This window comes from Loxodonta africana, chromosome 8, assembly GCF_030014295.1.
Source record: "Loxodonta africana isolate mLoxAfr1 chromosome 8, mLoxAfr1.hap2, whole genome shotgun sequence".
NCBI lineage: Eukaryota > Metazoa > Chordata > Mammalia > Proboscidea > Elephantidae > Loxodonta > Loxodonta africana.
The window spans coordinates 538,590-682,213 of NC_087349.1; the positions used below are offsets into that span (position 1 = coordinate 538,590).

The 143,624-nt window shown below is 46.5% G+C and overlaps 2 protein-coding genes and 3 non-coding genes across 27 annotated transcripts; 1 reads left to right on the forward strand and 4 right to left on the reverse strand.

The window, feature by feature from the left end:
- Positions 1-1,660: 1,660 nt before the first annotated feature.
- On the forward strand, positions 1,661-14,990 carry ZNF467 (zinc finger protein 467). Of its 9 annotated transcripts, XM_064289569.1 has the most exons (6): positions 1,665-1,759; positions 3,034-3,174; positions 3,284-3,352; positions 5,747-5,863; positions 6,596-6,721; positions 10,816-12,809. In XM_064289569.1, the coding sequence occupies exons 2-6, from the start codon at positions 3,126-3,128 to the stop codon at positions 12,165-12,167; spliced, it is 1,713 nt and encodes a 570-aa protein (XP_064145639.1). In that variant the 5' UTR covers positions 1,665-1,759; positions 3,034-3,125; the 3' UTR covers positions 12,168-12,809. The 9 variants fall into 9 exon arrangements, with proteins under 9 accessions (XP_064145638.1, XP_064145641.1, XP_064145639.1 ...); XM_064289568.1 differs by lacking the exon at positions 3,034-3,174 and having other exon boundaries at positions 1,661-1,759; XM_064289572.1 differs by lacking the exon at positions 3,034-3,174 and having other exon boundaries at positions 1,707-1,759; positions 3,284-3,494.
- Positions 14,991-31,863: 16,873 nt separating this feature from the next.
- Positions 31,864-56,350, reverse strand: KRBA1 (KRAB-A domain containing 1). Of its 15 annotated transcripts, none has more exons than XM_023539539.2 (12): positions 56,246-56,350; positions 53,585-53,711; positions 52,061-52,180; positions 51,326-51,472; positions 50,729-50,863; positions 49,258-49,431; positions 48,357-48,491; positions 47,487-47,660; positions 46,979-47,152; positions 44,386-44,505; positions 43,148-43,324; positions 31,866-41,556 (listed from the first exon to the last, which is right to left on the reverse strand). In XM_023539539.2, exons 1-12 carry the CDS (start codon positions 56,255-56,257, stop codon positions 40,448-40,450), a joined length of 2,604 nt encoding a protein of 867 aa, XP_023395307.2. In that variant the 5' UTR covers positions 56,258-56,350; the 3' UTR covers positions 31,866-40,447. The 15 variants fall into 15 exon arrangements, with proteins under 15 accessions (XP_023395314.1, XP_064145626.1, XP_023395306.2 ...); XM_064289555.1 differs by having other exon boundaries at positions 53,585-53,774; positions 56,246-56,306; XM_064289558.1 differs by lacking the exon at positions 56,246-56,350 and adding an exon at positions 55,014-55,918.
- Positions 56,351-65,093: 8,743 nt separating this feature from the next.
- Positions 65,094-65,165, reverse strand: TRNAC-GCA (transfer RNA cysteine (anticodon GCA)). The gene has a single exon. It is a non-coding gene; the product is annotated as a tRNA-Cys (tRNA).
- Positions 65,166-92,170: 27,005 nt separating this feature from the next.
- TRNAC-GCA (transfer RNA cysteine (anticodon GCA)) lies at positions 92,171-92,242 on the reverse strand. The gene has a single exon. It is a non-coding gene; the product is annotated as a tRNA-Cys (tRNA).
- A 1,560-nt stretch (positions 92,243-93,802) lies between these two features.
- Positions 93,803-93,874, reverse strand: TRNAC-GCA (transfer RNA cysteine (anticodon GCA)). The gene has a single exon. It is a non-coding gene; the product is annotated as a tRNA-Cys (tRNA).
- Between the last annotated feature and the right edge of the window lie 49,750 nt (positions 93,875-143,624).

Consider the following 143,624-nt stretch of genomic DNA (forward strand, 5'->3'; position numbering starts at 1 on the left):
ACACTCCCTTACCATGGTCACACCTGCACACACGCCCTTGTATATATTCACACCCGAACACACGCCCTTGTATATAGTCACACCCGCACACACTCCCTTGTATATGTTCAGACCTGCAAGCACACTGTTGTATATATTCACACCTGCACACACTCCTTTGTATATATTCAGATCTGCACACATCTTTGTATATATTCACACCTGCACACACTCCCTTGTATGTATTCACACCTGCACACACTCCCTTACACAACATACATCTTAATGCTCCCTTGCACTTACGCCTGAACAATTTCCTCAAATAAGCCCCTGCAATGCCACCTCACAACACTCCCTCATACACACTCACAGTTGGACACTCACACCCATTCCCTCACACACACCAGCTCACTCACACACACTCCCTGGAAAACAGTCCCTTGTACACACACCCTCTTGCAGCCTCTCCTCCTGACACGCTCCCCCCATGCCCTCACATGTGTTCACACTCCCATCACAGGGCCCACATCTGCACACAGGAGTTCACCCCACACACACAATGACTCATCTGCCCCCAGACCCCGCCAATCACGGGGGGGGGGGCGGTGAACTTGGCCTCCTACCCCAGCCCTGACCATCAGCCACCACCGGCTGAGCACCTGCCAGGTGCCTTCAAGGCGGCTTCTGTCGGCCTTTCACCCTGACTGCCCTGGTGTCCACACGCTTAAAATGGGGTAGTGCCCAGAGGCGTTGGTCACCCTCAGGGCCATCTGCGAGCCTCCCTCCCTGATCTGGGTCCCGCACCTCATTCCCTGCCTGGACGCAGGACCGGACAGAAACCGCGTTACCCTGGGGATGGCGAACCCGGAGTCCCCTGAGGAACCAAATTCGAGCCAGGGGACCTCTCCCGACCCTCCTCCCGGTCCCGAGAGCCCCCTCCGCAGTCCCTCCCGACCGCACCCACAGAGCCTCCTCCCAGAGCCCAGCCGACTCCATCCGGACTCGGGGCCTCCCTCTCCAGCCCGGCTTGTCCAGGGCACCTGGCTCCAACCCCTCGCCACACAAGGGCCCCACGCCCTTCCCGGCCACAGAGCATCGGGCCCCGCTCCCCCGCCCGCTCCCAGATCGGGTGCCGGAGTCCAGGCAGGGGGTGCGGGTCTGAGTGGGGGTCCAGCGGTGATACGGGCGGAGGGCGGGGGTTTCTGGGACCTATGGCGCGGACACCTAGACGGGCGCACGCCATTCAAAGCCCGCGACACTGACCCTCGCGCAGATTGCGTCCCCCCCTCTCCCCCGTCCCTCTGCCCGCCCTCCACCTCTACCAGGCTCCTCCTCGCGGTGCCTGGACCCCTCCCTCCCTCGCAGCCCCGACCCTCCTCCCGGCTTCCCTCCCCACCCCCGCGCGCCAGCCCCCCAGCTCCCGGCTCCAGCACCCACTCGTGGGCGTCGTCCATCTAGGGGTCACCTGCCGACCTCGCCCGCTCCGCCCTCGGCGATCCGGTCCCGGAGACCCGCCCTCCCCACCACCCCTCCCGCTTCCTCGGCCCCTCCCGTCTTTTCCTCTCCCTCCCGCGAAGTTTCGGAGCTGTCAGTCCGTCGGCTGTGCCTGGAGTCAGCACCCGAGCAGCGTGGCGAGCAGGCACCGCGGGGCGGGAGGCCTGGCGCCTGGGTCCCGCGGGAGACGCGGACGTCCGGCCAGGTGGGGCCAGGGCCTCTGGGATGCAGACGGCTCCGCGCCCCCTGACACCGCACGCCTGTCCGCTCCGCCGTGACAGCCTGGGTAGGGCGCTGGGAGCCGAGGGGCACCGGGCCGGAGCGGGCGCGGGGGAGCGCAGGGGCTGGGGCGGGGCGGGGCTGGGGGAGGAGGCAGGGGACAGTCTGCAGAAAGGAGAGGGAAGGTCGCGAGGAGAAGTAGAGGGGTCTCACGAGAGGGGGGAGGAGGGGAGCGAGGGCGAAGGGAAGGAAACGCGGGGCCGCGGGGGTGGGGCGGTTGGGCCGGGCGGGAGTGGGGCGCGCTGGCGACAGGTGAGCCCCGGGGCAGGGCTGGGGGCTCCCAGGCAGGTGGTGAATCTCCGCGCTGAGGGGCTGAGGACAAACGGAGGCGGGAGGTGGGAGGGGAGGGGTCTGGTCCTGAAGAAAACTTGGCGGGGAGGGGAGGAAGTCAGTGGAGAGCAGAAATGGGGAAGGTGTGGGGAGGAGAAAGGGGTTTCCAGACGAGGCAGGGGCCGGAGAACAAGGCCCGAGAGGGGGTCTAGAACGAGCGGGGAGCTTTACACCCCCGGCTGGGGACAAGGGAACAAGGGGGCAGCTTGGGGGAGCAGACTGAGGGGGGAGGGGACGAAGGGAGGGGGAGGGGAAGTCGGAGCCTGCTGGGGAGGCAGGGGGGAAGGGAGCCGCAGCCGGGCTTCGGGGGGAGGGGGAAGACATGGGGGAGGGGAGGGGACGGGGAGGGGGAGGGAACCGAGAGGAGCAGAGCCAAGGAGAAGGAAGGAAACCGGAGAGGGGAGGAGGGGAGAGCAGAGTGGGGGAGAAAGGCAGCGAGGGGGAGGGAGGGGAGGAAGGAAAAGAGGAGGAGAGAGGAAGGGAGGGGGAGGGAAGGGAGAGCCAGGAGGGGGGAAGAAGGGAAGGCGGCCCAGAGCCCGGGGAGGGGAGGGAGGCGGGAGCGCTGCCAGCGAGACTGCCTGGAGAGCGGGGTCAAGGGAGGCGGCGGCTGGGGGGCGGCCAGGGAGGGGGCGCCAGCAGCTGGGCGGGGCCGCGGGGCGGGGCAGGGGGTTGGGAGGGCAGTTAGCTGCGGGAGAGGGGACCCGCTGAGGGGCGGCTGCTGGAGAGACGGGATAGGGGAGCCTGCTGGGGGGGCGGGGCAATGGGAGCGGGCCGGGGAGAGGCGCAGGGGAAGGCAGCAGCCCCGGCTGGGGGAGAGCCCTGGGGGAGGGGTGGTTTGAGGCAGAAAAGTCATTTCCCACCCTCAGCGGGGACCCCCCTCCTGGCCTTCCCCACAAGTTGCCCAATGGTGACCCCACATCCCCTGCTTCTTGCTGGACCCTGTTTCTCCAGCTCCTGGAGGGCCTGGAAGATGAAGCCCCTTCTCCCCAGAGAATCTATGGGTTCCTGGACTTCTCCAAACAAAGACACGGGGACGGGGGGCAATGGGACCACACCAACGACTTCAGGGCTTCTCCGTGGCCACCTTCAGAGGTCTCTTCGATTTCTGAATCCACTCCTCCTCATTTCCCTCCTGTGTACCTGGGGACACCGCCTTTGGGCTGTGTCCTGGGAAGACCGAATACCAGTATCTCTTCCCCAGGCTTGGCTGTCCCTGGAAGGAGTTGCCCGGCCACCATGAGACAGCCCTCTGAGGCCCTCAGCCCCCTGGGTGAGCCTGAGTCAGAGATCTGGGGTGCAAGGACGGGGCTGCCCAGCTTTCTGCCTTCCCACAACTCAGCAGCCAGCAGAAGGGGAGCCCAGAGGCCTTCCGGACACCTTAGACCTGGCATAAGTCTGGATTGTGCGAACATGTGTGTGGTTCTCACTGGGTGCCCCTCCCTTCTGTGTGTGTGTGTATGCACATGTGTGTGGTTCTCACCGGGCACCTTTCCCTTCTGTGTGTGTGTGTGAGTGTGCATGGTTTTCACCAGACACCTCTCCCTTCTATATGTGTGTGTGAGTGTGCATGTGTGTGTGGTTTTCACCAGACACCTCTCCCTTCTGTGTGTGTGTGAGTGTGTATGTTTGTGTGGTTCTCACCAGGCACCTTTCCCTTCTGTGTGTGTGCGTGAGTGTGGCTCTCACCGGGCACCTTTCCCTTCTGTGTGTGTGTGTGAGTGTGAATGGTTTTCACCAGACACCTCTCCCTTCTATATGTGTGTGTGTGTGGTCTTCACCAGACACCTCTCCCTTCTGTGTGTGTGTGAGTGTGTATGTTTGTGTGGTTCTCACCAGGCACCTTTCCCTGCTGTGTGTGTGTGTGTGAGTGTTGTTCTCACCGGGCACCTTTCCCTTCTGTGTGTGTGTGTGAGTGTTGCTCTCACCGGGCACCTTTCCCTTCTGTGTGTGTGTGTGTGTTGTTCTCACCGGGCACCTTTCCCTTCTGTGTGTGTGTGTGAGTGTTGTTCTCACTGGGCACCTTTCCCTTCTGTGTGTGTGTGTGAGTGTTGTTCTCACCGGGCACCTTTCCCTTCTGTGTGTGTGCGTGAGTGTGGTTCTCACCGGGCACCTTTCCCTTCTGTGTGTGTGCGTGAGTGTGGTTCTCACCGGGCACCTTTCCCTTCTGTGTGTGTGTGTGAGTGTTGTTCTCACTGGGCACCTTTCCCTTCTGTGTGTGTGCATGAGTGTGGTTCTCACCGGGCACCTTTCCCTTCTGTGTGTGTGTGTGAGTGTGCATGGTTTTCACCAGACACCTCTCCCTTCTATATGTGTGTGTGAGTGTGCATGTGTGTGTGGTTTTCACCAGACACCTCACCCTTCTGTGTGTGTGTGAGTGTGTATGTTTGTGTGGTTCTCACCAGGCACCTTTCCCTGCTGTGTGTGTGTGCATGAGTGTGGTTCTCACCGGGCACCTTTCCCTTTGTGTGTGTGTGAGTGTGCATGGTTTTCACCAGACACCTTTCCCTTCTGTGTGTGTGAGTGTGTGTGTGTGTGGTTCTCACTGGGTGCCCCTCCCTTCTGTGTGTGTTTGCACATGTATGTGTGTGTGCATGCACATGTATGTGGCTCTCACTGGGCACCTTTCCCTTCTGTGTGTGTGCATGAGTGTGCACGTGTGTGTGGTTCTCACTGGGCACCTTTCCCTTCTCTGTGTGTGAGTGTGCATGTGTGTGGTTCTCACCAGACATCTCTCCCTTCTGTGTGTGTGTGAGTGTGCATGTGTGTGTGGTTCTCACCGGGCACCTTTCCCTTCTGTGTGTATGTGTGAGTGTGCATGTGTGTGTGGTTTCCACCAGACACCTCTCCCTTCTATGTGTGTGTGAGTGTGCATGTGTGTGGGGTTTTCACCAGACACATCTCCCTTCTGTGTGTGCATGAGTGTGTATGTGTGTGTGGTTCTCATGGGGCACCTTTCCCTACTGTATGTGTGTGTTTGTGAGTGTGTGTATGTGTGTGTGGTTCTCACTGGGCACCTTTCCCTTCTGTATGTGTGTGTGAGTGTGCATGTGTGCGTGGCTCTCACCGGGCACCTTTCCCTTCTGTGTGTGTGTGTGTGTGTGTGCGTGGTTCTCACCGGGCACCTTTCCCTACTGTATGTGTGTGTTTGTGAGTGTGTGTATGTGTGTGTGGTTCTCACCGGGCACCTTTTCCTTCTGTGCATGTGAATATGTGTATGTGTGTCTGTGCATGCAAGTGTGTGTTTCTCACGGGGGACCTCTCCCTTCTTTTGTGTGAGTACGCTCACATGTGTGTGCACACACCTGTGAGTGGTTCTCAGTGGGGACCTTTCCCTTCTGTGCGTGTGAGTATGCATGTGTGTGTGCATGTGTGTGGTTCTCACCAGGCACCTCGCCCTTCTGTGTGGATGTGGGGGGTATGTGTGGGTGTGTTTCTTACCAGGTGCCTCTCCCTTCTCCTGCCCGGGATTCTGGGGACTGGCTGACACCTGGCTGGCTGCTAGGGAACTTGAGCTGTCCCTTGTCCATGCTGCTGGGGACACTGTCCTTCTGGAGTAGGCTGGGAAGGCTCTTGGGTGGGGTGAGAGGAGAAGACCCCATCCCTGATCCCGATTCTGCATGGGGGTGGGGGGCTTCACCTGGACCCCTCCTTCCACCTGTAACAGGGTTTTCCATGGGACAGCCAGCAACAGCCGCCCAGAGTGAGTCTGGGGAAGGGTCCTGTGGTGCCCAGGAGCAGATGTCCCCTGCCAGGGAAGACAGAGGGCTGGGTACCTGCTCAGGTAAGTAGGTGGGAGGAGTCTTCCTTCCTTTGCCAAATATCTGAGCACTCACTACGTGCAGTTCTAGGTGTCTGGAACATTTCAGTGACCAAATAAGCAAAGATCCTTGCCTTTGAGGAGCTTCATGCTAGTGAGGGAGACAGTAAGCAAAGCACAGATGTAAAATAACTGATAAATCCTGTTAGAGAGTAAGTGCTAGGGCAGGGGCAGGAGTAGTTAAGGCAGGGGAGGACCTGAGCTGCCCTGAAAGGCAGGCACATTTTACTGCTACACAGGGTAGTAAGAGTGGGCTTCAGGTGGGTGGGCCCCTTGGGGAGGTGGGCCCCCTGGGGAGGTGAGCTGTGACCAGGTTTGGAGGGGCGAGGGAGGCAGCCCAGCAGATACTGAGAGAAAGGCTCCCAGCATAGAGCTACAGAGTGGATCACCCAAGCAGGAGGTGCCTCATTCTGCTTCTGTCAGCCTCTGTGATAGCCTTGGGGCTGGGGGTTGCCAGCCCTCTGGAGCCTTGGGTAAGCCTCAGGGGCCCTTCCCTGCTTCTCCGTCACACACACTTCAGAAGTTCTTCTGCCTGCACAGCCTCGGGAGCCTCCCTGCCTGGGAGCCTGAGGCCAGCTGGTCAGTGGGGTATAGCCTGCAGGTGTGATGGGGGCAGATCCTGGCTGGTGGGGAAGGCCCCACCTCCAATCCAGATACGATGGCTCTCAGTCCTTGAGGTATCCTATTCTCTGCCAGGGCACAAGGCTCCCAGGGCCGATCGGGCTGCTCACACAGAACAAGGAGAGACTCCCTGTGGAGGAGGGTGGGCGGGCCCACCACCACCACCACCACCGAAGGCTGAGTCTGAGGGTTCCTGCCTAGGTGAGTTTCCCCACTCCCTGTACCAGGTGGAGTCAGGAGCCCAGCAACAGAAGAACTGCTCCCTTCAGGCTCCTCCTCCTGCTGTTCAGCTCCACTCCCAAGGGAGCATAGATTCCTAGACAATGGGAATCAGAGAGGCAGGGACCACCAAAGAATCTCTGTAATCTGAATTTCCCCCCTTATTCCCACCCCATCTTTATCAACATGCTTATTGACTACAGGAATCACGATTTCCAGGAAGATAAATGGCACTGATAACCTTCCGCTGTCTCTCCCCAGACATGCCCTCTTGCCCAGATCCCACATTTCTACACCCAGGTACTCCACATCTGCTGTCTGGACCTATCACACCCACATCCAGGCACCAAACAGTTGATTCCCTCATCTCAGCCTGACCATCACTTCCTTCCTTCACCACCATCCCTATCACTGTTTGCCTGATTGGTGTCATTTTAGTCAACAGCCCTTATCTAGTTCCTCCTCGGGGCCCTGGTGGTGCAGTGGTTAAGCATTTGGCTGCTAACCAAAAGGTCGGCAAGAATCTACCAACCACGCCTTGGAAACCCTATGGAGCAGTTCTGCTCTGTCCTGCAGGGTTGCTACTAGTTGGAATCCACTCGATGGCAATGGTTTTTTGGTGTGTTTTTTTAATGTACGCTCCTATGCCCTGGTGGTGCAGTGGTTAAATGGTTGGCTGCTAACCAAAAGGTCTCCGTGGTAGAGCAATGTGGCAGTTCACTTCTGAAAAGGTCACAGCAGTTCTACCCTGTCCTATAGGGTCATCATGAGTCAGAATTTGACTTGATGGCAACAGGTTTATGTACAGAGTGTGCTGGCTATAGTGGGAAGAGGTGGACTCCAGCTTCACCCAGACCTGGTATAGACCCTTGTTTCCCACCTACTAGCTGAGCTATCTGCCATAGGCTACCTTACCTTTGGGAGCCTCAGTTTGCTTACCTCATGGTGCTTGTGAAGGTTTGTGACAAGTGGTGCAGTCAAGTGTTTCATCTGTAGTTGACAAAAAATGGTGGCAAATCTTACTTTTGTTGGACACTTAAAGAAATAGAACACAAGGTCCAGAAGCTAAAATCTAGTTTTGATGACACTAATATGCATTAGGACAAAGAATTAAAGAACCAGTAACAATAGAGGCCTGTCACAAGTGTAAAGTGCTAACAGAAAGTGACACAGTAAGAGACTCCCTGTCTCATTAACATAACTGCTTCTATTTCTGCCTTATTAACATCATAGAGATAAGATTTACAACACAGAGGAAAATCACATCTGATGAAAAAATGGTGGACAATCACTCAATACTGGGAATCAAGTTGACTGATATTTTTTGGGGACTCAATTCAATCCCTGACACCAGGTGATCTGCTTCTGAATATCGGCCAGTGAAAACCTATGAATCACAACAGTCCCATTGTGCTTAGTGTCACCACCAGTCAAGGGCTGACTTGATGGCAGCTAACAACAACATTGATGTTTTTGAGTGGAAGAGTGGCACAATGAAAATAAAACAGTATAGTATTATAGTATGATGCATAGACAGTATAAGCTATACATATATGTGTTCTGAACAAATAATCTGAGAAGCTGGACTATATGAAGAAGAATGGGGCATCAGGACTGGAGGAAGACTTATTAACAACCCGCGTGATGCAGATGACACAACCTCTCTTGCTGAAAGTGAAGGGGACTTGAAGCACTTATTGATGAAGATCAAAGACCACAGCCTTCAGTATGTATTACACCTCAACATAAAGAAAACAAAAATCCTCACAACTGGACCAATAAGCAACAACATGATAAATGGAGAAAAGATTGAAATTGTCGAGGATCTCATTTTACTTGGATCCACAATGAACACCCACGGAAGCAGCAGTTAAGAAGTTAAACAACATATTCCATTGGGCCAATCTTCTGCAGAAGATCTCTTTGAAGTGTTGAAAAGCAAAGATGTCACCTTGAGGACTAAGGTGTGCCTGACCCAAGCCAGGGTGTTTTCAACCACCTCATATGCATGTGAGAGCTGAACACAATGAATAAGGAAGACCGAAGAAAAATTGGTGCCTTTGAATTATGGCATTGGCTGCAACAATGGGCTCAAACATAGCAATGATTGTAAGAATGGTGCAGGACCGGGCAGTGTTTCATTCTGTTGTACGTAGGGTCACTATGAGTTAGAACCGACTTGACAGCACCTAACAACACCATGATATGGCGATGTTATAGAATATGTGGTTGCATGCCATCAAGTCGATTTGACTCGTAGTGACCCTGTAGAACAGGGTAGAACAAACCCACAGGGTTTCCTAGTCTGTAATCTTTATGGGAGCAGATCGCCAGGTCTTTTCTCCCACAGAGCTGCTGATAGGTTTGAACCTCTGGCCCTTTAATTAGCACCCGAGTGCTTAATCATTGCGCCACCAGAGCTCCTATATGTATATTGTTGTTGTTAGTTGCCTTCGAGTTGATTCATAGCAACCCTATGTACAACAGAACGATATATAGTATATACTCTGTTGGCACAGTGGTTAAGAGCTTGGCTGCTAACTGGAAAGTCAGCAGTTTGAATCCACTAGCTGACCCCTGGAAACCCTATGGGGCAGCTCTACTCTTTCCTGTAGGGTCGCTATGAGTTGGAATCGACTTAATGGCAATGAGTTTGGTTTGGTTTTTTAAAAATACAGATACTAAGGAGCCCTGGTGGGACAGTGGGTAAGCACTTGGTTGCTAACTGAAAGGTTGGTGGTTTCAACCCTCCAACCGCTCTGAGAGAGAAAGATAAAGAGTCCTTGGGTGGCACAAATGGTTATGCATTCGACTACTAGAAGAAAAATTAGCAGTTGGAATCCACCCAGGGGCATCTCGAAGGCAGACCAGGTGATCTGCTTCTGAAAGGTTACAACCTTGAAAACCCTGTGGAGCAGTTTTACTCTGCACGCTTGGGATTGTCATGAGCTGGAATCGACTCATTGGCAACTAACAACAACTAACCACCATGAATAATAAAATGACAAGTGGACAGTTGTTTGGAGCAGATCTAATTGTGATGTCCCCGTGTAATGCAGTCAAGGCTCAGGCCTGTCATGGACATTTATGGCCAACAGAAACTCAGATCATTATGCTCGATGATTCTCAAACAGCAATCACTCTGGGAGCTTAAAAGAGAGAACAGACTTGTGGGTCCGGCCCCAAAGAAACATTTTGTAGACGTTTCCCAGGAGGTTACGATGAGATACCAGGCTTAGGAACTGAGACTGTAGTCCAACTTTTACACCTAAACAAACTAGGAAACGCAGCTCAAAGAGGTGAAGTGACTCCCTTCTGCTGGGTAATGTCAGAAGGGAGTTCCAGGTGGACACTGGATGCTGGGCTCTGAGCTCTTTCCTGTTGGCTGGGCCATTGCAGAGTCAGAAGGGGGCAGAGGTAGGGGGGTAGAGTGGGGCTGAGCTCCTTGAGCCAAGCCACCGAAACCTACCCTGGGGCCTTTCTGTTTCTCCAGAGCCAGGTGTGTCAGGAGAACCTTCACTGGTTCCCCAAGCCCTATAAATAAGAACTCCTTCTCCTAAACTGGAATTTCCCACCTGGCTGTAGAAGCTGGAATGATAGGAGCAGCAGCAGGGGGTTGTTTAAGGGACCTGGGGGCTGCCTGGAGGAAGAGCTAGGAGGACCTCCAGGTGAGACTCAGCCCTAATGGTGAAGTCCCTGGGGAAGGTTGGGAAGGTCTAAGTCTTGATGTTGAACCCGCTGGAGCTGCAGCCATCTGTGGGCTTCGCCAGGTGCCTGAAATGCTGTGCTTCTAGAAGGAGTAGGCTGGAAAGGTGGGCCAGGCACCCACAAGGGGGATGTGACCCAGGAGGGGAGCCTGAAGGCTGAGCCTGAGCAACATCCAGGTGCCCCATCTGGGAGCCTGTCAGCCCTGGAAGGGCCTGGAGTGCTCACCAGGGTCACAGGCTGCAGTGAAAGACAGCTGAGGGAGGACCTCCGGTTTGGTTATGCCCGGGAGCCTTGCAGTCCTCGGGGAGCCCAGGCTGGGTGGGCAGGGGCACCGGTCCTTTTAAACTGCTCTCCTTGTGCCTCTTCAGGGGACCAGTGGATGGTTCGGAAGGTGAAGGTGGAGGATGAGGATCAGGAGGCCAAAGCGGAGGTCGAATGTCCTGAGCATCTGTCCTTCCTCCCCAGCTCTCTCCCCGCACCCGATCTGGGACCTCTGGCCACCACGTGTAAGCTGGAGCCAGGGACGCCGGATGGGTTTGCTCTGTCCAGGTGGGCCTGGGACCCTGAGAAGCCCTTTGGCTGCGGAGAGTGCGAGCGGCGCTTCCGGGATCGGGTGACCTTGAGGCTGCATCTGCGGCTGCACCGCGGCGAAGGCCCACGAGCCTGCTCTGACTGCGGCCGCAGCTTCGCTCAGCGCGCGCACCTGCTGCTGCACCAGCGCAGCCACGGCGGGGAGCGGCCCTTCCCGTGTTCCGAGTGCGGCAAGCGCTTCACTAAGAAGGCGCACCTGACCCGCCACCTCCGCACGCACACGGGTGAGCGGCCCTACCCGTGTTCCGAGTGCGGTAAGCGCTTCAGCCAGAAGATCCACCTGGGCGCGCACCAGAAGACGCACACGGGGGAGCGGCCCTTTCCCTGCGCGGAGTGCGATAAGCGCTTCCGCAAGAAGACGCACCTGATCCGCCACCAGCGCATCCACACCGGGGAGCGGCCCTACCCGTGCGCGCGCTGCTCCCGCAGCTTCACGCATCGGCAGCACCTGGCGCGGCACCAGCGGGTGCACGAGGCTCAGTCCCCGACCCTGCTCGCCCCCCGGCCCCTCTCGGGCTCAGACTGCGCCTTCAGCTTCGGCTGCAAGAGTCTCGCTGCACACCAGTGTCCGCACCGTCGAGAGCGCACCCCCGCGGACCCCGCCTCCGACCCGGTGCCCTTGGCCTGTGAGCGGCCCTTCTCCTGCCCGAACTGCGGGCGCGACTTTGCCCACGGGCAGCACCTGGCGCGGCACCTGCGAGTGCACACGGGCGAGCGGCCCTTCGCCTGCGAGCAGTGCGGACGCCTCTTCGGCTCGCGGCCCAATCTGGCGGCGCACGCCAGGGCCCACAGCGGCGCCAGGCCCTTCGCCTGCGGGCAATGCGGCCGCCGCTTCAGCCGCAAGTCGCACCTGGTCCGCCACCAGGCAGTGCACACGGGCAGCCGGCCCCACTCCTGCGCCATCTGTGCTCGCAGCTTCAGCTCCAAAACCAATCTGGTCCGCCACCAGGCCATCCACACGGGCTCCCGCCCTTTCTCCTGCGCACAGTGCGGCAAAAGCTTTAGCCGCAAGACACACCTGGTTCGGCACCAGCGAGTACACTCTGTGGAGGCCATCCACGCGACCTCCGACGCTGCCCCGGCCTGGCCCACTGCCAAGGAAGGGGCGCAGCCCTCCCTCTTCTTCTGAGCCTCTTTCTTTCCCAGACATCCTCCCCGGCCCCCCCCCCCCCGCCATGTTTGCACACAGGTCTAGAAACCTCGCTCTGAAGCCTGTCTTGCCTGGGGAGGGGAGCGTCTGGAAGGGACACCCGCTTCTGGCATTCTGTGACAAGGACAACGTAAGGGTTAACATTGCTGGGAACAGCTCAGGCCTCTTGGAAGACCCACCACCCAGAGAGCCTTTCAGAAGGCAGACCCTTTCCTGGCCTCTCCTGCTGGGGTGGACTGGTACTTCTTTTGTCTGCTTCTTATCTCCTCCCAGCCCCCATCAACAGGGGGCGGGAAAATGGTTATCTATGTATTTAAGGTTTATTAAAGGTAAAATCAGACGGTCCTGAGCTGTTAGATTGGTCAGGGAGGAAGTCCCTCCTCTCCACCGCACATGACTCTGTCTCCCACCGCCACGGATGCCACTGCCACCTGCCTGGCAGCTTGAGGACGATGAAATGCATTTAATGGTGGAGGGAGGTCGCCTTCACATCACACTTCCCAACAACACACTCTCTGACAGATGGTCAGAAGTCAGTGACTTTCTCTGCCTTGGCAGGTGGGAAAGCTGGGGTTGGCCATTGGGCAGTGACCAGCGTATTGGACCTGGGTGACAAGGCTTGAGTGTGAGCCTCCTCCCCTCAGGTGGGATGGATAACTGAGGCCTCATTTCCCTGGGCCTCTATTTTCTCCCTAGTACCACCAGAGGGCTGGTTTTGATGAGATCTAAGGCCTTTCCCATTTCCAACATCATAATCACCAAAAACGACCCTAGAAAGTAGTTCTGGGCGCCTGCTTTGTGACAGAGAGACAGACAGGCAGGACCCTGCCCTTGCAGAGTGCACACTGAACCAGCTGTGGCGGGCAGGCCCCGAGGGCCTGGAGGAGTGGGGTGAGGGCAAGCACCTGTTTGGGAAAGGTGGTCAGGGAGGCTTGTAGATGAAGGAACTCCTAGCTTAAGACCCAAGGAACAAGAAGCCCAATGGAGGCTGAGATCAGGGCAGATTGGGTCTGCAATGGCCCTGAGGCCAGGTGCAGGAGTGGCCTAGAGACAAGAGGGAATTTGGGGAGGCCTTTAGCACATGCTGAGGAAACCCTGGTGGTGTAGTGGTTAAGTGCTACAGCTGCTAGCCCGAGGGTCGGCAGTTCAAATCCACCAGGCGCTCCTTGGAAACTATGGGGCAGTTCTACTCTATCCTATAGGGTCGCTATGGGTTGGAATCGACTCGATGGCACTGGGTTGTTTGGGTTAGCACATGCTGAAGAGTTTTGGGAGCCCCTGGTAATACAAGCAGTTACAAACTTGGCTGGTAACCAAAAGATCAAATCACCCAGAAGCACCTTGGAAGAAAAGCCTGGTGACCTACTTCTGAAAAATCAGCCATTAAAAACCCTGTGGAGCACAGTTCTACTTGCACACACATGGGGTCTGAGCTGACGACACAGCCACGGGTGCTAGTGCAGCTAAGGAATTTAGAGCTTGCCTTCAGGCAGTGGGAAACCACAGAGAAATTCGGCAGGGAAGCAGTGTGGTAGGTTTGCTTCTGTGCCTTTAGAAAGACGGCTGTGGCCTCTGGCTACCTCGTGGAGAATGGAGAGGGGAGGCTTGCAGGTCCATGGTCCTGGGGACAGGTGGTGGTGACCTGAGGCCATGTTGTCTCAGAGGAGATAGAGAGAAGTGGATGTATTCCAGAGACCCTGAAGGGCAGGTGATAGAGGACTTGATGTGAGGGGTCAGTATCCAGAGGGAGGGGCAGTGGTATCCTCTGAGATAGGTGCACGGGTGGGAAGCTGGTGAGGGGGAGCAGTCTTGGCCCAGTTGAACCAGTGTGGCCCATGCACAGGAAGTAGCCCTATGGTGCAGGGCCCATGGTAGGCCTGGGCTGAAGAGAGAACTGAGAACAGTCAACATGTGTTTCTGAAGCAATGGGATTGTGAATGATCTCCTCCAAGAAGTGAGTGTGGGGTGAGAAAAGAAGGGGCCTAGGGTAGGGCCTTGAGGAACTCTAGCATTTAGAAGGTGTGTAAAAATGGTGTGGCAGAGGTGTAGTCTGGCCTTCTCTAACCTCAGAAGCGGAAAAGAGAATCAAGATCAACAGCTCCAGACTGATTCCTGTGAGGTGGAGATCAGACATACATCCTGTCTACAACTTTTTTTTTTTTTACCAATTCCTACACCAGCCATCCTTTCCACAGCACGCTCTACTTCTCTGCTGGGTTTGATAATTTGTTGCAATGACCACACAGAATGCACAGACCATACAGTTATGGGGTTTATCAGGGAAATAACAAGTTACAATTCAGGATCAGGAATGCTCAATGTACAGTTCTTCAATCAGGACAGTCTCTTTTCAGCTGTGCCCACAGGCAGGACTTTCCCTGCCCTCAGCCTCTCAACCCTTGGCTTCTTGGGCCTCTTGGGGCTCTTGGGCCAGCCTGGCCTCTACCCTGCTTGGGCAAGTGTTACGAAGCTCTTTTAGCTCTGCCAATAAGTGCCTGGAGGCATCCCACTCAGCTAGTAAGCCTCCTGCCTGAAGGTGCTCAACTTTCTCGCCCCATGGGCTGGGAAGCCCAATATGCCATCTCCTGCCAGTCTCCTGGTTCTGCTACCATGCACCTTATCTACATTATTAGCAAGCTAGCCAATCCCCATGGTGGGCCGCAGGCACTTCATTTACTTAGCCCTCACCCAGTCATTTTTTGGGAATTACAAAACCTATGGCTAGAATGGCCATATTAAGTAATTCACTGCACTGCAAGATGGCATAGAGAGAAGCCTGGAAAAGAGCCTGGAAGGGCAGAAGAGGAGACAAGGGAGTGAAGGAAATACTGTTTTAGGGAGGAGGATGACGTCAGCAGCTGAAGGCACGCTAAGGACAACCACACCCTCTGCAGCAACGCGCTCACTGCAGTGTTGGTTCGAGCAGTGCCAGCCAGCTGGGGCAGAATTCAGATGGCAACGGCGAATCAGAAAAACGGCAGCACAGAGAAGCTAGAAGAACTTGAGACCTAGACACAGGTGCGGGCAAGGAAGCCTCTTTGCTGCCAGGCTAGGGAGGAGGAGAAGGTGGGCCTGGGTTCTTAAGTTTGATGACCGAATGAGCAGCTGAGTCCAGGCTCATGTATCAGCGTGGCTACAAAGCAGGAGTCATTTTGTTTGGCCCCAGCAAGATTTTAAATATCTGGATATTTCACATAAAAATCTGGGCTTCCAGCTTGTTGGGCAAGAAACTGGATGGTGTGGCACAAGTGGCCAGGCTAGCATGAGCTGGCCCCTCTAGGCTGGAGCTGCTCCACTCTCTGAAGTTACCTGCCTGGCCACTTAGGCACTGAGTTGTGATTTCAGCTTAAAAAGTAATCTCACAGAACTTTAAAATCAAACACATCAAAACAACATTCATGTTGTCCGTACCAATGCTTTTTCTCCAAACATCCTGGAGTTCTCGTGGAAGAACAGCTTTTAGAGCTCACAGCATTAGGAAGATATTTCCAGGACTTCATATTTTCCTGAATATTCTCTACAAGGTACATCTCTGTTCCTTGACCTTTTTTCAAGTAGTCAAAAGTCGTTTGATGTGAAAATAGGGTGGTAGTCACAACAGGAGTCACTGATCAAAAAATGACACGTGTCTGCAGTGAAAGACTGGTGCTCCTCACAGCCACTCCCAAGCAGGAGCTCCAGGCTCAAGCAAATGCTGAGATCGATACTGTAAAATGGTGTGGCATCAGACCTAGTCTAACTTCACCAGAGGGGAGGAGAATCGTCAGCCTCAGCCCAAGGCTGATTCTGGTAAGATGGAGGTCAGACACACCTCCTCTCTCCAACCTTTTTGCCAGTTCTGACACCAGCCATACCTCCCACAACACCCTCTACTTCTATGCTGGGTTTGGTAATTCATTGCAATGGTCGCACAGAATCACAGAACATGCAACTATGGGGTTTGATTGGTTACAATTCAGGATTATAATCAACTTGGAAGTAACAGGAACAACTCAAGAGATAGTTCATCAATCAGGATGGCTTCTTCTTGGCTGCTGCTGCTGGGCCCTCACTCTCAACCTGGGTCCTTCCTCTTGACCTCAGCCCTTGCTCTGGCAAGTGTTACAAAGGTCTTTGGCTCCACAGATAAGTGCCTGAAGGCACTCCGCTCCACCAGGAAGCCCAAAGGCATTCAGCTCTCTAGCTCCAGGGGTTGGCAAGCCTAGCTCTGCTAACAAGTGCCTGGAGGCACCCCACTCCACCAGCAAGCCTCCTCCCTGAAGGCACTCATCTCTCTCTGTGGGCCGGGAGGCCACTGTGCTGTCTTGCACCAGTCTCCTGGTTCCTGCTGTCTCATGCTGCTATTGCCTACAGAATTACAGCTCTCCCTGTTTCCTGGCTCTAGTAGGTTCTCAGTGCAGAGACCTGGGTCCAAAAGACAAACTCCACTCCCGACTCTTCTTCTTGATGATAGTGAGGTCCCCCTCCAACCTCTGGAATTGGCTCCCTTTAAGCTTAGTGGGATGGCAAAACTGACCAATCGCCTACAAGGGTCCCATGTACCTTATTTGCATTAGCAAAACTGTCCAATCCCCTTGGTGAGCCACAAGCACTCTATTTGCATAGTCTCACCTAATTATCTCGTAAGAGCTACAAGACCATGACTAGAAAGGCTATACAATAGCAATCCACTGTACTGCAAGTACGCACCCCCAACACCACCCAGGTACTGCCATCTGGCAAAGCACCAAAAGTTTTATTTTAGAACCACACACTAGTGTGTGAAAATGCTCTGAAAAGTAATGCACGGATTTACTACAGGTAGTCCCCAACTTACAACGGGGCTCTGTTCTAACAACTCTGTTGTGAGTCGGTTCAGACGCAAGTCAAATACTTTTTTTTTTTTTAACTTTTCATCATTGCCTGCTATATGGCAGTGTTATGAACAGTAAATCATAATATTGAACATCTGCCAGTGAGCATCTGAGAATGGTAACATCAGCAAATTATAAAAAATCAAAACCAAACCCACTGCCATCGAGTCGATTCCAACTCATTACCGACCCTATAGGACAGAGTAGAACTACCCCATAAAGTTCCCAAAGAGCGCCTGGCAATTCAAACTGCTGACCTTTTGGTTAGCAGCTGCAGCACTTAACCAAATTATAAGCTGCAACATTTTATGTAGTACATATTACTAACAACAAGATGTTAAAAAAAAAAAAAAAGCTGTCGTAAGTGTGGTTCATCATAACTAAAATATGTTATAAGTCTGGGACTACCCGTATTTCCATATACAGAAAGGGGGAGTGGTGGTTCAGTGGTAAAATTCTCACCTTCCCTGCTGGAGACCTGCATGGCCTCAACAAACGGATGCAGCACTGAAAGTGCTCATTCGTCTAGGCCAAGAAATTTGGGAGGCAGCTACCTGGCCAACGGACTGGAAGACATCCATATTTATGCCTATTCTAAAGAAAGGTGATCCAACAGAATGTGAAAATTATCGAACGATAACATTAATATCACACACAAGTAAAATTTTGCTAAAGACCGTTTAAAAGTGGCTGCAGCAGTACATCGACAGGGAACTGCCAGAAGTTCAAACTGGATTGAAAGAGGGCATGGAACCAGGGATATCATTGCTAATGTCAGATGGACCCTGGCTGAAAGCAAAGAATACCAGAGATGTTTGCCTGTGTTTTATTGACTATGCAAAGGTATTTGACTGTGTTGATCCTAACAAATTATGGATAACATTTCAAAGAATGGGAATTCCAGGTCACTTAATTGTGTTCATGAGGAACCTTTACATAGATTAAGAGACAGTTGTTCGAACAGAACAAGGGGATACTACGTGGTTTAACGTCAGGAAAGGTGTGCGTCAGGGTTGTATCCTCTGACCATACTTATTCAATCTGTATGCTGAGCAAATTAATTCAAAAAGCTGGACTATATGAGAAGAATGGAGCATCAGGATTAGATGAAGACTCATTAACAACCTGCATTATACAGGTGACACAATCTTGCTTGCTTAAAGTGAAGAGGACTTGAAGCACTTACGATGAAGATCAGAGACCACAGCCTTCAGTATGGATTACACCTCAACATAAAGAAAACAAAAATCCTCACAAATGGACCAATAAGCAACATCATGATAAACAGAGAAAAGATTGAAGTTGTCAAGGATTTCATTTTACTTGAATCGACAATCAACAGCCATGGAAGCAGCAGTCAAGAAATCAAACAACACATTACATTGGGCAAATCTGCTGCAAAAGACCTCTTTAGGGTGTTGAAAAGCAAAGATGTCTCACCTTGAGGACTAAGGTGTGCCTGACCCAAGCCATGATGTTTTCAATCACCTCACATGCATGAGAAAGGAAGACCGAAGAAGAATTGACGCCTTTGATTTGTGGTGTCAGCAAAAAATATTGACTCTACCATGGACTGTCAAAAGAATGAATAAATCTGTTTTGGAAAAAGTACAGCCAGAATGCTCCTTAGAAGCAAGAATGGTGAGACTTTAGCCATGTTATCAGGAAGGATCAGTCCCTAAAGAAGGACATCATACTTGGAAAAGTATAGGGTCAGCGAAAAAGAGGAAGACCCTCAAGGAGATGGATTGACATAGTGGCTGCAACAATGGGCTCAAACGTAACAATGATTGTGAGGATGGTGCAGGACCAGGCAGTCTTTTGTTCTGTTGTGCATAGGGTCACTATGAGTTGGAACTGACCCAACTGCACCTAACAACAACAATGCCAGAGACCAGGGTTCAATGCACCTTATGTGCAGCCACCACCCTTCTGTCTGTAAGTGGAGCCTTGTGTGTTGCTGTGATGCTGAACAGGTTTCCATGGAACTTCCAGACTAAGATGGAAGAGGAAGAAAAGCCTGGCAATCTACTTCCAAAATCTGCAAATGAAAACCCTATGGATTACATTGGTTCGATCAACAACTGATCATGAGGATGGTGCAGGACCAGGCAGCATTTTTTTCCATTGTGCAAGGGGTCACCATGAGTCAGGGCAACTCAATAGCAGCTAACAATAACAGTATATAGAAAAGAAATGCAACTTCTCCTCACTTAAAGACATGATTAGGTTCCAAAGACCAGGTCATTACGCATAATCGGTGTTATGGGAAAATGGAGGACAACAACATCAGATCACAAAAATGGAGGTTGATTACATCATTACATAACTGCCAAATTACATCATTACATAAATTCCAAGCCACTGAGAATCATGACCCAGCCAAGCGGACACATAGCCTTAACCTTGATGTTAACCTAGCACCTTGGTGTTTGTTACTGCCAGTTGTACATTGTTAATACGAAAAATCCTCTGACAGGAAATTTTTTACTATTGTTGTCATGGTTAAGGTTGTGTGCCAATTTGTCTGGGCCGTGATTCTCAGTGGTTTGGCAGTTATGATGTAGTTTGGCAGTTATGTAATGATGTGATCGCTTCCATAATGAGATCTGATATGATTTAATTATCTCCATGATGAGATCTGCTATGAGCAGCCCATCAGTTGAAAGGGAGTTTTCTTGGGGATGTGGCATATATGGGATATATGTAGACTTTCTAGCAAAACTTGTGGGTTTTGCTTGCTCTGGATCCTGAATCTGGGTCCTTTTCATCCGACCTCCAGTTCTCGGCACTTGAGCTAGAGACTTATTTGCCAATCTTGGGATTCATCAGCCTCCACAACCCGTGAGCCAGCTGCTTGCCAGCTTACTGCCGATCTTGTGTTCGTCAGCCCCTGCGGCTATGTGAGTCTGAAGAAGCCTGCAGCCTGACTCACAGACTTGGGACTTATCAGCCTCTACAACTGTGTGAGCTGTTTCCTTGATACAAATCTTTCTCTCTCTATATACATACACACTTCACTGGTTTTGCTTCTCTAGAGAACCCAGTCTAAGACATTTTGGTACCAAGGGTAGTTCTTGAGAAACAAAACCGAAAGGATGAGTTTTTAAATTGATTCTCAAGCCTGGTTAGTCTTAAAGATGTTGATGACTAGCTTCCCGTAGTAAAGAGGGCACTGCTGATGCATGGTGTGAGGTGGCAATGAAAATACACAAAATATCACCACCGACAGGTCAGGTATTGGTGAAATTCAAGGCTCTGGGTGATTGCATGTTTGATAACTTTCTATGATTTTTTCAGAATGAGAAGTATAATGAAGCTGGTTGGTTGGGCCTACTTTCGTTAGATAAAGTGGTGAAATAAACAGATGAGTTCAGGGCTTCAGATTCATAGCTCAAGTGCTGTATAAATGACCTCAAATTTGCACTTGTGCCTTGAAAGAAAACCTTATTTCTTGTCGTAACAAAGTTGATATTGTCAAAAACCAAACCCAGAGTCTTATTGTAAGAGTGGCTGAATTACAAGGCCAACTGAATTTCCAACCTCAAGAGGTGTCTGAAGTTAAAGTGAGGGCATTGATTGGGAAGAAATGGGATCCTGAAACTTGAGATGGGTTCATATGGGCAGATAATCAGGAAGCTGAGGATACTGAGCCCCTAAATTTCATTGAATCACCCCTGCCAACAGAACCAGCCTTCTCACTACCATCTGAAGAGATTACTCCATCTTTGTGTGCTAAGCCACCCTCCCCAGTAAAACCAATAGTCTCTAAATCCCCAACTGATAAGATTAACCCAGTTGTGTCTGAAGAGCCTTTGTCTGAGCTGTTGCCTGGGGAGGCATCTGTGTCACTGCCTGGAGGATTGCCTGAGACAGATGCCTTCCATGACATTGCTGAATGTTCTCAGAACACATCCCCCACCATCCATTTTTGTTTCTAGACCTATAACTAGACTTACGGCCCAGTGAGCCCCAAAAAGTGAAGTACAAAGCATGATCCAGGAGGAGGTATGCTACACTCCAAAAGACTGCTTGAGTTTTCTAATATGTACAAACAGAAACCTGGGGAATACATGTGGAAATGGCTATTAAGGGTGTGGGATAATGGTGCAAGGAACATAAAGTTAGATCAATCTGACTTTATTGATACGGGGCAACTAAGCACAGATTGTTTATTCGTTGTTTCAACTTAAGAGGTTAGGAAAGGATCTCCTAGTTTATTTGGTTGGTTCACTGAAGCATGGACTATGCAGCGGCCTACACTAAATCAAGTTGAAGTGCCAGACCTGACTAGGTATACTGTAGAAGAAGGTATCCAAGGATCTAGGGTAATTGTCATGTTACAGTGGATTTATCAGTTTAGACCCACAGACCCATACATGGAGTGCCCAGAGGACACACGTATTACAGCAAAAGTGAGGAACACATTTGTGAAGGGAGCCGCAGCATCCTTGAAGACTGCTATGATTGCCATTTTACGTACGTCAGATTTGACGGTGGGAACTGCCCTAACTGAATTAAAACACCTAACTACAATGGGGCTCCTTGGAGCCCGTGGTGCCAGGGGCCAAGTGGCGGCATTCAATTGACAAAGTGAATGTGGTTCCTGTAATGAACAGCAGAGTCAAAGCAGTAATCAGAATAGCCTGCCTCATATGGACTTATGGTGTTGGCTACTTGTACCTAGGAGTGAAATTGAAAATCTACTAAATATTTACTTGATCTGGACAAGGAGAATCCTGGGTCAAGTGAATGGCAATCTAACTAGAATTGCCAGAATAGACAGTCACAGACCCTCAATCCAATCCCAGACTCAAGCCCGTTCACAGACCCAGAAGACCCTGAACGAAGGGAAGGCCGGGTCTGCTTGAGGAATGATCCTACTATGTTGCCAAAAATTTACACTGTTCATTTTTCTCCCAACCTTCCCCAAAGGGATCTACAGCCTTTTAGAAGAGTGACTGTTCACTGGGGAAAAGGAAATAATCAGGCTTTTTGGGGATTACTGGATACTGGCTCTGAACTGAAACTAATTCCAGGAGACCCAAAATGTCACTGTGACCCACCGGTCAGAATGGGGCCATGTGGAGGTCAGATTGTTAATGGAGTCTTAGTTCAAATTCAGCTCAGAGTGGGTCCCTGAGCTTATCCTGTAGTGATTTTCCCAGCTCTGGAATGCATAGTTCTGGAATAGATATACTCAGCAACTGGTAGAACCCTCACATTGTATCCCTGACAAGTGAAATAAGGGCTATTATGGTAGGAAAAGCCATGTGGAAGCCATTAGAACAGCACCTACCTAGGAAAATAGTAAACCAAAAGTAACACCACTTTCCTGGAGGGATTGCAGGGTGTAGTGGATTGAATTGTGTCCCCCCCAAAATGTCTGCCAACTTGGCTAGGTCATGATTCCCAGTATTGTATGATTGTCTACCGTTTTGTCATCTGATGTGACTTCCCTATGTGTTACAAATCCTAATCTCTGCCTGTGGTTGAGGCAAGATTAGATTATGTTAAAGAGGGTTAGGCTGGGATATAACAGCCTTGCTCAAGTCACATCCCTGATCCAATGTAAAGGGAGTTTCCCTTGGGTGTGCCCTGCATCACCTTTTATCTTACAAGAGATAAAAGGAAAGGGAAATGAGCAGACAGTGGGGGGAAAGCAGTGCCAGGAGCAGAGCATGTCCTTCAGACCTGGGGCTCCTGTGTGGAGAAGTTCCTAGACCAGGGAAAGATTGATGACAAGGACCTTCCTCCAGAGCCAACAGAGAGAAAAAGCCTTACCGTGGAGCTGATGCCCTGAATTTGGACTTCTAGCCTACTAGACTGTGAGAAAGTTTCTCTTTGTTAAAGCCATCCACTAGTGGTATTTCTGTTATAGCAGCACTAGATGACTCAGACACAAAGATTACTGCTACCATCAAGGACTTGAAGGATGCAGGTGCGATGATTCCCATCCCACCCCCATTCAACTTGCCTATTTGGCCTGCGCAAAAAATAGATGAGCCTTGGAAAATGACAGTGAATTATCAAAAACATAACCACGTGGTGACTACAATTGCAGCTGCTGTTCCTAATGTGGTTTCATTGCTTGAGCAAATTAATGCGTCTCCTGATACCTGATATGCAGCTATTGATCTGGCCAATGCTTTTCTTCTCCATACCTGTTTTGAAGGACCATCAGAAGCAGTTTGCCTTCAGCTGGCAAGGCCAACAATACACCTTCGCTGTCCTATCTCAGGGGTATAGCAACGCTCCAGCCCTATGTCATAATTTAGTCTGCAGGGACCTTAATTGCCTTTCCCTTTCAGAAGATGTCACACCGGTTCATTACATTAATGACATTATGCTGATTGGACCTAATAATGAAGAAATGCCAATGACTCTGGACTTATTGGTAAAACATTTGTATGCTGTTGTTGTTGTTAGGTGCTGTCAAGTTGGTTCCGACTCATAGCGACCCTATGTACAACTGCCTGGTCCTGTGCCATCCTTACATTCTTTGTGTGCTGGAGGGTGGAAAATTAATCCAGCTGAAAGCCAGGGGCCTTCCATCTCAGTAAGCTTTCTAGAGGTCCAGTGGTGTGGGGGATGTCAATATATTCCTTCTAAAGTGAGGGATATGTTGTTGCATCTGGCTCCTCCCACAACTAAAAAGTAGGTATAATGCCTGGTGGGCCTCTTTGGATTTTGGCGGCATCATATCCCTTGTCTGGGCATGCTACTCTGGCCTATTTATCAAGTGACTCAAAAAGCTGCTAGTTTTGAGAGGGGCCCAGACCATGAGAAGTCTCTGCAATGGGTTCAGGCTGCTGTGCAAGCCACTCTGCCACTTGGGCCCTATGATCTGGCTGATTGTCAATGGTGCTTGAAGTGTCAGTGGCAGATAGAGATGCTGTTTGGAGTCTTTGGCAGGCCCCTATTGGTGAATCACAGCACAGACCCTTAGGATTTGAGAGCAAAGCCCTGACATCCTTTGCAAACAACTACTCTCCTTCAGAGAAACAGCTTTTGGCTTGTTACTGGGCCTTAGTAGAGACTGAATGCTTAGCCATGGGCCACCAAGTCACCATGCAGCCTGAGCTGCCCGTCATGAACTGGGTGTTTTCTGACCCACAGAGTCACAAAGTTGAACATGCACAGCAGCACTCCATCATTAAATGGAAGTGGTATATACAAAATCAGGCCTAAGCAGGATCTGAAGGCACAAGTAAGTTACATGAGGAAGTGGCCCAAATGCCCATGGTCCCCACTCCTCTCACATTATCTGTCCTCTCCCAGCCTGCCCCTATGGCCTCATGAGGAGTTCCTTATGATCAGATGACCATGGAAGAGAAAATTTGTGCCTGGTTTACATAATTTCTGCGCAATATGCAGGCACCACTGGAAAATGGACAGTGGAAGCACTACAACCCATTTCTGGACTACAGCCATTACAGTAAGGGCAGCATTTTTTTCTTACTGGAATAGACACTTCTCTGGATATGGATTTACTTTCCCTACACTCAATAGTTCCGCCCAAACTACCTTCTGTGGACTTATAAAATACCTCATCCACCGTGATGGTATCCCACACAGCATCACCTTAGATCAAGGGTCTCACTTCATAGCAAATGAAGAGCAGCAGTGGGCCCATGCTCATGGAATTCACTGGTCTTACCATGTTCCCCATCATCCTAAAGCAGCTGGTTTGATAGAGAGATGGAATGGCCTTCTAAAGACACAGTTACAGTGCCAGCTAGGTGGTGATACCTTGCAGGGTTGAAACGATGTTCTCCAGGAGGCTCTATATGCTCTAAACCAGCGTCCAATATACGGTGCTATTTCTCCCGTAGCCAGGTGTCATGGATTAAATTCTGTCCCCCCAAAAATGTGTATATCAACTTGGTTAGGCCATGATTCCCAGTATTGTGTGGTTGTCCTCCGTTTTGTGATTGTAATTTTATATTAAGAAGATTAGGGTGGGATTGTAACACCACCCTTACTCAGGTCACCAACCTGATCCAATGTGAAGGGAGTTTCCTGGGGTGTGGCCTGCACGGCCTTTTATCTCTTAAGAGATAAAAGGAAAGAGAAGCAAGCAGAGAGTTGGGGACCTCATACCACCAAGAAAGCAGCACCAGTAGCAGAGGGCATCCTTTGGACCTGAGGTTCCTGTTCCTGAGAAGCTCCTTGACCATGGGAAGATTGAGGACAAGGACATTCCTCCAGAGCCGACAGAGAAAACCTTCCCTTGGAGCTGACACCTTGAATTCAGACCTTCATCCTACTATACCGTGAGGAAATAAATTTATCTTTGTCAAAGCCATCCACTTGGGGTATTTCTGTTATGGTAGCACTAGATAAGTAAGACATCCGGATTCATGGGTCCAGGAATCAAGGGGTGGAAATTTGAGTGGCGCCACTCACCATTACCCCTAGTGACCCACTGACAAAACTTTTGCTTCCTGTCTCTGTGACCCTATGATCTGAGGGTCTAGAGGTCTTAGTTCCAAAGGGCAGAGTGCTTACCAGGAGACACATCACTGATTCCATTGAACTGGAAGTTAAGAATGCCACCCAGCCACTTTGGGCTCCTCGTGCCTCTGGATCCACAAGCAAACAAGGGAGTTACTGTGTTGGTTGGTATGATTGATCCTGATTACCAAGAGGAAATCGGATTGATATTACATAATGGAGGTAAAGAAAAGTATGTCTGGAATACAAGAGATCCCTTAGCATGTCTCTTGGTACTACTATGCCTTGTGTTTAAAGTCAATAGAAAACTGCAGTAACCCAATTCTGACATGACTACTAATGGCTCAGGCCCTTCAAGAATGAAGGTTTGGCTCACCCCACCAGGTAAAGAACCATGACTAGCTGAGGTGCTTGTTAAAAGGTAAAGAGAATATGGAATGGGTTGTGGTGGAAGATAGTTCTAAATACCAGCTATGAACTTGTAACCAGTTGTAGAAATGAAGACTGTAATTGTTATGAGTGTTTCTTCCTTGTATGTGTGCATTAAATATTTTTGTTTTCTTCCCTTATAAAATATAAGATATAAAAATAGGGCTAGTATGTTTTTGGTTGTACATGTGTTAATTGTATCATGTTAGGCACAAGTATGGCTTTATAATTGTCTTCATTTAGAAACTGTGCATGGTTTAGGGAGATGTGTACAGGTACCACACTGACAAGGGGTGGGCTGTCAGGGTTACGGTTATGGGTCAACTTGGCTGGGCCATGATTCTCAGTGGTTTGGCAGTTATGATGTAGTTTGGCAGTTATGCAATGATGTAATCACTTCCATAATGAGATCTGATATGATGTAATTACATCCATGATAAGATCTAATATGAGCAGCCAACCAGTTGAGAGAGTTTCCTTGGAGGTGTGGCCTGCATTCAATATACGTGGACTTTGTGGCAAAGCTTGTGAGTTTTTGCTTGCTCTGGATCCTGTATCTGGCTTCTGTTTATCTGACCTCCAGTTCTTGGGACTTGAGCTATCAGCTTACCTGCCAATCTTGGGATTCATCAGCCTTTGCAGCCTGTGAGCCAACAGCCTGCGACTTACTGCCAATCTTGTGTTCTTCAGCCCCTGTAGCTACATGAGTCAGGAGAACCCTTCAGCTTGATCCACAGACTTGGGCTTTCCAGCCTCTACAACTGCGTAAGCCATTTCATTGACATAAATCTCTCTCTCTATGTATATATACATGCTTCACTGTTTTGTTTCTTTGGAGAACCAAGCCTAAAAAAAAACAGTGGTAAATGGGAAATGTTGGATAACAAGACATTCAATAAGTGAGGAGAAGGTGTATTTTATTAGTTAAAATTTCTCTGTTTTAATCCAATCTTGTTCCAAAAAAGATTTACGTGGCTAATGAGCAGACAGTGCCTAGTCTGTGCCCAGTCCTGTAATAGAAACAGTGAAGGAGACAGACCTCTGCTCGTGTGAAATGGAACATTCAGCTGGCTGGGGATGAAATACTGACCACCAGGAAATAGAGAGCTTGAGTGCTAGGTGGCATCCTATGGGCTCTAAAGGCAAAAGAAGCTTGGAAAAGGGAGATTTTTGGGAACAGAGCAAACTTAGAGGAGAGGGTGGGGCTGAGTGTGGAGTGGGACAGACAGGGCTTGAGTATCCACTGCTCCCCCACCAACATTTTTTTTATTTGTTCCTCCAGCCGGTGACCCTCTGCTTACTGGGGGCATACTGGGATAGCTGAGGGGCAGCTGTGTTGGGAGCCTGGGGATGATCTCCACATCCCTGTGGCTCCCAACAGTTCAGAAAACTCCTCTCCATCCTACGGACCCAAATTCTAGCATTGGAGGGGGATGTGGACCAAATTCATTTATCACCAGTGTGCACATACCAGCTTCCCCTGGGTTATGAGAGCGAGTTATAACTATTTCATGGTACCTATGTAGGGCCGCCATGAGTCGGGATCAACTTGATGGCAATGGGTTTATCATGGGCCCAAACCCACTCTGTCAGCCTAGCCTTTCTTCTTGTCCCCCCACCCCTAGCCTCCCAGCGTTCTCCTTCTCAAAGGACAAGCTGAGGGACTGCTATCCCATTGCTATCGTTTTCTAGAATTTTCCATGCCCATAGACTCAGGTGAGTCACTTGTGTCTGGCGAACACGTTGTCCTCCTCATGGTCCTTTTCCTGGGCCCCCAGCTCCCACCTCCACCACTAACCTGTTCTGGTCCTCTAGCCTCCAACTGTCTAAATGCTCAAGCCTGGAAACCCTAACTGAAGCGTGGTCCTGGTGGTTCTGGTGGAGACAACGAAGACCTCGGCTGCTGTACCCCAGCCAGAGCCAGGAGCCCAGTGGTTGGAGCCCAGTGGTCAGAGCAGAGTAGCAGTTAACAGAGATACTTCCAGCTCCCAGCCTGTCCCCATGGTTTGGCTGACCCCAAAACAGGGAACCCCAATGAGCAGGAATCTGTTCTCACTATGAGTTCAGTTCAGAAGTTGTTGCTGGCTCTTTGGTTGGAGGAAGAGGGGAGGTTGAGCCAGGGTGGTTTCTTTTACTTTGAGGACACAGCAGTGTGTTACTTTGCATTGGAAGATATCCCAGTACTTCCAACGCCCTAATTGTCCATCTAAGTAACACCACACTTGGGAAACTAAATTATAGAGAGGGGTTTGGAGGGGATGGAACTGGAGTGGGGAGTCTTGAGCATTGATACCTAATCCCAGCTTTGGGGAACTGCCTATGACATGACTAGTAAGAGGAAGGGAACTTCTGGAAGGTTAACCTTCTGTGCCTCCTCCCTTTCGCCTCCAGGTTAGGAAGGCAAGAACTGCTGGGCAGAGAAAGCTGCCTGCTCCCCTGCTCACCCACAGTCGGGAGGGTTCAGTGGTGCACCAGGCTCTCCCAACACTGGGTTCATCCTCTTGACACTGGTGGAACTTTAAAATCTACCAGCCTGGTCAATAGTGGTAGGGAGTTTATCGTGCCCTCAAGGTATTTACAGAGCAGATCTGGGGCAAGCAGCTGGTAAAGCATGGCTGGGACGCTGGAAGTAAATGATGGAGCCCTGAGCACAAGCCCTTATAACACCAGGTGGGAGAGAAGGCGGAGTCTCCAGAGCCCCCAGGCCACTGCATGTGCAGGGCTGGGGGTAAAGGGTAGGGAGGAGGGCTGTGGACTTGAGGACTGTGAGGTAGGGACCCACCTGAGGCAGGGTGCAGGAGTCGAAGAGGGGCAGGTTCAGCCCTAACATTTAATATCTGGGAAACGTCGGGCAGGCTGAAGCTGTTTCGTAGTAAATATTCTCTGTGATGTCCCAGTAGGGTAGGTGGATGCAGACAGAGCATGCAGGAGGCACAGGAGGGGAGAGGCCGTCCGGCCAAAGGGTGGAAGCTGGGAGGAGTTGTTTTAGGACACATGAGCATAACAGGTGGGGGGCGTCTGCGAAGGACCTGGGCCCACCTCTGGGTCCCATATTGGAGAATTGCCTGAAAGTTCCCTGCCTCTGCCCACGTGCCCGCAGGGGAGGGCTAAAACACTGTAATTGAGGCTGTAGCTGGAGCAGGGGAGGTGGGTGGGGCGGGGGCAGCGCTGCCTTCCAGGCTGTGGAGGAGCCTGGGCTCCATAGAGCACTTGCACTCACACTGGGAGGGACGGGGTGCACAGCATTGTTCAAACAAGTGAAAAGTTATAACAAAACCTTTGTTTCGTGCTACTTTATTCTACACTATTTTATTCACATGTTCTTACTTCTGCAGTGGTAAATTGCTTTGACATGACAGTAAACAAATGCACGGCAGAATTTTGGGAGTTGTAAAAGCATCCGAGACCTGAGCTTCCTTTCAGCAAACATGACCGTTCCTTGTGTTTCTATCATGTGTGTGAGTGCACTCGTGAGCTAGCATCTATTGGTGAAAAGAGGTAAGATGGAGGGTATCTTAGTCATCTAGTGCTGCTGTAACAGAAATACCACAAGTGGATGGCTTTAACAAAGAGAAAGCTACAAGTCCAAATTCAGGGCGTCAGCTCTCGCTATCGGCCCTGGAGGAAGGTTCTTGTCATCAGTCTTGCCCTGGACTAGGAGGTTCTCCTCACAGGGTCCAAAGGATGTTCTCTGCTCCCAGCGCTGCTTTCTTGGGGGTATAATGTCCCCAACTCTCTGCTTGCCTCCATTTTATCTCTTGTAAGAGAAAAGGTGGCACAGGCCACACCCCAGGGAAACTCCCTTTACATTGGGTCAGGGATGTGACCTTAGCAAGGGTGTTAAGTCCCACCCTAATCCTCTTTAACCACAGGCAGAGATTATGATTTATAACACATAGGAAAATCACAAAACGGAGGACAACCACGCAATACTGGGAATCATGGCCTAACCGAGTTGATGCATATTTCGGGGGACACAATTCAGCGCACGACAGAGGGGAAGGGTGGCTTTGCCTCTGAGGATAAGTGGGTCTGCAGAGAGCTGCCAGAAGGGTTCTGAGAGCTGGTGTGAGATTGGGGAGAACTCTGGCAGGATCTGGGGTGGGGGGTGGGGGTGGGGGAAGCGGCTGCTGGTAGGTGTTGGTATCCCATAGTGCAAGTTCTTTCTGCAGTGTCTCCCCTGGAGTTGTGGTGAGGTCTCTACACATGCTCATGGTAAGGGGAGCTGCTGTCTGGGGATGTGATTCGAAGGGCCTGGGGGACCATCTCCCCACCAGGGGAAAGAATCTCCTCACTGACTTATTGACCCAGAGACAAGGGAGAGTGAAAGACCCCAGCGGCAATTCATGCTGTAAACAGCTGCCATTCTGTTCTATCCTGATGGTGGCTGTTCAGGGAAAGATAGGAGAGCTTTACAAGCCCGAGAAGCAGCAATAGAGGGGAGGGGACAGGGGGGTCCTAGAGACACAGAAGGTTTGATTGAAGGTTTTTGGGAAACAGAGTTTTCCAGCCAGCCCTTCGAAGGGCAGTCTTCAGGCCTGCGATCAGGCCGCCTCCGTCCGGGGAAGTTCCCGGCCAGTCAGGACTTGGATAGATGCGATGTGCTTACAGAAGGCTCTTGGGTAACGTCGTTCGGGGCATAGCAAACTGGATTCCATTTCAGACCTGTGAAGCCAGGCCCCGGGCAGTGGCTCACTAGGGTCGGTGTCACCCAGTGCCTCCGCCGGCCGGTGAACCCCCCTGGTGGGCAGAGTGGCCCGGCCCTGCCCCATCCCCACAGCCGCCCCTCCCGCCCCGCTATCGCAAGCTCCTCCGGTCTTCCAGGCGGAGGCCGTGCCCAAAGGTGGGCGCCGGGGCCCAGCCGCAGCCGGGACTGGTGGGCGATGTGTGTGTGGTGGGGGCGACTAGGTACCTAGTTACCGCACTGGGTGGCCGGCAACACCAGCCCTAGTGCCGCCACGGTCTTGGTGGGCCCTCCCCCGACGGCGCCGCCAGCCCGTCGCCTACATTGTGGACCCTGGGGTCATTTTCGTGGCACCCCCTCCGACAGTGTCAAGGGGCTGCGGTCCGCAACCGTGCACCGCCCTCCTGAAGCACTGGCCCGGGGCTCCCGGGCAGGATCCGACTCAGCGCGGAGCCCCGTCTCCCGCTGGGATTGCTCACCTTCCCGGGAGCTCTAGGGAGACTCCGAGGCCTCGCCCGTGCCCTCAGCGTCCTCGCACAAGGGCTGCGTTTCCCGGCGGATGAAGCCAGCTTTCTGCAGAGCAGGGCGCCCTCAGACTCCTTTTCTCCAAAGTCTTGCACCCACCTGGAGTGACCCGGCACCGCCCTCCGAGTCCCTGTGCAGCCTCCACCTGCCTCTCCTCACATCTCAGTGCCTGTTGCCAACCTGGCCTTTCTTTCGCTTGTCCCAGGCAGGACCTCCGTTCTATCCATGTCCAGACCCTCAGCATCGCCACGCAGATACTATACTACGACAGCACTGGCCAAGTGCGTGTCTCCTCCATCCACCGGGGGCCTCCCTGCTCTCCTCAGGCGCACTGAACTGGCCCTCAGTAAATGGTCCTTGTCGCTATAATCCAGCCCTCTCTGCAGGTGGCCCGACAAACCTTTTATACCTATTTCCCAAGCCTCCTGGGTACAACCTCCCTTCCATCAGGGATCTTGTTTTCGTCGCCCTCACACGCATGGTCATCCCCACCGCCTCACCCCGCGAGGGGTCCACCCCACCTTTCCTGTCACCTGCCCTTCAGGCGCAGACCATCCACCTCCTTCGAGCCCTCCTCCTGCCCTGCCCGTGGGGCGGGTCTCCTTTCTGAGGGCCCTGCCGAAGGCCACCCATCAGGGCCTCCAGTAGCTCCCGGAAGCTGGAGTGCCCTCAGACCAGATCCCAGAGCCCAGCTCTTGTTCGGCTCCCGAGGCCCCTGCGATTTGGGGGTGTCATCTGCTCTCAGATACGCACGCTGAGGGTGAGAAAAGGCGGTGTTACACGCACCAGTCTCCTCCGGCCGGCGGAAACTTCCGGAAGGCTGCTGTTGTTGTTAGGTGCCCTCCAGCTGGTTCGGACTCATAGGGACCCTACGCACAACAGAAGGAAACACTGCCGGGTCCTGCGCCATCCTTACAAGCCTTGTTACGCTTGAGCTCATGTTGCAGCCACTGTGTCACTCCGCCTCCTTGAGGGTCTTCCTCTTTTCCGCTGACCCTGTACTCTGCCAAGCATGATGTCCTTCTCCAGAGACTGATCCCTCCTGACAACATGTCCAAAGTATGTAGGACGCAGTCTCGCCATCCTTGCTACTAAGGAGCATTCTGGTTGTACTTCTCCCAAGACAGATTTGTTCGTTCTTCTGGCAGTCCATGGTATATTCAATATTCTTCCCCAACACCACAATTCAAAGGCGTCAATTCTTATTCGGTCTTCCTTATTCCTTGTCCAGCTTTCACATGCGTATGTTGCAATTGAAAACACCATGGCTTGGGTGAGGCGCACCTTAGTCTTCAAGGTGACATATTTGCGCTTTGACACTTTAAAGAGGTCCTTTGCAACACATTTACCCAATGCAATGTATCTCTTGATTTCTTCACTGCTGCTTCCATGGCTGCTGATTGTGGATTCAAGTAAAATGAAATCCAGTTGGTCCAGTTGTGAGGATTTTGGTTTTCTTTATGTTGAGGTGCAATCCATATTGAAGGCTGTGGGCTTTGATCTTCATTAGTAAGTGCTTCAAGTCCTCTTCACTTCCAGCAAGCCAGGTTGTGTCATCTGCATAATGCAGGTTGTTAATGAGTCTTCCTCCAATCTTGATGCCCCCTTCTTCTTCATATAGTCCAGTTTCTCAGATTTTTTGGTCAGCATACAGATTGAATAGGTATGGTGAAAGCATACAACCCTGACGCACACCTTTCCTGACTTTAAACCAGTCAGTATCCCCTTGTTCTGTCTGAACAAACTTCTCTGGAGCTATGTAAAGTTTCCTCATGAGCACAACTAAGTGTTCTGGAATTCCCATTCTTTGCAATGTTATCTATAATTTGTTATGATCCACACAGCCGAATGCCTTTGCATAGTCAAAAAAACACAGGTAAACATCCTTCTGGTATTCTCTGCTTTCAGCCAGGATCCATCTGACATCAGCAATGATAACCCTGGTTCCATGTCCTCTTCTGAAACCGGCCTGAATTTCTGGAAGTTCCCTGTCGATATTCTGCTGCAGCTGTTTTTGAATGATCCTCAGCAATATTTTGCTGGAGTGTTATATTAATGATATTTTTCTATAATTTCCACATTTTGTTGGATCACCTTGGGAATAGGCATAAACATGGATCTCTTCCAGTCAGTTGGCCAGGAAGCTGTCTTCCATATTTCTTGGCATAGACGAGTGAGCATCTCCAGCGCTGCATCTCTTTGTTGAAACATCTCAATTGATATTCCATCAATTCCTGGAGCCTTGTTTTTCACCAATGCCTTCAGAGCAGCTTGGACTTCTTCCTTCAGTACCGTCGGTTCCTGATCGTGTGACACCTCTTTAAATGGTTGAACATCGACTAATTCTTTTTGGTATAATGACTCTGTGTATTCCTTCCATCTTCTTTGGATGCCTCCTGCGTCATTTAATATTTTCCCCATGGAATCCTTCACTATTGCAACTTGAGGCTTGAATTTTTTCTTCAGTTCTTTCAGCTTGAGAAACGCCGAGCGTCTTCTTCCCTTTTGGTTTTCCATCTCAAGCTCTTTGCACATATCGTTATAATACTTTACTTTGTCTTCTCGAGACGCCCTTTGAAGTTTTCTGTTCAGTTCTTTTACTTCATCAATTCTTCCTTTTGCTTAGCTGCTCGACGTTCGAGAGCAAGTTTCAGAGTCTCCTCTGACATCCATCTTGGTCTTTTCTTTCCTGCCTTTTCAATGACCTCTTGCTTTCTTCATGTATGATGTCCTTCCACAACTCGTCTGGTCTTCGGTCACCAGTGTTCAATGAGTCAAATCTATTCTTCAGATGGTCTCTAAATTCAGGTGGGATATACTTAAGGTCATACTTGGGCTCTCGTGGACTTGCTCTGATTTTCTTCAGTTTCAGCTTGAATTTGCATATGAGCAATTGGTGGTTTGTTCCACAGTTGGCCCCTGGCCTTGTTCTGACTGATGATATTGAGCTTTTCCATTGCCTCTTTCCACAGATGTAGTCAATTTGATTTCTGTGTGTTCCATCTGGCGAGGTCCATGTGTATAGTCGCCGTTTATGTTGGTGAAAGAAGGTATTTGCAATGAAGAAGTCGTTGGTCTTGAAAAATTCTATCAGTCTATCTCCGGCATTGTTTCTATCACCAAGGCCGTATTTTCCAACTACTGATCCTTCTTCGTTTCCAACCTTCTCATTCCAATCGCCAATAATTATCAATGCATCTTGATTGCATGTTTGATCAATTTCAGACTGCAGCAGCTGATAAAAACTCTTCCATTTCTTCATCTTTGGCCGTAGTGGTTGGTGCGTAAATTTGAATAGCAATCGTATTAACTGGTCTTCCTTGTAGGCATATGGATATTATTGTATCACTGACAGCATTGTACTTCAGGATAGATCTTGAAATGTTCTTTTTGACGATGAATGCAACACCATTCCTCTTCAAGTTGTCATTCCCAGCATAGTACACTATATGATTGTCCGATTCAAAATGGCCAATACCAGTCCATTTCAGCTCACTAATGCCTAAGATATCGATGTTTATGCCTTCCGTTTCATTTTTAACCATTTCCAGATTTCCTAGATTCATACTTCATATATTCCAGGTTCCGATCATTAATGGATGTTTGCAGCTGTTTCTTCTCATTTTGAGTTGTGCCACATCAGCGAATGAAGGTCCCAAAAGCTTTACTCCATGAACGTCATTAAGGTCGACCCTACTTTGAGGAGGCAGCTCTTTTCCAGTCATCTTTTGAGTGCCGTCCAACCTGGGGGGCTCATCTTCCAGCACTGTATCAGACAATGTTCCCCTGCTATTCATAAGGTTTTCACTGGCTAATGTTTTTCAGAAGTAGACTGCCGGGTCCTTCTTCCTAGCCTGTCTTAGTCTGGAAGTTCAGCTGAAACCTGTCCTCCATGGGTCACCCTGCTGGTATCTGAATACCGGTGGCATAGCTTCCAGCATCACAGCAACATGCAAGCCCCCACAGTAGGACAAACTGACAGACACGTGGGGGTTCTGGAAGGCAGCTCTTGCTAAATCGCGCGGTGGGGAAAAGGGCCTCTAACGGCCTGTCCACCTCAAAACACGTCCCTACTAGTGTGCCTTGTGCCTCAGACACCACCTTTCCAGAGCTGTGCTTTGAGGAGGTGGTGTTAACACCAGAAGCATAAACCACAGACTGGGTACAGCAGGCACCCGTTTTCTTCTCTGCCGCCTGAATCCAGCTACCCGGGTTAGCTGCCTGGTGGGGGCCACATAATTACATTTGCCCTATTTTAACAGCCTTATTGTAACATGTAGCTTTTAGTGGCGGCTACTCCACATCCGCTCCGGGCTCGCAGTCAGCCTCACGAGGGAAAACGCAGCCACAGGCTGGCGTGGGGGAGAGCGATCACCGGTGAAGGCGTGGAAAGGGACGCAAGCACGTCCCGGCGGGAGGGGCCTTGTGAATTCCCCAGACCGGCGGCTCCCATATGGGCTACTGTTCGCTTTGTTAAGGGGTTTTAATTTCTCCCCGGGAAAATATGCCGAGAAGCAGGTTTGCATTTCAGGGAGTCCACGACCCCTCCCTCCCCACAGTCCCTGGAGCTGGTCACAGAACCTCTCCTTTGGACACGTCTGACCTCTCGCCAGACACCAACAAATTAACATATGAATACACGTTGCAGGTTAGTCGTTTAAAAAATAAACCAAAATTTATTTCTCCTCCCTGAATTGCCCCAGCTCAGCAAATCTTGTTTAAAGGTCCAGCTTTCAGTGATTCTTGCTGACTACACCAGCCAAAGAATGACTCTGTCACCCACTAGCTGTGTGACCTTGAGCAAGGTCTTAATCTCTCTGTGCTTGTTTCCTCATTTGCTGAAGGAGGGTAACATAGTGCTAATTCATACCTACGCCGACGGACGGCAGCTGCTTTTTTCATGCTGTTAATGAGGAGTGAGGAATGGAGGAAATCATAAAAAGTGCTCAGCAATTTTCTCCTGTGGATTTATCCCTAGATTCTTGAATTTTTTGTTACCATAAATAAAACTTTAATTTTTATTTTCCGCTGGAGGCCTTGTGGTGCAGTGGTTAAGCATTTGGCTGCTAAGCAAAAAGTTGTCAGTTCAAATCCTAGTTGTTGATATATGCAAATACAACTCGTTTTGGTGTACTAGTTTTGTAGTTACCTTATAAACTATCTTAGTTTCTCCACAGATTTTCTGTGTATAGTCGTCACCTCACCTGTCATTTTTGCTCCTTGCAGTTCCTCACACCTTTTATTGCTGTTTTCTTGCCTTACCACCCTAGCTAGCCCATCAACTACAGCGCAGAATCATACTGAGAGTGGGTGGGCCTCCTCGTCCTGTTCCTGATCTGAGGAAAGACTTCAACATGTTACCTTTAAGCATTGTTTGCTATAAGCTCCTTTAGGGGTAGATAATCCTTACCAGGAAAACCTGGTGGTGTAGTGGTTAAGTGCTACTGTTGGTATCCAAAAGGTCGGCGGTTCGAATCCACCAGGCGCTCCTTGGAAACTCTGGGGCAGTTCTCCTGTTATAGAGTCGCTAGCAGTTGGAATCCACTCCACAGCAATGGGTTTTGGGTTTAATCATTATCAAATTAAGGGAATTTCCTTTCTCAGAGTATCTGTGAACATTGACTCTTTCTGCATCTGTTAGGATGACTGCCCCGATCTTTCCTCCTTGCTACTGTGTTTACCACTGGTGATTTTCAAATGTTAAATCATCTTTGGACCTCTCAGATAAACCCATAGTGGCCATGATGTTTGATTCTTTTTATATATTGCTGGGTCACTTGCTATTTTACTTCCACATACACTGTTCAAGATGAACGTATGGTTTTCTTTTCTCATACTGTCCTCAAGTTTCAGTACCAAGGTTATGAGAGCATTCCATATTTTGTGCTCTCTGGAATAGCTTGTGCATCATTTTCTCCTTAAATGTGAGGTAGAATTTAGCAGTGAAGACTCTGGGCCTGTAGTTTCCTTCGTAGGAAGATGTCTGTTCACAGATGCAATTTTCTTTCAACTGCATGGGAGTGTTCAGGTTTTCTATTTCTTCTTGCATCTATTTTGTGTTATGTTCTTGTAGGAACTTTATATTTTACTTGAACTTCCAAATTTTTGGAGACATTGCTTGTATCACCTGGTCGTCTTCCTAGTCTGCAGCATCTGTAGTGATGTCACCTTTTTAATCCCTGAAATTGGTTATTTGTGCCCTTTTTTTGGTGAATTTCACCACAGGCTAGGAAATGTTATTGTTTTGTTAAAGACTTTTTGGTTTTATTGATAATACCTATAATTGCATGCTATTTTGCCTCTTACCTTTACAGGTATCCTATTTTAACTCCTGTGCCTTCTCAGGCTTTGTTTCCACATACTGGTTTATGCCTATAAATTTCTAAGAACTGAGTTTTATCCTAGAAGTTTTGATACTTTCTTAGATCAATTTTTTTCTAATTTCCATTATGATTTATCCATTGACACAGGTTATCAAGCAGCATAATTCTTATTTTTAGTATGTTAAGAATTTTTAAATTTCTAGCTGACAAGCTAAAGTATGAACAGAGAACAGACTATAATTTCAATACGTTTAAATTTGCTTAAAGTTGCGCTGGGGCTTGTACATGGTCTGTTTTCATAAAGTTCATGTATGCTTGAAAATAATGTATATTCTGCAGTCCTATGGTGCAATGTTCTATATCTTTATCAATCAGATCAATTTTGCTAACTGGCATATTCAGATCTTTTCTATCCTTCCTGATTTAGTTTTCCTGTCCCAACACTTTCTAAGAAAGCTATATGAATATCTCCCAAATATGATTGCAAATCTGGATGTTTCTCCATTTAGTTCTTTAAATTTCGAGGCTAGTAGGAAGAATAGGATGATTAAAAAAACACACTGTCAATACAAAAGATGGCAGGAATGGAGGAAAAAGCCTCAGAACACATGGGACTGACATAAAACACACAAGTGGAGTATTGAAACCTAATTTTATCTTAATTACATGATGTGGGATACTCCATTAAGGGCTCCAAGAATGAAATTTGTCAAGCTGGATTAGAAGATAAAATGCACCAACTACTGTTTCTAGGAGCCACAGCTAAACACAAGGACACAAAAAGGCCAAAGTATGACCTTCCCCATGCCAGGCTCCTTCAGGAGGCAATGGCTTCCTGGGGCACCACAGCCCTCCTCCATAGGTCTCCCTCCCACTGGGCCCCTCAAGGGTGTTCCCGGCAACAGAGGTCTGGGGGAGCTTGTCCCTATAATGATGTGCTGAAGTGGATGTTGCTTTTTCTGTTTACAGGTGGTCCCTGGTGGGTGGCATACAGCAGGGGAGTTTTCAGGCCTCCCTGAAGCTCAAGGAGAGGGAGGGAAGGTTCTCGGTTGCCCCTGGGCTTGAGTGTGGAGAGCTGAGGCCTTCTCTGCCCACCGCCTCCCCCCACTCAACCTCAGTCTCTAGTTCAAAAGGCCCCTCTTCTTATGTCAAAGTAACCAACTACTTTCTTCCTTAAAACAGCCCTGTAGCCCTGTAGAATGGATGAAAGAGAGATGTTAAGTTGTAGATGACACCCAGGATTTTTCACCAAATCGTTGGTTCTACAAGGTTTTCAGTTAACAGCTGTGAAAGGCTCTGTGCAAAGTGCAGGGTGCAGAGATGAGCTCCAGTCCTGGCTCTGACACTGAATGGCCGCATGACTGTGAGGAAGTCAATGTTCTCTGAGCCGTCTGTTCATTTACGCCCCTCCATAGGATTTGTGCGATGGCTAACATTTGTAAAGACAAATTCCCCCAGTGCGATACCAAGGTCCATGGTGGGCCTATCCTCTGCTGAGCATGGGGGGAAGACAGGAGGGAGAGAGGATGAGGATAGACAGCCACTCGCACTGTACCTGTGGGTCCTGTCTCCATCCCCTCCACCAGGCTGGCCCTGGCTCTGTCAGCTCTGAACGTGCCTCACTTTGCTTCCTCATCCATGGTCAGTCTTTGTGGGATCTCCGCAGTGGAGGCTTTGAGACTTTGTCTACTCTATTTCAAGCAGCACCCTGCTGTGATCAGATGGGCATCAGTCCCACGAGTCATTTCAGGGTCATTCTTATCCTCAGCATGCTTCCCCACCCCTTTCTGGAGCAGCTTGTCCACCTCGAGCCACCTTCCTGGGCTCTAGGCCTGTAGCCCGCTCCTCCCTGAGGCACCCCAAGAGGAAGGGGCGCTGCATGGAGCCCCCATGCCAGATGCCAGCCTCTTGGGCCTTGTTTGCTGTGGGAAGCTTGGCCCAGCAGCCATAGCTGCCCAGGTGTTTTCAAGGGGAGGAGCCCACACTCCCCAAGCTGCACCACTGGCAGCCAATCCTCTGCTCCCCGACAGCAGCTTTGGGAGAACCCACGGAGGACCTTTCCTCCCTGGGCCCTGAAGCTGCCTCACTTGATGAGAGATTTTGGGAACTCAGGGTGGGAGGACGTGACCCGGAGGCAGTGGTCACGCTGGTGGTGTGTCTGGCTCAGGCCTTCTCCTCCCATGAGGACAGGGGCAGCCCAGGCCCTCCTGGAATACCATGCTTGCCTAAGTGGTAATGTGGTAACTGGTCAGAGCCCATCATCCCCTTCTATAGGAGCCATGGGCCTTTGCTGTTAATTCTTGAATCCACAAGGGTTAGTCCAGCATAGACCAAGGGTTAGCGTTCTGCCCCAGTAGTCTGTTGGCATTTCCTCCCAGAGGGCAAGACCCAAACCACAGTGCTCTGAGAGCAGGATGGGGGGATGGAAAGAGGTGGTTGTACATCCACAGCTACACAGAGCCATGTGTGTACATGGGGTGTGCACACATAACACAGCACACACACACATGCATACAAAGCCCTCACCTATACACACACCACACGCACACCTTCATATACACACATATGCAGAGCACACTGCACACACGTACACACTTGCACACCCCTCACACATATACATACATGTATATACTGCACACATGCACACACATACGTACTGCAAACACAGCACACATAGCCCTCACACACACATATGCACAGACACTGCACACAACAGAGCACAAATGTGCACACATATCCGTCACACACATGGATATATGCACTGCACATACCCTCATATACACCCACACGTATTTACTGTACACAGCACAGCACACACACACACCCTGTAGATTTGGCAGGGCCAGTGGGAAGATCAGGGAAAGGTCAGCAACATTTCATTGAACCTGAGCCAGGAGAGACAGAGGCATGGCTGAGGACCCCGATCCCACAATATCCTCCCTGAGCAAACACCATCCTGAGGGTCCAGGCCAGTCAGGGCAAAGGGCTTCAGAAGGGCAACGAGAAGGGGACCGTGGGTGCTGGGATGGAGGGGCAGGGTGCCCCCCCTGGGGGTGGTGGGGGCGATGGGAGCATTCTCAGCAGGACTGGGGAGGAACTTAGGGCCCCCCACCTTGGGTCTCTACGCCCGCCTCCCCAGGGCCCCCTGGGCACAGTCCCCTGGGCTTCCCCTGTGTCCATGGGCCAAGTTAGGATGGTGGCTGGTGCAGCTATGGCAGACGGGGGTCCCACCTCTGCAATGGCCTCAGGAGGTGGGCTGGTTGGGGAGGACACCGAGCCAGGCACTGGAGATGGGTAGGGGCTCTTGGGGGGCTGCACGATTCTGACTGCACAGCCACAGGTGGGTCCTGAAGGTATGGCTAAAGCTGGTGGTGTGTCTGGAGGAGGCCGCTTCCCCATGGGGGACCCTGCAGAGCCACCGTCTCCCAGCCCCCGCAGCAGCTTGGGTCTGGGCCTGGCGGGACCTGTGAGTCTCCGGTAGGGTGGGCACCTGTGAGCACCAGGCCTCAGCCAGGAAGCCCAGCCCTTCAGCTTGCGGCCCTGCAGATGCCGCCTGACCTGATTCACCTGGTCCTTCACAGCAGCCATGTCTCTCGACAGGCTGGCCAGGGTGGTGGCAAGCCAGTCCAGCTTCCCTGAGAGGGCAGCACCAAGCCTGCGCAGCTCCTGCTGGAGGTCTGTGCAGGGGCACGGTGGCTGGGTGCAGGTGGCAGGAACCAGGGGTGGTGACTCAGGCAAGGCTGTGGTGAGGAATCCCCCCTCAGAGCTGGCTGGAACCAGAGGAGGACTGCTCGGAGCTTGTCGGCAGTGAGGACTGTTTCTCTCCCCAGAGATCTCTGGCAAGGTGCACCCTGCTACCACCTCACCTGTGACAGGTGGGCTGCTGTGTCCAGGCTCCAGGCCCCTGAGTCTCCAGGCCCCGGATCCAGGGGTGGGTCCAGCAGGCTGGCAGGGCCCAGGCCTCCCCTCGAGCCGACGGGCAGCACGCAGAGGCGCAGACGGCCCTGCAGTGGGCAGGGAGGTGTGAATTCGAGTCTTGGACATGGACATGGAGCACCTGCCAGAGCCATTCTGACGTGCGGATGCAATGACACGGCCTGAAAGGTGGAAATCAAACTTTCAACTTTAAAGGCTGCAGATGAGACGTGAGGTGGTTGCCCTTCTGGTCCTGAGGGGTGCAGCCTGTGGGTGAGGTGTGAACAGACTGCTGAGCGTGCCACTGGCTTAGTGACTCCTACAGTCCCTGCAGCCCTGCATCGTGCCTCTGCTTGTCTCGGGCGACAAGACAGGGACAGCAGGTAAACACCTGACTGGAAGCCCTCTTGCTGGGACTTTCCTAGGTCCCATCCACCTGCCTTGCTGCCCTGCTGGGCTCCCAAGGCAGACAAGACATGGAGCAACCTGGTCTGTGCTAGGCCGAGACCAAGGTGTGTGACTGGCGGCTGGGCTATAGAGGGAGACTGAGCTGCCCCTCCTCACCACTGCCATTAACCCCACCGACCCCACCTCCTCAGTGCTGCTGTGGCACCAGCAGGCCCGAGGGCTCTATTCTCATGTCTCTCCCCTGGCAACGGGGGGTGCCTCCTGCCTTCCTTCTGGTTTTTCCCGGCTGCAGCAAATCCTGCTTGGAGCGTGGAACTCGGGGTGAGGGGTGGGGTGGCCTCAAGTGGTGGGTGGTTTCCCCAGCTTTCTGATGGAACTGCCTCCAAGGCAAAGGCCTTTCAGGAGGCAATCTCACATCCACACGTTTAGGGAAGCTTATTGCATGCATTTTTAACACAAGTATTCCCTGGACACTCCTCAGGGGGCTCTAAGGGAGCTCTCGGACACATGCACCCCTGAGACACTGAGAAGAGGTCTAGAGGATGCTCTGCAGTAGTCAATACAAGTGACAGGTGGGCCAGAAAGCCAGACACAGGACTTCCAGCCTGCCCAGAGTACAGCCAGGCTCTGTCTCCTTGTCCCATGTGTCCTCCAACAGAGAGGCGGGTCCTATGACCCCGAGGAGACCCTGAGCTCCCTGCATGGACCCTGCACAGACATCTCCGCCCAACTCCCTGCGCCAGGTTTCTGTAGTCCCCGGGCTGTCCTTTGGGCCTTCCCACAGCTGCTGCTCCTGTGGCTGGAGGGGGGGACACCAGGATGAGCTTACCCAGGAGATGTAGGGGTCCTGTGTCCTGCATCCCCTGCTGTGAGTTCACCCTGGAGATATGGGGGTCCTGTGTACTGTACCCCCCACACTATGAGCTCACCCTGGAGACGCAGGGGTCCTGTGTCCTGTACCCCCCCCTCCCCGCCCCATGAGCTTACCCTGGAGATTCAGGGGTCCTGTGTCCTGTACCCGTACCCGCCTCCCTGCCCTGTAAGCTCACCCTGGAGACGCAGGGGTCCTGTGTCCTGTACCCCCTCCTGCCCCATGAGCTCACCCTGGAGATGTGAGAGTGCTGTGTCCCATACCCCCCTTCCGTTAGCTCACCCTGGAGACATGGGGGTCCTATGTCCTGTACCTCCTACCACCCCACTGTGAGCTCATCCTGGAGACATGGGGGTCCTGTGTCCTACATCCCCCCACCATGAGCTCACCCTGGAGACGTAAGTGTCCTGTGTCCTGTACCCCACTCCTGTGAGCTCACCTGGAGACGTAAGGGTCCTGTGTCCGGTACCCACCTCCCCCTCCCGTGAGCTCACCCTGGAGACGCAGGGGTCCTGGTTCGGGCTCCAGCCTCTGGTCTTCTCCTTCTGAGCTGCTGAGGCTGGGGCTGGGGCTGGGGCTGGCCAAGCAGGTGAAGCACAGGGGCTGCGCGGGCAGCATGCCCTCCAGAGAGTTCTCCAGGCAGTGCAGCGGGGAGGGCTTGGCGAACACCACTGGGAAACAAGAACCCAGAGCCTCTGCCATCCGACAGTCAGGAGGGGCTCTAAGTGCCACCCCTCTCAGCTCCGCAATGACCTTGATGGTCCCACTCTGATTGTGGGCAGGCCTGGCCAGATGCCCAACCCCTCTGGAAGTCACTGGGGAACTGCCGGAAAACCTGAGGCCCCTGGGAATCGGGCGCCAGCCAGGCCTGGGTCCTGGGCATCGGCCACCACTCCTCCAGTGCCTGCCCACAGCCCACCACAGTCGCTGCACGCTCCAGAGGGCTGTTCTGGCCTGGGGGCGTGTTAAACACTGTGTTTGGTTGAAAAGCTGTCATATTGGTTGTTTTGGCAAACACAGGCCAGAGCTCTCCTGGCGATTAGACTGTGGCCCTCCCCAGTCACAGCCGGAAAAACAGCCAATCCGTGCCCAGAGGAGCCCCGTGAACAACAGTAATGGTGTCCTTTTCCTCTCCTTCAGCACTTTCATTTTGATCTGTCTTCTACCTTCAGAGGGGCTCTAGCTAGTGGGCTAGGAGGAGACTATGAGATGGAGGAGCAGAAAGGGAGCCAGTTTCCTCTTCCAGAGTTTTAACTGGAGGGAAAATGCCAGGAGGCTTGGAGGGCAGGGCTGCCCCCACCTGGCTGGGGCCCTCCTCTCTGGGCCCCCGATGGCAGGGGGGTAGGGGGTGAGGTCGATCAAGAGCCATGGGAGCACTGCTCCCCCTGCTGCCTGAGTTGGCTGGACTCTAGGACCTCAGGCATCCCCAGAGCCTGTAGGCTCCCAGCAGACCCTGCTGTCTAGTTTCCTGGGGGTCCCACAGTGGGTCTATGCCCAGATACCAGGCATTCAGCTGGCAAGGCCAGGGCTCACAGGGACACAGTTGGCTCAGGACTGGAGGGCTGGGAGCTCCACCGGGCTTTACCCATCACTGGGCACAGGTATCTGAGCTCTGGGGCTGCATGGCACCAGGTCTGTCTCCATCCCATCGCTAACCCTGAAATGTGGGACTGAGTCCACAGCCGCCAGGAAGCAGTGTCTGGTCCCAGATGCCTGTGCGGCTGCAGCTTACCTTCCTCGGGTGCTGTCCGGGTCCTGGGCTCTGCACCTGAGGGCCAAGGGCAGGTGGGCTGTGGCCTCTCTCTGTGGTGTCTTTCCAGGCCTTGGGGCAGGGAGCTTCCCAGTGGGCTTCCTGGAAAGGTCAAGCTTGCTCAGTCCCAGTGTCAGAATCTGCAGCCCTGAGGGCCATGTCTGGGCCACTGAGCATCCCGTGGCACCCTGTTCTAGGGCAGCCCTGCCTGGCTGGCCTAGGTATGCTGACCTAGGACCTGTCCAGACTCTGCATGGATCTTCCTGCACCAGTGAGTACACAGACGCCTTAATGGCCGTGCTCAGCTACCTCCTCTGATGGTGATACCCCCACCAGCCCACAGTAAGGTCTCAGGGTGGAGTGCACACAGTCTCCTTCACCTTTAAGGACTGTCACCAAAAACAGGACCCACATGCTGGTGGGACGAAGCAGGCCATGTAGGCAGCACCGAGGTGGCAACAACAAGAAAACACACACAAATCACAAAGTCTGCACCTCTAACAGAAGAAAAAGAACTAGGGGGACTAAAAGTTTAGACGCAAAGGCCCCTCCTGGATGAGTGATATACTGTTTCCTTTCCTGAAGTCGTCAGGTGATTTCAGGTCCAGGCAGTGGGAGGGAAACGAGAAAGCACCAGACCCTCTGGCTGCCTCGTGTGGCTCTATGGCCAAGTGGGAACTGGAGGTGTCCTCAGGGGACACTGCCAAATGCTGGTGCACAGAGGAAGCTGGGTGCTGGGCCAGAAGCTTCCAAAAACTAGGGTGCCATCTCCCATAGCCTACCTTCCTTAGAAAGCAAAGTCTACCCACAGAGGACACATTAAAAAGTGCCTACTCCATACAAAAAATGCCAGGTGGCTGCTATCAGCACATCACGAAGACAAAACACAGAGATGTCAAGATCAAGTCATGGCTGGACGTGAGACTGAAATGGCTGCACAGACGCTGCCCTGAGCGAGGGGATAACCAAAAGGTCAGTGGCTGCTGGGTTTGAACTGCTGACCTTTTTGGTTAGCAGCCTAGCACTTAACCACTGCGCCACCAGGACTCCTTCAAGTGATTATATTACCCATTGAAAGGTACGAGGTAGAAAGAAAAGTCATTTGCATTTGGGGGGAAAGTCCCACACCCATGGGGACTAAACACTAGTGGGACACAAGGAATTGGCTGCCTGGGGTACGGGACCTGCTGAGTCTAGGTCCAGGACTCATATTCATCAAGGAGGTCAGGGGTCTGCAGGCCAGGCCAGGCCAGGCCAAAACCAAACCCACTGCCGCTGAGTCGATTCCAACTCATAGTGATCCTACAGCACAGAGAAGAACTGTCCCATAGTTTCCACGGAGCAGTGGGTGGATTCAAACTGCTGACTTTTTAGTTAGCAGCTGTAGCTCTTAAGCACTGGATGGGGGAAAAAAAGGCAGCCAAGAAGGGCCATGACAGTCCCACATGACTCCAGAGAGCTCTACCACAAACTGCGATGAACAACTGCTCAGGACTGAGGGCAGACACAAGGTCACTGACGGCCTCTCTGAGGGAGGACTCAAGGTCACCTATAGGCCCCTGAGGGCAGACATGAGGTCACCTATAGACCCTGAAGGCAGACGTGACGTCACCTGCAGGCCGCCTGAGGGCAGACTCGAGGTCACTTACAGACCGCCTGAGGGCAGACTCGAGGTCACTTACAGACTGCCTGAGGGCAGACTCGAGGTCACTTACAGACTGCCTGAGGGCAGACTTGAGGTCACTTACAGACCGCCTGAGGGCAGGCTCAAGGTCACTTACAAACTGCCTGAGGGCAGACCTGAGGTCACTTACAGGCCCCCTGCGGGCAGACGTGAGGTCACCTGCAGGCCGCCTGAGGGCAGACTCAAGGTCACTTACAGACCGCCTGAGGGCAGACTCGAGGTCACTTACAAACTGCCTGAGGGCAGACTTGAGGTCACTTACAGGCCCCCTGCGGGCAGACGTGAGGTCACCTGCAGGCCGCCTGAGGGCAGACACTAGGTAACCTACAGGCCCCCTGAGGGCAGACGTGAGGTCACCTGCAGGCTCCTGAGGGGAGATGTGAGGTCACCTACAGGTCCCCGAGGGGAAATGCGAGGTCACCTGCAGGCCTCATGAGGGCAGACGTGAGGTCACCTGCAGGCCCCTGAAGGCAGATGCGAAGTCGTAACAGCCTCTCTGAGGAAGACTCAAGGCCACCTACAGCCCCCAAGGGCCAACGTAAGGTCACCAGCAGTTCCCTGAGGGCAGATGTGAGGTCCCCAGTCCCTAAGATGCTTTTACTTGGACTGTGTCACGTTTTTTGAAGCTGGAGGGCAGTGAGGGTGCAGACACTCTTCTCTGTGGTTGGGACAGGGAAGAACTGGACACTAAAAGAGATCCCTCCTTACTCTTCTAAGGGAGGCTGCACGATATCCTCTGCCCCCAATCCCTCACCTCCTGAACAATTCCTGCATCTGCTCCTGCTTCTGCCCTACTCAATCCGCTTCCAGGTCTGGGCGCTGACCAGGGAAGCAGGGAGGAACAAGGGCCAGCTTTTCCCACGCCGAACCACCTGAGCCAGCCCAGCTCACCTCTTCTGGGGCGGTGCCTCTGGCTTCCCTCAGGACTCCGGAAATCCAGGTCCCCATCAGTGCTGCTGGGCGAGGAGGAACTGTCAGCGCTGCCACAGAGGATTGGGTGGCAGGCAGGGTGGTCTCTGACAGGACCCTGCAGGCCCAGAGGAAGAAGAGGCCCCATGGTCATCTCTGTGGGAAGACAGCCGTGTTGGTATCATGGAAACCCTGCAGGCTGGCGGGGCAAAGCACCAACCACCAATCTCCCCTCACTGCTGTCTGTGGTGAAAGCTAGTGCTGAGCTAACCCACTGAAACCCCAGCTCGCCTGGTAAGATCCAAGGGACTAGGCTTCTAAGGGAGGAGGTGCCAAGCTGAGAACTGTCTGGGGGTGGGGGCACACCTGGGCCCCAGGCAGGGCTCTTGGACCTCAGAACACCTGGCAAAAGGAGAAGTGTGGCCACTGTACTTGGCACATCCCCCAACTGTTCACAAGGGACCAATGCCACCTTGACCCCACAGCTTACCTGTGCTGTGTAATTCGTGGGGCCTCAGCTTGGGCTTTGGAGACCCCGGGGGTCCTTGCTGGGGGCTCCAAGACCAAGGGGCGGTGGATGGCTCGGGGGGTGATGACACACTCAGAGGAATGCCCTTCAGACAGGCCTCTAGGGCTTCCAGAGGGGAGCTTGAGGCCCTGCTGGCTGGAACAAGAGGGATCTGTCAGTGCCCCGGCTCACCCAGGTGGGTTGCCCCAGCGGGCCTTCTGCAGGGATCACCAGGCAAGATACCCTCCTCTGGGGGGCTCTGACCTGCTCTCAGCCTCACAGAGAGGCTGAAAGAGCTGTACCTGCAGGCCTGAGGGGGCGGGAAGGAGACACCATATCTGAGTACCTGCTTTTTGGGAGCAAAGGTCCTTAGGACGTCAGGGCCACAGGGCAGGGGCCTGGAGGGGGTGGGGTTGGGGGAGTGGCTGACATGGAAGAAGAACTGACAGGGAAGGACGACAGGGGGCTGTCCTCTCCCTCTGCGGAAGCAGAACCTGTCCAGGGACTGTGGGTCCCACCAGGGGAGGGTCTGTGAGTCCAGTCAGTGGGAGCAGACCCCAGTCTTTTCCCAAGTCATGGATCCCTGGAGGCAGCTCCAGGGTCCTGCACCCTCCAGGATGAGTGGAGAGCAGAGGACTCTGGGACAGGATGAAAGGGCTGGGGGGCAGTTCCGGGGTGGGTGGGGAACCCAGGACCATGGCAGAGGGGAGAGGTCTGCAATGGTCCAAGCCCCGTGGGGAGGCCTGGAGGCCTCATCTGGTGGCTGACTGATGTGCGGCAGCATGGCCGCTGTCTGTGCCCATGCTCAGCTCCCTCTAAGCAGGAGGGCCGCAGGGTCCCCATGGCCTTTACCTCCAGAACCTTGTTCCCAGGCCATTGGCTCTTCCTGCTGCGGTGGCTGCCCTGTTCCTGAGGCCCCTGGAGTCTCCTTTAGGTGGCCCAGCTGACCCTGGAGGGCGCAGGCCCCTGGAGCTGCCTCCACCTTCACTGAGGAAAAAGGGACAAGCCATCATCTGGGACCCCCCTGTCCCAGCCTTGCAACAAACTCCAACAGCAAGCCGTTTCAGCAGGGCCAGAATCTGGAACTTCGGTCTTCGAGCAACTCATTCAGTCCTGCACGAGCCACTGCCTGGTTCGTGCTTGACTAAAAATGCCTGTCTACGTACCTCCCAGAAGTGCATGGGAAAACGAGGAAAAAGATATAGCAGTGCCCTCTCGAGGCCGATCAGTTGCTCCTCCTAGCTCCCAGGGACCTTAATGGGCCCTGGGTGTGAGGGGCCCTGTCTCCAGTGGAGCTTTTACAAACTTTACTGTACTTAACCCTCACAGCAGCCCAGGAGGTGGGGACCCTAACCCCGTCTGACAAAGTCCCTCAGCATCTGCCCAGCTGGTCAGTGTCCGGCCTGGGAGCCAGGCCTGCCTCCCACACCATGTCACCTAGTGTCAACAGACACACCAAGTCCACAGCTTTCTCCCCAGAGCCCCCACATGGAGAAGAGTAAAGAGCACATAACAAACCTGGACAAAATAGAGAAAGCACCCTTCTCTGATTCTGAGCATTCTTTCTCTAGCTAGCTATGTTTTTTTCTCCTTAAGAAAGCGACCAGGCTTCAGAGATGATGCTAAGACCTGGAACACTGCCACGGTGGTGACTGTCTTTCAGGAATACATTCTGAAGCAGGCCAGTCTGCAAGAAGCAACAAGAGCCTCTCAGGGGCTTTGGGAGCCCTGACCTGACAGGTCTGGGACTCACCTTCTGGGGCGGGCCTCCTGGGTGCTGGCTCTAGCCGGGTGAGCCTCCAACTGCTCAGGGTGGGGTGGGGGCGCAGTCTGCTTGGGGGCACTTTGGGATGCTGGGGGCCTGGCACGAGGATTTCTCTCAGGCAGTCGATGAGGCCCTGCAGGGGGCTGCTCCCAGCAGAAAGTCCTGTAGGGCATGTGGGGTGAGGTCAGTGCAGTCCTGGGGCATGTGGGGCAAGGTCAGTACAGTCCTGGGGGCCATGGGACTGGCTCAGAGCAGTCCTGGGGCCGTGGGGCCAGCTCAGCACAATCCTGGGGTGTGTCAGGCGAGGCCAGCGCAGTCCTGGGGCATGTGGGGTGAGGTCAGTGCAGTCCTGTAGGGTGTGTGGGATGAGGTCAGCGAAGTCCTGGGGCGTGAGGGGTGAGGTCGGCACAGTCCTGGGGGCCATAGGACTGGCTCAGAGCAGTCCTGGGGCCATAGGGCCGTCTCAGCACAGTCCTGGGGTATGTCGGGGGAGGTCAGTGCAGTCCTGGGGCATGTGGGGCGAGGTCAGCACAGTCCTGGGGGGCATGGGGACGGCTGAGGATGGCTTAGTGCAGTATTAGGGGGGTGGGGATGGCTGGGGGGTACAACTCTGATTCAGCACATCCAAGCCTCAGCAACACCAGTTAAGAACGTCAGCGGTCCCTAAGAATTCAATCTGAGCTCCTGGGGCCTAGACCTTATTTTAACGTGTAACAAAACGGCAAATCCCCACTGGATGTACCCAGACTAATGCTTTCCTGTTTACAACACGAGCGTAGGTATGTGGCCACACCCCATTGAGCCACACTGTGCAATCTTAGATTTGTCTGGTTTGGGGCTTTTGGGTGTTACATGGGGTGAGCTCTGGCCAAAGAGAACTGAAGCAGCAGTTCTTGTACCCTCATAACTATGCTACCCCCTTAAAAACCTGAACTCGATTGACTTTGGTATGGCACCCTATAAGCCTGGGTGTGGATGTGCATTTAAATGATGATGAGACCCTGCTCCCTATTTGTCAGTGCTGTGATTGGAATGCGACTTTCCCTTCGTGTGCTACTGCTGCTCCCACTGAGATGGCGTTTCCTTCTCGTTCTGCTCTAAGCGTTTCTAACATCCTTGGTTCCCTCTTTGACCCGTGAGTGGCTCCACACTTCCATGATGGATTTCTGTCCACCTGGGTTTTGCTTGGTTATCAGTCTACATGAACTGCACTGTGACTGGGAACAGGTTCTACATGGTGCAAACCATCCAAAGCTTCTGGAGAATTCTCTACAGTCACTTTTCACTGTGAACTCGGCCCTGGGGCCTGGTGAGAGCAGACAGGGGCTCTGGGAAACACACCTCACATCCTCCTCGCCCCCCTTTCCTGACTCAGAGTGCTTGTCTATCCTGAGCTGAGCAGCCCTGCTAGGGGTGGGTTCAGGGTGTTCTCTCCCACGCCCCCTACAAGTATGCTCACCTGGCTCCAGGGCCTCCCTCTCCTGGCTCCAGTGGCTCTGCCCCCTGTTGGGGCTGCACAAGGGCACCCAGGGTTTGCTGCCCAGGACCCCCAGGCTTTCCTTCCCTGTAGACCCTGGTCCGCCAGGAGGTTCTGCTGCAGGAAAAGATGAGTGACCCTGGGAAGCTGACCCGAGTCTAGCCCCCAACATGGGACAGGCCTCTCTAGCTCCCAATGTCCGCGACTGTGGGCATGTGGGAGGCCAGCTCCCAAGGGCTTGTCCCAGGCCCACCCTGTGGAGCGATGGTTAAGATCCTCTCCTGCTTCCTCTGGTCTAATGGTACCCACAGGCTGTCCCGTCCACATCTCCTGGGGCCCTCCCCCCAGCCCAGCTTGGAGTTTGGCTCAGTGAGTCAGGCTCGTGGAGATGCTGACAACAGCAAAGTTTCAAAGACTACACGCACAGCCAGAAGGCTGCATGACCAGGAGACCAACCCTAAGTCCTCCACGCTGACAAGTGAAAGAAATAAAACCTCACTCACTCCAACTGTACTTCCGCTTCTTAACATCAAGAAAACATGACCTTCAGAACAGAAACAGTGGCGCTGACTGACTCACCTGCTGGGCTCGCCCGCACGCTGTCCACACTGGCCTTGCCACCCTCGGGGCTGTCAGTGCCTGGGACTTCCCGGAAGAGGAACTCTGGGATCTCCTTCACCAGCTGTACCAGGGCGGACAGGGGTAGACTGCACCTTGTCACTCCTCCTGCAGAACAGCAGGCTCACCATCAGGCCCCGCACCTGTCCAGCCCCTCACGGAGGCCCCTGATGCAGGAGCAGCCAGGGAGGAGCTGCTGTCCCTTGAGATGGGACCCGTCGGGGGCTTGGCCAGGGTAAGTGGGGGCGGTGGTGGTGGAGGGGGAAGGGCGGGCTGCCTCCTCCATGCCTCCTCCATGCCCCCACCCCAGGTTGCGGGGCCCTCGTCCACTGTCATGCCCCCTACTGTAGGCCTGCGTGTTGGCTTGGGGGAAGGGCACCATGTGGGGGGCTGCTCTGCACAGGCAGCCAGGAGATGAGCTATGGGCTGGTGGCAGGTGAACCTGAGGCCGAGGATGCTTTCCAAGGCGACCCTGGGCTCCTCCGGCACTTCTCAGTGAAACAGACGGCACTGTAATGGGCTCCCAGTGGGGAGGGGTGTGTGGTGAGTACTGGAGGGGCTGTGGGTGCAGCGGGGCAAGGTGGAAAGGCTGGGTCAAGCAGGATCGTGGTCATAGTGTCACCGAGGAGCCAGACGGCTGAGGACCACATAGGAGGCTGTGACACCCAAAGGGATGTGCCTCTGCAGATGACTTACCTGAGGAGCCTCCCTGGCCATGGGACTCCTGCTCCTCATCAGCATGGCTCCCACCCCCCATGGTTCCTTCTGGCTCCGTAGGTGACAGGAAAGCAGACAGTGGGAGCAGCTCAGCAGCCCCTGGATGAGGAATGAGGGGACTGTCACCCTGGGAGTGGAAGCTGGTCCCCACCTCCCTCCCACCAGGCCCATGCAGGTGCCACAGGGCCCATGTGACATGTGGCACAATGCTACACGGAACACACGTTACATGCACTTCATGCGACATATGGTGCATACGACACGTGTGCACGTTACACGTGGCACACATTACATGAGACGTGTTACATGTGGCACACATTATGTGCTGCATGTGTTACGTGTAACACATTGCACACAGCGCACACATTACATGAGACACGTGTTACGTGTACGTTACACACATTATACATGGCATACAAGAGACGTGTTACACGTGGCACACATTCACGTTACACACATTATACATGGCATACAAGAGACGTGTTACACGTGGCACACACTATGTGGTGCACATGTTAGGTGTAACACATTACACCCATGTGGCACACACATGACATGTGCTCCATGTGGCACGCACATGGTACAAATGTTACATGTAACACATTACATGTGTTACATGTTATGTGTTATATACAGCGTGAGTTCCACGTAACACACATACTACTTACATCACACGTTACCCATATCACGTGATGTCACGTGACATGTTACAGACAACACGCATTGCACATAACACATGTAGAGCACGTATTACATGTAACACATTGCACACATTACACATAACACACATCACGTGTTGCATGTGGCACACATCATGTGGTGCACGTGTTACGTGTAACACATTACACACATTACACATGGCACACACATTACGAAACATGTTACATGTAACACATTACACGTGGCACATATATTACGAGACGTGTTACATGTGGCACACATTACGTGGTGCACTGTCACATGTAACATTACACGTGGCATGTTATATAATTTACGAGTGACATGTAACACATACTATTTACACTCCACGTTACATGTAGTATGTCATATGTGACACGTTACAGATGACACACGTTGCACATAACACACATTGCATGTACAACACATTTTACGTGTTAACACATGGTATACGTGTTACACGTGCCACACGTTGCATACGGTGCATGCATTACACGTGGTACGCACATTACACGGAGGTGCAAGTGTGATAACCCAGGCTCAGATCAGCGCGCTGTCAGACCCGAGATCTTCCTGCTTAGAATTTGGCGAGTCTGTCAACTCTGAGCTTCGCCCTCACCGAATGCGCTCATGACCCCCACGACCTAGAAGACAGCGCAGCTGCCTGCTCAGCCTGGAGCCCTCAGAGCAGCCTCCGTGCAGCATCCACTGTAGACGGACACACTAAGGACCTAGAATGCAGTCTCCCAGCTACTTCCTGGGGCTGGGGCCACGCGGTGTGTGTGGACTGTGAGGGGCCACCCTGCCCAGCACTTTGGCCCTTACCCAGCGAGGCCAGCGCTGAGTAGTTCTCCTGCATCACATCTTGGTAGAAGACCCTCTGTCCCTCCTCCAGGAGCCGCCACTCATCCTGTGAGAACCGCACAGCCACGTCCTTGAAAGTTATGCGAACCTGCGGGCACAGCTCGGGGTCGGCTGGCTCCATCCCCTCTACCTGGGGACCCGCTGGGAGAGGCTGGGGTGGGAGGAGCAGAGAGGGGGTGGCAGGGGTCTGCAGGAGACAGCCCTGTGCGCCCGGCAGCCTGGGACCCCAGCCAGCCCTAGATTCGCCAGGGCAGAGACTCATCAGCGTTCACAAGCAAAGTCCCCTTTGAAAATACAAAGACCTGAAGCCCTAGCACCATGGCTTAAAAAGTAAGTTTACAAACAACACTGGTAAGAAAGACAAAAAAAAAAAAAAAAAAATCCATGCTTTATAGCGAATATAAAACATCAAGAATCAAGCAGTAGTATTTCTACGTTGTTCTTCCCATCTCCACCTCTGAGCCATGCGTGAGACTCAGGCCTCAAACTGAGGTTTGGTGTCCTCACACTGCGTGTGGCTGTGACTACAAGTGAGCCATTAAACACCAGCTTTAAAAATTTTTTTTTTTACCAAGTCAAGTCTGCAGGAATGGATCACAGAGGTATTTGCAACAAACATTACCATTCCCAGTAACTCTTTAGTAAAAACTGCAAATCTAACAGTTGTTTAAAGATGGTAATGGAAGGGGGTCCTGAGTACACAGAAATGCCCCCACAACCACCTCTAGGCAGGATATTCCTGGCCTTGGGCAGGGGGTGGGGAGCAAGAACCCAGCACAACCAAGCTTTATTCTCCATGAAGAGCTAGCTTTAACGAGGGGTCTGCAGCAGGCAGCACTTTCTTCAGTAAAAAACCAAAACCAGACCCGTTGCCATCAAGGTGACTCTAGCTCACAGCAATTCTAGAGAACAGAGCAGAACTGCCCTGTAGGGTTTCCACAGAGCAGCTGGTGAATTTGAACTGCTGACCTTTTGGTTAGTGGTAGAGCTCTTAACCACTATGCCACCAGAGCTCCTTTTTCAGTAAATTGGGGACAAATGTTGTCTGTCCTCAGCTGAAAAGCTGCTCAGCGCTGGGTTCCTGTCCTGCTGGAGATCTAGTAAATCAATATCAAGTCTGGTGTGCTCCCAGGATGTCCGAGCCCAGGAATCTGTATTTTCAGACTTCCCAGTGATTCTGGCACGCTTTAGGTTGTTGACTTTAGGCGTTCTGGAAATGAGAACCCCATGGCTCCTGACAAGGTTGGTCCTGGGCTTCCCAGGCCACAGAACCAGAACCCAAAGGAGCCACTGCAGCAGACCTTTGGTGCTGCTCCCACCCAACACGAAGTCCTGTGCCACCTCTGTGATATTTCTCAATTTTTAGTTGAATGCCTTGGTTCTAGGGTACCTCGCCACCCCAGCCACTGGTCGTCCGCTAGCCCAGTCTGCGGTTAGGAGGTTCTCAGCACTCAGGCTGGGGAGAGCTCAGGGTGAAGTCCTGGATTCAGGTGCCCTGGCCAAGCCTCTGAACCCACGGGGGCTTCTGACCACCTGTCTCCTAGGGGTATCACAAGGAGTACACAGGCAATGTCAGCACAAACAGGGACACAGTGAGAGCCTCAACGTGTGACTGTGGCCACACCTGTCCACAGACCCTCATCCTTGAGGCACAGGACAGGCTCCTTCACCTTCATCCATCCATCCCCCCCAAGCCCCCCCGTCTCAGGTCTTCAACTCTAGGCTAAACATACTCAGTTCCCTCAAGCATCCTGAGAGATGACTTCCAGGTCCCTGGCCTCTGGGCACCCTGACAACTATTCTGGGACACAAACCAAAAAACCAAACCCAGTGCCGTCGAGTCCATTCCGACTCATAGCGACCCTACAGTACAGAGTAATACTTCCCCATAGAGTTTGCAAGGAACGTCTGGCAGGTTTGAACTGCTGACCCTTTGGTTAGCAGCTGCAGCACTTAACCACTACACCACCAGGGTTCTGGGACACAGCTCTTATAAAACGCCCATGGGCTGACGGAGGCCAGGGCTGGCATTCGGGCCGTCTGCCTCTGCCCAGGAATGTGAGAAAAGGGAAAAGTCTGCGAGGGAGCGAGGGGAATCCCACTGGATGGAGGTCTGGGCCCTCCAGCCCCCCTCCCCAGTGCTGATCTGGGCTGATCCAGAACTGCTCAACTCACTGCTGCTATGTTGACCCCTCCAACGCCCTCCGCTCTGCCTCTAATCCCGGCACAAAAACCGCAAGGGCCCACAGGCCCCCCACCTTTCCAGGTCCCTTCCGGTCTATCAGGCCTTGTCCCCCGCCCCCCCCCCGCTGCCCCCGGGCCCCTCTACTGCCGCTGGTTCCCCCTACACCCCCCGGGGCCACCCTGCTGACCCCGGGTCCCTGGAGACGAAAACTCGGTCACCCTTTCGCTGCTGCTCCCCGTCCCCGGCCCGGGAACTTGTGATTGGGAAGGACGAAGCGTAAGTCCGGGAAAGGACCCGGAGAGGAAAAAGGATCGCTGTCGGCGCGTGGGAAGGGGGGCGGGGGCCTTCCGAGGGCCTGGGTCTCGGGGCCATGAGCTGCGCGCCGCAGAGCACCCGTCAGTCCCTCCGCGCGTCCGGGATCGCCGGCCCCGCCTCACCTGGCGCGCCATGCCCGGGCTCGGCCTCCCGCCCACTCTTCGGCGGATGTAGCTTCCGGCGTGATGGGCGGAAGCTCCTTCTCCTCCTCCCCGCCCCCGCGTCCCGCATCCCAGGGAGTGGTGGGCCCGCCCCGCGCCGCGCCCCGGGCCAGGCGGGCGGGGAACTGCAACTCCCAGAAGGCACCGCGGCACAGGGGGGCGGGGCTTGTGGGGGGGCAAAGGCAGGAAGAGGGGATGGGGGAGAACGGTGGAAGAAAAGAAAGGGGCCGGAGTAAAGGGTGGGTGTGGGCTTAGGGCAGGGAACACCTTTCAGGGGGCCCAGCGGCGCCAACTCGGCGGTCGGGGATAAGGTCAGAGGACTACACCTCCCAGAAGGCTCCACCCAGCCTCTTGCAGCAGGGAGGGGCCGAGAGCGGAGGACTACAACTCCCATAGGGCACCGCGGCGCCCTCCCAGGGCACTGGGCGGGGGCGGGGCCGGCCCAAGAGGAGATGAACCACAACTCCCAGAGGGCTCGGCGTCGACAGCCCCAGGGGCGGGGCGGGGGCCTGGCGGCGGCTTCGCGACCGCGCGGGCCGGTTAATTAGACTCGACCCGGTGACTCCGCAGCCGCGCAGAAACTGCGTTTATCCGCGCGGGGGCGGCGCCCAAGCCTGCGGCTGCGCGGCCCCCTTCCTCCCTCACGCACGCAGTCACTCACACGTTTTTGTCTCAGTATATTCCAGCGCCTCCGTGAGGGTGGGAACGCTCGGACCGAAAGCGTGTGGCCCCTTCGGCGTGGGTGTCCCGGGGGTGGGGCACCCCGGGGTGAGCGTTCCGGGGGTGGGGGCGTCTGTGGGGTGGGGTGTTCCCCGCTCGCGCTCAGGTCTGCCTTTTCCCCGTAGCACCTACCTGCACATGCCCGCGCGTGGTTACTTCTGCTCTGTGCCCTGCGGTGGCCCCCACAGCTTCTGGCCGGCTGAGGGCGCTCCAGTAGACGTGCGCCTCCACGCAGGTGCGGGTCGGTGGTGGTGGGCTGTGGGAGTTGCCGGTTGGCAGGTGAGCCTCGGGCAGAGGACCCCGCCCGAGCAGGACAAGCCTCCCTTTCCTGTCTGCAGGGGACACCTGTTAGAACCCCTCCGAGAAGGTGGGCGCGGTGGGAGGCGGATACAGAGTCTGGACGGCAGGAAGCGGGGGTCTGGCGGGATAAGCGCTGCGCCAAGTTCTGAACCTCAGTGTGGACGCCTGCCCCGAGAGAGCCCTGCTTCGCGTCTCCGCACCGCACCCCGGAGGTCCTCCTCCTCTGGCATGTCAGGGCCCTACCAGCGCTTTGCTGGTCAGCCCCGGAACTCTAGGGTACCATACTGACACCCTTTGGAGCGGCCCCCAAAGGAAAGGTGTGAGGGAGACTACTTTCCATCACCCGGGCATTGCCCCTTCCTTCATACCCCCGAGGCACTGCTGACCCAGACAGATGTGCGTATCGCGGACTGAAGGAGCGTTTGAGGATATCACAAGGCTTTAAGACCTGGAAGAGAGAAATGTAAAGTTTAGCATCTGATATAAACATTCCTATTATAGTAACTTTTGGTAAGTCCTTGCCTGTGCTTGCTTCGGGTCTGGTGTCCTATCTTCTTGCTTCAAGTCTCCATCCCGGTAAAGTCCCTTCTCTCTGCTGCTGCCCACACACCACTCTCAGTTCCAAGATCGCTAAACTTTGCTGTTCTTTAACTTAAAAAGAAAAAAAAAGCAGTATTTACATAGCAGAAAGACACACTTATTTCAACATGCTTGGTTCCTCTGACTCAACCTCCCCCTTGCTGACTAGGCTTGGGCCACTTTGTAGACTCTGGGCCATCTGCGCCTAAAGCAACTCATCAACATCAAGCTCGATGAAATGACCAGTGTCTTAGTTATCTAGTGCTGCTGTAACAGAAATACCACAAGTTGATGGCTTTAACAAAAAGAAATTTATTCTCTCACAGTTTAGGAGGCTTAGAAATCCAAATTCAGAGCACCAGCTCTAAGGTAAGGCTCTCTCTTGGTTCTGGAGAAAGGTCCTTGTCATGTATCTCCCTGTAGTCTAGGAGCTTCCCCATGCAGGAGCCCTGGGTCCAAAGGACACGCTTTGCTCCTGGCGCTGCTTTCTTGGGAGTATGAGGTTACCATGTCTCTCCTCTTGCTTCTTTTATATCTCAAAAGAGATTGGCATAAATTGTGGATTAACTGCCACTAATCCCATTTTATTAACATCCTAGAGATAGGATTTACAACACCTGGGAAAATCACATCAGATGGACAATTACACAGTACTAGGAATCATCTAGCCAAGGTGGCAGATATTTTTTGGGGACACAGTTCAATCCATGACAACCAACTTGTCAAACAATTTGCTGAATGGGGACTTCTCCAAATTATGGAGAGACCTCCAGCCTTCTCCCCACCCCCAAACCTCCCCTGTTCCTGTACCATCCTGCATCTGCATTGTGACGTGGTTGTGAAGAACTGTTCTTAGTTTTAGTGTTTATTTGGTGGTTTTGAACAGGGACAAAGGTAGGAGTGGAGATGGAACATTTTTTTTTTTAAAGTTCTCAATAATTCAATGACTAGCTTGTTCAGCAAATTGATTTTCATTTATTTCACTTTCATCATAATCGGCTTTTGCCCATTTGGCTATTCTGTTAGTTACCTTTGGGTGAAGTAGCCAGCTACAGTTTCCCCAAATGAGTTAACTAGCTTGCTGTAAATGTAAATTGTGCTGTCTGCTCCTCCAAGTGAAAATATTTTCTAGTTTTCACTGTGATTTCTTTTTCCATCATGAGGATATTTAAAAGTACTTTTTAATTTTCAAATGTGTGAGTCTTTTTAAGTGCCTTTTAAAAAAGATAGCTTCCAGTGTTTTGCTTTTTTTTCTTTTTCTCTTTGTAAGCATTCTACTGTGTGTATCATAATAAATAATGGATAACATTGTGAAGAATGGGGATTCCAGAACACTTAATTGTGCTCATGTGGTACCTGTACATAGATCAAGAAGCGTTCTTTCGAACAGAACAAGTGGATACTTCCTTCATGCTTTAAAATCCGAAAAGGTGAGCGTCAGGGTTGTATCCTTTCACCTTACTTCTTCAGTCTGTACGCTGAACAAATAATCTGAGAAGCCAGACTATGCAGAAGAACTTGGCATCAGGATTGGAGGAAGCCTGATTAACAACCTGTGACATTTAGATAATACAACCTTGCTTGCTGAAAGTGAAGATGACTTGAAGCACTTACTGATGAAGGTCCAAGACCACAGCCTTCAGTATGGATTATGCCTGAACATGAAGAAAATAAAGTCCTCACAACTGGACCAATAAACAACATTATGATAAATGGAGAAAAAGATTAAAGTTGTTGATGATTTCATTCTGCTTGGCTCAACAATAAATGCCCATGGAAGCAGCAGTCAGGAAATCAAATGATCCCTTCGTTGAATTGGGCAAATCTGCGGCAAAAGACCTCTTTAAAGTTTTAAAAAGCAAAGATATCGCTTTGATGACTCAGGTGTGCCAGACTCAAGCCATGGTATTTTTCAGCCACCCCATGTGCATGTGAAAGCTGGACAATGATAAAGGAAGACAGAGGAAGAATTGATGCATTTGAATTATGGTGGTGGTGAAGAATATTGAACATACCATGGAAACGGCCAGAAAAACGAACAAATCAGTCTTAGAAGAAATACAACCAGAATGCGCCTTAGGAACAAGAATGGTGCAACTGAGCTCACTTACTTTGGACATGTCATCTGGAAAGACCAATTGTTAGAAAAGGACGTTATGTTTGGTAGAAGGTCAGTGAAAACGAAGGGAACCCTCAATGAGATGGATTGACGCGACAGCCCCAACAATGGCCCTAGACATGCCAGTGATGATGAAGATGGCACAGGACTGAGCGGTTTTTGTTTATTGCACATGAGATCGCCGTGAGTTAGAGCTGACTCTGCGGCAGCTGGTAACAGTGATGCTTCTGTAAGTTCACCGAGGCGCTCACCAGTGTCTGTGGTCGTGATTCTTTTCTTCCCTCTTTCTCTTCTGCGTTCAGTGTTCTTCCTGAAGTACAACTTTTAAAAGTTCTTTAAGCAAGGATGTGTTAAAAGTGAATGCTTTTGTTCATATGAAAATGTCTTACTTTGTTCTCAGTCCTGGATGATGATGTTGTGAGGTGCCGTGGAGTAGGTTCCAACTCACAGCAGCCCTGTGCGAAGCAGAGTGAAACGCGGCCCGGTCCTGCACTATCCTGGCAGTTGTCGCTGTGCTTGAGCCCATTGTTGCAGCCACTGTGTCAGTTCATTTTGTTAAGGGTCTTCCTCCTTTTCACTGATCCTCTACCAAGCTTGATGTCCTTCTCCAGGGACTGATCCCTCCTGACAACATGTCCCAAGTATGTGAGACACAGTCTTGCCATCCTGGCTTCTAAAGGACATTCTGGTTGTACTTCTTCCGAGATAGATTTGTTCATTCTTCTGGCAGTCCATGGTATATTCAGTATTCTTCGCCAACACCACAATTCAAAGGCGTCAACTCTTCCCTGGATGATAGTTCAGCTGAATGGACAATTCTAGGTTATAGTTATTTTCTTTCACACTTTTAATATTTTATTACATTGTCTTTCAACTTTCATTGTTGCTGCTTAAAGTCTACTGTCGGTCTGATTCTTGTACCCGATTTGTGTTTTGTCTTCACAGGCTTTTAAGATCATCTCTGTCTATAATGTGCCTCATTGTGGATTATTTTTATTTATTTTTGTTGGTTCTCATGATTCCTAAATCTGAGGTATAATGCGTACATTTGTACAAGTCTGGAAAATTCTCAGCCATTATGTCTTTTAATATTGCCTCTTCCCCATTATACTTTCTCCTTGTGGGATTTATATTTGACATGAATTGGGCCCTTTTATTCCATTTTCCATCTCTTTTAACCATTCCTTTATATTTAAACTTTTTTTTTTGGACTTTGTGCTTCATTCTAAGTAATTTTTTAAGATTTATATTCTATTTCACTTTTAAATCTTCAGCTTTATGTCATCTGCTGTTTAATCTATCAAATAAATTTTATGTTTCAATTATCGTATTCTTATTCTAGAAGCTATTTGTGAATCTGCTTTATCTTTTTAAAAATCACATGTTCTCATTTCAATTCCTTATGTTTAATAATTTTAACTATATAGTATCTGATAATTCTGTTATCTGACTTTTTTTTAATAATTTTTATTGAGCTTTAAGTGAACGTTTACAAATTAAGTCAGTCTGTCACATATAAGCTTATATACACCTTACTCCATACTCCCGCTTACTCTCCCCCTAATGAGTCAGCCCTTCCAGTCTCTCCTTTCATGACAATTTTGCCAGCTTCCAAACCTCTCTACCCTCCCATCCCCCCTCCAGACAGGAGATGCCAACATGGTCTCAAGTGTCCACCTGATAAGAGTAGCTAACTCTTCATCAGCATCTCTCTCCAACCCGTTGTCCAGTCCCTTCCATGTCTGATGAGTTGTCTCCGGGAATGGTTCCTGTCCTGGGCCAACAGAAGGTTTGGGGACCATGACCGCCGGGATTCCTCTAGTCTCAGACCATTAAGTTTGGTCTTTTTGTGAGAATTTGGGGTCTGCATCCCACTGATCTCCTGCTCCCTCAGGGGTTCTCTATTGTGCTCCCTGTCAGGGCAGTCATCGGTTGTGGCCGGGCACCATCTAGTTCTTCTGGTCTCAGGACGATGTAAGACTCTGGTTCATGTGGCCCTTTCTGTCTCTTGGGCTCGTAGTTGTCGTGTGACCTTGGTGTGCTTGTTCTTCATTCTCCTTTGCTCCAGGTGGGTTGAGACCAACTGATGCATCTAGATGGCCGCTTGTTAGCATTTAAGACCCCAGATGCCACATTTCAAAGTGGGATGCAGAATGTTTTCATAATAGTATTATTTTGCCAATTGACTTAGAAGTTTCCTTAAGCCATAGTCCCCAAACCCCCGCCCTTGCTCCGCTGACCTTTGAAGCATTCCGTTTATCCAGGAAACTTCTTTGCTTTTGGTCCAGTCCAGTTGAGCTGACCTTCCGTGTATTGAGTATTGCCCTTCCCTTCACCTAAAATAGTTCTTATCTACTAACTAATCAGTAAATAACCCTCTCCCACCCTCCCTCCCTCCCCCCCCCATAACTACAAAAGTATGTGTTCTTCTCAGTTTATACTATTTCTCAAGATATTATAATGGTGGTCTTATACAATATTTGTCCTTTTGCCTCTGACTAATTTCACTCAGCATAATGCCTTCCAGGTTCCTCCGTGTTATGAAATGTTTCACAGATTCATCACTGTTCTTTATCGATGCGTAGGATTCCATTGTGTAAATATACCACAATTTATTTAACCATTCAGCCGGTGATGGACACCCTGGTTGCTTCCAGCTTTTTGCTGTTGTAAACAGAGCTGGAGTAAACATGGGTGTGCATATATCTGTTCGTGTGAAGGCTCTTATTTTTCTAGGGTATATTCCGAGGAGTGGGATTTCTGGGTTGTATGGTAGTTCAATTTCTAACTGTTTAAGATAACGCCAGATAGATTTCCAAAGTGGTTGTACCATTTTACATTCCCACCAGCAGTGTATAAGAGTTCCAATCTCTCCGCAGCCTCTCCAACATTTATTATTTTGTGTTTTTTGGATTAATGCCAGCCTTGTTGGAGTGAGATGGAATCTCATCGTAGTTTTAATTTGCATTTCTCTAGTGGCTAATGATCGAGAGCATTTTCTCATGTATCTGTTAGCTGCCTGAATATCTTCTTTAGTGAAGTGCGTGTTCATATCCTTTGCCCACTTCTTGATGGGGTTGTTTGTCTTTTTGTGGTTGAGTTTTGACAGAATCATATAGATTTTAGAGATCAGGCGCTGGTCGGAGATGTCATAGCTGAAAATTCTTTCCCAGTCTGTAGGTGGTCTTTTTACTCTTTTGGTGAAGTCTTTAAATGAGCATAGGTGTTTGATTTTTAGGAGCTCCCAGTTATCTGGTTTCTCTTCGTCATTTTTAGTAATGTTTTGTATTCTGTTTATGCCTTGTATTAGGGCTCCTAAGGTTGTCCCTATTTTTTCTTCCATGATCTTTATCGTTTTAGTCTTTATGTTTAGGTCTTTGATCCACTTGGAGTTAGTTTTTGTGCATGGTGTGAGGTATGGGTCCTGTTTCATTTTTTTGCAAATGGATATCCAGTTATGCCAGCACCATTTGTTAAAAAAACTATCTTTTCCCCAATTAACTGACACTGGGCCTTTGTGTTATCTGACATTTTTTATCTCATCTGCCGATTTTCACTCATGGTAGACCGATTCCTCACACATTCGTTGTTTTGAATTGTGAGCCCATCTTAGGTAGAATTTTTTCAGTGGGAATTCTGTGCAGCCTGGTTTGAGAGTGTGCCCTTCAGAGTTTATGCTTGCGTCTTCTGGATACTGCAGTATCATTGTTAGCCTAGGCACAGTTTTTATGTTAATTTTTCAGCTTGGGGAGTTTCCGAACCATACAGGTATTGTAAATTCAAAAACCTAGCAAGTGTAAAAGGAGCCCTGGTTGTGCAGTGGTTAAGCACTCAGCTGATACCCTAAAGGTTGGCAGTTCTAACCCACCAGCTGCCCTGAGGGAGAAAAATATGACAGTCTGCTTCCATAAAGATTACAGCCTTGGAAACCTTGTGGGGCAGCTCTGCTTTGTCCTCTTGGGTCGCTATGAGTTGGCATCAACTTGATGGGAATGACTTTTTTTTGGAAAATGTAAGGGTAGGTCTGTGGTTATGAATTCTCAGGGGAGATTCCTGGAAAGAGAAAGGCCACTTGTCTTCTTGTGCTGGTGGATGCAATTTTTCTAGCTCACTCTTTCACTAAGAGTTTTACCTTTATATGGGAGGAGGGAGATCTCAGTTCCAAGACCCAATCTCCTGTACCTACATGAGTATTAAAACTCAAGCATGTAGGTTATCTCACCATCACCATCAAGGGCATTCCCAACGTCAGTACAAATTTACCTCTCCAGTTTTTAATTCATTCTCGCCCTCTTCCTCCACCAGAGATAGCCTTCATGCTATGAGAGCTCAACTAGACCTATAAATGGTATTTGTTATATTTTGTCTTGCATTTCTAGGTGTTTGGAGGTAAGAGGAGTTTTAGATTAGTGTAACTGGTAACAGAAGTCTTTCCATTTAAAATAGCACCTTTTTTTTTTTTTTGGTTCAGCTATCCTTATCACCCACTTGATCATTATTACTTTATTTAACTGTTTTGCATACCATAGGTGGCTCTTCTCAGCTCTGTCTTTCCCGTGTCTGGAGTGAATGAGTGATTCCATTGGTGGGAGGGTGGGTGAGAGTCACTGCTCTGATGTCAGTAAGCATTGTGAGGATACAGCAGGGTTCAGTGAGCCCCTGCCTCTATACGGGAGACCGATTAGGGGAAGTGGTGTGCTGCAGCTGCCTTGGCCCAACTTCATATCCAGTGATCTCATGTTTTTAGCTTGAAATTGGCCATGGTGGGATTATTTACATCTTGGAAATTGGAAAATGCTACAAAGCAGGGCTTTTTCCCCTTGAAGAGCCAGTTGTTAAATATATAACAGCATACTGACTTGGCATGAAAACAAGTAGAAAAGATAAAACTAAACCAGATTTTATAGAACGAGACCCTTGCTAAGTGAAATAAAAAGAGTTGAAGGAACTTCTGGGGCTGTGGTGCTCAGTGACTGGGTTCTTAAACACACTTGCTCAAATGTGAGAAGGTCCAGTATCCTGAGATTCAGTGTTGACAACAGGAGCTGAGTGTTCAGTACCAGCTCCAGTGGCCAAAAGTTCAAGGAAAGCAGGGGGCACCTGGATTTGAACCAGGGACCTCTTGATCTGCAGTCAAATGCTCTACCCCTGAGCTATACCCCCTGACACAGGCAGTAGCCTAAGTAATACCTTTTACCTGTGCAGCCACACCCAGCCTTCCTATAAATTTTTGCCAGATGTTCCTTCACCTCAGGCCTCCTGGAAGCTGCCAAGCTGGCCTCACTACAATTTTATCTTCCTGATGCAAAATAAGCCACAGGTTCCCTTCCCTGTAGTTGCCTTGTGCTCTTTCTGGAAAAGCACTGACACTGACACTTGTAGCTGGAAGGGGCTTCAGAGTCACTACTCTGCCCTTCACAGTAAGCATTTGAAAGAGAATTCAAGATTAACGGTCAGCTCGAGCACCCACAGCTCCTTATTGATAGGACCAGGACCTGAGTCCATGCCTGCTGACTTTGGGTTCAGGGATAAGTTACCAAACCAATGACTTGTCTTCCTTCTGTTGCTATTTTTCATCAATTCAAAAAAATGTAAAGGCTAGATACCTGGAGCCATTGGAATAGAATTTCACAGCTCAGGACCATCTGGGGTACTACACTGGACTTAGCACAGCATGGGTGTGCCACACAGCTCAAGTACCACATGGAAATGCTAATATGGAACACCATTAGTCAGTGGCCAGTCCATTGGTCCAGGCTTCATATTTCACATACTTAGGAATAATCCTGGGAACTTCTTAAAATGCAGATACAATCTGGGGTAAGGAACAAGGTCCTTATAGGTCAGTAGGCCCATTTTGTGAAACATCTACTTCCTTTTGCCTCACTTGCAGGAAAACTCAGGTACTGAGACACCCAAGAAGGGTTTACAATTCTCGCACCAGTGCCAGTAACAGCCATAGCTGGTGGGGAGCACTGGGATTTAAAGCCGGACCACAGTCACACTGCTTGTTCTCTGAGGTCTACTCTAGACTGGTGGCTCTCAATTTTAGGGTGAATCGGAATCATCAGAGGACTTGTTAAGACAAACATGGCTGGACCCCATCCCAAAAGTTTCAGATCAACAAATCTCTGTCATTGTTGTGCCACAGACGGTAAGTTAATGAATGAGTAAGCTTGTGTTCTAATAACGGTGTATTTGTAAACACAGTAAGTTGACTGGATTTAGCCCATAGGCCATAGTTTGCTGACCTCTATCTCACCTTCTTGAAGAGTACCTATGAAAGGAAGGGGGAAAAGGAGACACAGGCTAGAGGGAAGTTTTTTTTTTTTTTAGAGAATAAGAAAAAAATAACAAAAAGTTAAATCCCAGCAGAAGGCTGAATGTGAATGGGGCAAAGTCCCCAGAGCCCTTGCTGGCAGTATGGCAGTAGGAGACCAGAAGATGGCTTGGGGCTCTGCTTTCTCTCCGTATGCAGAAAGATTCGATCTTGTGAAGCCAGCAGAAGATGAGATGGTAATGTAGAATCACTGCCCTAGCCTAGTCAGCCTAAGACCCATCCCCTTAAAGAAGCCTGTGACAAATTCATGTTTATTAACAGATTGCAATGAGGGAGCCCACACACCAAGGAACCCTCCAGTGTTTCATCAAACAAAGCAATAGGATTTGGGGGAAGGGTGGAGCTTAGGTGAAATTAAATGAAGCTCAAAGCCAGGCAGAGCTGATCACTAAAGGAATTGACATCAGGTCTGGACTGCAAGGTGGACCTCACCTAGTTTCCTTGGAAACTACGAACTTAGATAGAGAATGCTGTGCCCAGCATTTTCTGAAGTTTTGCAGACAGGTTGCAAATCGAAGCAGTTTCTCTGGCTCCTCCAAGCAAGAACGGGAGGTTCCGTCCTTAGTGATAACAACCTCAATGAGCAAGATTCCTGAGCGCGAGGATTTCTGAGAACACAGATTCTCGACGAGTAAGGAGACAGTCTCTGGAAGAAGGGGTTGTTAGGCCGTTTCACAGCTGCAGTATTTCTGGAGGAATACTGACTGTTAACTTTGTGGGTAGCTTTATTCCTGCCTGATGTTATCTGAGCAGAGTTTTGTTTTCTCCCTCTGAACTCGTTTTTACTTTCTCACCATATTTTGTGAGCGAAAGTGGATGGTAAACAGGGTGGGCCTGAATTTGAATCAAGGACCTTGTCATCTGCCGTCAAGTACTCCACTCCTGAGCTACCCCTCCTCAGACCTCAACATTGCTCAGTTAGCACTTCACTCTCAACACCACACCGGAGACTCCAGCTACTCTTTGCTTCTGCAAGTCCAAGGAGCTGGCAGGCCTTCCGGTTGGATCACGGCCTCTTTTCTCTCTAAGACCTCCTTCCTCTTACCTGAGACCCCACCCTTGGGCTTGGTGAGGGCACCAACAGGGAGTACCACTTACCTTTTTAGTTGATTGAGGCTTTGAGCATCAGCTGGGCCCCCTCGTCACATAAAAAGAGCTGCACTGCTACTGAGACCCCAAGCCAGATATCTGGGTCCACATTCAGGCTCAGGGCTGGAATCCTTTTCCTCCTATGGGTTTTAGGACAAATGAGACTACAGTGAGTTTTCTCCAAGAATTTAAAGTTGGCCTCCAGGAAGAAAAAGTTAAAAATCCAGTTAGCTAATGGATTTTCGGAAGAAAAGCTGCACCCACAGGGTTGGGCTGAGTTGCTGGTGTGGATTTCCGGAGAGAGTGGGAGCACGGGGTCAGACCTGAGCAAAACCCGGCTCTGCACACATGCCCCCAACAGCCCAGCTTCATGCCCAGTCCTGTCTCCCTCTGCTGTGCTGCATGCAAAATGTAGGCAGCCTTTCCGGCGCTGTTTTCCTGGATTCAGCCAAGCCCCTAGCAGACCACTTAAAGCAACGGACCAGAGCAGGGAAAGAGGGAAGAGGAGCGAAGAGTGTGATGTGAGACAAGCCGGCAGCCAGGGTGGGTCCGAGGAGATGGTGCTGAGGGAGGAGGGTGAAGAGGAAGGTGCAGGGGGGGTCCCAGCTGTAAAACCTTATTCTCAAACCTGGTGCCTCCCTGCCTTCAGGCGCTGGTGATGGGAGGGGCGGCTGGAGTTCAGCTTGGGGCTACAGGGTGGGAAAGTGCCTATTAGACAAGTGAGGGGTCTCTGAGGAATGGAAGAGTAAACTCACGGCCACAGATGGGTCAGCTTACAGTGAGTTGGCTGGCCTCCATAAGCTGAAAAGAAATGAATAGAGTTTACAGTGCAGTATGGAAGTCCTGGGTGTGGCGACACAGGTGAAACAGGCTAAGGAGGAACCCCCACCGGACAACGGGTGTAGCTCAGGGGTAGAGCATTTGACTGCAGATCCAGCAGTCCCTGGTTCGAATTCAGGTGCCCCCTTAGCTCTCTGTTTCTGTTTTGCTGCCAAATACAGATCTAGCATCCTACTTAATAGAAATGTCTTCAGTCACCCTAATCACCATCTTACTAGACTTCCCTTTTCTGAGGTGACTTCTCCATCTGGCATGTTGAGGTATGGTAGATGGACTTTTTGGCCCCGATTCTTCACCCTCCCATAACTGTACCTTTTGCTGCGACTTTAGTTTCTCCCCTAGAGGTGAGTGTGTCCCCCAACTCCTTTACTCTGGGCTGGGCCATAGGTATCAGTCTGGACCAATCAGGAGTCAGAAGCCACACACTAATTTAAACTAGGGAAGTTTAATATTGAGAATGATTAAGCTGTGAAAGGGTAGTAACTATAAGGATTAAAGAAAATTCCAAAGAATACCCTAGGGGTGAGCCACTTGCAGGTGTGAGGCCTGGAGCCTGCAGTGTCTACATGGGGTGAGTGGTCTGGCGTGAGGTCAGCTGAGGCTGGTAGGGGGATGTAGGGGAAGGTGGGTGCTGCTGTGGTGTGAGGTCTGTAGCACACAGTGTCCACGCCAGGGGGCAATGCAAAGGTGGTCACCAGCCTGGTAGGGCTGCAAGGTCACCCAGAGGCTTCACTCTCTGGGCCTGTGCCTGTGCCTGAGGTGTACACCTCCCCCCACCCCCAACCAACCATGCAACAGGAAGAAAAGCAAAACCGTGAAGAGGAACTGAGAGGAGGAAACTCCTCGCCCCCCGCAATGTCCCTTCATCACCCTTGTCATTAATTGAATTGTGTCCCCCTAAAATGTGTGTCAACTTGGTTAGGCCATGACTTCCAGTATGGTGTGATTGTCCACCATTTTGTCATCTGATGTGATTTTCCTGTATGTTGTAAATCCTACCTCTATTATGTTAATGAGGCAGGGTTAGAGGCAGTTATGTTAATGAGGCAGGACTCAATCTACAAGATTAGATTGTATTTTGAGTCAATCTCCTTTGAGATATAAAATAGAAGCGAGCAGAGAGACATGGGGACCTCATACCACCAAGAAAGCAGAGCCAGGGGTGCATGTCCTTTCGGCCTGGGGTCCCTGTGCTGAGAAGCTCTTCAACTGGGGAAGATTGATGACAAGGACCTTTCCCCAGAGCTGACAGAGACAGAAAGTCTTCCCCTGGAGCTGGCACCCTGAAGGCAGACTTCTAGCTACCTAGACTGTAAGAGAATAAATTTCCGTTCGTTAAAGCCATCCACTTGTGGTATTTCTGTTACAGCAACACTATATAACTAAGACAATCCTCTACTGACAAAGGCTAACATCATGATCCTGTAAAGGAGAAACACTTACAGAACCCACTCCATTGTGGCAGAGCAGGCATAGAAGGGTAAATTTGCAGCTGAGTCAATTGATAGCTGCTCACAGCGTGAACTGCCTTGGCCAATGGGATATTAGCAGGTAAGGTTTAAGCAGAGGCCTGAAACCTACTCTCAAGATGGGCTTGCCCTTTGGCACTTCCGCCACCACCATGAGGGGAGCTTATCCTATAAGCAGCCGCCCCTTCATCCGGGGGTCTGGGATGGACACACATGAACTGACCCTGAGTCCAGCCCCCAGTGAGAAGCCAAGGCTGGTAAGACCTGTAGCTTGAGGCTGAGCCACCCAGCCCAGCCCTGGCTGGACTCAACCTGCAGAATCATGAGCATGAGAATAAATGCTGATCATGTGCGCCACTGAGTTCTGGCGTAGTTTGTTATGCAGCATTATCGTGGATAAGATGGCAGATAAAAAAATCAATATCTGGAAAGGAGTCTTGCTCTAACAAAAGCCTAAAACACACTTAACTGTGCTCATGAGGAACCTGTACATAGATCAAGAGGCACTTATTTGGACAGAACAAGGAGGTAGTGCGGTGGTTTAAAGTCAGGAAAGGTGTGCTTCAGGGTTGTATCTTTTCACCATGCTTATTCAACCTGTATACTGAGCAAATAATCTGAGAAGCTGGACTTTATGAAGAAAAACGGGCATCAGGATTGGAGGAAGACTCATTAACAACTTGCGTTATGCAGATGACACAACCTTGCTTGCTGAAAGTGAAGAGGACTTGAAGAACTTACTGATGAAATTCAAAGACCATAGCCTTTCAGTATGGATTACACCTCAACATAAAGAAAACAAAAATCCTCACAACTGAACCAATGAGCAACATCATAAAAAAAAAAAAATCATGATAAACAGTAAAAATATGGAAATCGTCAAGGATTTCATTTTACTTGTATCCACAATCAACACCCATGGAAGCAGCAGTCAGGAAATCAAAAGAATCATTGCATTGGGCAAATCTACTGCAAAAGACCTCTTTAAAGGTTTGAAAGGCAAAGATGTCACCTTGAAGACTAAGGTGCACCTGACCCAAGCCGTGATGTTTTCAATTTGCATCATAGGCATGAGAAAGCTGGACAATGAATAAGGAAGACTGAAGAAGAATTGACACATTGGAATTGTTGTGTGGGCAAAGAATATTGAAATATACCATGGACTGTTGAAAGAGTGAACAAATCTATCATGGAGAAAGTACAACCAGAATGCTCCACAGAAGCAAGGATGGCGAGACTGTGTCTCACATACTTTGGACATGTTGTCAGGAGGGATCAGTCCCTGGAGAAGGACATCATGCTTGGTAAAGTAGAGGGTCAGCGAAAGAGAAGAAGACTTTTAAGGGGATGGATTGACAGTGGCTGCAACAACGGGCTCAAGCATACGATTGTGAGCATGGTGCAGGACCGGGCAGTGTTTTGTTCTGTGGTACATGGGGTAGCTATAAGTTGGAACCGCCTTGATGGCACCTAACAACACAACAACGAGGAGCAGATAATTCATCTTGTTAGTTCATAGGTCTCTGGATCCAGAGGGGCCTCAGCTGGATTTAATGTGGGTCACAAGATCCTGGACTTTTTCTGATTGAGTCAGGCTTTGGGGGCCTAGGACAGAGGTGAGTATATGTTGCATGTGAGAGAGACGTGAATGCTCATGACTGAGAGAAAGGTCATGTCAGATTGACTTGTTGGCCCCAGTTTTTCACCCATTCCTGTATCTGTGTCCTTTGCCATGAAACTATTCAGATTCTCCCATTAAAGATGGAATATACCCCTCATCCTTGACGCAGGTCTTGGCCTGGGGCCTCTGCGACCTGTGGGATGTTAGCACCTGTGGCTCAAGCAGAGGCAGGAAATCTACCTGCACAACTGGGCTTGCCTTTTACGTTTCTGCCATTGCCATGAGAAAAGCTTCCCCAATTGGCTGCTATGCTCCCATCTTAGGCCCCAGAATGATTATACCTGGAGCAGACCTGAGCCTGACCCAGAGAGACAGCCCAGCCCAGATGGGTTCACGATTTGAAGCAGCCACCAGCCCAGCCTGTTGGGCATCTAAGCTGCTGACTTTTAGGAGGATGAGAACAAATGCTTATTGTTGTTGCAGCTGAATTTGGGGGTGATTTTTCATGGAACATTATTGCAGAAATCGCTAATACAGCCATGCTTCCTACACCTTGCCTCTGCCCTGCCCCTACCTGCTACTGATGAGAGAAGGCTGGGGTTCAGGTTGGGTCTGCAGGATGGAAAACTGCCTATTAGGCAAGTAAGGCATCTCTGGGGAGTGGAAAGGTGAATTCATGGCCAGAAGAGGGTCAGTTTGTGGTGAGTCTCCTACTTCGTAGGCTGAGTAAGAATTAATAGAATTTGTAGTGTATTATGCAATCCCTGGTGGCACAGTGTTTAAGAGTTTGGCTGCTAACTAAAAGGTCAGCGGTTCGAATCCACCAGCCACTCCTTGGAAACCCTCTGGGGCAGTTCTACTCTGTCTTATAGAGTTGCTATAAATCGACTCGATGGGAGGTTTTTTTGTTTTTGGTATGGAATCCCTGGAGCCCTGGTGGCATAGTGGTTAAGAGCTCAGCTGCTAACCAAAATGTCAGCAGTTTGAATCCACCAGCTGCTCCTTGGAAACCTTATGGGACAATTCTACCCTGTCTTGTAGGGTCACTGTGAGTCGGAATCGACTTGACAGCAGTGGGTTTTTTCTTGGTATGGAATCCCTGGGTGTGGCAACATAGGTGAAGTAGGCTGAGGAGGAGTCTGTGTTAGGCTCAGGGGTAGAGCATTTGACTATAGATTGAGAGATTCCCTGGTTCAAATCGATTGCCTGGCTCCTGGTTTTACTGTCAAATACAGAATGGCTTTCCTGACCCTTCTACTTACTAGAAACTTTTCTTCAGTCACCCTGGTCACCATCTTCCTAGACTGTTTCCTTTTCTCAGGCAGCTTCTCCCATGTGGCACGAGTCGTGGTCCTGTCATTAATGAACTCTGTGTTTCAGAAGTTCTTTTCATTAATTGCTTTCGTGTAAAGTTTGCTATGGAGAGGCACACTGAATCAGCTTTTACCCAGCCTGACTGTGTCAGAATTACTCAGGGACCTTGTTAAAAATACAGATTTAACCTAGAAATTCTGACAGGACTGAGGAGGGGTCTGAGAGCTTTTAGTTTTCAGGAGTCACAATCACCTGCTAACCATGATCCTAATATCCAATGATTCTAAATGGCCGGACAATTATTTTGGGACTTACATCACTTAAGGGGTCTAAACAACATTCTGGTGGCAAACATCGAGGATTTCCAAGCCAGTGCCTTCAGCCCAGAACTGAGGGGCTATCCTACACTGGTTCCAGGCATAACAGTGGCCGGGTGTGTAGGGGTGGAAGCTCCTGGGAAAGGTGAGGAGGGCGGGGAACGGAGGTGGGGCACGGTAAAAGGGTGGCCACGCGCAGTGGCGCAGTCCTGCCAGGTGGTGGCAGGCCAGAAGTAATTACTTGACTCACTGCCTTAAAAGCTCAGAATTGAAACCTACTTATTAGAAAACACAAACTGTTTTTGAAGGAGCCCTGGTGGTACGATGGTTAAGTGCTATGCTGCTAACGCAAAGGTTGCCGGTTCAAACCTACCAGTTGCTCCATGGGAGAAAAGACCTGGTGATTTGCTCCTGTTAAAGATTACGACCTAGGAAACCTTATGAGGCCACCCTACTCTGTCACATAGGGTCACTGTGAGTTGGAATTACCTCATCAGCACACAACAAGAGCAATTGTTTTTTGAGTATTGCATTTGATCAGGGATACAGAGGTCCAGGTTTAAATTCAGGGGCTTCCTACCTACACCCTTTTTTCCTCGTTGTGCTTGGTATTGGAATGGCAGCTTCCTTTCTCTTCCAGGCTCATAATGTGGATCTTCCTGAGGGGAAAGAAGAGAGGATGTTTAGGTCAGGGTTTCCGCGGCACTCTTAGTCCTCCAGGCACTGAATTTCTGCATATGCATATTTTAAACCTTTAAATTTCCAAATTTCTCTCTAAGAGGACACACTGTTGTTTACTTCTACCAGCAGTGTATGAAAGTATTCACCAATGGATTTTTAATTAAAAACATACACATAGTAATGTATATATGTACATACACGTGTCGTTGTTGTTGTTGTTAGGGGCAGTTGAGTATTTTCTGACTCATAGCGGCCCTATGTACAATAGAACAAAACACTGCCTGGCCCTGCGCCATCCTCGCAATTGTTGCTGTGTTTGAGCCCATTGCTACAGCCATTGTGTCAGTCCCTCTCATTGAGGGTTTTCCTCTTTTTTGCTGACCCTCTACATGACCAAGCATGATGTCCTTCTCCGGGGATTGGTCCCTCCTGATAACGTGTCCAAAGTAAGTGAGACAGCCATCCTTGCTTCTAAGTAGCATTCTGGTTGTACTTGCTCTAAGACAGATGTGTTCGTTCTTCTGGCAGTCCATGGTATATTCAATATTCTTCACCAACACCACAATTCAAAAGTGTCAATTCTTCTTTGGTCCTCCTTATTCATTGTCCAGCTTTTGGATGCATATGAGGCGATGGAAAATACCACGGCTTGGGTCAGGTGTACCTTAGTCTTCAAAGTAACATCTTTGCTTTTTAACATTTTAGAGAGGTCTTCTGCAGCAAACTTGCCCAATGCAATACGGTGTTTGGTTTCTTGACTGCTGCTTCCATGGATGTTGATTATGGATCCAAGTAAAATGAAATCCTTGACAGCTTCAGTATTTTCTCTGTTTATCATTGTGGTGGTTGAGGTTGTGTGGCAACTTGGCTGGGCCATGATTCTCAAGTGGTCTGGCAGTTGTGATATAGTTTTGCAGCTCTGTGGTGATCTGATCGCCTCCTTGGTGAGATCTGTTGTAATGCAATCACCTCCGTGATGAGATCTGATATAATGTAATTACCTGCATGATGAGATCTGTTATGTGCAGCCAGTCAGTTAAGGGGGCGTTTTCTTGGGGTATGGCATGCACCCAATATAGGTGGGCTTTCTGGCAAAGCTCGTGGGCTTTTGCCACTCTAGAACCTGCAGCTGGCTCCTATTCATCTGACCTCCATTTCTAGGGGCTTGAGCTAGCTGGTTACTGTCGATCCTGGGCTTTTTCAGCCTCCACAGCCTGTGAGCCAGAGGCCTGCTGTCTGACCTGCTGATCTTGTGTTTGCCGGCTCCTGCAGCTATGTGAGTCAGGAAAACTTCAAGCCTGACACACAGATTTGGAGCTTTCCAGCCTTTACAATCTTGTGAGCCATTTCTTTGGTATAAATCTCTCTCTATCTCTCTCTCTCTATATGTATATATATATGCTTCACTGGTTTTTCTTCTCTAGGGAACCCAGCTAAGGCATTTTGGTTCCAAGAGTGGTTCTAGAGAAACAAAAGTGCAAGGATGTGTTTTCTAAATTGGTTCTTGTCTTAGTTATCTAGTGCTGCTATAACAGAAATACCACAAGTGGATGGCTTTAATGAAGAGAAATTCATTCTTTCAGAGTCTAGAAGGCTAGAAGCCTGAATTCAGAGTGACAGTTCCAGGGGAAGTCTTCCTTTCTCTGTTGGCTCTGGGGGGAGGTTGCTGTCATCAATCTCTCTGGTTGAGAAGCTTCTCAGTGCAGCGACCCGGGTCAAAGAATATGCTATTCTCCTGGCTCTTATTTCTTGGTGGTATGAGGTACCTCTGTCTCTCTTCTAACTTTTCTTTTATATCTCAAAAGATGTTGGCTCAAGACACAACCTAATCTTGTAGATTGAATCCTGCCTCATTAACATAACTGCCACTAATCCTACCTCATTAACATCATAGAGACAGGATTTACAACACATAGGAAAATCATATCAGATGATAAAATGGTGGACAATTACACAATACTGGGAATCATGAACTAGCCAAGTTGACACACATTTTTTGGGGGACACAATTCAATCTATAACAGTTCTTGAGTCTGGTTAGTTTGAAAGGTGTTAACGACTCTGCTTCCAGTAATAAAGAGGGCACTGCTAATCCATGGCATGAGGAGGCAATAGAAATAACCACAATATCACCACCAGTAGATCAGGTATTGGTGAGAGGCAAGGCGTGTTTGATACCTTTTTACAATTTTGTCAGAATGAGAAGTATAATAAAGGTGATTTGTTGGTCCTACTTTCACTAGAGAAAGTGGTGAAATAAAGAGATGAGCTCAGGGCTTCGGAGTCATAGGTCAAGCACCTTATAAACGACTTCAAAGTTTCCACTTGTGCCTTGAAAGAAAGCCTTATTTCTTGTAGTAGCAGAGCTGATATTGCCAAAAGCCACACCCAGAGTCTTATCGTAACAGTGTCTGAATTACGACGTCAGTTGAATTCCCAACATTGAATGGTGTCTGAAGTTAAAGCGAAGGCATTGATTGGTAGGAAATGGGATCCTGAAACTTGAGATGGGGACATATGGGCAGATAATCAGGAAGCTGTGGGCTCTGAGCCCCTAAATTCTGTCAAGTCACTCCTGCAAACAGAACCAGCCCTCTCACTCCAATCTGAAGAGAATACTCCATCTTTGTGTGCTAAGCTACCCTCGAGAGTAAAACCATTAGCCCCTTCACCCCCATGTGATGAGATTAACCCAGTTGTGTCTGAAGGCCTTTTGTCTGAGCTGAAGCCTGGGGAGGCATCTTCACTGCGTGGGGCATCTCCTGAGGTAGATGCCTTACAAGACATTGCTGAATGTTCTCAGAACACATCCCCACGACCCATTTTTGCTTCTAGACCTATAACTAGACTTAAATCCTAGTGAACACCAAAAGGTGAATTACAAAGCTTGACCCAGCAGGAGGTTCTCTATACTCCAAAAGAACTGCTTGAATTTTCTAACATGTACAAACAGAAACCTAGGGAATATGTGTGGGAATGGCTATTAAGGGTGTGGAAACATAAAGTTGTATTAAAAGAAAAATTATTAGTCTGAGTTTATTGATATGGCCCCACTAAGCACAGATCATTCATTCAATGTTTCAGCTTGAGAGGTTAGGAAAGGATCTAATAGTTTATCTGGTTGGGTCATGGAAGCATGAATTATGCGGTGGCCCACACTAAATCAAGTTGACGTGCCAGACCTGCCTTGGTATACTGTAGAAGGATCCAAAGGCTTAGCAAAATTGGCATGTTAAACTGGATTTATCAGGTTAGACCCACAGACCCACACATGGAGTGCCCAGAGGATACACCAGAGGGTCAAATTCATGAAGGGAGCCCCAGCATCCTTGAAGACTGCTGTGATTGCTATTTTATGTAAGTCATATTTGACAGTGGGAACTGCCCTCCCTAAATTAAGACACTTAACTATGATGGGGCTGATTGGATCCTGTGGTGGTAAGGGCCAAATGCAACACTAAATAAAGATAATGTGGGCATGGTTACTGCCATGGACAGCACAGTCGAAGCAGTCATCAGAACTGTCTGACTTGTATGGACTTATGGCTACTTAGTCATGGTGTCCCTAGGGGTGAAATAGATTGGAAATCTACTAAATATTTAATTGATCTCTACAAGCGGAAGAATTCTAGGTCAAGTGAAGGGAAGTCTAACTTGAATCACCAGAATAGAGAGTCCTGGTCCCTTATTCAGATCCCAGACTTGAGCCGGTGTACAGACCCACAATCCCTTGAATGAAGGGGAGGGCGAATCCCCTTGAAGAAGGACCGCACTAAGCTGCCAAAAATTTATACTGTTGATCTTTTCCCCAGGCTTTCCCAAAGGGATCTACAGCCTTTTATGAGTGACTGCTCACTGGGGAAAAGGAAATAGTCACACTTTTCAGGGATTACTGGATTCTGGCTCTGAATTGACACTAATTCCAGGAGACCCAAAACATCACTGTGGCCCACCAGTCAGGGTAGGGGTGTATGGAGGTCAGATTATTAATGGAATCTTAACCCGGGTTTGGCTCACGGTGGGTCCAGTGGGTCTCTGAACTCATCCTGTAGTAATTTTCCCAGTTCCAGAATGTATAATTAGAATAGATATACTCAGCAACTGGCAGAACCCCCACATTAGATTCCTGACAAGTGGCAAAGGGGCTATTATGGTGGGAAAAGCCAACTGGAAGCCATTAGAACTGCCCCTACCCAGGAAAATAGTAAACCAAAAGCAAAACTGCATTCCTGGGGGATTGCAGAGATTATCGCCACCGTCAAGGACTTGAAGGGTGAGGGGTGGTGATTCCCACCACATCCCCATTCAACTCACCTATTTGGGCTGTGCAAAAAATAGGCAGATCTTGGAGAATGACACTGGGTTATAGAAAACTTAACCAGGTGGTGACTCCCATTGCAGCTGCTGTTCCAGATGTGGTTTCATAGCTTGGGCAAATTAATACATCTCCTGTTATTTGATCACCTGATATATAGCTATTAACCTGGGTAATGTCTTTTTCTCCATACCTGCTTTGAACGACCACCAGAAGCATTTGCCTTCAGCTGGTAAGGCCAGCAATACACCTTTACTGAGCTACCTCAAAGCTATATCAACTCTCCAGCCCTGTGTCGTAATTTAGTCTGCAATTGCCTTTGCCTTCCACAAGACATCACGCTGGTCCATTGCACTGATGACACTAGGCGGACTGGACCTAGTAAAGAAGAAGTGTCAATGACTCTGGACTTATTGGTAAAACATTTGTGTGCTAACCAGTTTCTATTGAGTCGATTCTGATTCATAGTGACCCTAGGCTGGAAAATAAATCTGACAAAAATTTAGGGGCCTTCCACCTCACTGAAATTTCTGGGGGTCCAGTGGTGTAGGGCATGTCAAGATATTCCTTCTGAAGTGAAGGATAAGTTATTTCATCTGCTGTGTCCCACAACTAAACAGGAAGCATAATGTGTGGTGGGCATCTTTGGGTTTTGGAGGCATCATATCCCTCATTTGGGTGAGCTACTCTGTCCTATTTATTAAGTGACTTGAAAAGCTGCTAGTTCTGAGTGGGGCTCAGACTGAGAGAAGGTTCTACAACAGACTCAGACTGCTGTGCAAGCCACTCTGCCACTTGGGCCATATGATCCGGCTGATTCAGTGGTGCTTGAAGTGTCAGTGGCAGATAGAGATGCTGTTTGGAGTCTTTGGCAGACCCCTATTGGTGAGTCACAGCGTAGACCCTTAGGATTTTGGAGCAAAGCCCTACCATCCTCTGCAGATAACTACTCTCCTTTTGAGAAACAGCTTTTGGCTTGTTACTGGGCCTTAGTAGAAACTGAACGCTTAACCATGGGCCATCAAGTCACCATGCAGCCTGAGCTGCCCATGATGAACTGGGTTTTGTCTGACTCACAGAGTCATAAAGTTGAACATGCACAGCAGCACTCTATCATTAAATGGAAGTGGTATATACAAGATTGGGCCCGAGCAGGACCTGAAGGCAAATGTAATTTGCATGAGGAAGTGGCCCAAATGCTCATGGTCTCTACTCCTGTCACATTACCTTCCATCTCTCAGGCTGCACCTATGGCCTCTTGGGGAGTTCCTTACAATCATTTGACTGAGTGTAAAAATGGCATGGGGGTGGAGTCTGACATTCTCTTACTTCACAAGAGGGAAAGAGACTCAAGACCAACAGCACAAGGCTGATTCCTATGAGGTGGAGGTCAGATATGCCTCCTCTCTCCACCATCTTAGCCAATTCTCACACCAACCGTCCCTCCCACAGCACTCTCTACTTCTCTGCTGGGTTTGATAATTCATTGCAATGGCCACACAGAATTAACAGACTATACTCATGATTATGGGGTTTATTAGGGAAGTAAGGTTATAACTCAGGTTTAGGAATTCCCAGGATACAGTTCTTCCATCAGGACAGGCTGTTCTCAGCCATGCTCACAGGCAGGCCTTTCCCTGGCCCTCGCCCTCTGCCCTACTCAGGCAAGTATTACAAAGCTCTTTTAGCTCTGCTGATAAGTTCCTGCAGATACCCTACTCTGCCATCAAGCCTCCTACCCAAAGACACTCAGCTTTCTAGCTCTGTGGGCAGGGAAGTCCACCACACTGTCTCCTGCTGGTCTCTCATGCTAGTCTCTCCTGCTGCCACTTCTCTGCCACCGTTTCTCTGTCTCCAGTGTCTTACAGCTCTCTCTCTCTCAGTTTTCTGTTTCCAGGAGATTTTCAGAGCAGGGATCCCAGGTCCAAAGGATACACTCTACTCTTGGCTGTTCTTCCCTGGTGGTGTGGGATCTTCTCTTTCCCATCTCTGGGATGGCTCATTTCAAGCCCAGAGGGATGGCAAAACTGATCAATCCTCTTGGTGGGCCACAATTACCATACTTGTCCCCTCCCACCCAATCACTTGGGTGGGAGTTAAAAGACCATAGTGAGAAAGCCACAAAAAAGTGATCATCACACTGCACTGAGGAAGAGAAAACTCGTACCTGGTTTACAGACGGTTCTGTGTGATATGCAGGCACCACCTATAAGTGGACAGCAGCAGAAGTACAGCTCCTTTCCAGGATCTCCCTGAAGGACAGTAGTGAAGGGAAATCCTCCCAATGGACAGAACTTGGAGCAGTGCACCTGGTTGTTCACTTTGCTTGGAAGGAGAAATGGCCTGATGTGTGACTGTCTATTGATTCATGGGCTGTGGCCAATGATTTGGTTGGATGGTCAGGGGCTTGGAAAAAACATGATTGGAAAATTGGAGACAAGGAGGTATGGGGAAGAGGGATGTGGATAGATCTCTATGACTGGGCCAAAGACATGAAGACATTTGTGTCTCATGTGAATGCTCACCAAAGGGTGACCTCAGCAAAGGAGGATTTTAACAATCAAGTGGAAGGGATGGCACGTTTTGTGGAAACCAGTCATCCTCTTTCCCCAGCCACTCTTGTCATTGCTCAATGGGCTCATGAACAAAGTGGCCCTTGTGGCAGGGATGGAAGTTATGCATGGGGTCAGCAACATGGACTTCCAGTCACCAAGGATGACTTGGCTGCAGCCACTGCTGAGTGACCAATCTGTCAGCAGCAGAGACCAACACTGAGTTCCTGATATGGCACCATTCCTTGAGGTGATCAGCCAGCAGCCTGGTAGCAGGTCGAGTACATTGGACCACTTCCATCATGGAAAGGGCAGCATTTTGTTCTTACTGGAATAGACACCCTGGATATGGATTTGCCTTCCCTGCACTCGATGCTTCTGCCAAAACTACCATCCATGGACTTACATAATGCTTTATCCACCGTCATTGTATCCCACACAGCATTGCCTTGGATCAAGAGACTCATTTCACAGCAGCTGACTTGATAGAACAATGGAATGGCCTTCTAAAAACACAATTACAGTGCCAGCTAGGTAGCAATACCTTGCAGGGTTGAGGCAGCATTCTCCAGGAGGCTGTATATGCTCTAAACTGGCATCCAATATATAGTGGTATTTTTCTCATAGCCAGGATTCATTCCCAGGAATCAAGGAGTGGAAATTCGAGTGGCACCACTCACTGTTACCCCTAGTGACCAACTAAAAAAAAAGTTATCTTCCTGTTCCCACAACCCTATTCTCTACAGGTCTAGAAATCTTAGTTCCAAAGGGGGGAATTCTCCCACCAGGAGACACATCACTGATCCCATCAAACTGGAAGTTAAGAATGCCACCTGGCCACTTTGGGCTCCTCATGCCTCCGGATCAACAGGCAAGGAAGGGTGTTACTGTATTGGCTGGTGTGATTTATCCTGATTACCAAGAGGAAATTGGATTGATATTACATAATGGAGGTAAAGAAGAAAATGGAATACAGGAGATTCCTTAGGACATCTCTTTGTACTACCATGCCCTGTGATTAAAGTGAATGGAAAACTACAGCAATCCAATTCCAACATGACTACTAATGGCGCAGACCTTCAGAAATCAAGGTTTGGGTCACCCACCAGGCAAAGAACCACAACCAGCTGAAGTGCTTGCTGAGGGTAAAGGGAATGTGGAATGGGTGATGGAAGAAGGTAGTTCTAAATACCAATTATGACCATGTGACCAGTTGTAGAAATGAGAACTGTAATTGTTGTGTTTTTTCTTTGTATGTGTGTGTCTTAGTCATCTAATGCCACTATAATAGAAATACCAAAGTGGATGGCTTTAACACAGAGAAATTTATTCTCTCACAGTCTAGGAGGCTAGGAGTCTGAATTCAGGGTGCCAGCTCCAAAGGAAGGCTTTCTATCTCTGTTGGCTCTGGGGGTAAGTCCTTGTCATCAATCTTCCTGGTCAAGGAGCTTCTCAGCACAGGGACCCCGGTCCAAAGGAGGTGTTATTCTCCTGGGTCTTGTTTCTTGGTGGTATGAAGTCCCCGTGTCTCTTTACTCCCTTCTTTTATATCTCAAAAGAGATTGACTTAAGGCACAACCCAATCTTGTAGTTGAGTCCTGCCTTATTAACATAACTGCCTCTAATCAGGCCTCATTAACATCAGGATTTACAACATGTAGAAAAATCACATCAGATGACAAAATGGTGGACAATCATACAACACTGGGAATCATCGCCTAGCTAAGTTGATGCACATTTTTGGGGGACACAATTCAACCCATAACAGTGTGCATCAAATATTTTTGTTTTCTTCACTCGTAAAATACAAGATATAAACAGGGCTACTGCATTTTTGGTTGTAAGTGTTTTAGTTGTATCATGTTAGGCAAAAGTATGACTTTATAATTGTTTTTATTTAGAGATATGTACAGGTGCCAAGGTAACAAGGGTTGGACTGTGATGGTTAAGGTTGTGTGTCAACTTGGCTGGGCCATGATTCTCAAATGGCTTGGCGGTGGTGATGTAGTTTTTAGCAGCTATGTGGTGATGTGATCACCTCCATGATGAGATGTTATGAGCAGCTGTCTTAGGCTGGGTTCTGTAGAGAAGCAAAACCCATAAAGTGTATAAATATATGCTTGTAGAGATTTATATCAGGGAAATGGCTCACGCAGTTATAGAGTCTGGAAAGTCCCAAGTTCTTGGGTCAGGCTGGAGGCTTATCTTGACTCACATAGCTGCCAGGGCTGGCAAACCCAAGATCAGCAGGTCAGACAACAGGCCCCTGGCTCTCAAGCTGCGGAGAATGATGAATCCCAAGATCAGCAGGCAAGATGACAGGTAAGCTGCTAGCTCAAGTCCCGAGAACTGGAGGTCAGACAAACAGGAGCCAGCTGCAGGATCCAGAGCAAGCAAAAGCCCTGAGTTTGCCAGAAATTCCACCTATATTGGATGCAGGCCACATCCCAAGGAAACTCCCTTTCAACCGATTGACTATTCACAGCAGATCCCATCAAGGAGGTGTTCGCATTATATCAGATCTCATAATGGAAGTGATTACATCATTATACGACTGCCAAACTACATCATAACTGCCAAATCACTGAGAATCATGGCCCAGCCAAGTTGACATACAACATTAATGATCAGAGCAGTCAATCAATTGAAGGATTATAATATAGATGGACTTTCTGGCAAAGCTGGCAGGGTTTGGCTTATTCTGTACCCTGCAGCTGGCTCCTGTTCATCTGACCTCTGGTTCTTGGGACTTGAGATAGCAGGTTACTGTCAATCTTGGGATCATCGACCTTGGCAGCCTGTGAGCCAGAGGCCTGCTGTCTGACCTGCTGATCTTGTCTTCACCAGCTCCTGCAGCTACATGAGTCAGAAGAAGCCTGCAGCCTGACCATGAACTTGGGACTTTCCAGCCTCTACAACCATGTGAGCCATTTTCGTGATATGCTGTTGTTTTTGGTAGGTGCCATCGAGTTGGTTCTGACTCACAATGACTTAATGCACAACAGAATGAAACACTGCCTGGTCCTGTGCCCTCCTCTCAGTTGAGGCCACCATTGCAGCCACTGTGTCAGTCCATATCGTTGAGGATCTTCCTGTTTTAGCTCACCTACTACTTGGTTAGCTATGGCTGCTAACCAAAAGTCGGCCGTTCAAATCGACCAGGCTGTCCTTGGAAACCCTGTGGGGCAGCACTACTGTTTCCTATAGGGTTGCTATGAGTTGAAATCGACTCGACGGTAATGGTTTTATTTTGTTTTTATTACTTTACCAAGCATGATGTCCTTGTCCAGGGACTGGTGCTCCCTGATAACATATCCAAAGTATGTGACATGAAGTCTTGCCATCCTTATTTCTAAAGAGCAAGGCTGTACTTTTTCCAACACAGAACTGTTCTTTCTTCTGCCAGTCCATGGTATATTCAATATTCTTTGCCAACACCATAATTCAAAGGCATCAATTCTTCTTAAAAAACAAACAAAAAAAACCCCTTGCCGTCGAGTCGATTCCAACTCATAGCGACCCTATAAGCAGAGTAGAACTGCCCCATAGGGTTTCCAAGGAGCTCCTGGTGGATTCAAACTGTCGATCTTTTTTTTTTTTTTTATTAACTTTTCTCGAGCTTCAAGTGAACGTTTACAAATCAAGTCAAACTGTCACATATAAGTTTATATACACCTTACTCCGTACTCCCACTTGCTCTCCCCCTAATGAGTCAACCCTTCCAGTCTCTCCTTTCGTGACAATTTGCCAGCTTCCAACTCTCTCTATCCTCCCATCCCCCCTCCAGACAGGAGATGCCAACACAGTCTCAACTGTCCACCTGATACAAATAGCTCACTCTTCATCAGCATCTCTCTCCTACCCACTGTCCAGTCCCTTTCATGTCTGATAAGTTGTCTTCGGGAATGGTTCCTGTCCTGGGCCAACAGAAGGTTTGGGGACCATGACTGCCGGGATTCCTCTAGTCTCAGTCAGACCATTAAGTATGGTCTTTTTGTGAGAATTTGGGGTCTGCATCCCACTGATCTCCTGCTCCCTCAGGGGTTCTCTATTGTGCTCCCTGTCAGGGCAGTCCTCGGTTGTGGCCGGGCACCATCTAGTTCTTCTGGTCTCAGGATGATGTAGGTCTCTGGTTCACGTGGCCCTTTCTGTCTCTTGGGGCTCTTAGTTATCATGTGACCTTGGTGTTCTTCATTCTCCTTTGATCCAGGTGGGTTGAGACCAATTGATGCATTTTAGATGGCCGCTTGTTAGCATTTAAGATCCCAGACGCCACATTTCAAAGTGGGATACTGCCGACGTTTTGATCAGCAGTCACAGCACTTAAGCACTACACTACCACAGGTCTTCTTTGTTGTCCAGGTTTTGTATGCATATGAGGTGATTGAAAACACCATGGCTTGGGTCAGGTACACCTTAGTCCTTAAAGTGACATCTTTGCTTTTTAACACTTTAAAGAGGCCTTTTGCAGCAGATTTGCTCAACCCAATGTGTTGTTTTATTTCTTCACTGCTGCTTTCTGGGGTGTTGATTGTGGATCCAAGTAAAATGAAGCCCTTAACAACTTCAATCTTTTCTCCATTTATCATGATGTTGGTTATTGGTCTAGTTATGAGGATTTTTGTTTTCTTAATGTTAAGGTGTAATCCATAATGAAGCCTGTAGTGTTTGATTTTCTTCAATAAGTGCTTCAAGTCCTCTTCACTTTCAACAAGCAATGTGTCATCTGCACATCGCAGGTTGTTAATGAGTCCTCCTCCACTCCCGATGCTGCATTCTTCTTCATATAGTCCAGTTTCTTGGATTATTTCCTCAGCATACAGATCAAATGAATATGGTGAAAGGACACAACCCTGAAGCACACCTTTCCTGATTTTAAACCACACAGTATCCCCTTGTTCTCTTTGAATGACTACCCATTGGACTATGTAAAGGTTCCACATGAGCACAATTGAGTGATCTAGAATTCCCATTCTTCGTAATGCTATCCATAATTTTTTACAATCCACATAATCAAATGCCTTTGCATAGTCAATAAAACATAGGTAAACATCTTTCTCATATTTGCTGCTTTCAGCCAAGAAACACATACAGTTTAATAAATACTTATAAATTAGGCACCCATGTATATATTCTCTAGGTCAAAAATAGGCCATTGCCAGCCTCCTAAATTCCTTTATGTGCCCCTTCCTTATCATAATATCTTTCCTTCTTGCCTCTATCTTGATTTTTATGAAAATAATTTACTTGCTTTTGATAATAGTTTTACCACTTAGCTACTGTTTCGGTATGCCTGTTTTAAAACTTTATATAAATGGAGGCATACCATAGATTTTTTCGCATGTCTTCTTTTGCTAAATGTGATGTCTCTATGAATCTTTCATTTGGTTCCAGATAGCTGTACTTTGTTCAGTTTTATTGTTATATAATAGTTCATTGAATGAATATATCACAATTTGTTTATCCCACTTTGCTGTTGATGCATATTGTATATAGTCTTTTGTGTATGGGTACTTTTACTTAACATTGTGTCTGTTTTTTTGTGTGTAGCAGTAATTCATTATTTTTCATTACTGCTTAGTATTTCACTATATGAATATACCGTAATATTTTACTTACATGTTAATATATATTTATGTAAGTGTGGGTCTGTTTTCAGATTCTCTGCCTGGTTCCATTGGATTATTTGTTTATTCTGTGCCAGCGTTTCACTGTCTTAATTTCTGTAGCTTTCTGATAAAGCTTATTATCTGGTAGTGCAAACTTTCAATTTTGTTCTTTAAGATTATCTTCGTTGATCTTGGCCCTTGGCTTTTCATCCTTGTTGTTGCATATACTTGTAGTTTGTTCATTTTCATTCTTGTATAGTATTCCATTGTGAGTATACTACAATTTATTTATGCAATAAATACAGATTTTTGTAGTTCATGAGCATTTGTGTAGTTTCTCATTTGAGGTTATTACAAATAGTGCAGCAATAAAGATTTTGTATGTTTCTTTTGGTAAACATATGGTCAGAAAACATATGCTATGATTTTAATCCTCTCAAATTTGTGGAGACTTACTTTATGTCCCCAAATATGGTCAATTTTGATAAATGTTCCACATGTGTTTGGAAAAAAAAGAAATGTGTCATTATTTGATGCAGTGTTCACTATACAACAGTTAGGCCATGCTTATTAGTTGCATTTATCAGACCCTCTACATCGTTACTGAAATCGTATCTGCTTCTCTGTCAGCTGTTGAGAACGGTGTGTTAAGTCTCCTCCTGTTACGGAGACTTTGGTTCTGTTCGCTGTGTTGCTGGGTGCCTTTAGGGTTAGGGTTATAATACCTTTCTGATGTATTGACCTCTTCATCATTTTGAGAAATGATACTGGTATCTCTTTTATCTGTAGAAATGCTTACTGCCTTAAAGGCAAATTTTTTCATCATATTAATATTGCTACACCAGCTTTTTTGGATAGTGCTTGCATAGTATATCTTTTTTATATTTTTATTTTCCACTTTTCTGTGTCCTTATATTTAGGTGAAAAGGAGCCCTGGTGGTACAGTGGTTAAAGCACTCAGTTGCTAAATGGAAGGTCACCAGTTCAAACTCACCAGCCACTACATGGGAGAAGGATGTGGCAGTCTGCTTTTGTAAAGATTATGGCTTTGGAAACCCTATGGGGCAGTTCTATCCTGCCCTATAAGTCACTATGTGTCAGAATTGACTTGATGCCAACAGTATATTTAGATAAGCTTCTTGTAAGAATTGAGAGGATGGTGCAGGAATGGGCAGCATTTCATTCTGTTGTATGTAGGGTCATTGTGAGTCAGAACCAACTCGACGGCACCTAACAACAACTCGTAAGCAGCCTATAGAAGGATTTGTTTTTTTCATTCAGTCTGAAAATCTTAACTTTTAATAGCAGTTTTAAACAAATTTATATTTAAAGTAATTACTGTTGTATAGAATTTTAGTTGGACTATACTCTTTCTTTTGACATTGTGAAGATGTTATTCCATTGTTGCCTGGCTACTATTATTTCTGTTGCAAAGTCAGCTATCAATAGTTTTATTTTATCAATGCTTTGACTATTTCTTCAAACATTGCTTTTAAGATTTTTTTTTGCTCATCTTTGGTGGTTAGATTCATTTCTTGGAATTTGATTGTTTGTTGTTGTTGTTAGATGCCATTGTGTTGGTTCCGACTCATAGCGACCCTATGCACAACAGAACAAAACACTGCCCAGTCCTGTGCCATCGTTACAATCATTGTTATGCTTAAGCCCATCGTTGCAGCCACTGTGTCAGTCCAACTCATTGAGGGTCTTCCCCTTTTCCGCTGACCCTGTAGTTTACCAAGCATGATGTTCTTCTCCAGGGACTGATCCCTCCTGACAACATGTCCAAAGTATGTAAGATGCAGTCTCGCCATCCTTGCTTCTAAGGAGCATTCTGGTTGTACTTCTCCAAAGGCAGATTTGTTCATTCTTTCGGCAGTCCATGGTATATTCAATATTCTTCGCCAACACCACAATTCAAGGCATCAATTCTTCTTCAGTTTTCCTTATTCATTGTCAAACTTTCACATGCATGTGATGTTATTGAAAATACCATGGCTTCAGTCAGGCACACCTTAGTCTTCAAGGTGACATCTTTGCTTTTCAACACTTTAAAGAGGTCCTTTGCAGCAGATTTGCCCAATACAATGTGTCTTTTGATTTCTTGACTGCTGCTTCCGTAGGTGTTGATTGTGGATCCAAGTAAAAAGAAATCCTTGACAACTTCAATCTTTTCTCTGTTTATCATGATGTTGTTTACTGGTCCAGATGTGAGGATTTTTGTTTTCTTTATGTTGAGGTGTAATGCATACCTAAGGCTGTGGTCTTTGATCTTCATTAGTAAGTATTTCAAGTCCTCTTCACTTTCAGCAAGCAAGGTTGTTTCATCTGCACATTGCAGGTTGTTAATGAGTCTTCCTCCAATCCTGATGCCCCATTGTTCTTCATATAGTCCAGCTTTTTGGGTTATTTGCTAAGCATAGAGATTGAATAGGTATGGTGAAAGGATACAATCCTGAAGCACACCTTTCCTTACTTTAAAAGGCTCAGTATCCCCTTGTTTTGTCCGAACAGCTGCCTCTTAATCTATGTACATTTCCTCATGAGCACAATTAAATGTTCTGGTATTCCCATTCTTCTCAATGTTATCCATAATTTGTTATGATCCACACAGTTGATCATAACATAGGTAGTCAATAAAACATAGGTAAACATCCTTCTGGTATTCTCTGCTTTCAGCCAGGATCCATCTGACATCAGCAATGATATCCCTGGTTCCACGTCCTCTTCTGAATCCCGCCTGAATTTCTGACAGTTCCTTGTCAATATACTGCTGCAGCTGTTTTTTAATGATCTTCAGCAAAATTTTGCTTGCACGTGATATTAATGATATTGTTTGATAATTTCCACTTTTGGTTGGATCACCTTTCTTGGGAATAGGAATAAATATGGATCTCTTCCAGTCGGCTGGCCAGAAAGCTGTCTTCAATATTTCTTGGCATACACAAGTGAGCACTTCTAGCACTGCGTCTGCTTGTTGAAACATCTCAATTGATATTCTGTCAATTCCTGAAGCCTTGTTTTTCACCAATGCCTTCAAAAAAAATTGGACTTCTTCCTTCAGTACCATTGGTTCCTGATCATATACCACCTCTTGAAATGGTTGAATGTCGACCAGTTCTTTTTGGTATAACAACTCTGTGTATTCCCTCCATCTTCTTTCGATGCTTCCTGCATCGTTTAACATTTTCCCCATAGAATCCTTCACTATGGCAACTCGAGGCTTGAATTTTTCTTTAATTCTTTCAGTTTGAGAAATGCTGAGCATGTTCTTCCCTTTTAGTTTTCTATCTCCAGCTGTTTACACATGTCATTATAATACTTTGCTTTGTCTTTCTGAGCTGCCCTTTGAAATCTTCTGTTCAGCTCTTTTACTCCATTTCTTCCTTTTGCTTTAGTAGCTCGACGTTTGCGAGCAAGTTTCAGTCTCCTCTGACATCCATCTTGGTCTTTTCTTTCTTTCCTGTCTTTTCAATGACCTCTTGCTTTCTTTATGTATGATGTCCTTGATGTCATTCCACAACTCATCTGGTCTTTGGTCGTTAGTGTTCAACGCATCAAATTTATTCTTGAGATGGTCTCTAAATTCAGGTGGGATATACTCAAGGTCGTATTTTGGCTCTTGTGGACGTGTCCGTCAGTTTGTCGTACTGTGGGGGCTTGGGTGTTGCTGTGATGCTGGAAGCTATGCCACTGGTATTCAGATACCAGCAGGGTCACCCACGGAAGACAGCTTTCAGCTGAGCTTCCAGGCAAACAGAGACTAGGAAGAAGGACCTGGCAGTCTACTTCTGAAAAGAATTAGCCAGTGAAAACCTTATAAACAGCATTTGATTGTTTATGTTGTTGTAAATGGATTCTTGTTTTCATTTTCTAAAATGTGTTGCTAGTGCATTGAAATGTAATTAATTTTCACTTTGAATCCGGAAACATTGCTAAGCCATCTGATTTTAATAATGTGCTCAGAGACCATTTTACATTCTACATATAAAATCATATCCATTTTTCTGTTGGGGATGGATATATAACAGCTTACAGCTAGCACGTTAGACTGCAGATTAGGAGCTCTCCAGTTCAAATCTCAACGATCAACTTACTCTTAATTTTATTCATTGGTTAACAGCTGTAGCTCTTAACCACTACGCCACCAGGGTTTCCTGTATTAACTGGTCTTCCTTGTAGGTGTATAGATATCCTACCACTGACTGCATTGTACTTTAGGACAGATCTTGAAATGTTCTTTTTGACGATGACAGCAATGTCCTTTCTCTTCAAGTTGTCATTTCCTGCGTAAGAGACCACATAATTGTTTGATTCAAAATGGCCAATACCATTCCATTTCAGCTCGCTAATGCCTAGGACATCGATGTTTATGCATTCTGTTTCATTTTTGATGATTTTCAATTTTCCTAGATTCATACTTCATAATTCCACATTCTGATTATTAATGGATGTTTGCAGCTGTTTCTTCACATTTTCAGTCGTGCCACATCAGCAAATGAAGGTCCCAAAAGCTTGACTTTATCCATGTCATTAAGGTCGATTCTACTTCGTGGAGGCAGCTTTTCCCCAGTCTTCTGAGTGCCTTCCGACCTGAGGGGCTCATATTCCGGCACTATATCAGACAAAGTTCGGCTGCTCTTCATGAAGTTTTCATTGCCTTATGTTTTTCAGAAGTAGACTGCTGCTGGGTCCTTCTTCAGAGTCTGTTTTAGTCTGGAAGCTCAGCTGAAACCTGTCCTCCCCGGGAGACCTTGCTGGCATCTGAATACTGGTGGCATAGCTTCCAACATCATAGCAACACAAAGTCCCCACAGTACGACAAACTGACAGATACCTTATGGCCACTAGATGTAGGCAGGAACAGGAATTACTCATCTTCAGGCAAACAGCTTGGCACCTACTCAAAAAACTTTTGGTGAGTAAATGGTAACTTGGCTTCTCCTCTCCTGACATCCTCAGCTTCCCTTAAGCCTTCCTCTCCGAAAATGTGCTTTGTTGGAACAGCCCCTGGGGGCCTTGGAAATGCACCCAGCTCATCACTCAGTGCCAGCCCTGGACCAAAGCAATCACCATTTCTCCTTGATAGGGAAGGTGGGTATAACAGTAGGTGGGGTGGAAGGGACGCATTGTGGGGAGGTAGAGGGAGGTGGGAAGGGCTATCCACTGGGTAGTTTCTGAGACCTACCATGAGTATACCATACTAAGCATTGTGAGATGGAGGATTCCAAGTCAGGTGGCTGTCGTGGATTGAATTTTGTCCCCCTGAAAAAGATATTTGGAAGTCCTAACCCCTGGTACCTGTGAACACGACCCTGTTTGATAACAGGGTTTTTTAAGATGGAGTTGGATAGGTCCTAATCTTTCCCAAGTAATGTCTTACAAAAGAGAACAGATACAGATGTAGACACAGAAGGACAGGCCACGTCACAACAAAGGCAGACGCCAAGGATTGACAGGTGCCACCAGAAGCTAGCAGAGAGGCATGGAACAGTTTCTCAGAGCCTTCAGAAGGAATCAATGTGGCTGAAAACTTGAATTCAGGCTTCTAGACCACAGAACTGTGAAACAATAAATTTCTGTTCTTTAAAGTCACCCACTTTGTGGTGATTTGTTATAGCAGCCCTAAGAAACTAAGATGGTGGACTTTGAGGATTACAGTGCGGTTGAGGAGATGAGACCTACACGCATAAAGAGACATTCCTTGTGGCTCCACCTTATGCAGCCTGGAGAGGAAGGTTCTGTGGGGTTGTTCTTACAGACACCAACAATAAACACATTGCCATTGCCATTGAGTGGATTCCAACTCATAGTGACCCTATAGGACAGAAGAGAACTGCCCTATAGTTTCCAAGGAGCGCCTGGTGGGTTCAAAATGCCAACCTTTTGGTTAGTAGCCATAGCACTAAACCACCATGCCACCAGGGTTTCCGCACCAACAATAAGGGTCTGTTAAACCTTCACTGAGGGCCCAGGTAGAAAGCATGTGGTAATGTGAGTTATCAAAATGGCATGTAAATAAGAGGGTCCCTGTATTTGAACCAGGGACCTCTTGATCTGCAGTCAAATGCTCTACCTCTGAGCTACACCCCCTGGCATGCCAACATGACCTAATTAATGCCTTTAACTTGTGTAGTACCACTCTGCTCTGTAATATTAACTGGTGCTTCCCTTTGGGATTGGCTGACTCATGACTAGACACCTTGCTTCAGCTCTGAGGCCTTTCAGGCCTCATCCCTGGTGAGGGCACCAGCAGGGAGGAAAGGAAAGAAGCCCCCTGCAGAATGCCAGCTCATATCCTGTTGCCTTCTTGATTTAGGCCAAGAGGTGGCCAAAGTCTCCAAAACAGCCCACATAGTCCTCACCTGGGCCCCAGCCCTGTGCCCTTTTTCCTTCAGTAAGGATAGAAATGGGCTGTGTATTAGTCTCCTGGGGTGGCCATAGCACAATACCACAAGGTGAGTAGCTTTAAACAACAGAAATTTATTGTCTCACAGTTCTGGAGGCTGAGAGTCCAAGATCAGGATGTCAGCCATGTTGGTCCTTCTGAGAGCTCTGAGATTGGATCTCTTCCATGCCCCCACTAGCTTCTGCTAGCTCCAGGTGTTTCTTGGAGTCCCTTGGCTTGCAGCTGCAGCATCACATGGTCACATGGTGTCCTTCCTCTGTCTCTCTTCTTTTACAAGGACAGCACTCAGATGGAATTAGGACCATCCTACCTGGTATGGAGCCTTGGTGTCGCAGTGGTTAAGAGCTATGGTTGAGCTATGGCTGCTAATCAAAAGGTCATCAGTTCAAATTCACCAGCTACTCCTTGGAAACTCTATAGGGCAGTTCTGCCCTGTCCTGTAGGGTCACTATGAGTTGGAATCAACCTGAGAGCAATGGGTTTGGTTTGATATTCTACCTGGTATGACCTCATGTTAATTTAACTAATGACATCTTCAAAGACCCTACTTCCAAACAAGATCATGGTCACAGGTACCAGAGTTTAGGACTCCAACATGTCTTTTTTGGAGGACACAACTTGATCCATAACAGGTTGTAATTCAAACAGTTTAATAGAGTTCCAATAGTTGGGAAGAATGGCAGAATCCTTGCTTCCCTTGTTAGAGTAGATGAGGCAGGATTTCAGCGTTCAAGGTTAAAGCAACAATGAGTGATCTCTGGTGTGAGAAACCAGCTCATCAGCAGAAAAAGTCTACCTCACATGGAGAACGTAGATGCTAAATTTGCCTCCCCGGGTCTCATTGCCACCCCAGGTGTACCAAACAGTCTTGTTGTGAAGGTGGGGGTGAAGGTTGGTAACTAGGGCTAATTTACTGTCTGCACTAATATGTACAGCTCTCTGGTCAGCCCTGAAAAATCCAGAAGTCTGCACCACAGCCCCTGCCTCATTTTTAAGGATCCAGCAGCATTGAAGAAATGCGATATACACAGAGGGAAAAAAAAAAAAGCCAGATGCCAAGAGAAAGGATACTCATGATATCAGTGCGGACAGAGATGAGAGGGGGCTATCCACCAGGATGTAGCTGTGCAAAGGCTGGTCTGTAGCATCCAATTTCAGGGAGGCTTATCACTGTCAAATTGTCATCCATGAAAGTAAACTAGAATATGAGCAACAGCTTTTGTGAATAGGAAAACCAACATGGCCGGGGGCACCTGGATTTGAACCAGGGACCTCTTGATCTGCAGTCAAATGCTTTACCACAGAGCTATGCCCCCTTTCCTTTTATAAATGCTTAATATGTGTCTTTTCACTTTCATAGCCATACCCAGGATTCCTGCAACACACTGGATGTTTCTACTTATTTCTAGAGAGCTGATAAAACCAGTGTCTTTGTCATCTACTGCTGCTGTAACAGAAATGCCACAAGTGGATGCCTTTAACAAAGAGAAATTTATTTTCTCACAGTCAGGTAGGCTAGAAGTCCAAACCCAGGGCATCAGCTCCAGGGGAAGGCCTTCTCTGTCTTTCAGCTCTGGAGGAAGGTCCTTGTCATCAATTCTCCCCTGGTTGAGGGGCTTCTCAGGCTCAAGGACCTCAGGTCCAAAGGACGCACTGTGCTCGTGGTATTGCTTTCTTGGTGGTATGAGGTCCCCCGTCTCTCTGCTCGCTTCTCTCTTTTATAACTCAAAAGAGATTTACTTAAGACACAATCCAATCTTGTAGATCTCATCAGTGTAACTGCTGCTAATCCATCTCATTAACATCGAAATGATTGGATTTACGACACATAGGAAATCACATCAGATGACAAAATGGTGGACTATCACACAGCTCTAGGAATTGTGCCATAGCCAAACTAACTCACATTTTGGGGGGACACGATTCAATCCATAACAACCAGCAACTGATTCCTCTACAAACTCATCCCCTGGGGTCCTTCTGCTCCCCCAGTCCCAGGGTCCCCCAGTGCTACTCCCTGCTTACATGCCTGCATATCGCCCTTCCCCTCAGTCTGTGGTAACAGCAACAGCTATCTCTACTCGCAGCCTTTAGTTCCTCTCCTTCTGTTCTTTCTTAAATCCACTCCAATCATATTCTTGCCCACACCACTCCACTGGAGTTACTATTGCCAGGTCACCAATAACCTCCACGTTGCTAAATCTAGTCGTCAAGTTTTATTCCTTAACCCACTTCACCTTAAAATTATTTTTGATTTCAACTTTTGTTACAGCAGCAGGTAAATAACGGAGAATTTACCATCTGCATTTAGTGTGTTCATGACGTTGTGCGACCAGCACCACTATCTAGTTCCGGAACATTTCACCACTCCAGAAGGAAACTCTGCACCCGTTAAGCAGTCACTCCCGTTCCCCCTCCCCTCAGCCCTGGGAAATCATTGATCTCTTCTTCGTCTTTATACATTTGCCTATTCAGGATATTTCACATAAATGGAATAATAATAAAAAAAGTGTACCATTTTTGTCCGGCTTCTTCTAGTACTTAGCATAATATTTTCAAGGTTCATGCATGTTGTAGCATGTATCAGTACTTCATTTCTTTTTATGGCTGAGTAATACTCTATTGCATGGCTATATCACATTTTATTTATCCACTCATCAGTTGAAGAACATTTGAGTTTTTTCCATCTTTTGGCTGTTGTGAATAGTACTTCGATGGACATTGGTGTACAGGTATCTGAATCCCTACTTTCAAGTCTTTGAGGTATATTCTCAGGAGTGGAATTGCTGGGTCATTGGTAATTCTACCTGTACTGTCAAATTGTTTTGCACAGTAGCTGAACCAGCAATGTACAAGGGTTTCAATTTCTCCACATCCTTGCCTACACCCTGTTATTTTTCTTTTATAATTATTATTACAGTCATCCTAGTGAGTGTGAAGTGATCTATCATTGCGGTTTTGGTTTACATCCCATAATGACTGATGACACTGTGTTTGGTGGCCATTTGTATATCCTCTTTAGAGAAATGTGTATTCAGAAACTTTGTCCATTTTTAAAATGGGTTGTTTGTCTTTTTATTATTGAGTTGTAAGAGTTCTTTATATATTCTGGGTACTAGATCCTTATCAGATATATGATGTGCAAAAATTTCTGCCCATTCTATGTGTTGTCTTTTCATTTTCTTGAAGTTGCCTTTTCAAAAACAAGTTTTTAATTTTGATGAAGCAACAAACTTCCTCAGCTTTTATTTATCTGGGAATGTTTTAATTTCACCTTTATTTTTAAAGGATAATTTTGCCGAATATAGAATTCTTGTTTGACATTCCCCCCTCCCCAGTACTTTAAATAAGTCATCCCACTGCCTTGGATTCTTTCAAACTATCTTCTAAGTTGATTTCCTTCCATCCTACCTCTTGACCCTTGACCTACACAGGCTTGCACAGCTCACCTTTCTGTGTAAATGAATCATCTCCCTAACCCAATTGCCATCCCCAGAAGGAAAGCAGGGAGATGGTGTAGGCTTCTCTTGAACTCCCTGAGTAACTTTTGATTACTGCTTATGTTGAATACAGCCAAATATTTCAATTCAATCTCTCTTTGAAAGGGGGTAGGGAAGAAGGATTTGCCAATTTTTTCCACTGTGTGTGTGTGTGTGTGTCGTAGTCTCCAAAGCTTGTAGGCAAAGTTGGTAGACCCAACCAGACCTGTGTCCTTTCTCACCTCCCATCGGACACATGCTAAGTCCCAGAACCCTGAAAGTGGAAGCAAGGTGGAACTTCAACATCAAGTTTAGGGGACAAAAGCAGAAGGCTATAGGGGACACCTGGATTTGAACCAGGCATCTCTCTCTCTCTCTGTTTTTTTTTTTTTTTCTCAACAGCTTCATGGAGATATGATTCACATATCATACAATTCACGCATTTAAAGTGTACAATTCAATGTTTTTTTAGTTTATTCACAGATAACCACCACCATTACCTGATCTCAGTACATTTTCATTACCCCCAAAAGAAACTCTCTACCGGTTAGCAGTCATATCCCATTATCTCCTCACTCCACTTCCTAGCAAACACTACTTTGTCTCTACGAATATACCGAGTCTCAATATTTCATGTAAATACAATATGTGGCCTTTTGTGCCTGGCTTCTTTCATTTATTTTATTTTTTTCAAGGCCTGTCCCTGTTGCAGCATGGCAGGTATCAGTACTTATTCCTTTTTATTGCCTAAGAGCATTTCATTATCCAGATAGGCCCCGTTTTATCTACCCGTTCATCAGCTGATGGACATTTGGGTTACTTCCACTTTTAGAATATTATGATTAATTTTGCTAAGAACATTTGTGTGAATGTTATTATGTGAACATATGTTTTCATTTCTTTTGGTTATTTAACTAGGAGTAGAATTTATGGGTCGTATGGTAACTTTTTGAGGAACTGCCAAAATATTTTCTAAAGCAGCTTCACCAATTTACATTCCTACCAGCGATATATGAGCGTTTCAATTTCTCTGCATCCTCTCCAACAAATGTTAGTCTTTTTTATTTTTAAACTCTTCAGCGGTTTTAGTATATTTACAGTGCTGTGCATCCATCACCACAATTAATTTTAGAACATTTTCATCACTCCCAAAAGAGATGCTATACCCATTTGCAGTCACTCCCTTTACCCCAGCCCTCAGTAACCACCAATGTACTTTCTGTCTCTGTGGATTTGCATCCTGGCTTCTTCTTCTTTTTTTTAAAAATATTGTTGTTGTTGAGAATATACACAGCAAAACATACACCAATTCAGCAGTTTCTACAAGTACAGTTCAGTGACATTGATTACGTCCTTCCAGTTGTGCAACCATTCTCACCCTCCTTTTCTGAGTTGTTCCCCCCCGTTAACATAAATTCACTGCCCCCTAAATTTCCTGTCTGATCTTTCCAGGTGCTGTTGCCAATTTAATCCCATATACACAGATCTTGAGCTTCGAAACTAAAACAGATTAGGACAAAGGAACTGGTGGTGTACTTCTGAAAAGAATTAGCCAGTGAAAACCTTATGAATAGCAGCGGAACATTGTACGATATAGTGACGGAAGATGAGCCTCTCAGGTTGGAAGGCACTCAAAAGACGACTGGGGAAGAGCTGTCTCCTCAAAATAGAGTCGACCTTAATGATGTGGATGGAGCCAAGCATTCGGGACCTACATTTACTGATGTGGCACGAGTCAAAATAAGAAGAAACAGCTGCAAACATCCATCAATAATCAGAATGTGGAATTATGACGTATGAATCTAGGAAAATTGGAAATCGTCCAAAATGAAACAGAATGCATAAACATCGATATACCAGGCATTGGTGGTGTTGTTGTCATTAGGTGCTCTCAAGCTGGTTCTGACTCATAGCGATGCTACGCACAATAGAATGAAACACTGCCCAGTCCTGTGCCATTTTCACAGTTGTTGCTACACTTGAGCCCATTGTTGCAGCCACTGTGTCAATGCATCTCGTTGAGGGTCCGCCTTGTTTTCACCGACCCTCTACTTTACAAAGCATGATGTCCTCCAGGGACTGATCCCTCCTGACAACATGTCCAAAGTATGTGAGACATAGTCTCACCATCCTTGCTTCTGGGGAGCATTCTGGTTGTACTTCTTCCAAGACAGATTTGTTTGTTCTTCTGGCAGACCATGGTATGTTCTTCATTCTTCACCAACACTACAATTCAAAAGCATCAAATCATCTTCAGTCTTCCTTATTCACTGTTCAGCTTTTGAATGCATATGAGACCTATGGGCTTGGGTCAGGCACACCTTAGTCTTCAAGGTGACATCTTTGCTTTCCAACACTTTAAAGAGGTCTTTTGCAGCAGATTTTCCCAATGCAATGCATCTTTTGATTTGACTGCTGCTTCCATAGGCGTTGATTGTGGACCCAAGTAAAATGAAATCCTTGACAACTTCAGTTCTTTCCCCATTTATCATGGAGTTACTTACTGGCCCAGTTGTGAGGATTTTTGTTTTCTTTATGTTGAGGTGTAATCCTTATGGAAGGCTGTGGTCTTTGATCTTCATCAGTGAGGGCAGCAAGTCCTATTCACTTTCACCAAGCAAGGTTGTGTCATCTGCATAATGCAGATTGTTAATGAGTCTTCCTCCAATCTTCATATCGTCCAGCTTCTCAGATTATTTGCTCAGCATAGAGATTGAATAGGTATGGTGAAAGGATACAACCCTGAAGCACACCTTTCCTGACATTAAAAGGCTCAGTATCCCCTTGTTCTGTCCTAACAGCTGCCTCTTGATCTATGTACATTTCCTCATGAGCACAATTAAATGTTCGGGAATTCCCATTCTTCGCAACGTCATCCATAATTTGTTATGATCCACACAGTCGAACGCCTTAGCATAGTCAGTAAAACACAGGTAAACATCTTTCTGGCATTCTCTGCTTTCAGCCAGGATCCATCTGACAGCAACAATAATATCCCTGGTTCCATGTCCTCTCCTAAATCCTGCTTGAATTTTGGGTAGTTCCCTATGGATATACTGCTGCAGCCATTTTTAAATGATCTTCAGCAAAATTCTGCTTGCATGGGATATTAATGATATTGTTCGATAATTTCTGCATTGTTTAGATCACCTTTCTTGTGAATAGGCATAAATATGGACCTCTTCCAGTGGGTTGGCCAGGTAGCTGTCTTCCAAATTTCTTGGCATAGATGAGTGAGCACTTCCAGTGCTGCATCTCTGTGTTAAAACATCTCAATTGGTATTCTGTCAATTCCTGGAGTCTTGTTTTTCACCGGAAACCCTGGTGGTGTAGTGGTTAAGTGCTATGGCTGCTAACCAAAGGGTCGGCAGTTCAAATCTGCCAGGCGCTCCTTGGAAACTCTATGGGGGCAGTTCTACTCTGTTCTATAGGGTCGCTATGAGTTGGAATCGACTCAATGGCACTGGGTTTGGTTTGGTTTTGATTCGTTTTTCACCAATACCTTCAGTGCCGCTTGGATTTCTTCCTTAAGTGCTATTAGTTCCTGATCATATGTTACCTCCTGAAATGGTTGAAAGTCAGCAAATTCTTTTTGGTATAATGACTGTGTATTCCTTCCACCTTCTTTTGATGTTTCCGGCATTGTTTAATATTTTCCCTTCCTTCAGTATTGCAACTTGAGGCTTGAATTTTTTCTGCAGTTCTTTCAGCTTGAGGAATGCCAAGCATGTTCTTCACTTTTGTTTTTCTATCTCCAGCTCTTTGCACCTGACATCATAATACTTTAGTTTGCCTTCTCTGGTCACCTTTTGAAATCTTCTATTCATCATTTTTTCCTTTTGCTTTAGCTACTTGACCTTCAAGAGCAAGTTCTGGAGTCTCTTCTGACATGCATTTTGGTGTTTTCTTTCCTGCCTTTTTAATGACCTCTTGCTTTCTTCATGTATGATGTCCTTGAAATCATTCCACAACTTCATCTGGTCTTCTGTCATTAGTGTTCAACAGGTCAAATCCATTCTTGAGACGGTCTCTAAATTGAGGTGGGATATGATCATGGTCATACGTCGGCTCTCGTGGACTGGTTCTAATTTTCTTCAGTTTCAACTTGAATTTGCATGTTAGTAATTGATGGTCTGATCCACAGTGGGCCCCTGGCCTTGTTCTGATTGATGATATTGAGCTTTTTCCATCGTCTGTTTCCACAGATGTAGTCAATTTGATTCCTGTGGATTTCATCTGACGAGGTCCATAGTCACCGTTTATATTGTTGAAAAAAGGTATTTGCAATGAAGAAATTGTTGGTCTTGCAAAATTCTACCATGCTAACTCCAGCACTGTTTCTTTCACCAAGGCCATATTTTCCAACTACCAATCCTTCTTCTTCATCTCCAACTTTCACATTCCAATCACCAGTAATTATCAGTGCAAACTGATTGCATGTTCAGTCAATTTCAGACTGCAGAAGTTGGTAAAAATCTTCAATTTCTTCAACTGTGGCCTTAGTGGTTGCTGTGTAAATTTGAATAATAGTCGTATTAACTGGTCTTCCTTGTAGGCGCGTAGACATTATCCTATCACTAACAGCATGGTACTTCAGGATAGATCTTGAAATGTTCTCTTTGACGATGAATGCAATGCCATTCCTCTTCAAGTCATCATTCCCAGCATAGAAGACCATATGATTGTCTGATTCGAAATGGCCAGTACCAGTACATTTTAGCTCACTAATCCCAGGATATTGATGTTTAAGCATTCCATTTCATTTTTGACGATTTCCAATTTTCCTAGATTCATATTTCCTACATTCCAGGTTCTAATTATTTACAGATGCTTGCAGCTGTTTCTTCTCGTTTTGAGTCATGTCGCATCAGCAAAAGAAGGCTCCAAAAGCTTGACTCCATCCATGTCATTAAGGTCAACTCTACTTTGAGGAGGCACCTCTTCCCCAGTTGTCTTTTGAGTGACTTCCAACCTGAGGGGCTCATCTTCCAGCACTATATCAATGTTCTGCTGCTATTCATAACATTTTCACTGGATAATTCTTTTCAGAAGTAGACTGCGAGGACCTTCTTTCTAGTCTGTCTTAGTCTGGAAGCTCAGCTGAAACCTGTCTGCCATGGGTGACACTGCTGGTATTTGATTACTAGCGGCATAGCTTCCAGCATCACAGCAACACATAAGCCCCCACGGTATGACAAACTGACAGATGTGTGAGGGTCCTAGGCATCAGCAAGCTTAAATGGACTGATATTGGCCATTTTGAATCAGACAATCATATGATCTACTATGTCGGGAATGACAACTTGAAGAGAAATGGCATTGCAGTCATTGTCAAAAAGAACATTTCAAGATCTATCCTGATGTACAGTGCTGTCAGTGACAGGATAATATCCATATACCTACAAGGAAGACCAGTTAATACAACTATTGTTCAAATCAACATATCAACCACTAATGCAAAAGATGAAGAAATTGAAGATTTTTATCAGCTTCTGCAGTCTGAAATTTATCGAACATGCAGTCAGGATGCATTGATAATTACTGATGATTGGAATGTGAAAGTTGGAGACAAAGAAGAAGGATCGGGAGTTGGAAAATACGGCCTTGGTGATAGGAATGATGCCGGAGATTGCATGATAGAATTTTGCAAGACCAACAACTTCTTCATTGCAGATACCTTTTTTCAACAACATAAATGGTGACCATACATGTGGACCTCAGAGAATGGAATATACACGAATTAAATCCACTATATCTGTGGAAAGAGGCGATGGAAAGGCTCAATATCATCAGTCAGAACAAGGTCAGTGGCTGACTGTGGAACAGATCATCAATTGTTCGTATGCAAGTTCAAGTTGAAACTGAAGAAAATTAGAACAAGTCCATGAGAGCCAAAGTACGACCTTGAGCATATCCCACCTGCATTTAGAGACCATCTGAAGAATAGATTTGACGCGTTGAACACTAATGACCGAGGACCAGACGAGTTGTGGGATGACGTCAAGGACATTATACACAAAGAAAGCAAAAGGTCATTAAAAAGACAGGAAAGAAAGAAAAGACCAAAATGAATGTCAGAAGAGACTCTGAAACTTGCTCTTGAACATCGAGTGCCTAAAGTGAAAGGAAGAAATGATTAAGTAAAAGAACTAATCAGAAGATTTCAAAGGATGATTCAAGAAGACAAAGTAAAGTAGTATAATGACATGTGCAAAGACCTGAAGTTAGAAAACCAAAAAGGGAGAACATGCTTAGCATTCTTCAAGCTGAAAGAACTGAAGAAAAAATTCAAGCCTCAAGTTGCACTACTGAAGGATTCTAAAGGGAAAATATTAAACAACACAGGAAGCATCAAAAGAAGATGGAAAGAATACACAGAGCAAATATCCCAAAAAGAACTGGTCAACGTTCAACCATTTCAGGAGGTGGCATATCATCAGGACCCAAGAGTACTGAAGGAAGAAGTCCAAGCTGCACTGAAGGCATTGGCAAAAAGCAAGGCTCCAGGAATTGAAGGAATACCAATTGAGATATTTCAACAAACAGTTGTGCTCACTCCTCTATGCTAAGAAATTTGGAAGACAGCTAAGAGGCCAATTGACTGGAAGAGACCAACATTTATGCCTATTTCCAGAGAAAGGTGATCCAACCCAATGTGGAAATTATCGAACAATATCATTTATATGACAAGCAAGTAAAATTGTTGAAGATCATTCAAAACTGGTTGCAGCAATACATTGACAGGGAATTGCCAGAAATTCGAGCCAGATTCAGAAGAGGATGGAACCAGGGATAACATTGCTGATGTCAGATGGATCCTGGCTGAAAGCAAAGAATACCAGAAAGATGTTTACCTATGTTTTATCGATGACTCGGGGAGAGGTACCTCCTCAAAGTAGAGTCCACCTTAATGACATGGATGGGGTCAAGCTTTCAGGACCTTCATTTGCTGATGAGGCATGACTCAGAATGAGAGGAAACAGCTGCAAACATCCATTTATAATCAGAACCTGGAATGTATGAAGTATGAATCTAGGAAAACTGGAAATCATCAAAAATGAAATGGAATCCATGAACATTGATATCCTAGGATTAGTGAGCTGAAATGGACCAGTACTGGCCTTTTTGAACTGGGCAATCACATGTCTACCATGCCAGAAATGATTACTTGAAGAGGAATAGTTTTGCATTCATCGTCAAAAAGAACATTTCAAGATCTATCCTGACGTACAATGCTGTCAGTGATAGGATAATATCAGTGCACCTACAAGGAGGATCAGTTAATACGACTATTGTTCAAATTACACACCAACTACTAAGGCCACAGATGAAGAAACTGAAGATTTTTGCCAGCTTCTGAGGTCTGAAATTGATCAAACATGCAGTCAGAATCCATTGATTAATTACTGGTGATTGGAATGCAAAAGGTGGAAACAAGGAAGAAGGATTGGTAACTGGAAAATATGGCTTGGTGATAGAAACAATGCCTGAGATTGCATGATAGAATTTTGCAAGACCGAAGACTTCTTCACTGCAAACACCTTTTTTCAATAACATAAATGGCTACTCTACACATGGACCTCACCAGATGGAATACGCAGGAACCAAATTGACTACATCTGTGGGAAGAGATGTTGGAAACGCTCAAATCATCAGTCAGAACAAGGCCAGGGGCCAACTGCGGAACAGACTATCAATTGCTCCCATGCAGGTTCAAGTTGAAACTGAAGAAAATTAGAACAAGTCCACCAGAGCCAAATTACAACTTGAGCATATCTTACCTGAATTTAGAGACCATCTCAAGAATAGATTTGACACATTGAACACTAATGACTGAAGACCAGATGAGTTATGGAATGACATCAAGGACATCATACATGAAGAAAACAAGAGGTCATTAAAAAGACAGGAAAGAAAGAAAAGACTTAAATGGATGTCAGAGGAGACTCTGAAACTTGATCTTGAATGTTGAGCAGCTATAGCAAAAGGAAAAAATGATGAAGTAAAAGAACTGAACAGAAGATTTGAAAGGATGGCTGGAGAAGACAAAATGAAGTGTTATAATGACATGTGCAAAGCCCTGAAGGTAGAAAACTGAAAGGGAAGAACAATGCTCTGAAGCAGAATTTCCGGCAGGGAACAGCCAGAAATTCAGCCCAGATTCAAAAGAGGACATGAAGCCAGGGGTATCATTGCTGATGCCAGATGAATCCTAGCTGAAAGCAGAGAATACCAGAAGGATGTTTACCTGTGTTTTATTAACTATACAAGGGCATTCAACTGTGTGGATCATAACAAATTATGGATAACATTGCGAAGAATGGGAATTCCAGAACACTTCATTGTGCTCATGAGGAACTGTATATAGATCAGGAGGCAGTCGTTCAGACAGAGTAAGGGGATACCGCATGGTTTAAAGTCAGGAAAAGTGTATGTCAGGGTAGCATCCTTGCTCCATACCTATTAAATCTATATGCTGCGCAAAAAATCTGAGAAGCTGTACCATGTGAAGAACAGGGCATCAGGACTGGAGGAAGACTCATCAATAACCTGCATTATGCAGATGACACAACATTGCATCCTGAAAGTGAAGAGAACAGGAAACGTTTACTGATGAAGATCAAAGACCACAGCCTTCAGTATGGATTATACTTCAACATAAGAAAACAAAAATCCTCCCAACTAGGCCAATAAGCAACACCATGATCAAAGGAGAGAAGATTTAAGTTGTCAAGGATTTCATTTTACTTGCATCCACAATCAACAGCCATGGAAGCAGCAGTCAAGAACTCAAAAGGGGAGGCGGAGCCAAGATGGCGGAATAGACAGACGCTTCCGGCGAGCGCTCTTTACAACAAAGACCCGAAAAAATAAGTGAAACGAGTATATTTGTGACAAGCTGGGAGCCCTGAGCATCAAAGGCAAGCTTAGACAAGGAACTGAGGGGCAGGGGGAGGAAGAGGCCGTTCAGAAATGGAGAGGAGTTACCAGGCCTGAATCCTGGGGAGCCCTCAGGCACCATTCCCTGAGTAGGGGCGGCAGTGGCGGCGGCTGCGGCGGCGGGTTGGTCCTAGTGTTTGGCCGCAGTTTCCTCAGGGAGAAGCAGCAGCCACACAGCCCACTCACACCTCCGGAACCTGAGGAGAACGGCACTCTTGGTGAAAGCTAAATACCTGTGTATATTTTACTGTGCCCCCCACCCCCAAGCTGGCTTCAGCGGCTGAATCCCTGGGCCTGAGATAGACCCTCATGAGCACCTAGAGCCATCCTCCCAGCCTTGGGGAAGGAAAAAAATTTCCAACTGGGGGGAAAAGATAATTTGCTAGCTCCATTAACTGGGGGAGCTCAGGACAGGAGCAGCTCCTGTCCAGGCATAAACCGTCCATGGACCTTGAGCATCTTTCCCTTCTGCATGGACCTGTGTGGGCCTATTTTGGGAGAATAAGCCCTTGTTGGCAAACTCCAACCATTTCAGCTGTGAGGTGGAGAGGTGGGTGTTTGACGTTTGACATTGCTTTGCCTGTTAAACAAGGTCCTCACCTACCTACATTAGGGACCTAAGGACTGGTAGCTCCACTCAGGTCACCCAGCCACCCATGACAGGGGTCCAAAGATAACTGGTACCTACCAGTCCTTAAAACCAAAAACTTTTGGTGCCCATGGTCCCTCTACAGAACCGACACACCAGCACACTCTAAGGAACAGAGACGTGTTTTCCTCAGAGACACTTGGGGGTCGGTTCTCAGCCCCCTGCCTTGTTCAGAGCATGACCCCCTGCTGCAATCAGATACGGGTATATACGCCAATCACCCCTGCCCCTCTAAGACTGTAGGACAGAGCCAGTACCACACACTTGATGATCAGCTACCTGGAAACCTGAGCTGAATTCATACAAGAAAACTGAATGGACTTCTAGACTGATATACCTGATAATAGCTCTAGCCATCTGGGGACAGGACACCAGAGCTCCAAAGGGGAAAATAATCAAGCCAGCTCACTCAAGCAACCCACAGGGGTATACCAAAACAAAACAAAGCAAGAAGCTACGACACAATAAGCAAATATAAACTAATACAATAACTTATAGATGGCTCTGAGACAACAGTCAATATCAAGTCACATAAAGAAACAGACCATGATCACATCAGCAGGCTGTCAAAACAAAGAATCCAGGGATCTTCTAGATGAAAGTGCATTCCTGGAATTACCAGATGCGGAATACAAAAGTTTAATATACAGAGCCCTTCAAGACATCAGGAAGGAAATGAGGCAATATGCAGAACAAGCCAAGGAACACACAGATAAAAGCAATTGAAGAAATGAGAAAGATTATTCAGGAACAAAATGAAAAATTTAATAAGTTGGAAAAACCCATAGACAGCAATCAGAAATTCAGAAGATTAACAATAAAATTGCAGAAGTAGACAACTCAACAGAAAGTCAGAGAAGCAGAATAGAACAAGTAGAAGCTAGAATCTCTGAACTCGAAGATAAATCACTTGGCACTAATATATTTGAAGAAAAATCAGATAAAAGAATTGAAAAAACTGAAGAAGCCCTAAGAATCATGTGGGACTCTATCAAGAGAAATAACCTACGAGTGATTGGAGTACCAGAGAGGGAGGGATAACAAAAAATACAGAGAAAATTGATGAAGATTTGTTGGTAGAAAACTTCCCTGATCTTGGGAAAGATGAGAAGATATCTATCCAAGATGCCCATTGAACGCCACATAAGGTAGATGTTAAAAGAAAGTCACCAAGACATATTATAATCAAACTTGCCAAAACCAAAGATAAAGAGAGGATTATAAGAGCAGCAAGGGATAAATGAAAAGTCACCTACAAAGGACAGCCAATAAGAATAAGCTCGGAGTACTCGGCAAAAACCATGCAGGCAAGAAGGCAAAGGGATAACATATCTTAAAAATTGAAGGAAAAAAATTGCCAGCCAAGAATCATATATCCAGCAAAACTGTCTCTTAAATGTTGTTGTTAGGTGCCATCGAGTCGGTTCCGACTCATAGCGACCCTATGCACAACAGAACGAAACACTGCCCTGTCCTGCGCCATCCTTACAACTGTTGTTATGCTTGAGCTCATTGTTGCAGCCACTGTGTCAATCCACCTCATTGAGGGTCGTCCTCTTTTCCGCTGACCCTGTACTCTGCCAAGCATGATGCCCTTCTCCAGGGACTGATCCCTCCTGACAACATGTCCAAAGTATATAAGACGCAGTTTCGCCATCCTTGCCTCTAAGGAGTATTCTGGCCACACTTCTTCCAAGACAGATTTGTTCGTTCTTTTGGCAGTCCATGGTATATTCAATGTTCTTTACCAACAGCACAATTCAAAAACATCAACTCTTCTTCAGTCTTCCTTATTCATTGTCCAGCTTTCACATGCATATGATTGAAAATACCATGGCTTGTGTCAGGCACACCTTAGTCTTCTGGGGTACATCTTTGCTCTTCACACTTTGAAGAGGTCCTTTGCAGCAGATTTGCCCAATGCAATGCGTCTTTTGATTTCTTGACTGCTGCTTCCATGGCTCTCGATTGTGGATCCAAGTAAAATGAAATCCTTGACAACTTCAATCTTTTCTCCATTTATCATGATGTTGCTCATTGGTCCAGTTGTGAGGATTTTTGTTTTCTTTATGTTGAGGCATAATCCATACTGAAGGCTGTGGTCTTTGATCTTCATTAGTAAGTGCTTCCAGTCCTCTTCACTTTCAACAAGCAAGGTTGTGTCATCTGCATAACGCAGGTTGTTAATAAGTCTTCCTCCAATCCTGAGGCCCCGTTTCTCTTCATATAGTCTAGCTTCTCGGATTATTTGTTCGGCATACAGATTAAATAGGTATGGTGAAAGAATACAACCGTGACGCACACCTTTCCTGACTTTAAACCAATCAGTGTCCCCTTGTTCTGTCCGAACAACTGCCTCTTGATCTATGTAAAGGTTCCTCATGAGCACTATTAAGTGTTCTGGAATTCCCGTTCTTCTAAATGTTATCCATAGTTTGTTATGATCCACACAGTCGAATGCCTTTGCATAATTAATAAAACACAGGTAAACATCCTTCTGGTATTCTCTGCTTTCAGCCAGGATCCATCTCACATCAGCAATGATATCCCTGGTTCCACGTCCTCTTCTGAAACCGGCCTGAATTTCTGGCAGTTCCCTGTCAATATACTGCTGCAGCCATTTTTGAATGATCTTCAGCAATATTTTGCTGGAGTGTGATATTAATGATATTTTTCTATAATTTCCACATTCAGTTGGATCAGCTTTCTTGGGAATAGGCATAAATATGGATCTCTTCCAGTCAGTTGGCCAGGAAACTGTCTTCCATATTTCTTGGCATAGACGAGTGAGCACCTCTAGCGCTGCATCTGTTTGTTGAAACATCTCAACTGATATTCCATCAGTTCCTGGAACCTTGTTTTTTGCCAATGCCTTCAGAGCTGCTTGGAGTTTTTCCTGCAATAACATCGGTTCCTGATCATATGCCACCTCTTGATATGTTTGAATATCGACTAATTCTTTTTGGTATAATGACTCTGTGTATTCCTTCCATCTTCTTTTGATGCTTCCTGCATCGTTTAATATTCTCTCCATGGAAATCTCCACTATTGCAACTTGAGGCTTGAATTTTTTCTTCTGTTCTTTCAGCTTGAGAAACGCCAAGAGTGTTCTTCCCTTTTGGTTTTCCATCTCCAGCTCTTTGCACATCTCATTAAAATACTTTACTTTGTTCTCGAGAGGCCCTTTGAAATCTTCTGTTCAGTTCTTTTACTTCATCAATTCTTCCTTTTGCTTTAGCTGCTCAACGCTCAAGAGCAAGTTTCAGAGTCTCCTCTGACATCCATCTTGGTCTTTTCTTTCTTTCCTGTCTTTTCAGTGATCTCTTGCTTTCTTCATGGATGATGTCCTTGATGTCATTCCACAGCTCGTCCGGTCTTCGGTCACTAGTGTTCAATGCATCAAATCTGTTCTTCAGGTAGTCTCTAAATTCAGGTGGGATATACTCAAGGTCATATTTTGGCTCTCATGGACTTGCTCTGATTTTCTTCAGTTTCAGCTTGAACTTGCATATGAGCAATTGATGGTCTGTTCCACAGTCGGCCCTTGGCCTTGTTCTGACTGATGATATTGAGCTTTTCCACCGTCTCTTTCCACAGATTTAGTCAATTTCTGTGTGTTCCATCTGGCGAGGTCCATGTGTATAGTCGCCGTTTATGTTGGTGAAAGGAGGTATTTGCGATGAAGAAGTTGTTGGTCTTGCAAAATTCTATCATTTGATCTCTGGCATTGTTTCTATCACCAAGACCATATTTTCCAACTACTGATCCTTCTTTGTTTCCAACTTTCGCATTCCAATCACCAGTAATTATCAATGCATCTTGACTGCATGTTTGATCAATGTCAGACTGCAATAGCTGATAAAAATCTTCTGTTTCTTCATCTTTGGCCCTAGTGGTTGGTGCGTAAATTTGAATAATAGTCGTATTTACTGGTCTTCCTTGTAGGCGTATGGATATTATCCTATCACTGACACTGTTGTACTTCAGGATAGATCTTCAAACATCCTTTTTGATGATGAATGCAACACCATTCCTCTTCAAGTTGTCATTCCCAGCATAGTAGACTATATGATTGTCTGATTCAAAATGGCCAATACCAGTCCATTTCAGCTCACTAATGCCTAGGATATCGATGTTTATGTGTTCCATTTCATTTTTAACCATTTCCAGTTTTCCCTGATTCATACTTTGTACATTCCAGGTTCCGATTATTAATGGATGTTTGCAGCTGTTTCTTCTCATTTTGAGTCGTGCCACATCAGCGAATGAAGGTCCTGAAAGCTTTACTCCATCCACGTCATTAAGGTCGGCTCTACTTTGTGGAGGCAGCTCTTGCCCAGTTATGTTTTGAGTGCCTTCCAACCTGGGGGGCTCATCTTCCAGCACTGTATCAGACAACATTCCGCTGCTATTCATAAGGTTTTCACTGGCTAATGCTTTTCAGAAATAGACTGCTGGGTCCTTCTTCCTAGCCTGTCTTAGTCTGGAAGTTCAGCTGAAACCTGTCCTCCATGGGTGACCCTGCTGGTATCTGAATACCGGTGGCATAGCTTCCAGCATCACAGCAACACACAGGCCCCCACAGTACGACAAACTGACAGACATGTGGGGGTCTCTTAAATATGAAGGTGAAATTAAGACATTTCCAGATAAACACAAGTTGAGGGAATTCATAAAAACCAAACCAAAACTACAAGAGATACTAAAGGGAGTTCTTTGGTTAGAAAATCAATAATATCAGGTATCAACCCAGGACTAGAACACTGGGCAGAGCAACCAGAAGTCAACCCAGACAGGGAAATCCAAAAATACAAAGCAAGATGGTTAAAAAAAAAAAAAAAAACCAAAAACAGGGTAACAGCGATGTTATTATATAAAAGAAGACAACAATGAAATAATAAAGAGGGACTGAGAAATGTAATCATACACCTTTCATATGGAGAGGAAGATACGGCGATACAAAGAAATAAAAGTTAGTTTCAAATTTAGAAAAATAGTGGCAAATAATAAGGTAACCACAAAGGAGACAAACTATCCTACTCATCAAAATAAAATACAAGGGAAAAATACAGACTCAACAGAAACAAAATCACAACAACATATATGCACAAAGGACAATATATAAAGAAAATCTACTCAGCACATAAAATCAAGTGGGAAAAAGAAACTGTCGACAACACACAAAAAAAGACATCAAAATGATAGCACTAAGTTCATACCCATCCATAATTACCCTGAATGTAAATGGACTCAATGCACCAATAAAGAGACAGAGAGTGGCAGAATGGATTAAAAAACACGATCCGTCTATATGCTGCCTACAAGAGACACACCTTAGACTCAGAGACACAAACTAAAACTCAAAGGATGGAAAAAATATATCAAGCAAACAACAATCAAAAAAGAGCAGGAGTGGTAATATTAATTTCTGACAAAATGGACTTTAAAGTTAAATCCATCAAAAGGATAAGGAAGGATACTATATAATGATTAAAGGGATAATACACCAAGAAGATATAACCATATTAAATATTTATGCACCCAATGACAGGGCTGCAAGATACATAAAACAAGCTCTATCAGTATTGAAAAGTGAGATAGACAGCTCCACAATAATAGTAGGAGACTTCAACACACCACTTTTGGTGAAGGACAGGACATCCAGAAAGAAGCTCAATAAAGACATGGAAGATCTAAATGCCACAATAAACCAACTTGACCTCGTAGACATATACAGAACACTCCACTCAACGGCAACCAAGTATACTTTCTTTTCTAGTGCACATGGAACATTCTCTAGAACAGACCATATATTAGGTCATAAAGCAAGCCTTAGCAAAATCCAAAACATTGAAATATTACAAAGCATCTTCCCTGACCATAAGGCCATAAAAGTGGAAATTAATAACAGGAAAAGCAGGGAAAAGAAATCAAACGCTTGGAAACTGAACAATACCCTGCTCAAAAAAGACTGGATTCTAGAAGACATTAAGGATGGAATAAAGAAATTCATAGAATCCAATGAGAATGAAAATACTTCCTATCAGAACCTTTGGGACACAGCAAAAGCAGTGCTCAGAGGCCAATTTACATCAATAAATGCACACATCCAAAAAGAAGAAAGGGCCAAAATCAAAGAATTATCCCTACAACTTAAATAAATAGAAAGAGAGCAACAAAAGAAACCTAGAGGCACCAGAGGAAAACAAATAATAAAAATTAGAGCTGAAATAAGTGAAATAGAAAACAGAAAAACAATAGAAAGAATTAACAAGATCAAAAGCTGGTTTTTTGGAAAAAAATCCACAAAATTGATAAACCACTGGCTAAACTGACAAAAGAAAAACAGGACAGGAAGCAAATAACCCGAATAAGAAATGAGATGGGCGATATTTCAACAGACCCAGCTGAAATTAAAAGAATCATATCAGATTACTATGAAAAACTATACTCAAACAAATTTGAAAACCTAGAAGAAATGGATGAATTCCTAGAAACACACAACCTACCTAAACTAACACAAACAGAGGTAGAACAACTAAATAGACCCATAACAAGAGATTGAAAAGGTAATCAAAACACTCTCAAGAAAAAAAAAAAAAAAAAAACCCTGGTCCGGACGGCTTCACTGCAGAGTTCTACCAAACTTTCAGAGAAGAGTTAACACCACTACTACTAAAGGTATTTCAGAGCATAGAAGAAGACAGAATAATCCCAAACTCATTCTATGAAGCCACCATATCCCTGATACCAAAACCAAGTAAAGACACCACCAGAAAAGAAAAGTATAGACCTATATTCCTCATGAATGTAGATGCAAAAATCCTGAACAAAATTCTAGCCAATAGAATTCAACAACATATCAAAAAAATAATTCACCATGACCAAGTGGGATTCATACCAGATATGCAGGAATGGTTCATCATTAGAAAAGCAATTAATGTAACCCACCACATAAATAAAACAAAAGACAAGAATCACATGATTTTATCAATTGATGCAGAGAAGGCATTTGACAAAGTTCAACACTCATTCATGATAAAAACTCTCAGCAAAATAGGAATAGAAGGAAAATTCCTCAACATACTAAAGGGCATTTTTACAAAGCCAACAGCCAACATCACCCTAAATGGAGAGAGCCTGAAAGCATTCCCATTGAGATCGGCAACCAGGCAAGGATGCCCTTTATCACCACTCTTACTCAACATTGTGCTGGAAGTCCTAGGCAGGGCATTTAGGCTAGATAAAGAAATAAAGGGCATCCAGATTGGCAAGGAAGAAGTTAAAGTATCTCTATTTGCAGATGACATGATCTTATACACAGAAAACCCTAAGGAATCCTCAAGAAAACTACTGAAACTAATAGAAGAGTTCAGGAGAGTATCGGGATACAAGATAAACATACAAAAATGAGTTGGATTCCTTTACACCAACAAAAAGAACATCGAAGAGGAAATCACCAAATCAATGCTATTTACAGTAGCCCGCAAGAAGATAAAATACTTAGGAATAAATCTTACCAGAGATGTAAAAGATTTATACAAAGAAAACTACAGTACACTTCTGCAAGAAACCAAAAGAGACTTACACAAGTGGAAGAACATATCTTGCTCTTGGACAGGAAGTCTTAATATTATAAAAATATCTATTCTACCAAAAGCAAGCTATACATTTAATGCAATTGCGATCCAAATCCCAACGACATTCTTTAATGAGATGGAGAAACAAATCACCAACTTCATATGGAAGGGAAAGAGGCCCCAGATAAATAAAGCATTACTAAAAAAAGAACAAATTGGGAGGCCTTACTGTACCTGATTTTAGAACCTATTACACCGCCACAGTAGTCAAAAGAGCCTGGTACTGGTACAACAACAGATACATGGACCAATGGAACAGAATTGAGAATCCAGACATAAATCCATCCACATATGAGCAGCTAATATTTGACAAAGGCCCCAAAACAGTTAAATGGGGAAAACACAGTCTTTTTAACAAATGGTGCTGGCGTAACTGGATATCCACCTGCAAAAAAATGAAACAAGACCCATCCCTCACTCCATGCACAAAAATGAGCTCGAAATGGATCAAAGACCTAAATATAAAATCTGAAATGATAAACATCATGGAAGAAAAAATAGGGACAAGGTTAGGAGCCCTAATACATGGCATAAACAGTATACAAAACATTATTAAGAACACAGAAGAAAAGCTAGAAACTGGGAGCTCCTAAAAATCAAACACCTATGCTAATCCAAAGACTTCACCAAAAGAATAAAAAGGTTACCTACAGACTGGGAAAAAGTTTTTAGCTATGACATTTCCAATCAGCACCTGATCTCTAAAGTCTACATGATACTGCAAAAACTCAACTGCAAAAAAACAAATAACCCAATTAAAAAATGGACAAAAGATATGAACAGACACTTCACTAAAGAAGACATTCAGGTAGTTAACAGATACATGAGGAAATACTCACGAACATTAGCCATCAGAGAAATGAAGATCAAAACTATAATGAGATTTCATCTCACTCCAGCAAGGCTGGCGTTAATCTAAAAAACACAAAACAATAAATGTTGGAGAGGCTGTGGAAAGATTGGAACACTTCTACACTGCTGGTGGGAATGTAAAATGGTACAACCACTTTGGAAATCGATTTGGCACCTCCTTAAAAAGATAGAAATAGAACTACCGTGCAATCCAACAATCCCACTCCTTGGAATATGTCCTAGAGAAATAAGAGCCTTTACACGAACAGATATATGCACACCCATGTTTATTGCAGCACTGCTTACAATAGCAAAAATATGGAAGCAACCAAGGTGCCCATCAATGGATTTATGGTATATTCACACAATGGAATACTACGCATCGATAAAGCACAGTGAGGAATCTGTGAAACATTTCATAACATGGAGGAACCTGGAAGGCATTATGCTGAGTGAAATTAGTCAGTTGCAAAAGGACAAATATTGTATAAGACCACTATTATAAGAACTTGAGAAATAGTTTAAACTGAGAAGAAAACATTCTTTTGTGGTTATGAGACGTGGGAGGGAGGGAGGGTGGGAGGGGGCATTCACTAATTAGATGGTAGATAAGAACTACTTCAGGTGAAGTGAAAGACAGCACACAATACAGGGGAGGTCAGCACAACTGGACTAATCCAAAAGCAAAGAAGTTTCCTGAATAAACTGAATGTTTCGAAGGCCAGCGTTGCAGGGGCAGGGGTCTGGGGACCATGGTTTCAGTGGACATCTAAGTCAATTGGCCTAATAAAATCTATTAAGAAAACATTCTGCATCCCACTTTGAAGAGTGGTGTCTGGGGTCTTAAACGCTAGCAAGCAGCCATCTAAGATGCATCAATTGGTCTCAACCCACCTGGATCAAAGGAGAATGAAGAACACGAAGGACACAAGGTGATTACGAGACCAAGAGACAGAAAGGGCCACATGAACCAGAGACTACATCATCCTGAGACCAGAAGAACTAGATGGTGCCAGGCTACAACCGATGACTGCCCTGACAGGGAACACAACAGAGAACCCCTAAGGGAGCAGGAGAGCAGTGGAATGTAGACCCTAATTTCTCATAAGAGCAGACTTAATGGTCTGACTGAGACTAGAAGGACTCCGGTGGTCATGGCCCCCAGACCTTCTGTTTCCCCAGGACAGGAACCATTCCCTAAGCCAACTCTTCAGATATGGATTGGACTGGACAATGGGTTGGAGAGGGATGCTGGTGAGGAGTGAGCTTCTTGGATCAGGTGGACACTTGAGACTATGTTGCCGTCTTCTGCCTGGATGGGAGATGAGAGGGTGGAGGGGGTTAGAGGCTGGCGAAATGGACACGAAAAGAGAGAGTGGAGGGAGAGAGCGGGCTGTCTCATTAGGGGGAGAGTAATTGGGAGTGTGTAGCAAGGTGTATATGGGTTTTTGTGTGAGAGACTGACTTGATTTGTAAACTTTCATTTAAAGCACAATCAAAATTATAAAAAAAGAAGAAAAGAAATCAAAAGGCTCATTGCATTTGGTAAATCTTCTGCAAAAGACCTCTTTAAAGTGTTGAAAAGGAAAGATGTCACCCTGAAGACTAAGGTGCGCCTGACCCAAGCCATGGTGTTTTCAATTGCATCATATGAATGTGAAAGCTGGACAATGAATAAGGAAGACCCAAGAGGAATTGAGGCCTTGAATTGTGGTGTTGGTGAAGAATGTTGAATATACCATGGACTGCCAGAAGAACAAACAAATCCGTCTTGGAAGAAGTACAGTAAGAATGCTCCTAGAAGCAAGAATGGGGAGACTGCATCTTACTTACTCTGGACTTGTCAGGAGGGATCAGTTCCTGGAGAAGGACATCATGCTTGGTAAAGTACAGGGTCGTTGGAAAAGAGGAAGACCATGTATGTGATGGACTGACATAGTGGCTACAACAATGGGCTCAAGCATAACAACGATTGTGGCGATAGTGCAGGACCAGGCAGTGTTTTGTTCTGTGGTACATAGTGTCGTTATGAGTTGGAACCGACTTGATGTCAACTAACAACAATGACTGGGCCTCTAAGCCTGCCTCAACCCCAGGCCTTGGTGTCCCCAGCTAGAGGCTTCCCAGTTCTAGCACAGAGAAGGACCGAAGCTAGAAAGTTTGAGGAATAGCGGGGCAGAGAGTAATTTAGGGGGCATGTTTGGAACTCCTCAGGGGGGCTGCAGTAGCAATGATGTGTGGGGTGCCATGTCATCATTTCAGGTCTGTGGCCCAGTGGTCCAGCATCTGTCTGTCAAGCAGTTCCGTTGCAAAGTTCAGCTTTTAGCCATGAAAACTGGTCTTTGAAATCCTGTTTTCTCTTTCTTACTAAACGAAAACCAAAACCAAACCCAGTGCCATCAAGTCGATTGTGACTCACAGCGACCCTACAGGACGGAGTAGAATTGCCCCATAGAATTTCCAAGGAGCACCTGGCAGATTCGAACTGCCGACCCTTTGGTTAGCAGCTGTAGCACTTAACTACTACGCCACCAGGGTTTCCTCTTTCTTACTAATATACTATTAATGTTTATCTCTCTGTCAAGAATCTGCATAGAAAGAAACTTTTTACATGTGATGAAGAGTGTGGAACCCTATGAAGTTCTTAATGAGAATCTCCCCCAAAAGCCTTCCATGAATTCTGCAGACTATGAATTTTGCTCCTCATCTCAGCTCCTTCAATTCTCATCCTGTGTCCCATTTACTGCATCTTTTGTCTCATACAGTTGATACTAAAACCAAAAGCCAAACCTGTTGGTGTCGAGTCAATTCCGAATCATAGCGACCCTATAGGACAGAGTAGAACTGCCCCTCAAAGTTTCCAAGGAGCACTTGGTGGTTTCAGACTGTCAACCTTTTGGTTAGCAGTGGTAGCTCTTAACCACTATACCACCAGGGCTCCATGGCTGATATTAGGATGTCATATTTTCCGTATGAATATTTCATCCCCTTACGGCCCTGTGTTCCCCTGGGATGGACAGGCTCTGTATCCCTCAGATCCCCCAAAGCACGTAGTTGTGGTCACTAGTACTTAACCAGTAATTTATTGTTTACAAAACAATTTCTTATTCATCCTTACAAACAGCCTATTAGAGAAATACTGTTCTAATTCTCATTTCCCAGATAAAGAGACTAAAGTTCAGAGAGTTTAAATAACTCACCCAAGGTAAGAGCCAGGATTTATCTAACTGGACTGCAGGGCTTCCAACTACAAACACCATCCTCTTTCTGTTGTCTGTGATCTTGTGCCCCCTGGGATATGAAAGAACCCGTTTCTAGATCAAGGGCCACGAAAAGAAAGAAACAAGGAGACAGGAAAGAAATCCCAAAGAAGGTATTTCAGGGGGATTGAAGAGCTGATTGGACCTGGGTGGTGCTAGTGAGGGGAGAGAAAAGTCCTCTTGTCCCCCAGGACTGGCGTTTGACTGAGTAGCTGCCAGATAGGCAGCCTCCTGCCCTGGGCCCCATGCTTTGTAAACCTTTGAAGATGTGTTGAACTGGATCCCATGCCCCTGATGCTATGCTCTGAGTAACTAGGACACTGCAATTCCTGTCCAAAGACCCGTGGCCACTCCCAGGGACTATGTAGACCCCTTGCCCAGAACCATGCTCTAGAAGTCTCTGGTGAGCACACCTCTAGGACCATGGATTGGCCAAGGGTTTACTGTCGCAGGCGGTATGGACAGAGTTTGAACATGCTTGTGGGGCTACCCATATATGTGCATTTAAGACCCCCTGAGATGCAGGATAGAGCCAGGGGCGAGTAGAAAAGGGGAATAGGCCAAGGATCAAGGGCTGGCACTCTCTGTACTGTCACATTGCATTTGGAACTGCAAAATGTTACAGAATTCTAAAGGTAAGATTGCTATTAAAAAAGGTAGGGTTTTCAAGATAGGATAATTGAAATATTACATGTAATTCACCTACAAAGAAATGCACATACCTTAAATGCACAATTTGATGAGTTATGAAAAATGCATATAGTTGTGTAGCTTACACTCTTATCAATATACAGAACATTTCCAGAAAGTTCCCTAGTGTCTCTCCAAGTAAATCTCTCACTCCCACCACCATCTCAAAGAAGCAAGCATTTCTGATTTCTATCAATACGGATTCATTTTGCCTGGCCTAGAGTCATAGAGAAGGTACTGTTTTGCGTCTGGCTTTTTTCACTGAGAATAGTGTTTCTGAGATTCATCCATGTGGTTGTAACTTGTTGTTAGGTACCATTGAGTCAATTTCGACTCATAGTGACCCAATGTGCAACAGAACAAAACATTGCCTGGTTCTGTGCCATCCTCACAATCGTTGCTATGTTTGAGCCCATTTTTGCAGCCAGTGTGTCAATCCATCTGGTTGAGGGCCTTCGTCTTTTTCACCGACCCTTTATTTTACCAAGCATGATGTCTTTGTCCAGGGACTGGTCCCTCCTGAAAACGTGTCCCAAGTACATGAGACAAAGTCTTGCCATTTTTACTTCTAGGAATCATTCTGGTTGTGCTTCCTCCGAGACAGATTTGTTCCTTCTGGTAGTCCATGGGTTACGCAGTATTCCTCGCCAACACCACAGTTCAAAGTTCTCAATTCTGTTTCTATCTTCCTTATTCATTTTCCAGCTTTCACATGCTTATGAGGCAACTGAAAACACCATGTCTTGGGTCAGGCCCACCTTAGTCCTTAAAGTGATGTCTTTGCTTTTTAACACTTTAAAGAGATCTTTTGCAGCAGATTTGCCCACTGCAGAGTGTTGTTTGATTTCTTGACTGCTGCTTCCAGGGGCGTTGATTGTGGGTCCAAATAAAATGAAATCCTCGAAAACCTCAGTCTTTTCTCTATTTATCATGGTGTTGCTTATTGGTCCAGTTGTGAGGATTTCTGTTTTCTTTATGTTGAAGTGTAATCCATACTGAAGGCTAGGGTCTTTGATTTTCATCTATTAGTCCTTCAAGTCCTCTTCGCTTTCAGGATGCAAGGTTGTGTCATCTGCAAATCACAGGTTGTTCAGGAGTCTTCCTCCAATCCTAATGCCCCATTGTTCTTCATACAGGCCAGCTTCTCAGATTATTTGCTCAGCATATAGATTGAATAAGTATGGTGAAAGGATACAACCCTCACGCACACCTTTCTTGACTTTAAACCATGCAGTATCCCTTTGCTCTGTTTGAAAGATTGCCCCTTGGTCTAAGCACAGGTTCCTTATGAGCACAAAATTAAATGTTCTGGAATTTCCATTCTTCACAATATCATCCATAATTTGTTATGATCCACACAATCAAATGCCTCAGTAGTCAATAAAACACAGGTAAACATCTTTCTGGTATTCTTTGCTTTCAGCCATGATCCATCTGACATCAGCAATGATAACCTTGGTTCCACGTCCTCTTCTGAAGCCAGCCTGAATTTCTGGCAGTTCCCTGTCAATGTCCTGCTGTAACCACTTTTGAGTGATCTTCAGCAAAATTTTACTTGTGTGTGATATTAACGATATTGTTCAATAATTTTCCCATTTTGTTGGATCTCCTTTCTTCGGAATAGGTATAAATATAGATCTCTTCTAGTCACTTGGCCAGGTAGCTGCCTATCAAATTTCTTGACATAGATGAATGAGCGCTTCCAGTGCTGCATCTGTTTGTTGAAACATATCAAATGGCATTCCATCAATTCCTGGAGCCTAGTTTTTTGCCAATGCCTTCAGTGCTGCTTGGACCTCTTCCTTCAGTATCATCAGTTCTTGATCATATGCTACCTCCTGAAATGGTTGAACATCGACCAATTCTTTTTGGTACAGTGACTCTGTATATTTTGTCCATCTTCTTTTGATGCTCCCTGCGTCGTTTAATATTTTACCCACAGAATCCTTCAATATTGCAACTCAAGGCTTGAATTTTTTCTTCAGTTCTTTCAGCTTGAGAATGCTGAGAGTGTTCTTCCCTTTTGGTTTTCTATCTCCGGGTCTTTGCACATGTCGTTATAATACTTTGTCTTCTTGAATTGCACTTTGAAATCTTTCGTTCAGTTTTTACTTCATTATTTCTTCCTTTAGCTTTAACTATTCTACATTCAAGAGTAAGGTTCAGAATCTCTTCTGACACCATGTTCATCTTTTCTTTCTTTCTTGTCTTTTTAATGACCTCTGGTTTCTTCATGCATGAAGTCCTTGATGTCATTCCACAGCTCAACTAGTCTTCGGTGATCCGTGTTCAGTGTGTCAAATTTATTCTTGAGATGGTCTCTAAATTCAGGTGAGATATACTCAAGGTTGTACTTTGGCTCTCATGGACTTGTTTGAATTTTCTTCAACTTGAACTTGCATATGAGCAATTGATGGTCTCTTCCACAGTCGGCTCCTGGCATTGTTCTGACTGATGATATTGAGCTTTTCTATCGTCTCTTTCTACAGATGTAGTCAGTTTAACTCCTGTGTATTCCATCTGGCAAGGTCCATGTGTGTACTCACTGTTTATGTTGTTGAAAAAAGGTATTTGTAATGAAGAAGTTGTCGGTCTTGCAAAATTCTAACATGCAATCTCCTGCATCATTTCTACAACCAAAGCCGTATATTTCAAATACCAATCCTTCTTCTTTGTTTCCATCTTTCGCATTCCAATCACCAGTAATTATCAATGCATCTTGATTGCATGTTTGATCAATTTCAGACTGCAGAAGTTGGTAAAAATCTTTAATTTCTTCATCTTTGGCCTTAGAGGTTGATGTACATAATGGTTAAGATTGTGTGTCAACTTGTCTGGGCCATGATTCGCAGAGGTTTGATGGTCATATGATGTTGTGATCACGTCCCTGTTGAGATTTGGTATGTGATCACTCCTATGATGGGATCTGCTGTGAGTAGCCAATCAGTTGAAAGGGAGTTTCCTTGGATGTGTGGGCTGCGTCAAATATAAGCAGACATTTTGGCAGGGATCAGGGGCTATTTTCTCATGCTGGATCCTGCAGCTTGCTCCTGTTCATCCAACCTCCAGTTCTTGGGACTTGAGCTAGCAGCTTACCTTTGATCTTTGTAGCCTGTGAGCAAGAGCCCTGCTCTCTGACCTGCTGATACTGGGTTTGCCAGCTCCTGTGGCTACACGAATCAGGAAAAGCCTCTAATCTGACCCACAGATTTGAGACGTTCCAGCCTCTACAACTTCATGAACCATTTCCTTGATATAACAATCTCTCTCTTTCCCTGTATATATATATATATATATATATATATATACATACATATGTATGTATGTATTTATAAGCTTTACTGGTTTTACTTCTGTAGAGAACCCAGCCAAAGACATTTGTTACTGAGAGTGGTTCTAGAGAAACAAAATTGTAAGGATGAGTTTTCTAAATTGATTCTCAAGCCTGCTTACTCTTTAAGATGTTGGTGTCCCCAGTAGTAAAGAGGGCACTAGTAATTCCTGGCATGAGGTGGCAATAAAAATACACAAAATATCACCATGAATAGATCAGGTATTTGTGAGACTCAAGGCTCTGGGTGGTTGCGTGTGTGATACCTTTCTACAATTTTGTCGTAATGAGAAATACAAGGAAGCTGGTTGGTTGGTCCTACTTTCGCTAGACAAACTGGTGAAAGAGAGATGCATTTAGGGCTTCAGAGTCAAAGCTCAAGTGCTGCATAAATGACCTCAAAGTTTCCACATACGCTTTGAAAGAAAGCCTTATTTCTTGTAGTAAAAGAGCTGATGTTGCCAAAAACCAAACCCAGCGTCTTATTGTAAGAGTGGCTGAGTTACAATGCCAACTCAATTGCCAAACTTGAAAGGTGTCTGAAGTTAAAGTGAGGTCATTTATTGGGAAGAGATGGGATCCTGAAAGGAGACATATGGGCCGATAATCAGGAAGCTGGAGACACTGAGCCCCTAAATTCTGTTGAAATACTCTTGCCAACAGAACCAGTCCTTTCACTCCCATCTGAAGAAATTACTCCATGTTTGTCTGCTAAACCACCCTTCCCAGTAAAACTATTAGCCCCTCCACTCCCATCTAGTGAGATTAACCCAGCTCCACCTAAACAGCCTGAGTCATTTGCCTGGGGCATCACCTGAGGCAGATGCTTTACAAGACAATGCTGAATGTTCTCAAAACTCTCCCCACTACCAATTTTGGCTTCTAGACCTATAACTAGACTTAAGTCCCAGGAAGCCCAAAAGGTAAAGTACAAGGTGTGACCCAGAAGGAGGTATGCTACACTTCAAGGGAACTCCTTGACTTTTCTAATATGTACAAACAGAAACCTGGGGAGTAAGTGTGGGTATGGCTATTAAAGGTGTGGGATAATGGTGCAAGGAACATAAAGATGGATCAGTCTGAGTTTATTGATATGGGCCCACTAAGTACAGATTCTTCACTCAAAGTTTCAGCTTGAGAAGTTAGGAAAGGATATAATAGCTTATTTGGTTGAGCCACAGAAGCATGGATTATGCAGAGGCCTACACTAAATCAAGCTGAAGTACCAGCCCTGCCTTGGTATACTGTAGAAGAAGGTATTCAAAGTTTAGGGAAATTGGCATGCTACAGTAGATTTTTCAGATTAGACCCAAGACCCACACACTGAGTGCCCAGAGGACACAGCTTTTACCACAGCGGTGAGGAATAAATTTGTGAAGGGAGCCCCAGTATCCTTGAAAACTGCTGTGATTGCTGTTTTATGTAAGTTAGATTTGACAGTGGGAACTGCCCTAACTGAATCCAGACACTTAACTACAATGAAGCTCTGGTAGCACAGTGGTTAAGGGATACAACTGCTAACCAAAAGGTCAGCAGCTTAAATCCACCAGGCGCTCCTTGGAAACCCTATAGGGCAGTTCTACTCTGTCCTCTAAGGTCACTATGAGTCGGAATCAGCTTGATGGCAAAGGGTAACTACAATGGAGCTAATTGGACCCCATGGTGGTAGGGGCCAAGTGGCTGCATTCAATCGACAAATATAAAGTAGGCATGGTTACTGTAGTGGACAGCAGAGTCAAAGCAGTAATCAGAATTGTCTGACTCATATGGACTTATGGTGTTGGCCACTTAGTCCTGGTGTCCCTAGGAGTGAAATAAAATGGAAATTTACTAAATATTTACTTGATCTGTACAAGTGGAAGAATTCTAGGTCAAGTGAACAGCAGTCTAACTCTGAGCGCCAGAAAAGAGACTCACGGCCCTTCAATCAATTCCCAGACTCAAGCAAGTTTAAAGACCCACAACCCTTTGAATGAAGGGGAGGCCAGGTCCCCTTGAGGAAGGGCTCCAATAAACTACCAAAACTTATACTGTTAATCTTTCTCCCCTTTCCCAAAGGGATCTACAGCCTTTTACGATAGTGACTCTTCACTGGGGAAAAGGAAATAATCACACTTTTTTGGGATTACTGGATGCTGGCCCTGAACTGACACTAATTCTAGGAGACTCGAAAAGTCACTATGGCCCACCAGTCAGAGTGGGGGCAGATGAGGTCAAGTTATTAATAAAGTCTTAGCTCATGTCCATCTCACAGTAGGTCCAGTGGGTTCCCGATCCCATCCTGTAGTGATTTCTCCAGTTCGGGAATGCATAATTGGAAGATATACTCAACAACTGGCAGACCCCGCCCCCCCACTGGATCTCTGACAAATGAAGTAAGGGCTGTTACGGTAGGAAAAGCCAAATGGAAGCCATTAGAACTTAACCAAAAGTAATAACGCATTCCTGGAGGGATTGTGGCGATTACTGCCACCGTAAAAGACTTGAAGGGCACAGGGGTGATGATTCCCACCACATCCCCATTCAACTTGCCTATTCGGCCTGTGCAGAAAACGGATAGATCTTGGAGAAAGACAGTGGATTATCAAAAACTTAACCAGGTGTTAACTACAATTACACTGTTCCTGATGTGGTTTCATTGCTTGAGCAAATTACTATGTCTCCTGGCACCTGTTATGCAGCTCTTGATCTGGCTAATGCCTTTTTTTCTATATCTGTTTCAAAGAACCACCAAAAGCAGTGTGCCTTCAGCTGGCAAGTCCAACAATACACCTTCAGTTGCCTACCTCAGAGCTACATCAACTCTCCGATCCTGTGCCATAATTCAGTCCACAGAGAACTTGATCACCTTCCACAAGACTTCACGCTGGTCCATTATGTTGATGACATTATGCTGATTGGACCTAGTGAGGAAGAAGTGTCAATGACTCTGGACTTACTGGTAAAACATTTATGTGCTAGATGGTGGGAAGTTAGCTCCACAAAAATTCAGGTGCTTTCCACCTCAGTGAAATTTCTAGGGGTCCATTGGTGTGGTACATGTAGAGATATTTCTTCTAAAGTGAAGGATAAGTTATTACATCTGGCTCCTCCCACAACTAAAAAGGAGGCACAAAGCCTACTGGGCATCTTTGGATTTTGGAGGCAACGTGTTCCTCATTTGGGTGTGCTACTTCAGCCTATTTATCTAGTGTCTTGAAAAGCTGCTTGTTTTTTTCTTTTTTTAATTTTTGTTGTGCTTTAAGTTAAAGTTTACAAATCGAGTCAGTCTCTCATCCAAAAATTTATATACACCTTTCTATATACTCCTAATTGCTCTCCCCCTAATGAAACAGCACACTCCTTCCCTCCATTCTCTATTTTCGTGTCCCTTCAGCCAAAAGCTGCTAGTTTTGAGTGGGGTCCTAAACAAGAGAAGACTCTACAACAAGCTGCTATGCCACTTGGGCCATATGATCCAGCTGATCCAATGGTTCTTGAAGAGTCCGTGGCAGATAGAGATGCTGTTTGGAGTCTTTGGCAGCCCCCTATTGATGAATCATAGTGCAGACCCTTAGGATCTGGGAGTAAAGCCCTGCTGTCCTCTGCAGATAACAACTCTCCTTTTGAGAAACAGCTTTTGGCTTGTTACTGGGCCTTAAGAGAGACTGAAGGCTTAATCATGGAACACCAAGTCACATTGCGGCCTGAGCTGCCCATCATGAACTGAGTGTTGTCAGACCCACAGAGTCATAAAGTTGAATGTGCACAGCAGCACTCCATCATTAAATGGAAGTGGTATATACAAGATCGGGCCAGAGGAGGACCTGAAGGCACAAGTAAGTTGCATGAGGAAGTGACCCAAATACCTGTGGTCTCCACTCCTGTCATATTACCTTCCATCTCCCAGTCTGCACCTATGGTGTCATGGGCCGTTCCTTATGATCAGTTGACTGAGAAAGAGAAAACTCGTGCCTCATTTAGAGATGGCTGTGCACGATACGCAGGCACCACTTGAGAGTGGACAGTGGTAGCATTACAGCCCCTTTCTGGGACCTCCCCGAAGGACAGTGGTGAAGGGAAATCCTCTCAATGGGCAGAACTTCGAGCAGTGCATTTGGTTGTTCACTTTGCTTAGAAGGAGAAATGGCCAGATGTATGATTGTATACTGATTTATGGGCTGTGGTCAATGGTTTGGCCAGATGGTCAGGGACTTGAAAGGAGTGTGATTGAAAAATTGGAGACAAGGAGGTATGGGGAAAAGGTATATGGATAGACCTCTCTGAATGGGCCAAGAAAGTGAACGTATTTGTGTCTCATGTGAATGCTCACCAAAGGGTGACCTTAGCAGAGGATGATTTTAACAATCAAGTGGATGGGATGACACATTCTGTGGAAACTAGTCATCCTCTTTCCACAGCTATTCCCGTCATTGTTCAATGGGCTCATGAAGAAAGTGACCATGGTGGCTGAGATGGAGGTTATGCATGGGCTCAGCAACATGGGCTTCCACTCACCAAGGCTGACTTGGCTATAGCCACTGCAGAGTGCCCAATCTGCCAGCAGCAGAGACCAACACTGAGTCCCTGATATGGTACCATCCCTCGAAGTGATCAGCTAGCAACCTTGCGGCAGTTGATTGCATTGGACCACTTCCATCATGAAAAGGGCAGCATTTTGCTATTACTAGAATAGACACTTACTCTGAATATAAATTTGCCTTCCCTGCATGCAATGCTTTTGCAAAAACTACCACCTGTGAACTTACAGAATGCCTTATCCACTGTCATGTTACCCCACATGGCATCATCTCAGATCAAGGAACTCACTTCACAGCAAATGAAGTATGGCAATGGGCCCAGGCTCATGGAATTCACTGGTCTTACTATGTTCCCCATCATCCTGAAGCAGCTGGTTTGATAGAACAAAGGAATGACCTTCTAAAGACACAGTTATGGCACCAGCTAGGCAGCAATACTTTGCAGGGTTGGGGCAATGTTCTCCAGGAGGCTGTATATGCTCTAAACTAGTGTCCAATATATGGTGTTGTTTCTCCCATAGGGAGGATTCATGGGTCCTGGAATCAAGGGGTGGAAATGGGAATGGCACCATTCATTATTACCCCTAGTGGCCCACTCACAAGATTTTTCTTCCTGTCCCCTCGACCTTATGATCTGTGGGTTTAGAGGTCTTAGTTCCAAAGGTAAGAATGCTCTCAGCTGGAGACACATCACTGATTCCATTGAACTGGAAGCTAAGAATGCCACCTGGCCACTTTGGGCTCCTTATGCCTCTGGGTCAACAGGCAAAGAAGGGCGTTACCATATCAGCTGGTGTGATTGATCTCGATTACCAAGAGGAAATCTGATTGATACTACATAACGGAGGTAAAGAGGAGTATGTCTGGGATGCAGGAGATCCCTTAGAGCGTCTCTCAGTACTACCATACCCTGTGATTAAAGTTGATGGAAACCCAGTTCATACAGGACTACAAATGGCCCAGACCCTTCAGGAATGAAGGTTTGGGTCACTCCCACCAGGCAAAGAACCATAACCAGCTGAGGGCAAAGGGAATATGGAATGTGTGGTAGAAGAAGATAGTTCTAAATACCAGTTACAACCACATGACCAGTGGGAGAAACAAGGACTGTAATTGTTATGAGTATTTCCCCTTTGTATGTGTGCATCAAATATTTCTGTTTTCTTCACTTATAAAATATAATATGTAAAAGGGCTAGTGTATTTTTGATTGTATGTGTTTTCGTTGTATAATGTTAGGCGAAAGTGTGAGTTTGTAATTGTCTTTATTCAGAGATCATATCTGGTTTGAGGAGATGTGTACAGATACCAAGTTGACAAGGAGTGGGCTGTGATGGTTAAGATTATGTGTCAACTTGGCTGGGCCATGATTCTCAGTGGTTTGATAGTTATATGATGTTGTATTCACTTCCCTATTGAGGTTTCATATGTGATCACCCCTATGATGGGATCTGCCATGAGTAGCCAACCAGTTAAAAGGGAGTTTCCTTGGCCATGTGGCCTACATCAAATATAAGCAGACATTCTGGCAGGGCTCGGGGGCTTTTTGCTCATGCTGGTTCCTGCAGCCTGCTCCTGTTCATCTGACCTCCAGTTCTTGGGACTCGAGCTTGCAGGTTACCTGTGGTCTTACCTGCTGATCTTGGGATTCATACATCTTCACAGCCTGTGAGCAAGAGTCCTGCTCTCTCACTTGCTGACCTCGGGTTCATCAGTCCCTGTGGCTACATGAATCAGGAGAAGCCAATATTCTGACCCATGGACTTGGGATGTTCTAGCCTTTACAACTCCATGAGCCATTTCCTTGATATAAATCTCTCTCTATATATATATGTATTTATATGCTTTACTGGTTTTGCTTCTCTAGAGAACCTAGCATTAAGAAGTGTGTAAATCTGAACAATAGTCATATTAACTGGTCTTCCTTGTAGGCATGTGGATATTATCCTATCACTGACAGCATTGTACTTCAGGAGACATCTTGAAATGTTCTTTTTTTTTTTTAATTTTTATTGTGCTTTAAGCGAAAGTTCACAAATCAAGTCAGTCTCTCACACAAAAACTTATATACACCTTGTTACATACTCCCAAGGGCTCTCCCCCTAATGAGACAGCCTGCTCCCTCCTTCTACTCTCTCTTTTCCTGTCCATTTTGCTGGCTTCTAAACCCCTTTACCCTCTCATCTCCCCTCCAGGGAGGAGATGCCAACATAGTCTCAAGTGTCCACCTGATCCAAGAAGCTCATTCCTCACCAGCATCCCTCTCCAATCCATTGTCCAGTCCAATCCATGTCTGAAGAGTTGGTTGGGAATGGTTCCTTTCTTGGGCCAACAGAAGGTCTAGGGGCCATGACCACCAGGGTCCTTCTAGTCTCAGACAGGCCATTAAGTCTGGTCTTTTTGTGAGAACTTGGTGTCTGCATCCCACTTCTATCCTGCTCCCTCAGGGGTTCTCTGTTGTGTTCCCTGTCAGGGCAGTCATTAGTTCTAGCCAGGCACCATCTAGTTCTTCTGGTCTCAGGCTGATGTAGTCTCTGGTTTATGTGACCCTTTCTGTCTCTTGGGCTTGTAATTACCTTGTGTCCTTGGTGTTCTTCATTCTCCTTTGCTCCAGGTGGGTTGAGATCAACTGATGCATCTTAGATGGACACTTGCTAGCGTTTAAGATCCCAGACGCCTACTTTCCAAGGTGGGATGCAGAATGTTTTTTTAATAGATTTTATTATGCCAATTGACTTAGATGTTCCCTGAAACCATGGTCCTCAAACCCCCTCCCCTGCTATGCTGACCTTCAAAGCATTCAGTTTATTCTGGAAACTTCTATGCTTTTGGTTTAGTCCAGCTGTGCTGATGTCGACTGTATTGTGTGTTGTCTTTTCCATCACCTAAAGTAGTTCTTATCTACTATCTAATTAGTGAATACCTCTCTCCCACCCTCCCTTCCTCCCCGCTCTCGTAACCATCAAAGAATATTTTCTTCTCTGTTTAAACTGTTTCTCCAGTTCTTATAATAGTGGTCTTATACGATATTTGTCCTTTTGCAACTGACTAATTTCACTCAGCATAATGCCTTCCAGATTCCTCTATGTTATGAAATGTTTCACAGATTCTTCACTGTTCTTTATCAATGCGTAGTATTCCATTGTGAGAAGATACCATAATTTATTTATCTATTCATTCATTGATGGGCACCTTAGTTGCTTCCATATTTTTGCTATTGTAAGCAGTGCTGCAATAAACATGGGTGTGCATATATCTGTTCGTGTAAAGGCTCTTATTTCTCTAGGACATATTCCAAGGAGTGGGATTGCTGGATCGTATGGTAATTCTATTTCTAGCTTTTTAAGGAAGCGCCAAATCGATTTCCAAAGTGATTGTACCATTTTACATTCCCACCAGCAGTGTAGAAGTGTTCCAATCTTTCCACAGCCTCTCCAACATTTATTGTTTTGTGTTTTTTGGATTAATGCCAACCTTGTCGGAGTGAGTTGAAATCTCATTGTAGTTTTGATTTGCATTTCTCTCATGGCTAATGTTCGTGAGCATTTCCTCATGTATCTGTTAACTACCTGAATGTCTTCTTTAGTGAAGTGTCTGTTCATATCTTTTGTCCATTTTTTAATTGGGTTATTTGTTTTTTTGCAGTTGAGTTTTTGCAGTATCATGTAGACTTTAGAGATCAGGTGCTGATTGGAAATGTCATAGCTAAAAACTTTTTCCCAGTCTGTAGGTAACCTTTTTATTCTTTTGGTGAAGTCTTTGGATTAGCATAGGTGTTTGATTTTTAGGAGCTCCCAGTTTCTAGCTTTTCTTCTGTGTTCTTAATAATGTTTTGTATACTGTTTATGCCATGTATTAGGGCTCCTAACCTTGTCCCTATTTTTTCTTCCATGATGTTTATCATTTTAGATTTTATATTTAGGTCTTTGATCCATTTCGAGCTCATTTTTGTGCATGGAGTGAGGGATGGGTCTTGTTTCATTTTTTTGCAGATGGATATCCAGTCACGCCAGCACCATTTGTTAAAAAGACTGTGTTTTCCCCATTTAACTGTTTTGGGGCCTTTGTCAAATATTAGCTGCTCATATGTGGATGGATTTATGTCTGGATTCTCAATTCTGCTCCATTGGTCCACGTATCTGTTGTTGTACCAGTACCAGGCTCTTTTGACTACTGTGGCGGTGTAATAGGTTCTAAAATCAGGTACAGTAAGGCCTCCCACTTTGTTCTTCTTTTAGTAATGCTTTATTTATCCGGGACCTCTTTCCCTTCCATATGAAATTGGTGATTTGTTTCTCCATCTCATTCAAGAATGTCATTGGAATTTGGATCAGAATTGCATTAAATGTATAGATCGTTTTTGGTAGAATAGACATTTTCATAATGTTAAGTCTTCCTATCCGTGAGCAAGGTATATTTTTCCACTTATGTAAGTCTCTTCTGGTTTCTTGCAGAAGTGTATTGTAGTTTTCTTTGTATAAGTCTTTTACATCTCTGGTAAGATTTATTCCTAAGTACTCTATTTTCTTGGGGGCTACTGTAAATGGTATTGATTTGGTAATTTCCTCTTCGACGTTCTTTTTGTTAGTGTAAAGGAATCCAACTCATTTTTGTATGTTTATCTTGTATCCCGATACTCTCCTGAATTCTTCTATGAGTTTCAGTAGTTTTCTGGAGGATTCCTTAGGGTTTTCTGTGTATAAGATCATGTCGTCTGCAGAGATACTTTTACTTCTTCCTTGTCAATCTGGATGGACTTTATTTCTTTATCTAGCCTAATTGCTCTAGCTAGGACCCCCAGCACAATGTTGAATAAGAGTGGTGATAAAGGGCATCCTTGTCTGGTTCCCGATCTCAAGGAGAATGCTTTCAGGCTCTCTCCATTTAGGGTGATGTTGGCCGTTGGCTTTGTATAAATGCCCTTTAGTATGTTGAGGAATTTTCCTTCTATTCCTATTTTGCTAAGAGTTTTTATCATGAACGGGTGTTGGACTTTGTCAAATGGCTTTCCTGCATCAATTGATAAGATCATGTGGTTCTTGTCCCTTGTTTTATTTATGTGGTGGATGACATTGATTGTTTTTCTAATGTTGAATCACCCTGCATATCTGGTATGAATCCTACTTGGTCATGGTGAATTATTTTTTTTTCATATATTGTTGAATTCTATTGGCTAGAATTTTGTTGAGGATTTTTGCATCTAAGTTCATGAGGGATATGGGTCTGTAATTTTCTTTTTTTCTGGTGTCTTTACCTGGTTTTGCTATCAGGGATATGGTGGCTTCATAGAATGAATTTGGGAGTATTCTGTCCTTTTCTATGCTCTGAAATACCTTTAGTAGTAGTTGTGTTAACTCTTCTCTGAAAGTTTGGTAGAACTCTGCAGTGAAGCCATCCGGGCCAGGGCTTTTTTTTGTTAGGAGTTTTTTGATTACCTTTTCAGTCTCTTCTTTTGTTATGGGTCTATTTAGTTGTTCTACCTCTGTTTGTGTTAGTATAGGTAGGCAGTGTGTTTCTAAGAATTCATCCATTTCTTCTAGGCTTTCAAATTTGTTAGAGTACAATTTTTCATAGTAATCTGATATGATTCTTTTAATTTCAGTTGGGTCTGTTGTAATATCGCCCATCTCATTTCTTATGTGGCTTATTTGCTTCCTCTCCTGTTTTTCTTTTGTCAGTTTGACCAATGGTTTATCAATTTTGTTGATTTTTTCAAAGAACCAGCTTTTGGTCTTGTTAACTCTTTCAATTGTTTTTCTGTTTTCTATTAGTTCGGCTCTAATTTTTATTATTTGTTTTCTTCTGGTGCTCTGAGTTTCTTTTGTTGCTCTCTTTCTATTTGTTCAAGTTGTAGGGATAATTCTTTGATTTTTGCCCTTTCTTCTTTTGGGGTGTGTGCATTTATTGATATAAATGGGCCTCTGAGCACTGCTTTTGCTGTGTCCCAAAGGTTCTGATAGGAAGTATTTTCATTCTCATTGGATTCTATGAATTTCTTTATTCCATCCTTAATGTCTTCTAGAATCCAGTCTTTTTTTTTTAAACAGGGTATTGTTCAACTTCCAAGTGTTTGATTTTTTTCCCTTGCTTTTTCTGTTATTGATTTCCACTTTTATGGCCTTATGGTCAGAGAAGACACTTTGCAATATTTCAATGTTTTGGATTCTGCTAAGGCTTGCTTTATGACCTAATATGTGGTCTATTCTAGAGAATGTTCCATGTGCACTAGAAAAGAAAGTATACTTGGTTGCTGTCGGGTGGAGTGTTCTGTATATGTCTGTGAGGTCAAGTTGGTTGATCGTGGCATTTAAATCTTCCACATCTTTATTGAGCTTCTTTCTGGATGTCCTGTCCTTCACCGAAAGTGGTGTGTTGAAGTCTCCTACTATTATTGTGGAGCTATCTCATTTTTCATTGCTGATAGAGTTTGTTTTATGTATCTTTCAGCCCTGTCATTGGGTGCATAAATATTTAATATGGCTATATCTTCTTGGTGTATTGTCCCTTTAATCATTATATAGTGTCCTTCTTTATCCTTTCTGATGGATTTAACTTTAAAGTCTGTTTTGTCGGAAATTAATATTGCCACTCCTGCTTTTTTGATTGTTGTTCGCTTGATATATTTTTTTTCCATCCTTTGAGTTTTAGTTTGTTCGTGTCTCTAAGTCTAAAGTGTGTCTCTTGTAAGCAGCATATAGACGGATCATGTTTTTTAATCCATTCTGCCACTCTCTGTCTCTTTTTTAGTGCATTTAGTCCATTTACATTCAACATAATTATGGATAGGTTTTATGAGTTTAGTGCTGTCATTTTGATGTCGTTTTTTATGTGTTGGTGACAGTTTCTGTTTCTCATTTAATTTTATGTGCTGAGTAGATTATATATCGTCCTTTGCTCATATTTGTTGTTGTTGAGTTTGTTTCTGCTGAGTTTCTATTTTTTTCTTGTATTTTATTTTGATGTGTAGGATAGTTTGTCTCCTTTGTGGTTACCCTATTATTTACCCCTGTTTTTCTAAATTTAAACCTAACTTTTATTTCTTTGTATCGCCATATCTTCCTTTCCATATGGAATATCTATGATTACATTTCTTAGTCCCTCTTCATTGTTTTAATATTTCTTCTTTTATATAATAACATTCTGTTACCCTGTTTTGAGCTTTTTTTTTTTTTTCCCTGTCTGGGTTGACTTCTGATTGCTCTGCCCAGTGTTCTAGTCTTCAGTTGATACCTGATGTTATTGATTTTCTAACCAAAGAACTCCGTTTAGTATTTCTTGTAGTTTTGGTTTGGTTTTTATGAATTCCCTAAACTTCTGTTTATCTGGAGATGTCCTAATTTCACCTTCATATTGAGGAAACAGTTTTGCTGGATATATGATTCTTGGCTGGCAATTTTTTTCTTTCAATTTTTTAAATACGTCTTACTGTTGCCTTCTTGCCTGCATAGTTTCTGCCGAGTAGTCCGAGCTTATTCTTATTGGCTCTCCTTTGTAAGTGATTTTTCCTTTATCCCTAGCTGCTCTTAAAATTTTCTCTTTATCTTTAGTTTTGGCAAGTTTGATTATAATATTGTCTTGGTGATTTTCTTTGAAGATCTACCTCATGTGGAGTTTGATGAGCATCTTGGATAGATATCTTCTCATCTTTCATGATATCAGGGAAGTTTTCTGCCAACAAGTCTTCAACAATTCTCTCTGTATTTTCTGTTATCCCTCCCTGTTCTGGTACTCCAATCACTTGTAGGTTATTTCTCTTGATAGAGTCCCACATGAGTCTTAGGGCTTCTTCATTTTTAAAAATTCTTTTATCTGATCTTTCTTCATATATATTGGTGCCAAGTGTTTTACCTTCAATCTCACTAATTCTGCCTTCCAGTTCCCCAATTCTGCTCCTCTAACCTTCTATTGAGTTGTCTAACTTTGTAAATTTATTGTGAATCTTCTGAATTTCTGATTGCTGTCTCTCTATGGATTCTTGCAGCCTATTAAATTTTTCACCATGTTCTCAAATAACCTTTTTAATTTCTTCAATTGCTTTATTTGTGTGTTCCTTGGCTTGTTTTGCATTTTGCCTGATCTCGTTCCTGATGTCTTGAAGAGCTCTGTACATTAATCTTTTGTATTCTACATCTCGTAATTCCAGGAAGACACCTTCATCCAGAAGATTCCTTGATTTTTTGTTTTGAGAGCTTTTTGAAGTGATCATGGTCTGCTTCTTTATGTGATTTGATATTGACTGTTGTCTCCGAGCCATCTATAAGCTATTGTATTAATTTATTTTATGTTTGGCTACTGTATCCTAGCTTCTTCCTTTGTTTTGTTTTGATAAGCCCAAATAGGCTGCTTGGGTGAGCTAGCTTGACTATTTTTTGCCTTTGAAGCTCTGAAGTCCTGTCACCAGATGGCTAGAGCTGTTACCAGGTATATGAGCCTAGGAATCCATTCATTTGTTTGGTATGGATTCAGCTCAGGTGTCCAGGTAGTTGGCCATCAAGTGTGTGGTACACGCTCTGTCCTAGAGTCTTAGAGGGGCAGGGGTGATTGGCGTAGGCACAGGTATCTGTCTGCAGCAGGTGGTCACACTCTGAACAAGGCAGTTGGCTGACAACTGTCCCCCGAGTGTCTGTAAGGAAAGTACATCCCTGTTCCCTAGAGTGCACAGGTGTGTGGGTTCTGCAGTCAGACCATGGGTACCCGATGGTTTTGGTTGTATGGACTGAGAGGTACCAGTCATCCCTGAACCCCTGTTGCAGGTGGCTAGGTGATGGGGGTGGAGCCACCAGTCCTTAGGCCCGTGATGTGGGTAGGTGAGGACCCTGTTTAATAGCCAATGTGATGTCAAACATCAAAAACCCACCTCTCCAACACACAGTTGAAACAGTTTCAGTCTGCCAACAAGGGCCTATTTTCCTGAGATGGACCCACACAGGTCCATGCAGGGGTGATAGGTATTCAAAGTCCATGGACCTTTTGTGCCTTGACAGGAGCTGCTTCTGTCATGAGCTCCCCAGGTTAGTGGAGCTGGCAGATTATCTTTTCCCTCAGTTGTTAATTTATTCCTTCTCCAAGGCCAGGAGAATGACTCAGGGTGTGCAGCAGGCCCTATTTCAGGCCCAGGGAAATTGATAGCCACTGAAGCTAGCTTGGGGGCTGGGGGCACAGTAAAATAAACACAAGTACTTAGCTTTTGCTGACAGCCAAAAAGCAGCCCTGCTGTGCTCACTCCAGGGGATTGTGTCTGAGGGTTCCTGCTGAGTCAGGTCCAGCAACTCCTAGCAGCTTCTGAACTGTGTCTCCCTTCCCCTGCCACTCAGTCCATTTTCTAACTTTGCCTTTGATGTTCAGGGCTCCTAGGTTGTCATATATATAATCATTTCACTTATTTTTGGGGGTCTTTTTTTGTAAAAGAGTCACTGGAAGTGTCTGACTACTCTGCCATCTTGGTCCTGCAAAAAAAAAACAATTGATTTTTGTAAAATAGATCTTGTATTCTGACACTTTTCTAAATTCACTTACAACTTCTTGTAATTTTTTAAAGGATCCTTTATGATTTTCTGTGCAGTGAATTATGATGTCTGGGAATAAAGATGGTTTTACTTTTCCCCTTCCAATCTATGTGCCTTTTATTAATTTTTCTTGCCTTATTGCATTGAGTAGAACTTACAGTGAAAGTTAATAAGTGTGGAGAAATTATATTCTTACCTTATCCCAAAATTTTGTGGGTAAATTGTTTAGAATTTTACCATGAATTGTGATGTCGGCTAAAGACTTTTCACAGGTACCGTTTATCATATTGAGGAAGTTTCCTTCCATTAGTAGTTTACTGGGAGTTTTTATCATGAATAGGTGTTAAAAATTTCCAAATGTTTTTTTCTGTATCTATTGAGATGATTAGGAACCCCAGTGGCACAATGGTGAAGTTTTCAGCTGCTAACAAAAAAGTTGGTGCTCAAACCCACCCAGAGGCTCTGCAGGAGAAAGACCTGGTGATTTGCTCCCATAAACCCTATGGGGCAGTTGAGGGTCACTGTGAGTTGAAATCAACTTGACAGCACACAACAATTGAGATGATTATATATTTTTCTTTATTCTGTTAATTAACATGACAATGTTACTGATTTTTTTTAATGTCAAACTGGCCTTGCTTTCCTGGGATGAACCTGGGATGATTATAATTTATTATCCATTTTCTATATTTCTATTTTATTAAGAATTTTTGCATCTATGTTTATGAGAGAGAAATTTCTTTTCTTTTAATGTTCTTGACTGGTTTTGATATGTGTATTATGCTGAACCTATAAAAGAAGTTGGAATCGTTTCCTCTTCCTTTTTTTTCTGAAAGAATTTATATAAGATTGGTATTATTTCCTTTTAAAATGTTTGATAAAACTTATCAGTAAAATCATCTGGATATGGAGTTTGCTTTGTGGGAAGGTTTTTTATTTCAAATTCAATTTTCTGACATGGGGCTATTTCAGTTTTCTTGTGTCGGTGTCTTAGCCTGGGTTCTCTTGAGAAGCAAAACCAGTAAAGCATATAAATATACAACATAGAGAGATTTGTATCAAAGAAATGGCTCACGCAGTTGTAGAAGCAAGAACATCCCAAGTCCATGGGTCAGGATAGAGGCTTCTCCTGATTCACGTAGCCACAGGGGCTGGTGAGTATTCCATACTCACTTGGAAAAAATGTATATTATGCAGTTGTTGAGTGTTGCATTATATAAATGTGATTTAGCTAATTAGGTTCAAGAATGAAGGTTTGGGTCACCCCACCAAAAGGGCAAAGAACCATGACCAGCAGAAGTGCTTGCTGAGAGGAAAGGATGATCCTTTGAAGATTTCTAGAGTGCTTTCTCTTTGCAGCTCTCCTCTCCTCTCAGGTAGCCTACTTTGTCTCCTAAGACTCACAGCTCCATCTTCTCAACTTCCCAAAGTCCATTAGTCTCTATCTGGGTGCCTCCTCCCTGTGTCACAAGCTAAGAAAATTTTGCAAGGCAGTAAGTTGGAGTATTCATAGAGCTCAAATTATTGTATCCCATTTCTCAAGGATCTCTGACCTGTGTCTTGAAAACTAACAGTTTTTTAGTTTGTTGCAGGTAGAAGGATAAATGAGTCACTGTTACATCATCTTGGTCATAAGTAGAAGTCCAATCTTTTTTCTTTTTAATCTACAGTGATACCTATGGGTCCTACTGGCTTATCCCCACTTGGAAGTTCCACCAGCTCCTCAGACTCAACATGGCCAACAATAAATGCCCTATCACTTTTTCCCCCATCGTCTTCTCTTGTACCTGGAGTCTTTGCCTCAGCAAATGACACCATTATCCACCCAGTTATCTAAATCAGAGCCTGAGCATCGTCTTAGTTTTTCCTTTCCCTCAATCCTAACATCTAATTAATTAACTAATCTGATCAATTCTAACTCATATATGTCTCCCTAATCTTTTCTCTTTTCACTATGTCTACATTCACTGCCCTAAGACCCTCATCATCTCTCATGTGGCAGTTTGTACTGTGTCAACTTGGTATAGCTGGAAGTACTTTCCCAGAATCCCTTCCTAGTATAGTTCCAAGTCAGAGTTGGCCAAAAGAATTGTAGTGATATTTGGGAAGTGGACATGAAGCAGTAGCCATTACTCTCTGAAAGTTATTGTGGTTAGATGTTGCATCTACACAGATACCAACAGATTTCAGCTTATCTTGACTCTCCCCTACTATGTGCCCAATTCTTCTTCCCAACTGTCAGCCATGCCCATCAACAGTAGCCCCAATGCCACCACCAGATACTTGGCTGAACAGTCACAGAAGTGGCGGGTACAACGCAGCAATAACTGAGTGGGTTTTGCCCCTTGCCAAGCTAGAAAGTACTCCATGTCCCTATAAAATATTCCTAATTTTATCTGACTAGTCTTTGATGTGACAGCTTCCCCACCCCCTGACCCTGAAAGCTATAAGGCAGTATTCTATTCATTATGAGATCATCAAAAATTGATGATTCAAGGGTCAGCCTTATAAAAATTCAAAATCTCCTGTAAATATGAGTCAGAATCTGAATAATAAGCTTGTTTCTATTATAACTAATAATATTGTTGCCAGGGTGGGCCTTGTTGTACAGTAAGTGTTCCTGAATGTGCATGGTGAGAAATCTAATGTTTGTAATTAGAACACTATTTTCAAAAGCTAGGGAGAACTTGGTTAAGTACTGAGGAATTTTAAAAATAAATCTAAAAATAAACCCTGATGCTTATTTCATGTTGTTAGGTGCCGTTGAGTTGGCTCCGACTCATAGTGACCCTATGCACAATAGAATGAAACATTGCCTGGTCCTGCACCATCCTTAATATTGTTGTTATGCTTGAGCTCATTGTTGCAGCCACTGTGTCAATGCACCTCGTTAAGGGTCTTAAAATCTTTGCCACTGACCCTGTACTTTGCCAAGCGTGATGTCTTTCTCCAGGGACGATCCCTCCTGATAACATGTCCAAAGTATGTAAGACGCAGTCTCGCCATCCTTGCTTCTAAGGAGCATTCTGGAGGTACTTCTTCCAAGACAGATTTGTTCGTTCTTTTGGCAGTCCATTGTATATTCAATATTCTTCGCTAACACCACAATTCAAAGGCCTCAGTTCTTCCTCGGTCTTCCTTATTCATTGTCCAGCTTTCACATGCATATGATGCCATTGAAAATACCATGGCTTGGGTCAGGCGCACCTTAGTCTTCAAGGTGACATCTTTGCTTTTTAACACTTTAAAGAGGTCCTTTGCAGCAGATTTACCCAATGCAACGCGTCTCTTAATTTCTTGACTGCTGCTTCCATGGGTGTTGATTGTGGATCCAAGCAAAATGAAATCCTTGACAACTTCAGTCTTATCTCCGTTTATCATAATGTGGTCCAGTTGTGAGGATTTTGGTTTTCTTTATGTTGAGGTGCAATCCATACTGAAGGCTGTGGTCTTTGATCTTCATTAGTAAGCGCTTAAAGTAGAAGTCTGGGTTTGTCCATATTTGGAATTTGCTTAAAGTAAGACCCACCTCTATCCTTTATCTGTACCCCTCATCTTTACTGTTGCAAGGAGATCTCACTTCTGCCCTGGAGTGTTCAGGCACAGCATTCAGGCTCAAGCCTCTGCTCAGATAGCTTGGACTGCCTTGGTGTTCAATCCTTCATTCCTGTGCACAAAGCTCTGACCCCAGGAAAGCAGCAGAGGCCCTGGGAGGGGTCATACTCTGAGCTGTTGTCAGTCACTGACTTCCTCAGTATGAGCAGGTTTTGATTCAGCATATCAGAATGATTGAGGATACAGAAGGTTCTAGAAAACACGAAGAGTAATCGGGGTACCAGGGCATTGGTATCTCCTCCACACATTTGCCACAAGCTCACCTTGCCCATGTCTCTCTAGATCCTATCACAACACCCTGAGACCCCTTCTCAAACTGAGGCATGGACCCTCCTAAGAGGAAGCCCAAGAAGAGTGGTGAGGGATGCAGGAGCAAGAGTTGGGTCTTAAAGTATCAAATCATCAACTTTATTCAATGGTCAATAAGTCAAAACAATCTTTTAAAATTCAAATAAACATGGGAGTTTTATCAGATAGGAAACAAGATTTACATGGGGTTTCTTAAACAAAAGTATGACAATTCAATAAAACTTCTGGCTTACTGAGGGCCATTTCGAGCAGTGCCCAGTGGGTACCACAGGGTACCCACTCACTTTTCTCCAGCCTTGAGCACTTTGGTGTAGAAGAATGTTTGTGAGGCACACTGGTCCACAGCCAGCAGATCCTAGAGACATGCAGAGACTCCCAACTCACAACAGAAGAGCTAGAAAGAAGGTATCTCTTCAGAGCCAAGGACCTTAAAACCAACCCTCTCTGTAAACTTCCCCTGAGGGATCCCAGGAAGGGACTTTGTGCTTGCCCTGTGGGAGGAACTCCAGAGCCAACTGAAAGTTCTCTAGCAAGTTGCCACTCCAACAGCTGTAGGACAGTGTTCTCTGTGGAAGTCTTTGGATGGTTCCCTCTTTTCCCTGGGTATAAGGCAGGCTTCTGTGGCAAGTCAAGCTTCAGCAAATACCACATGGAGCTCCAGGACACCTGTCCCAATGCCCGGCCAACTTTCAACAAGCCTTTGTATGAGTCAGGATAGGATAAGTTGTAGTAACAAACAATTCCAAAAGCTTGTGGCTTATGGCAATAAAGATTTGTTTCATGCTCATGCTACATGCTCTTCATGGGTTGCCTGGGGATTCTACTCAATGTCTCCTCCCTCCAGGACATAGACTAAAAATAGAGCAGCCATATTCTCAAGTATTGCTCGTCACCATAGAAATCTTTGGAGGGTCTCAACCTGTAAATAAACGCTCAGCCCATAAGTGGCACACACATTTCCATGCACAACTGATTGGTCAGAACTTGTCACATGGCCCAAACCAGCTACAAGGAACCAGGAAGTGCAATGTAACCATGTTATTCGAGGGAGACCAACTGGAAACATTTGGCGAACAGCTGTAATGTCTACCACAGCCTTCTCTGAAAGGCTTAACACTAAGCCTTTAGGCCATATGCCTGGTCCCAAGGGAAAACCTCAGGCCTAAAGGAGCAGTTGGAAAAATAGAGGCCCACCCGTACTGCTGTACCCACCTAAGCATAGGAGGCACCCACAGAGATCATGGGTGAGTAGCCATTACGTTTATATGGTCTGCCTCTCTGATCCCTTGGGTTGACATGTGTTCTCATGTTCTCACCAGCCCACTGGGCTCATTCTGGGTAACCTGCAGATGCTTAATGACCACCAACTCAGATTTTTCTATGAATATTCAGCAGAGAGGTAAGGAGTAAGGGGGTGGCAGCAGTGTTGGAAAGGAGAATCATGAAGTCTGTACTGAGTAATTAAGATCTGTACTAAGTAATTACTCATATTCTCCAAACTTACCCTGTATTAGGTATTATACGGGGGAGAGAAGAGAAGGAAGGTATAGTCCCTGCTCTCAAGGAATTAGAACACTATCTATTACCTAGTATTGTAATTTTTCTCTAAGTGCCAAACAAATGGTACAAATTGAGTTTGGATGAGGCAGTTTACTGCAGGTTGATTGGTGTGGAAAGGCTTCACGGAAGAATTAGGGCATGATTTCATCTGGGACACATGGGGAAGCTTTGGATGGGCAAAAGGAGGGGAACAGAGTATGGAGAAAAGGCACAGGAGTGTAACTTTTCATGCCTGCTTATAAAACGATGAGTGGATAGACCTATGTGGGGGCAGAGTGAGCCATGAAGTGGGAAACAGAGGTCAAAGGCCATGGAAGGCCTTGAATATTGAGCCAAGGTTTGTATTTATTCTTTTTTTTTTTTTTTTTTTTGGCGAACAGGTTGAGGGTCAGCTATTAGGGATACTTTACAACGGATTCTTGTCCTAGGTGGAAGGTTGGGCCAGTCATTATTCCCAAACTTGACTGTATATTGGAACCCCTACCTCCCCCACCCCCACTAGCCTCATACTAGGAGTTTGTTAAAAATATACTTTTGTTTAAAAAACAAAAAAGTTTTCCTCACAATCCTCAGGACCCATCCCTAAAGACTTCGATTCATCAGATCTGGCATGGGATCAAAAAATCCACATCCTTAACAAGCTTTCCAGGAGAGTCTGATGTGGCAGCGGTCTGAGCATCCACCAGGCCAGGCGGTTTCCACCCAAAAATGGCCCTGGCACATCTGACTCAGCATGTCAAAAGTTGAATTTTATTTAGTCACACTCCTGAAAACTAGCTCTTATTTCTAATCACTTTATTTCTGATACAGGTGCAGGTATTCTCCCTTCATTCAGATGCAATCCTCAGCACTGCGCTGGAACTCTTTTTCACAAAAAACTTCACATCCAATTGGTTACCTCCTCTTTTTGGGTTCCTTTACGACATTTACAAATCTACCTGTTCCCTTCCACTCCCACTGCTGCTACATTTGGTCAGACCTTTTTTCACCTCATGCTGGGACTGGTGCAGTAGCCTCCCGACTAATTCCTTATCCCCCTCATTCCTTCCTGCACACTGATATCAGAAGTCTCCCTATTAGTGCCATGATTGGGGTATTCTGCAACTCAACCGCAGGATTGGATCCTGCAGCTTAGCCCCAATAAAATTCAAAAGCCTTAGCATCTGAAGCTGTTATAATGTGGGTCTGCCTATTTCCCTTTGTAACTTAAAGTCCTAGCCAAACTGACTCACTCTCCTTCACCTGAACATGCCATGTACCTTCCACCCGCAAATGTTTTCTACGCTGAACCCCAACTCACACCTCTACCCAGTCGAAAGGGCCAGAATAAGTGATGGTGGCAGGGGTGGATTAGTCGGTAAGCAAAGTACACACGGGTTTAACTGCGTTTATTTACTAATCTGTAGTGGACAATTTCATATGGGTTTCACCAGATCTTTGGTTTTTATTTTTCTCTTTTTTTAATTGTACTTTAGATGAAGGCTTACAGAACAAACTAGCTTCTCATTAAGCACTTAGTACACATATCGTTTTATGACATTGGTTAACAACCCCACCACATGTCAACACTCTCCCTTCTCGACCTTGGGTTCCCTCTTACCAGCCTTCCTGTTCCCTTCTGCCTTCTAGTCCTTGCCCCTGGGCTGGTGTGCCCCTTTAGTCTCGTTTTGTTTGATGGGCCTGTCCAATGTTTGGCTGAAGGATGAACCTCAGACAGTGACTTCATTACATAGCTGAAAAGGGTGTCCAGGGGCCATACTCTCAGGGTTTCTCCAATCTCTAACAGGCCAGCAAGTCGGGTCTTTCTTTTTGAGTAAGAATTTTGGTCTACATTTTTCTCCAGCTTTGTCTGGGACCCTGTATTGTGATCCCTGTCAGAGCAGTCAGTGGTTAGTAGCCAGGCACCATCCAGTTGTACTGGACTCAGTCTGGTGGAAGCCGTGGTAGATGTGGTCCGTTAGTTCCTTGGACTAATCTTTCCCCTGTATCCTTAGTTTTCCTCATTCTTCCCTGCTCCCGAAGGGGTGACACCTGTGGGGTATCCCAGATGGCTGCTCACAGGCTTCCAAGATCCCAGACACCACTCACCAAAGTAGAATGCAGAACATTTCCTTTATAAACTATGTTATGCCAATTGAGCTAGATGTTCCCTGAGATCATGGTCCCCACAGCCTTCAGCCCAGCAATTCAGTCCTTCAGGGAGATTCGATGTGTCTGTGAAGCTTCCATGACCTTGCCTTGTACAGGTTGTGCTGGCTTCCCCAGAACTGTCACATCTTTGATGTGACGAAAAACAGGTGCAATTGTGCACTACACATAAAGTAAGCACAAGTAAGCCCGTGCATACCTTGCTTATTGGGTTATCCATCACTGGATGGTGGCATGTATTGAGAGAGGTCCAGAACTTTTAAAGGTGTCTCATGCCCACAGCTTCCTTGGGATGAAAGCAATCCTCGCCAGTTCTTTGTATATAAAATTGCTAAGACAGTTTTTGTGAAGTGCAGAGAGAACCTAACACTGCTCTCCTGGCCTCCAACCACTTTGCAGGATCGTGGCTTTAACCTCTGCTCAAAAGGGACACTCCTATCCCATGGTAAGAAACCAACCCGATCAGATCCTCTCTTGGGAATAATTAATTATAAGGAACGCAGACGGTGACTTAAACTCAGGCTGCATCCTGCCCCACACTAGGGAAATGCCTCCTTTACAGGCAAAG

Bases quoted from the DNA above. Each gene is read 5' to 3' on its own strand.
- KRBA1 (XM_010600106.3), bottom strand. From the start codon at position 53,885: ATGAGTCTCTGCCCTGGCGAATCTAGGGCTGGCTGGGGTCCCAGGCTG. The intron at 51,473-52,060 runs GTAAGTCATCTG...GCTGTTCTGCAG, and splicing joins TGGCCAGGGAGGCTCCTCAG to GAGGAGTGACAAGGTGCAGT. The intron at 47,153-47,486 runs GTAAGCTGTGGG...GTCTTCCCACAG, and splicing joins CCACGAATTACACAGCACAG to AGATGACCATGGGGCCTCTT.
- ZNF467 (XM_064289568.1), top strand. From the start codon at position 1,699: ATGCAGACGGCTCCGCGCCCCCTGACACCGCACGCCTGTCCGCTCCGC. The intron at 3,353-5,746 runs GTGAGCCTGAGT...CACCTGTAACAG, and splicing joins TGAGGCCCTCAGCCCCCTGG to GGTTTTCCATGGGACAGCCA. The intron at 6,722-10,815 runs GTGAGTTTCCCC...GTGCCTCTTCAG, and splicing joins GTCTGAGGGTTCCTGCCTAG to GGGACCAGTGGATGGTTCGG.